Source organism: Schistocerca gregaria, chromosome 5 (genome assembly GCF_023897955.1).
Source record: "Schistocerca gregaria isolate iqSchGreg1 chromosome 5, iqSchGreg1.2, whole genome shotgun sequence".
Classification (NCBI taxonomy): Eukaryota; Metazoa; Arthropoda; class Insecta; order Orthoptera; family Acrididae; genus Schistocerca; species Schistocerca gregaria.
The window spans coordinates 335,491,725-335,635,903 of record NC_064924.1 but is presented as its reverse complement, the minus strand read 5'-3'; positions in this window follow the sequence as shown (position 1 = coordinate 335,635,903).

The following is a 144,179-nucleotide window of genomic DNA, read 5'->3' as shown; positions in this document are numbered from 1 at the left end:
TGTTAATCGCTTAAATATGTCACCGAGACAAATATTACTAAAATTTCATTACTCTGTTAATTATTGTTTGAAGTCGTGATTTTTTTCGTCAGTATATACACTCCTGGAAATTGAAATAGGAACACCGTGAATTCATTGTCGCAGGAAGGGGAAACTTTATTGACACATTCCTGGGGTCAGATACATCACATGATCACACTGACAGAACCACAGGCACATAGACACAGGCAACAGAGCATGCACAATGTCGGCAATAGTACAGTGTATATCCACCTTTCGCAGCAATGCAGGCTGCTATTCTCCCATGGAGACGATCGTAGAGATGCTGGATGTAGTCCTGTGGAACGGCTTGCCATGCCATTTCCACCTGGCGCCTCAGTTGGACCAGCGTTCGTGATGGACGTGCAGACCGCGTAAGACGACGCTTCATTCAGTCCCAAACATGCTCAATGGGGGACAGATCCGGAGATCTTGCTGGCCAGGGTAGTTGACTTACACCTTCTAGAGCACGTTCGGTGGCACGGGATACATGCGGACGTGCATTGTCCTGTTGGAACAGCAAGCTCCCTTGCCGGTCTAGGAATGGTAGAACGATGGGTTCGATGACGGTTTGGATGTACCGTGCACTATTCAGTGTCCCCTCGACGATCACCAGAGGTGTACGGCCAGTGTAGGAGATCGCTCCCCACACCATGATGCCGGGTGTTGGCCCTGTGTGCCTCGGTCGTATGCAGTCCTGATTGTGGCGCTCACCTGCACGGCGCCAAACACGCATATGATCATCATTGGCACCAAGGCAGAAGCGACTCTCATCGCTGAAGACGACACGTCTCCATTCGTCCCTCCATTCACGCCTGTCGCGACACCACTGGAGGTGAGCTGCACGATGTTGTGGCGTGAGCGGAAGACGGCCTAACGGTGTGCGGGACCGTAGCCCAGCTTCATGGAGACGGTTGCAAATGGTCCTCGCCGATACCCCGGTCCCAGGTCGACGGGCACGTGCACCTTCCGCCGACCACTGGCGACAACATCGATGTACTGTGGAGACCTCACGCCCCACGTGTTGAGCAATTCGGCGGTACGTCCACCCGGCCTCCCGCATGCCCACTATACGCCCTCGCTCAAAGTCCGTCAACCGCACATACGGTTCACGTCCACGCTGTCGCGGCATGCTACCAGTGTTAAAGACTGCGATGGAGCTCCGTATGCCACGGCAAACTGGCTGACACTGACGGCGGCGGTGCACAAATGCTGCGCAGCTAGCGCCATTCGACGGCCAACACCGCGGTTCCTGGTGTGTTTGCTGTGCCGTGCGTGTGATCATTGCTTGTACAGCCCTCTCGCAGTGTCCGGAGCAAGTATGGTGGGTATGACACACCGGTGTCAATGTGTTCTTTTTTCCATTTCCAGGAGTGTATAATTACAGTCTAAGGCAAAGGAAACGACGCATTACAAGGGAATTATCCGAATGGGGCGTATTAAGAAGTTATGATGTACTTGTAAACACAAAAACATAATTACCAGTTTAGAAAAATCTGATGATTTATTCAAGAGAAAGAGCTTCGCAAACTGAGCATTGATCTATTTTATTGTTGGACGTCCTCCTGAGGAACAAAGTGCTACATACTGTCCACTTGGCGCGTTTGGTAGTGTCCTGAACTGGTTGGAGGACCCATACCATAATGAAGCTAACATTTTGCACTGGAGAGTGATCGGACTAACTTCCTGGCCAAGGTAGGGTTCGGCAAGCATGAAGAAAAGTAGTAGGAACCCTCGCTGTGTGCGATCTGGTGTTATCTTGCTGAAATGTATGCCAAGAAAACCTTGCAATGAAGGGTAGCATAACGGGGTGTATAATATCGTTCACGTACCGCTGTGCTATAGGAGTACTGTGGATGACATCCAAAGGGGTCTAGCTATGATATGCAATGGCGTCCCTGACTATCAGTCCTGGTTATCAGGGCATCAGGTTGGTAACCCATCGTTGTCCAAAGCGTGTCCACACATCTATTTGCTGGTCATGTGGCCTCAGTTGGAAGCGGGATTCATCACGGAAGAGAGTTCTACAACAGCCAGTGAGATTGTAAGCATAATGCGCTCGGAATCACTGGGAACGGACTTGTTGGTGTGTAGAGATCACTGGTAGATGGTGCAATAGGCACCGTGACCTAAGTCCTCTTTCTGTCAACCTCCTATTAATGGTCAGCGTGCTCATCGAATCACCAGTTACATGTTTTATTAATGATCTTGATGAAAACAGGGGTCTGAGTGCTTTTCTGATGACTCCTTGGTCCTCACGTTTTGTTGTCCCTCTACGTCGACCACTCCTTCTTGAAGCTGTGTTCTTTACCCATTTCTGCCGACATCGTTCCTATTCTTACTCCAACAGTCTTTTTGAACCCAACTTGACCAGAGGATGTTGTTGACGCATCCATCAGTGAGGCATAATTACTGTCCAACTGAGTGCACGAAAGACTTTATGCCCTATCATTGACAAGTTCCCTGTTTATGATCCTTGCCAACTGGGCGGTAAAATTAAGGTGCAGCGTCTCATATGCATCCACTGGCCGCCAGCGTATACAGTTCAGCATCTTCCATCGATACCTATATGAATATCATGTTGTGAAAGACGTACAATACTCCTTTGGGACGCTCCGGTTTTCTTTTCTTGGAGTTTACATTCACTGGGGCCGTACATGATGGAGAAAGCACTGTGGAGCATGCAATAGATTCATTTTCATAGAGGAAAATGAAAGGAAAGAAACCTATGTTCTTGGGGAATCAAGGAAGAAACTGAGCAGAATTAAGGTAGGAAAGGGGAGGAGGATGGCTGGAAACTGGCAGGAGGTACGAAGGTGGATTGAAATAAACGCGACATGATAGTTTCTTCATAAATACAATGAGCAGATATCAGTCTTTTACCAGAGATAAGTGGAGCAGAACTTCAGATAGAACTAGGAACTGGAAATGTACAGAACTTTGATCAGGGAGCTGATCAGGGAGGCTATGAAGATGCAGAATATTAGGAAGAAGAAAGTGCTGCTGCCAGTAAGTAGCTTCAGAGTACCAGGCCACAAGAATATTCAAACTGAAGGCAGCGCGAAGTCACATGACAAAATAACTTTAGACCCAATAGTAGATATTTTACAAAATAAAACCATTTAATTTTAGCAGGTAAGGCGAGAAACAGTTATAACAGAGACGGTGCATATAACGGAAGTGATGACTGGTAAAAAGTAGTCTCCCTGATTCGTGACACCAGTGTACACTATGTCGAGCTGTTTCGGTAGCATGATCAGCCACACCTTGATGGATCTGTCAAGCAGATTAGTGTGGCATAGGAAATGGCATTGATGGTAGCTAACTTTGTGGAAGGGACTGTAGCGCCAGTCAGAATTATCGACAGATGGGGTTTCACTAGGTATAGCTGCACCTAAACAGGACTGTAAAGGAAAGATTAGTACAGCTGAATCATGAAGGTATACATGGTGCGTCTCGAGCCTCACTCGGTCAAATAACTCCTTACATGGGTAGGTCATGCAGGTAATTTTTAGAATGAATCCAGACAACAGATTCACCAACCTAAAGAGTATATCCATCAGTTTAAAAAAAATGCGGTAACTCACATTGTCATGCACAATAAATTAGTTACTCTATAGGTTGGATATTATTTTCTGTTCCAGTCACTAGATACAAAAAGAGAGAATTGCAGCGGAACTGCTACACTGTTCCTCGCAGGCGCCTGAAGTGAATTGTAATGGATCCCACAATTACCTTAAAAACCATGGTAATTTACCGTTTCACTCCCTCACTTGATGTAAAAAGCCTATTGCATACAAAAACTAAATTTTCTCTAGTAGAGAAAATAATTTCCTTATTTCCGAGAGAGGAAGAGCTTTATCGCCAGCTGTATGTTCACATGGTATATGTTCATTACCTGTTTGTAGTACAGTACAGTACAGTACAGCCCGCCCTCCTTTTGGAAGAGTCGCTTTTAATTTTCCAGCTCTTCTATCTGACCACTTACTGGGTGTAATGTGAGTACTGTGCATAGATTTTTCAACCAGATATATGATGAATCCGACATCATCATGGTAATTTCGCATGTAATTCTAAAAGTCAATAGTTTACTTCACATATCTGAACGTTCACTTATCACCTTACCATTATCTGACGGCTTTCCGCACCTGGGAAACATTGTTCACTGTGAATTTTATGAACATTCGAACATATAAACCAGATAGGATCAAGAAGGTAAAATCTGACGAAACTGAAATGTAATTTGTCCGATAAGGATCGTAATGATGAAATTAATATTTTACATGAGGTGTTTCTCTGATTGTTGGAGCTAATGACTTTAATGAAAGGTGACATTAGCGTGTCAAGTGAAAATTATCTACCAATCTCCTCAGAATCTGCTCATCAAATTGAATGAACATAATTATTTTCCCCTTCCTCCTCGTCTTTCGTCGAATAGAGACGCCATGGGAAGTATCTTTAGACATGTATCTTCTCTCTTTTATTATTCTCTATATTGTCTAATGGAAAATAACACTGGTTGCTGCCACCTTCTCGAGGGTATTTTTAGTTATATTTCTGCTTGCTCATTTGGCTGTTCTGGCAAACCTTATGACACTGCACACAGTCCATCGCGCCTGACTATGAAGTACTTTCTCTTCATGTGCAGAGTGTGGAGACAGCGATGACAGGTCATGCAGAAGACGTAGCGAGAACACACAAACTATGCATTCTGGCAGATGACAAACAGCAGACATCTAACTATCAGACAAGGCACTCAGATCACAGATCACACGCCACTGTGGTGACTACCCCTTCAGAACAAAGGCACGACTCGCCCAATGGCAGGACGACATATATTTATTTACAGGGGTCTACAGAAGTTTTATTCGTAACGGAATACCACTACACTTCTAGAAGAGGTTTCGTAAAATGCTGCTAAAACTCTTGTGTAGCCAGATAAACAGTTACAGAATTTAGTGCTTATGGTACAGTCTTGCTCTCACCACCCATACCCTACGCCATCCCCCCCCCCCCCCCCCCCCCTACTTTCAGCATCCTTTCCCCTGTGGATAAATTTCTATGGACGTCCATGGTCGCAGGTTTATTGTAATACACTCCTGGAAATGGAAAAAAAACACATTGACACCGGTGTGTCAGACCCACCGTACTTGCTCCGGACACTGCGTGAGGGCTGTACAAGCAATGATCACACGCACGGCACAGCAAACACACCAGGAACCGCGGTGTTGGCCGTCGAATGGCGCTAGCTGCGCAGCATTTGTGCACCGCCGCCGTCAGTGTCAGACAGTTTGCCGTGGCATACGGAGCTCCATCGCAGTCTTTAACACTGGTAGCATGCCGCGACAGCGTGGACGTGAACCGTATGTGCAGTTGACGGACTTTGAGCGAGGGCGTATAGTGGGCATGCGGGACGCCGGGTGGACGTACCGCCGAATTGATCAACACGTGGGGCGTGAGGTCTCCACAGTACATCGATGTTGTCGCCAGTGGTCGGCGGAAGGTACACGTGCCCGTCGACCTGGGACCGGACCGCAGCGACGCACGGATGCACGCCAAGACCGTAGGATCCTACGCAGTGCCGTAGGGGACCGCACCGCCACTTCCCAGCAAATTAGGGACACTGTTGCTCCTGGGGTATCGGTGAGGACCATTCGCAACCGTCTCCATGAATCTGGGCGACGGTCCCGCACACCGTTAGGCCGTCTTCCGCTCAGGCCCCAACATCGTGCAGCCCACCTCCAGTGGTGTCGCGACAGGCGTGAATGGAGGGACGAATGGAGACGTGTCGTCTTCAGCGATGAGAGTCGCTTCTGCCTTGGTGCCAATGATGGTCGTATGCGTGTTTGGCGCCGTGCAGGTGAGCGCCACAATCAGGACTGCATACGACCGAGGCACACAGGGCCAACACCCGGCGTCATGGTGTGGGGAGCGATCTCCTACACTGGCCGTACACCTCTGGTGATCGTCGAGAGGACACTGAATAGTGCACGGTACATCCAAACCGTCATCGAACCCATCGTTCTACCATTCCTAGACCGGCAAGGGAACTTGCTGTTCCAACAGGACAATGCACGTCCGCATGTATCCTGTGCCACCCAACGTGCTCTAGAAGGTGTAAGTCAACTACCCTGGCCAGCAAGATCTCCGGATCTGTCCCCCATTGAGCATGTTTGGGACTGGATGAAGCGTCGTCTCACGCGGTCTGCACGTCCAGCACGAACGCTGGTCCAACTGAGGCGCCAGGTGGAAATGGCATGGCAAGCCGTTCCACAGGACTACATCCAGCATCTCTACGATCGTCTCCATGGGAGAATAGCAGCCTGCATTGCTGCGAAAGGTGGATATACACTGTACTATTGCCGACATTGTGCATGCTCTGTTGCCTGTGTCTATGTGCCTGTGGTTCTGCCAATGTGATCATGTGATGTATCTGACCCCAGGAATGTGTCAATAAAGTTTCCCCTTCCTGCGACAGTGAATTCACGGTGTTCTTATTTCAGTTTCCAGGAATGTACAATGGAAGAGCCAAAGAAAGTGGTACACCTGCCTAATATCTTGCAGGGCGAGCATGCAAAAGTCGCGCAACACGACGTAGCATGGATTTCACTAATGTCTGAAGTAGTGTTGCAAGGCAGTGACACCATGGGTTGAGCAGGGCTGTCGATAAGTTCGTAAGAGTACCACTAGGTTGAGATTTCATCTGAACAGGACGTTGCAGGGCATCCCTCACATACTCAAGCACGTTTATGTCTGGGTAGTTTAATGGCCATCGGAAGTTTTTGAAGTCCAAGGAATGCTCCAGCAACCATTATGTAGCAGTTTTGTACTTTTGAGGTGACGCATTGTCCTGCTGGAATGGCCAAGTCCATCGGAATGCACAATGAACATGAATGAATGCAGGTGATCAGACAGGATGCTTACATACATGTCACCTGCCAAAGTAGTATCTAGACGTACCAGGGGTCTCATATCACTCCAATTGCACACATCGCACTCCATTACACTCCCCTACTGACATGAAGAGTCCAGGGATTTATGAGATTGTCTCCATACCTGTACACATCCATCTATACAACTTCTGCCATCATATGTATCAGGATGACCAAATGTAAAGGGAAGACATCAAATGTAGTAGGTGGTTGCCAGGATGTGGGCTATTAAAACTCAGTGATAACTTTCCAAATGATTTATTCTTTCGAAGTACAGTGTCTGTGTGTCACTGGGCCCCACAATGATGACGAAGCACCCCAGCAGCCCGTGTAATGCAATGTTGTGTCGAGCCAGCCCTGGCCAGCTGAAGAGTTTTGATTACGTTAGGATGGCTATACCAGCAGCCAACTCAGCAGCCACCGACCTCGATGTCTCCGTGCTGCTCCACCAGGAGCCGCCATGAAACCAGCTGACAACTGTACGATGCCCGCACCATGCGTCCTTGCCAGCGTGGCACGAGTCACGGCGCCAACAAGTCCCTGTGATCAGGCGTCCGATTCTGCGGCCCTCACCTCATGATGTCTCCGGCGTTTGTCGGGAGCCGAGACGACTGCTCACAGTTGCAAGCCGAAGAGTGGCCCGCCGCTGGCTGCCTTTGGACTCCGCATCGGCCTCAGAGGATCGAATCAACAACGTGCCGAAGTGTTATGTGTAGCCGGTGGTGTGACACGCGCAGCAGTCCAGAAGGCTGCCACACTTGAACGAATTTCATTAGAAAACGGCACTTATATATACTCGTCTGTGCGCCTCCGTTTCGCTAATGTGCAGCTCCGAGTCACATACGCACAACACCTGGATTGCGCCAGTGGGCCCCTTCTGCATGTGACTTGTGCCGTGCAAGCTGCTGCGTGTGCCGTCTCTGGAAGTTCTACGCCCCTGTGCCCTCTATTAGGCGGCGCAATTGCTGGTATGCCTAACTCATTGCAATCTGGCCCGCACCTGGCTGTAACGTGTGCTCAGAATATCGCACGTAACTAACTTTCCGTATCCTAAACGATGGTGCCGCTACATTATTCCACTCTTCAGAAAGATCTGGTCCCCGGGTCGGCACCTATGGCATATTTCCTTACTACTACAACACATAAACTTGGTTTAGTGCTCTCTTAAAACCAGTACATAAACCAAAACGTAAAAATTCCTTACTGGACGACCACTGTCGATCAACCCCTTACCTAGTCTCATACCCTCCGTATCCAATCCACTTGGACTACTGTTGGTTCCCTCTTGGAATTAGCTCTTCGCCTGATAAGAAAGGAAACAAGACATAACAAAGTTAAGGCTGCGATGACACTTGGCACAGCTGGCCGCGGTGGTCTCGCGGGTCTAGGCGCGCAGTCCGGAACCGTGCGACTGCGGCGGTCGCAGGTTCGAATCCTGCCTCGGGCATGGATGTGTGTGATGTCCTTAGGTTAGTTAGGTTTAAGTAGTTCTAAGTTCTAGGGGACTAATGACCACAGCAGTTGAGTCCCATGGTGCTCAGAACCATTTGAACCAACACTTGGCACAGAGGTGCTCAAAATTAGCGTTATTTGCCGTTGCCTGTCACTTTACTGAGCGACGTGCTGAACAAGTTGTTTTGCTGATATCCGCTCCTCTTGCTCTAAATGAACTGGTTTACGGTTCTCAACAGACATGGCTCGGGACTTTGATTTAACATGGTCAGATTGTGCCTTGGCAATAACTCTAAAGTGACTTCTGAGCAGTAGAGCTGTGGCTGTGTAACATTCAATTGCTTGACTCCTGAAATTGACGTTGGTGTGGAAGGTTGGTCCTATTATGTTACACTTAGTCCCATTGATTAAAATACCGCTCCTCTGGAGCTCCATACGTTTCGCTTCTTCAAATACTCCCTACTCAAAGCAACTTTCTACTACTGCTAAATTCTCGCAGGTAGAGGAGATCCAATTCATTCCAACACGTCGCAATCCAAACTTTGGCTCCACGATGTTCCTTTGACAGTGTATTCCTTTCCTCGTGGCTAAAAATAACTGCACCGTGCACATGTCCCATATGTGTAGCTTCACAGATTTTCCTCCAACATACACTATATTTGATCCTAAGTCAATACCGACTGTATGACTACTTTCACCCTTAAATTTACATAATATGAACTGGTGCATTAAACACGACTTTCCTGAACAAGCACTGCCAACAACTAAAATTTTAAACAGGAAATTGTGCGACTCAGACATCGTTCAACACATATTTATTACGGCTCTTCAGCAAAATTTACTGCGACGGATTTATTTCTCCAGAACAGCATTTGATTTCTCCTCCAACAACACTCCACATTCGTCAGATGCTACACTTCCCTTTTCAGTAACCTGAGGACAGAGATCACCATCACTCTTCTTCCCTCTTCAAAAAGACTGCTGACCCTAGCAGACTCATAATCCGCGGAACCACATATAAAATACAATGCCTAATTAATCTACGCAAACCCAATGATACATGATACGGCACTTCATGCTGTACTCTATCTTCCTGATTTCGCCTGTGCTTAGCACCTTCCTTCACTCACGCTTTCTTTCTCTTTCATTCCTGTGACACGTCTGGAATCACATCCGGACAACCCTTAAATGGCCGTAACTGCCCAATTTGTACTTTCGTTGTTCCAATCTACTTGACAACATTACAACGTCGTCCAAATAGACCAGACACTGCCGTGGTTTCAAGACACTGTCTAGCAATCTCTGAAACGTTGCCGGAGCGTTTTGCAAACCGAATGGCATTCTAATGTACTGGTAATGGCCTCGATGTGTAGAGAAAGCAGTTTTTGGACGATCCTCAGGAGCCACCTGTAACTGATGATAACCACTTGTCAAATCCATCGTAGAAAAGTACTGTCACTGTCCTAAGTGATCCAAAGACTCCGATATGTTTGGAATGGGGTATACGTCGGTTACTGTGCTATTTTTGAAGTATTGGTAGTCAGAACAGAACCTGTATTTCTTAGTTCCATTCGTAGATTTTTTAGGCACAACGTCAATGCCCGCTCGCCAGCAACTATTACTATGCTCTATATTACAATCTGCTGCTCAATGAAATCCTCCACAATCAGATGCAAATACCTCGGTATTCTGTATGGTTTACAGTAAACAGGTGCTTCACTCCATGTTGGTATCCTATATTGAACTTATGAAGTTGCCGGTAACGGCCCTTGTGGGAGAAACAAATCCTTTAATTCCCACAATAATTCTTCCATATGCTCTCTTTCTCCATGCTTAATTTTGTCAAGCAATGCAGTTCTATTGGCTGTTAATGGTTGATCGCTTCGTCTACCTCTTGAATACCAGTCTTCGTCATCTGGCACATCCCAATTTGGTACTAAAACTCCTTTCCTCAAATTCGCATCTACAGCGATAAAATTATCCACTTACCCTCCTGTATGCATACAATATTACGTTTGACAAAACAACCCAGTGAACCAGTGAACCCAAAACTCCACACCTACCCCCTGCCGGTGCGACTAGATACACACTCATGCGAATTAAGCCTTAGTGTTAATGTACGCAGTTCAATTGGTTTGTTCATTACGTTGAACGCCCCTTGCGGCAGCTCTGCATTGACAACAGTTTCCCCTAGGGGAAATAACATTACATCACGTTCCACAGTTCGTTGTCCAAGATCAATTTTGGCATGATGTTGACGCAAGAAACCTGCACCTAAGATCATGTCGTAGCCTTCATATACCCATGGTACTACCTCCATGCATGCATTAAATCGGACTTTCCCTATTCGAAAATCAACTGTCACCGACCCCAAAGGCGTGACCTCCTTATCCCCCACTCCACGCAACCTATAACGTGGTGGGTCTAACTTCCTCCGTCCCATTACATTCCTAGTAGACAGTGACACTTGCGCCCCGGTGCCCAACAAAATCTTCACCTTTTTAGTTCCTATGGACCCTACACTGAACAGTCCATCTCTGCATAAGTAGTCGTAGCATTGAAATTAGACGGCAGCTCCCGTAAGCGGGTCTTGGGCACCCTCTGCCGTTTAACGATTGTCCACTTCTACTATCTCCACTTTTCCACTCTCCACGATGTTTGTTTCCACCCCTTCCTCTACCCTTTGGTGTCTGGGTACACTGCCTATGCACATGTCTCGTACAACCACATTTATAACATTTTATACCCGCTGTAAACACTGTTTGCCTCTTGTGTATGCCTCCTGCCACGTCTAGTTCCTCACATTGAATTGCCATCTCAATGGCCGAATACAAATCTTTCGGATTGCCTTCACACACTTACCGTGACAAATGCGCCGGTAACCCTCTCAGAAATACATCAAGTGCCCTTTGCTCGGCCTCCTGCAAAAGAAGACTATTCGCTTCATTGCTCTGACCCATCTCGTAAGTATGCTCGTTAATATTTCTTATCCTGTCCGCAAATGCCACTATCGTCCCCCACTGTCTCTTTGTCATTGTACTTAAACTCTCTCTAAAGTTCTCATGCGCTGTTCTGTTTTTTGTACCTTTGTAAAAGCCCTTTAAGTGCTTAAACGCTCCTGCTTTCCTTAAGGCCTCGAAACACCTCACATATGTCTTCGCTTCACCAGTTAATCTAATCTGGGGTATATGTAATAACTGTTCATCAGACCAACCAGTTATCACAGCTGAAATTTGCAAGTCCTCCACAAATGAACTCACATCGTCAGATGCCTTGCCAGAAAATGGAATAATCAAACTCATGGCGGCTGGATAAATTACCTGATGCGGCATCCTAGGCAACAACGACTAATCCGATGTGATTTCCTGCTCACTTCTAGATGTCAATTCACTTCTCAACTGCGTATTGTCCATTGTCAAAAGTGCTAACTTGTCTATCAAAATCCGTAGCGCTTCTGGTTCCGACAAACCTTGCGTCCTTGATTCTGACATTGTATTGCATTCGTTCTCTGAAAGTCCTGATTCAAAATAATTAAGTATAAGGATAACCTGACTTCCTATGGCTCCGTATTGTCATACTTAGCATCATCATAACCCAATACAAAACAAACCAAATATCACAAAAAAATTAATAAATCTTACTGCCTCAGATACACTAACACTTACACTGACAGCAAAATGTATACAATGTGGCTTGCCAGGAGCCATACCTGAAATAAAAAAAGAAAGAAAAGAAAACGTCCAACACTCAAAAAGAAAACTAGTCAAAACTGACCACATCTTTTGACAGTAATGCAGGCAGTGGGCTCGAACGTCGTACTGTAGAGACGATGTCAGCTATTCTGACACCAAATGTAATGGCAACTTCTGCCACCGAATATATCACGACGACAAAATGTAGTGGGAAGAAATCAGATGTAATGGGTGGTTGCCAGGATATGCCACATTAAAACTCGGTAAGAACATCCATATGATTTATTGTTTCGAACCGCAGTGTCCTCGCTCATCTCAGTCTGCAGCACTGGGACGTGCAATGCACGCAATGAGAAGGAAGCTCCCCAGCAGCCCGTGTAATGTAATGCTGTGTCGAGCCTGCCCTGGACAGCTGCCGAGTTTTCATTACATCAGGATGGCTGTGCCAGCAGCCGACACAGGGCCCACCGCTCTCGGTGTCTCCACGCTGCACCGACGGGAGCCACTGCATGGCCAGCTCACAACTGCACAATGCCCGCACTGTTGGACCCCGCACCAGCCTCAGAGAGTAGAACCAACGACCTGCCTGGACTGGGATCCTGGCGCCCCATCTGTTGGTGTGTGTAGCCAGTGGTGTGTCACACGCCACCATCCAGGAGAGCTGTCACACTTGAATGGATCTCATTAGAAAATGGCACCTATTTATACTCGGCTGTGTGCCTCTGTTTTGCTAACACGCCGCTCCGAGTCACGTGTCCAAAACACCTGGGTTGCGCCAGTGGACCCCTTCTGCCTGTAACTTGCGTCATGCAAAGCACTGCGTGTGCCTTCTCTGGTAGTTCTGCGCCCCTGTTGCCTCTATCAGCCTACGCAACTGCTAGTATGAATAACTCACTGCAATCTGGCTCATACCTGACTGTAACTTGTGCACTGAATATCTCACATAACTAACTTTCCCTACCCTAAACGATGGTGCCGCTACAAATCTGAAACGAGACTCGTCCGATCAGGCAACATGTTTACAGTCATCAAGAGCACAACACGGGCGTTGATGGGACCAGTCGAGACGTAAAGCTTTCCTTTATGCAGTCATCAAAGGTACACGAGTGAACCTTCGGTTCAGAAAGCCCATATTGGCGATGTTTCGTTGGGTGATTCACAGGCTGACACCTGTTGATGGCCCAAAATCGAAACCTGCAGCGATTTGCAAAAGGTTTGCACTTCTGTCAGGTTGAAAGATTCCCTTCAGTCGTCATTGGTTTCCGGATCTTTTTCCGGTCCCGGCGATGTCGAAGATTTCATGTTTTACCGGTTCTTAGTATTGACAGTGCACTAGTGAAATGGTCGTACGGGAAAATCGCCACTTCATCGCTATCTCGGAGAAGCTGTGTCTCATTGTTCGTGCGCCGGATATAACACCACGTTCTAACCCACTTAGCTCTTTATAACCTGCCATTGTAGCAGCAGTAACCGATTTAACAACTGCACCTGACACTTGTTGTCTTATGTAGGCGTTGCAACCGCAACGCCGTGTTCTTCCTCTTACATATCATCGTATTTGAAAATGCATGCCTGTATCAGTTTCTTTGGCGTTTCAGCATATTTATTAGCCTCCACATATTGTTACTTGAATCATTGTGAATAAGAGATGTAAGTAATGACTGATTCTGGTCAAACAAGTGAAAAGTTTTCCTACGTGATGATGGCTACACGACGGAAATTAGCGTACCTTGAACGCTTAATGTTAGTTGTAACTAGATGCATGGGAGCTTCTATTTCGTACATAGTTAGGGAATTCAATATTCTGAGTTACACAGAGTAAAAGAGTCAGTACCTATCACCACCGACAATGCATTGGGATGTGGCGTTTAACTGAAGGCTGAGAGCAGCAGTAGATGTATAGGGATGTCAGTGATAACAGGGAAGTAACGCTGTGTAAAATAATAATAAAAATCAACTTGGGACGTACGACAAATGTCCCCCTTAGGACAGTGTGGCGAAATTTGGCGTTAATGGGCTACGGCAGTAGACTATCGAACTGAGTCACCAAGCAGAGCATTTAGTTCACCAATGTCAAATACTTTTTCATTAAGGTCTAGCGGTTCAGGCGCTCAGTCCGGAACCGCGGGACTGCTACGGTCGCAGGTTCGAATCCTGCCTCGGGCATGGATGTGTGTGATGTCCTTACGTTAGTTAGGTTTAAGTAGTTCTAAGTTCTAGGGGACTGATGATCACAGCTGTTAAGTCCCATAGTGCTCAGAGCCATTTTTGAACTTTTTCGTTAATATCTAATGGTTCTTGTGTTTCGTCACCTAAATTAGTAAGCAGATCAACGATGGCGTACATCACCTGCAATACAATTACCACTAATAATACCAGCAGTAGCACAAGTGACAGATGTAGCACATCTTGCAGCATTACTTCTTCTTATTGCAGCGCACAGTATAGAACATGTTGCACCTGTCCATTTATCTTTCCATGTTTTCGATTTAGGCATTATGTTACCATTGTTAGTACAATAAAACTGAATGTCTGTTTCATGGCACCTTTCTTTTACACCCACATTTGTTTGGATAGCCCTGACTGATCACTTACCAACAGAAACCCATGACCCCCCACCTGTGGTCTCTAACGTCAGTAGTGCGCTTTACGCATTCTTTGAGCACTTCTGACGTCAGAGGCTAAGAGGTGTAGTGGGTTGCTGTGGCTACCCCTCCAGCCAGATGTTCGGCAAGATTGCTATCCAGGATATCTACATGACCAGCAACCCAAAGGAAGTCAACGAAACAAGCATCATCATCGAGATCAGCGAGAGAGTCGTGGATGGCAAAGAACAAGAGTTGCGGGAAAGACAAAGAACGATAGCCTGAAGGCCACTCATTGAGTAAATATATGATAAAACTCGGGTGAGAGGCTGATAGATGGCCATAAATTCTCCAGTATACACCCCAGATGTGGCAGAGAAGAGATAATGTTCTGGACCAACAGAAGATGTGAAGGCATATCCCATTTGATCAGTGGATTTAGAGCCATTGGTGTAAAAACGATGGCATCCTGACACTCCTGTAATAGCTCTTGGAACAAAGAACGGAAAACCATTGGAAGGATGAAGACTTTTCTACCCCACAGAGATCCACTCAAATTTTTGTCTGAAGAACTACCCACCAGGGGGTGTGGGGGGAGTGGTGATTGGGAGAGAACGTGGGGAAGAGAACAAGGAGCACAGATGGAAGGCATAAGTCACAGCAGAGAGAGGTAAGACAAAGAGTAATTGGTAAATGCATCTGAGCGTGGGTAAAAGATGGACAATGGCTCATAGCTGTGAAAAGAATAGAGTAGCAGAGGTGAGCAGAGGTAGAGCTAATAGTGATGGCAAAAGAAATTAGGAGCTGGGATCGCAGAATTGAAAGTGCACGGATTCCAGCGTCAACCAAACGACTATTAACGTGGCTACTGCGAAAGGTGACTGAATGGATAACATGATGGTGAGCTGGGTCCAAAGGAGATGTGTAGAAGAGTCAGCTGATCCATAAACTCGTCAATCATAGTCCACAACTAAAGCCCAGTAGAGGTGGAGAAGGATCAAATTATTCGCACTCTGAAAGCCGTGAATAAGAGAGTGAAGAACATAGACTATAAAAACAGCTAATCTTCAGATGACAGAAATGCTTCAACCATGTAAGCTTGTTATCAAAAAAGAAGACCAAAGAAACCGAAATGGGGGACCACAGTCAGGCGTTTGGTATCGCGGTAGAGCTCCAGATAAGGACAGACTGTAGTACAGCGACAGAAATGCAACACCCTCCACCTAAGGGGAGAGAATTGGAAATCATGCAAAAGTGTCCGCTTGGAAGCATGCCAGATGGCACCCTGTAGGTGTCATTCCACATAGGCCATCGTGAGCTAGCCCAAATACAGAATCATTCACATACAGAGCATGTGTGACCAACAGTCCCGCAGAGGCCACAAGTCCATTAAGAGTGATTAGAAAAAGAAGGGCACTTAATACAGAGACCTGTGAAACTGAATTCTTCTGGGTCCTCAGAGAACCGGGCCAACCCAGACACTGAACGACCGTTAGGACAAGAACTGGCGAATAAAAATCGGGAGTGGTCACAAAAGACTCCATTCATGGAGCTTGAGGAGGATGTAATGCTCCCAAGCTGTGTCTTGGGCCTTACGAAGATTGAAGAACACTGCAACAAGTGGGAGGCACTGAGAAAAAGCCTGCCAAACTCCGGTTTCAAATAGAAGCAAATAATTGATTCAAGACTGTCCCTTCTGAAAGACACACAGGTAAGAAGATGAAAGGTGGTTCAACTGAGATGACGAGACACCATCAATTCTAGGGAACATTGGTTGCACTGATCCGCTGGTAACCACCAAAGGACAATGGATTCTTGTCAGGCTTAAGGACAGGAACATCTATACTATCCCCCATTGGTAGGGGAAAATATCTTAGAGCCAAATAGACTGAAACACCTGGAGGGGAGATTGGTGTTGTGGAGAACTGAGGAGTTGAAGCAACTGGTTATGGATGGTATCAGGGTCAGGAGCTGAATCATGGGAACAAAAGAGGGACAGAGGAAGCTCCCATTCAGTAAAAGGATGGTTGTAGGATTCCACCCAACAACGAGTGAAACATAAGTGGGAAGCTTCAGCCCGCTGTGTTCACAGAAGGAAGACAGGTCGATGGGAGGCTGACGCCGATGGGGTGGCAAAATGGGTCGCCAGGTGTTCCGTAAGAGCTGATGGATCTGTGCAAAGGCTATACGGTAGAGCAAGTTCCAGAATGGAAGACTGCTGCTGAAAATCGTAGAGGTTGCAAAGTGTAGCCTGCACCAATGTGAAGGGGCAGAAGAACACAGAGACGTGACGAAGTATTTCCTACACATAAAATTGCTCTGTTTCATTTGGCCTCTGGCACAAGTAGTTTTAAAGGTAATAGAACCAGTGGAGGATGGATGCTACTTAAGATGTTACAAGGCACGGCGGTAACGATGGGTGGCGGTGGCAGTGGCCATGTTCCACCACAGAACTGGACAACAGTGAACAGGTATTGTCGACTTAGGAACAGCAATGACAGCAGAACAGTTTACGTTATGAGGCAGGTCACACATGACATCGTCAACAAAACAGTTGTGGGTGAGTATATGGGAAATGCAGGGTAGAGAGAGAGGAGACGGAAACCTCACTGGGGTAAGGAAGACCAAAGAAGGGGAAAGGACATAACACATTTAGAAAGTGGAAATACGATCTGGGAGATACACTACTGGACATTAAAATTGCCACACCACGAATCCGACGTGCTACAGACGCGAAATGTAACCGACAGGAAGAAGATGCTGTGATATGCAAATGATTAGGTTCTCTGAACATTCACACAATGTTGGTGCCGCTGGCGACACCTACAACGTGCTGACATGAGGAAAGTTTCCAACCGATTTCTCATACACAAACATCAGTTGACCGGCGTTGCGTGGTGAAACGTTGTTGTGATGGAGGAGGAGAAATGCGTACCATTACGTTTCCGACTTTCATAAAGATCGGATTGTTGCCTATCGCGATTGCTGTTTATCGTATCGCGGCATTGCTGCTCGCGGTGGTCGAGATCCAATGACTGTTAACAGAATATGGAATCGATGGGTTCAGGAAGATAATACGGAAAGCCATGCTAGATACCAACGGCCTCATATCACTAGCAGTCGAGATGACAGGAATCTTATCCGCATGGCTGTAACGGATGGTGCAGCCACGTCTCGATCCCAGAGTCAACAGATGGGGACGTTTGCAAGACAACAACCATCTGCACGAACAGTTCGACAACGTTTGCAGCATCATGGACTGTCAGCTCGGAGACCATGGCTGCGGTTACCCTTGACGCTGCATCACAGACAGGAGCGACGGTATACTCAACGACGAACCTGCGTGCACGAATGGCAAAACGTCATTTTTTCGGATGAATCCAGGTTCTGTTTACAGCATCATGATGGTCGCATCCTTGTTTGGCGATATCGCGGTGAACGCACATTGGAAGCGTATATTCTTCATCGCCATACTGGCGTATCTCCCTGCGTGATGGTATGGGTTGCCATTGGTTACACGTCTCGGTCACCTCTTGTTCGCATTGACGGAACTTTGCATAGTGGACGTTACAGATCAGATGTGTTACGACCCGTGGCTCTACCCTTCATTCGATCCCTGCGAAAGCCTACATTTTAGCAGGATGATGCACGACCGCATGTTGCAGGTCCTGTGCGGGCCTTTCTGGATACAGAAAATGTTCGACTGCTGCCCTGATCTAGATCTCTCACCAATTGAAAACATCTCGTCAATGGTGGCCGAGCAACTGGCTCGTCATAATACGCCAGTAACTACTCTTGATGAACTGTGGTGTTGAAACTGCATGGGCAATTGTCCCTTTACAAGCCATCCAAGCTCTGTTTTACTCAATGCCCAAGCGTATCAAGGCCGTTATTACGGTCATAGGTGGTGGTTCTGGGTACTGATCTCTCAGGATCTATGCACCCAAACTGCGTGAATATGTAATCAGATTAAGTTCTAGTATAATATTTTTGTCCAATGAATACCCTTTCTATCACCTGCATTTCTTCTTGGTGTAGCAATTTTAATGGCCAGCAGTGTATATAGAGGCCAATGAGCACCATGGAAAGTTCAGCCGTGTAACATGGTCATCAGGAGCTCGAAGGGAACAAGAGAATCAATGGGAAATGCCATATGTAGCAGAAAAATGAGCATAGGCACCATCATGAACAAGGCACCGGCCTTAATGTGCAAAAAGTTGGTCGAGGAGAACCCCCAACCGGATGAAGAAGCAATGCCCCACAAAGGGTGATAGGTATTAACATCTTCTATGATGTGGGAGAGATAGGAAGTACCCAAAGGAGGGCTGTCAGGGCAGCAGATGTAAGTGGCCTGTCAGGAGGGAGATAGAGACTACAAACCATGATGGGATAGACCAACTGCACCTGAATGGCAGCTGCTTCCAGTGGGGTACAAAGTAGGAAGCAATTAAGGATATCTGTAGAGGCCAACGTGCAGTCAATACTGGAAGCCCTCAAAGGGCCAACCCAGTTCCGATAGAAAGCACGGAATCCACGAAGGATCACTGAATGTGCATCAGTAAAATGAGATTCCTAGAGAACGACACAAGCTGCTGAGCAAAAGGCAGCAAAGGATTAAAACGGTGGAAGCTGATGGTTGTATAATTCCGTTTAATAATTATGGAGTTGGTATCAAAATGGGAGATGAATGAGCAGGACACAATCACGCTGCCACGTCACCACTGTCAGCAGCAATAATGTGGTGACATCCATAATTAAGATGTCAGATTTCGGTTGCAAGGGAGATGGCACCTCCAGCGGCACCGAGGGAACGTCGTCCTAGGACTTGCACGGCTCTTTGGCCAGGGAGTAGGAGTGGCTCCCTTATGTACATCTAAATCTAAATCTACATTTCTACTCCACAAGCCACCCAACGGTGTATGGTGGAGGGCACTTTACGTGCCGCTGTCATTACCTCCCTTTCCCGTTCCAGTCGCGTATGGTTCGCGGGAAGAACGACTGCCGGAAAGCCTCCGTGCGCGCTCGAATGTCTCTCATTTTACATTCGTGATCTCCTCGGGAGGTATAAGTAGGGGGAAGAAATATACTCGATACCTCATCCAGAAACGCAACCTCTCGAAATCTGGACAGCAAGCAAGCAACTTGAGTTTGTTAAAGATCTCCGTAACGCTATCACGCTTATCAAATAACCCTTTGACGAAACCCGCCGCTATTCTTTGTATCTTCTCTATCTCCTCTGTCAACCCGACCTGGTACGGATCGCACACTGATGAGCAATACTCAAGTATAGGTCGAACAAGTGTTTTGTAAGCCACCTCCTTTGTTGATGGACTACATTTTCTAAGGACTCTCCCAATGAATCTCAACCTGGCAGCCGCCTTACCAACAATGAATTTTATATGATCATTCCACTTCGATATTTTACATAAGTAACAGCTACCAGTGTTTGTTCCGCTATCATATAATCATACAATAAAGGATCCTTCTTTCTATGTATTGTATGTGGTTTGACGAGGAGGCCGCGAAAGAAGGCGCAGAAGTAGTTTGGGAAGCTGAGACAACCGGAGCGGTATCAGATGCAGCCGATGGAGATAATTGGGGTGCTAAAAAACTTAACAGGCTGCGTCGACGAGGTGACGTGGGTGACGGGAGAATTTCCAGATGAGTTATCAATAACCAGCTGATCAGGCGGGAAAGCATCCGTGGCTTCCTCGTACACAGACTGGAGGTCTACTCGATGGGCGAGCCAAAGGAGAAGGCTCCTCAACGGCACCATCGCCTTGTGTTCTGCGATGCTTGTTTTGAATGACCGGGGCCGATAAACCGGGAGTCACAGAGTTAATGCCCCTATACGTGGGTAGCGGGGCCAAAATCACCAGCATTATCTCTCAAAGATCCACTTACATCCTCAATAACCAGGATTGGCTCAGATGCAGAATTCTGTGGGAGAATATCCTCTAACGTCAATTTTTGACGCAGCCTGTAAGTGGTCTTAACGCCACCACGAGACGCGGACCATGGCATGAAGCTGGCCGCTCTGATTACAAATAAAGCAGGTTCCTTTCCTGGTAGGAATAAGTATATGTACGCGATAACCACATAGCTGCAAATGAGAAGGAATATTTCTTTTACTCACCACTTCTAGCGGCCGGCAAACCAGCATTTCCGTCGAAAATGTATCCCTTTAAGGAAGCAGGCTCGACCTCAGAAAACTCTTATTTGCCTCGGACGGGGGATTAAAAATCCGAACATTTCTACAGACCTCTTCTGCATTCGGCGTAAGAATCATGCTAGTGGAACCATCGCTACGAATAATGGGGATCTGAGTACCGTGACGTAATCATATCCTGTCAACCTGAAGCGGGTCAACAACTGTTACAAAAAATATATATAATTTCGAATAAAAGTACGCAGTATGGGTTGGGTTGGGGTTGTTTGGGGGAAGAGACCAAACAACGAAGTCATCGGTCTCGTCGGAAAAGAGAAGGACGGGAAAGGAAGTCGGCCGTGCCAGTTCAGAGGAACCATCCCGGAATTCACCTGGAGCGATTTAGGAAAAACACGAAAAACCCAAATGAGGATTGCCGGACGCGGGATTGAACCGTCGTCCTCCTGAATGCAAGTCCAGTGAGCTAACCACTGCGCCGCCTCGTTCGGTACGCAGTATGCACTTGATTCGTAGTAACATTGATCTTGCCCACCAACCCGTCGTGTTTCCTTAAAGAGAATCGCTTCACATGCCACGTGGATTTATCAAAACTGAAGCTGACAGTACCCATACGTGGAACGAACGTGGGTAGCACTCCGGACGTAACGGCGCGAGACTGGATGGGGATATGGGAAATGCAGCGGAGGGAGGGAGGAAAGGGGAACCTCACTGGGGTAAGGAAGAGGGAAGAAGAGGAAAGGACATAACAGAAGAAAAACTAAAAGTCTTTGACACAGGATGAAGTCAGTCAAATTTCTAATAAGCCTTACCGTGAGATAAATAATCGAAGCTCTTATACACTTGTATCTTCTTTTCTTTCTTATAAGCAGAGCAATATGGTGAGTGTGCTGAATGATGTCCTTGCCAATTTACACATAAGGGTGGTGAAACAAAGGGGATCCCCTCAAGGAGTGAGTATCCACAGTAACCACATGGAGAGTACACTATACATTGGGATGACGTGTTCCCAAATACAAGCACCAAAAGCTCCTAATGGGTGGCAGGACATACAGCATCACATCACACTGATAACACATAACGTTTACCTTCTCTTGGAGGACATCACATCTCCCTCAAAAGTCAGAAAAAGGGCGCTGGAATCAAAGCAGTTGTCTTTATTGCCTCTCTGCAAATACTAAACTAAATGAATGCCTTATTATTTCACATTGGTCCCCAGTTCTTCATCAGCTTGCAGGATAAGTCCTGGTGAGTGGCAATAGAGACTGGGGCATCATGAACATCACAAATATGAAGAGCATCAGATGGGTGGCAGAAGACGTTTTGTTCAACAGGGAACCTGATTGCATCTTACTGAGAAACTCCACCTCGCCAAACATGTCGCTGATATTTTCCACAAAAAATTACGGGTTTTTGGCGGTGAATGCATCTCCATCTGTCTTAGTACAGATCAGGTAGCGAGCCTGGCCCTCCTCCCCTGGTGTAGCCAGGGAAGGGAAGGCCACAGGTTCAGAATAAGCAGCATACAATGGTCCATTACCAATCGAAGAGACAGGCCTAGGAAAACTGTCAGATTTTTGGTGCTTGATACACTTCATGTGCAAAGCATCCACCCTGATATTACCCACTCAAATCAAAGGCTTTCACCGTGGCGCCACCGAGCCAAAGTAAGGGCTGGCTGGCACAGCAGGCATTGTTGGCAGATCCCATGCTCTGCAATGACAACCACCCACTCCTAGGCATACATGAGGAGGCAACAGCTCACGTATTGGAACTGTGATCCCTGTTCTGTCAGGGGTCTAAGCCAGGAGTGTACATAAAAGTCTCACCGCACGGATTGGCTACACATGCTGGTAGCCCACTGGAGCAGAGGGGACTAAGGCAGGGAAGGAAGAGGGGTGAAGAATCCTTGCTATAGATTCTAAGGAGGCAGTTCTTTCCCAGATGGCTCAAACTACAGAGAGAAAAACGGCAAAAAGAAGGAAGCACGAAAGAGAAAATGCAAGAAGAGCAAAGTCACAAGGAATACAGGGAACCAGGTGGATAGCCACGTCAACATAAGCACGGACATCGAAAGAGGGGAAGTAGAGAGCCGAGGGAGAGGAGTGACGACAGGAAGGGAGGAGCACAGGGGAGAAATTGTAGCTCAGGAAGGAAGCATGGGCTGCAATAGCTCAAGGTTCAGTCTGTGACACGCATGAACTCGCGAAAGAGCCGTGAACCCTCTAGTGGGGGGCCACAGTCGACTGGAGAACCATGGCCTCGTCAGACAAATGTCATTTTCAGTTGGTAATAGCTGATCGCAGGGTTCAACTGTGTCTTAGACCCAACGACGTCATAACGCAAGTTGTCAACAAGGTATTTTGTACGCCAGTGATGACTTCATAATGGCGTGGGCATTGTACATATAGAATGGAATGGGTCCTCTGGTACAGGTGAACTGATCATTGTCTGAAAATATTTGTGTTCAGCTACTTGGAGACCATTTGGTGACGTTCATGGACTTCATGTTCCCAAAGAACAATGGAATTTGTATGAATGACAATGCGCCATGTAAATGGGCCACAGTTTTTTGGGAGTGGTTTGAAGAAAATTCTGGATCATTCTAGTGAACGATTTGGTCACACACATCGCCTGACATGAGTCCCATCGAACATTTATGGGATTTAACCGAGAGGTAAGTTTCTGAAGAAAATCGTGCACCAGCAACACCTTCGCAATAATGGATGGCTGTAGAGGCAACACGACACAGTATTCCTGCAGGGGGCCTCGAAGGACTTGTTGAGTCCATGCCACTTTGAGTTGGTGAAATACGTCAGGTAAAAAGTTAGTCACAATACTGGGAAGCTCTCATGAGTTTGTCATCTGAGTGTAATACAATCCTCAAATAAGACTAAACTCCTAATGGAACACTTACCAGAACCATAATATATTTGAGAATATAATTAAGTTTTCAGTCCCAAAATTAGGAAATTTTACCAAGCACAAGATATCGAATTCAAATAAATCAAACAATTCATACACTTTTTCATGAATCATTCTAAACCAATTACTTGAGTATCAATGGTAACTATGTGAGAAAGATGAGGGCCTCGCAGTGGGCTACTTTGTCAGTGAGTTTCTAGTTGACATTTTCATTAACAAATTTGAAAATATATCTGTATAGTCCCCACACCACTCTAGCCAATATTATTTCTATCTATAGACAGTGCGCTGATGGTAATATCATTATACTAAATGGATATGTGAAAGACATCATATCATTTAGTGAGTCCCTGGACTGCTTCCACTCCAAAATCGAAATTGAGTATGAAATAGAAAATCGTCGAAGTGGACATAGGTCCCTGGACTTGAAGCTTCCTTAATAGACGGCAAAACTAACTTTGACAGCTACTCAGAACTGAAGGGTAACACCCATTTTGCTTCTTGTCATTTCTTCAAATACAATTCTGTGTTGTTTCATGTTATAACCGACCACATGATTGTGGTCCCCCTAACCCCTTCTGCTATGGCTACTGAACTTAAAAACGTATAGTACATATAAGTTGAAAACGGATATCTAGCCAGCCTTTTGCAAAAGGCTACTGCTCAGAATGACGTAAAAATTTGAAAAGCATCCTAATGACGCAAGCCGTAACGTCATGGAACAAATAAAAGAAAAATGACGAATTGACGGCGCTATAAGCGTTAGAATATGCAAACCAATAGAAATGCCCAACATGACAGCCTTCGTGAAAGATCGCACGGTAAAGCCAGTATAGCTCTTTTACCAGAACGGTGACTGTGCATCAGTTGCCCTGCAGAAGTTCCCCACACCCAAGGGTATCAAAAAAGGCATTGATTTTACGTCTAGGTAGCGTCTGCAGAAAATATTTCAGAATTGGAAAAGACCGTTCTTTTGAAGTGAAGTGTGGTATCGTCGAAGATATACGGACAGCATTGCAGGAGGGATCGAGCAGTGGTGTGGAAACATGACAGCGAATGGGTAACTATCCAATCATTGGATATGTCAGAGAGCATGGTGCATAGAACCCTCCGAAACATTTTGTATAGCTCTAACGTTGTGCTGACAGATGATGGCGATTTCCATCTCCAATTACATGCCAATACGCAGAATTGCAGAACGTCGATAACGGAAAATCCGCATGCGCGTCATCTGGTACCACCTCGTTTATGGGTTGTTGGCATTGTTTGTTGTGAGGCCGAGTTTTTCGAGCAGATGAGTCTTGCGGTTGCTATTACTTTTACCGTCACTGGTAAACATCATGAGATTCTTTTTCCCACCAACGTCATTCCAAGCCTCCAACAACGTGGATGTGTAGGTAGGATCACTTTTATGAAAGATGGCTCTCCTAGGTACGTTATTCAGCTAACGAAGTGACTGCAGCTGAAATGCAAGATTTATTGGCCGTCATTTCCCTACAACCTGGCCGTCCAGATCATCTGATCTTAAACAGTGTAACATCTGGTTGGGATGTTATCTTAAAAATGTGGTCTTCAGTGCTGCAACTACGGATGTAGCTGAACTGAAGGGACGCACTGCGCAACGAACTGTGATCATGACCACCGAGACAATCGGATCTGTTGTGGCCCATGCTGTATCTCAGATTCGACTTCTGGCAGAAAATGGTGGACAACATATTGAACATGTCTTGCACCAGTCTCACGAAAGTAAAAAGTCGATGTCATTTTGTTTTTTATGTGGTTTTTTGCCCCAGAACCACTAAAGACCGATATTATTTGGCTTTTTATGGGGATTTTGGCAAAGGAACAATAAAAACCGAATGTCATGCCGCTTTTTACGCCCTTTTTGGGCTCTAAACAATTAAAAACCGATTTTCCCATCCAATATGGTGTGATCATTTCGTGGTGGATGGGCTTACCTAACTAACAGTGCCACAACCGTTGACTGCCTAACTCGTGCAATCATGTAAATGAACGCTAAGACGATATAATGTTCAACCCAAACCATTGGCGTCGTATTGCGATTCATTTGTCATTTGTTGTCGACCCCAGCTTCGTAAAGACGTCTTCAGCGCCAATTTTCACTAAATTTTCCTTTCTTCCATGACATTTCCCTTGTGTCAATAATATGTTGCTCAGATTTGACTTTCTACAGAGTAGTTGTTCTCTTTTTTTTTAGCGTTTTGAGACTGGTACATTAATCATGGACGCATATAAGCTTTTACATCTAAATTCCAAAGATTGGTTGAACGATCGGCTTTAATTGAAAATAGCCTTTATTTCGAATTCGTAGGACCTCTTATAAAAAAATTAATATCAGTTCATTTCTTTCAGATATTAATCCCAGTAATAGCTCATATGGAAGTATGTGCTACGCTTTCATATGTATTAGATATAAATTCATATATATGCCTTAATTCTATTTACATACTTTTTTAATTCTGTTCCTTCACGCTAGCAGAGTAACTTTACTATGAATATAAATGTTATTTATTTATTGTAAACTGTCGTGCATATGTATAATTATTATACAAAAATGCATATCTTTTGTAAAGCGATGGCACTATGTATCTGTGAAGCACGAGACCTTTATTATTATACTTTAGAAACATGCTGGCCAAGTTATAATTATTTATAATATACCAAATTTTCAGGCTTCTGAAAATGACAGGTTAGTCTGTGGAAACAAAGAAAGAGAAGTAAGTTTCCTACTTATGCAACAGGTGACTGAATTTTATTCTGAAATATCTACTATGGTTCCACAGAAAATTACAGTTAGGCTATGAGTAAAATCACAAAGTACATTAATGTAGTTTCTCATAAGATAGAACTTTAGTACAAATGTTGTTACTGTCACATGTAACCCAGTAGTTTTAGTCATGGAAAAAAATTATCTAAACTGATGACAGCAATATTATGACACTGAGTAAACTAGAAGACTCATTGCACAAAAAGCAAATGAAACCGCCAGGGAAGCTAACATTGCTCAATATGCAATGAAGGTACACTGAACATAAAGAAAACAAATAACATGAATTTTATTTTGCAGAGGGAAAATAACGCTATTAAATTAAATGTAGATACTACCTCTAAAGACTGCAAAGCAGACGCAAACTTCTTGCTACGAGTGTTGGATCTCCAAAAATGGTTCAAATGGCTCTGAGCACTATGTGACTCAACTGCTGTGGTCATCAGTCGCCTAGAACTTAGAACTACTTAAACCTAACTAACCTAAGGACATCACACACATCCATGCCCGAGGCAGGATTCGAACCTGCAACCGTAGCAGTCGCACGGTTCCGGACTGCGCGCCTAGAAGTGCGAGACCACCGCGGCCGGCGTTGAATCTCCGTTGGTGTGAACACACAAGTATCGTTTTAAACACAATGTCATCAGTGTGCTGTCTCCTTACAGTCCTGACATCAATGTGTGTTTATGTAATGGCCAGTTTCTTTCCGTTACATGCTATCTCGCCCTTTTCTCACATGATATCCTGCGCATGGGTGAAGTGACACAGGGTGATTCCATATTCCTCTATTTCCTTAAAGCGTTTGACATGGTGCCCCACTGCAGACAGTTGAGGGTAGGAGCATAACAGGTTCCCAAGATATGTGATTGGCTTCAAGAGTTTTTAAGTAACAGGACCCAATATGTTATTCTCGACGGTGAGTGTTCATAGGAAAGAGGGGTAGCTTGAGGAGTGCCCCAGCCAAGTGAGGTAGAACCTCTCGTATTCTTTACACACATAACTGATCTGACTGACAGGGGAGCAGTAATCTGTGGCTGTTTGCTTATGATGCTGTCACGTATGGGAAAGTGTCGTCTTTAAGTTACTGTACTGGAATACAAGATGATTTAGACTAAATTACTAGCAGGTTTGACGAACGGCAGCCAGCTGTAAATGTAGAAAAAATGGAAGTTAATACATACGAGAAGAAGAAACAATCCTGTAACTTTCGAATGAAGCATTAGTAGTGTGCTTCTCGATAGATTCGGGTCGGTTAAATATATGGGCGTAACACTGCGAAGCGTTAAAATTGGATCATCTTGTGGGGAAGGCAAATGAACGTCCTCTATTTAGTAGGAGAGTTTTAGAAAAGCCTGTTTCATCTGCTAAGCCGACCTCATGTAGCATACTAGTATGACTCAGACCTTGAGTGTCGCTCGAGTGTTTGGCATCCCCACCAGTTGGCATTAAAGGAAAATGTCGAAGCAATTCAGAGATTGGTGTTAGATTTTTTACCAATAGGTTGTAGCAACACGGAAGTATTACAGAGATGTTTCGGGACCTCAAATGGAAGTCCCTGGAAGGATTGCGACGTTCTTTTCGAGGAACGCTACTGAGAAAATTCAAGAAACGATATTTGAACCTGACTGCAGAACGATCGTGTTGCCGTCAATATACATTTCGCATAAGGAACACGCAGGTAAGATACGAGAAATTAGGACTCATACCGAGGCACATAGACAGTCGTTATTCCTTTGCTGCATCTGCGAGTGGTACAGGCAGGAGATGACTATTAGTAGTAGAGTGTACCCTGCGCCAAGCACCGTACGGTGTCTTGCACAGTATGTATGTAGAGGTAGATCGTACACTGATTTGTCAGTTACGGAATCTGTTCTGAGGAACAAGTGCACAACATACAAACACAGTTTTAAAACAGTGGAAAAGTGCCTGACAATAACAAAATAGTAATTGCGTTCATCTGGAGATCTGTTCGAAACATTGGGGATTTTAACTACAAAATGTGGAATATATACCAATCCACTGTACATACTAAACATAACATTGATAGTTACTGCACGAGCAGCTCTGTCCATGACTTTGAAACAAGATACAGATGCAGATTGAACTTGCATTTACCTAGAAAGAATAAACCCTAGAATGAAAGCACCATTTGCATCAAAGATACAAAATAACACAATAATTTGTCCAAGGATAGTAAAGAGACTGAACAAATGGACTTCGTTTAACACGTCAGTTAAAAAGTGAATTGCTAAGTAATATGTTCTCTACTTTGGAGTTTTACTTAGATAATGTGGTGTCACCGCCAGACACCACAATTGCTAGGAGGTAGCCTTTAAATCGGCCGCGGTCCGGTAGTATACGTCGGACCCGCGTGTCGCCACTATCAGTGATTGCAGACCGAGCGCCGCCCCACGGCAGGTCTAGAGAGACTTCCTAGCACTCGCCCCAGTTGTACAGCCGACTTTGCTAGCGGTGGTTCACTGACTTCTACGCTCTCATTTGCCGAGACTATAGTTAGCATAGCCTTCAGTTACGTCATTTGTTACGACCTAGCAAGGCGCCAGTATCCGTTCTATTGATATTGTGAATCATGTACCATAAAGAGCGACGTTGTCCGTTAATGGATTAAAGTTAAGTATTCCACCAGCTACGTCCGTTTTTCTCAATTCTAATTCCCTTGTCCTTTGTTCCAGACCTCACGCCAGCCTGCGTGAGCTAAAACGCGTGCATTTCGGCCTCCTTTACTAACACGGTTGGCTCTCCTGGCAACCACAACACATAACGTAGAACAAGGGGTTTGGTAACAAATATAGCACAAGCAAGTAATAAGTACAATACGCCTCTATTGCTTCGCGTGGCACCTTCATGCTAAAATACTTCTTTTTTTCCTTTTCGGATGTCATTTTACCCAAAGTTCTGGGATGTATAAATTAACACATTTTCCGGGTTTTTAAGTTCAGGATCTCACTCAGTCCTGAAGAGTATTTATTTATTTAGTTATCTTTATTCATCAAAGGATCATCTCACAATGATACAGAAATATTGGAGGTAATATAGTGCAAATCAGTAGTCCAAAATTTACAACACACACCGCAAATAACACGCGTTATGAATATGACAAATAACCAATGGGGATACTAGAGGAAGTCGCCCATGGCCTTGATTAGGAACCATTCCGACATTTGTCCTAGCGATCCAGAAATAATGTCTCAAGTTTTTGGGGACGCAATTGTATACGAAATGGAAACTAAACACTATCGTTATGGCCCTGATGTCGGATGTACCGTTACGATGTGAAATAATGTGCATAGTGTGAGCAGTTATCAGTTTGTGTGCAATGATGGGTTGTATAAAATCAATGATTGGTTTAGCACTAGCTTTCTGATTATTAAATATTTTTGTGCCAAATAGTATTGTATTTTGAGGGTGAAACTAATTGCTTTATGCTGTTTTAAACAGACTGGCCTTGCATTCGGGATGATGGAGGCTTCAGTCCATCCATCTTGATATAAGTGTTCTGTCGTTTCCTTAAATCACTTAAGGAAATCGCCAGGATGGTTCCTACTATAAGGCCACGGCCAACTACCGGTCCTATTTTGGTTAAATAATAGTCGAGTAGGTATAAGAAGATACCTGTCAGTTACAATCGGCCGGGCGCGGCTGCTTCTTGTACCTACCACAATCAGTCACGTAACACATTGTAAACGTCTCTATAGAAACGTCTGTGTTGCCGGGACCTCTGCAGACAGCCGTTTGCGGTTAGCTTTTGAAAACTGTCAACAGCACGACAAGCTGACAGAGATCATCTTACGCCGATTCGACTATACATCTGTAGGTATGTAGATGCTTGTATATTTGAATTATGTTTTCATCCGTTTATAGCTAAACTGTAATACCACGAACGTCCAATATCCTTATAAAACTGTTTCATGGATGAAAGAAATTACTACTACTACTCTGAATGATTTCTATTCTGATCTTAAGAGGTATATTCCAAATCATTGCTTCCCAATGTGGCTTAAGTCTCTGGCCGTAGTGGCCGTGCGGTTCTAGGCGCTACAGTCTGGAAACGAGCGACCGCTACGCTCGCAGGTTCGAATCCTGCCTCGGGAATGGATGTGTGTGGTGTCCTTGGGTGAGTTAGGTTTAATTAGATATAACTTCTAGGCGACTGATGTCCTCAGAAGTTATGTCGCATAGTGCTCAGAGCCATTTGAACAATTTTTTATGGCTTAAGTCGTTTCACCCCTTTTTGTTTCTTTGTACTAAGTTTAAAATCCTCTACATCTATATCTAGATCTACATGGATACTCTGCAAATCACATTTAAGTGCCTGCCAGAGGGTTCATCGAGCCACCTTCATAATTCTCTATTATTCCAATCTCATATAGCGCGCGGAAAGAATGAACACCTGCACCTGTCCGTACGAGTTCTAATTTCTCTTCTTTTATCTTGGTGACCGTTCCTCCCTATGCAGGTCGGTGCCAACAAAATATTTTCGCACTGTGAGGAGAAAGTTGGTGATTGAGAAGATTCCGTCGCAACGAAAAACGCCTTTCTCTTAATGATATCCTGCCCAAATCCTGTATCATTTCTGTGATGCTCTCTCCCACATTTCGCGATAATACAAGACGTGCTGCCTTTCTTTGAACTTTTTAGATGTACATCGTCAGTCCTCTCTGGTAAGGATCCCAAATCGCGCAGCAATATTCTAAAAGAGGACGGACAAGCGTAGTGTAGGCAGTCTCCTTAGTAGGTCAGTTACATTTTCTAAGTGTCCTGCCAATAAAACACAGTCTCTGGTTAGCCTACCCCACAACATTTTCTATGTGTTCCTTCCAGTTTACGTTGTTCGTTATTGTAATACCTAGGTATGTAGTTGAATTTACGGCTTTTAGATTAGAGTGATTTATCGTGTAACTGAAGTTTAAAGAGCTCCTTTTAGCACTCATGTGGCTGACCTCACACTTTCGTTATTCAGGGTCAACTGCCACTTTTCGGACTATTCAGATTTCTTTTCTAGATCATTTAGCAATTTGTTTTGGTCTTCTGATGATTTTATTAGCCTTAGCGTCATCTGCAAACAACCGAAGACAGCTGCTCAGATTGTCTCCAAAATCGTTTATACAGGGTGTTACAAAAAGGTACGACCAAACTTTCAGAAAACATTCCTCACACACAGATAAAGAAAAGATATTATGTGGACATGTGTCCGGAAACTCTTAATTTCCATGATAGAGCTCATTTTAGTTTCGTTTTCCTCGATTCACCGCACGTTATCATGATTTCATACGGGATACTCTGCCTGTGCTGCTAGAACATATGCCTTTACAAGTACGAGACAACATGTGGTTCATGCACGATAGTGCTCCTGCACATTTCAGTCGAAGTGTTCGTACGCTTCTCAACAACAGATTCTCTGACCGATGGATTGGTAGAGGCGGACCAATTCCATGGGCTCCACGCTCTCCTGACCTCAACCCTCTTGACTTTCATTATGGGGGCATTTGAAAGCTCTTGTCTACGCAGTCCCGGTACCAGATGTAGAGACTCTTCGTGCTCGTATTGTGGACGGCTGCGATACAATACGCCATTCTCCAGGGCTGCATCAGCACATCAGGGATTCCATGCGTCGGAGGGTGGATGCATGTATCCTCGCTAACGGAGGACATTTTGAACATTTCGTGTAACAAAGTGTTTGAAGTCACGCTGGTACGTTCTGTTGCTATGTGTTTCCATTTCATGATTAATGTGATTTGAAGAGAAGTAATAAAATGAGCTCAAACATGGAAAGTAAGCGTTTCCGGACACATGTCCACATAACATATTTTCTTTCTTTGTGTGTGAGGAATGTTTCCTGAAAGTTTGGCCGTACCTTTTTGTAACACCCTGTATAGATAAGTAACAGCAAAGGGTCTATAACACTACTCTCGGAAACGCCAGAAATCACTTCTGTTTTACTCGATGACTTTCCGTCAGTTACTACGAACTGTGACCTATCTGACAGGAAATCTCAAATCCAGTCACTTAACTGAGACGATATTCAATAAACACGCAATTTCACTACTATCCGCTTGTGTGGTACAGTGTCAAAAGCCGTCCGGAAATGCATAAATACGGAATCTATCTGAAATCACTTGTCAATGGCAGTCAACACTTCATGTGAATAAAGAGATAGTTGTGTTTCACAGGAACGATGTTTTCTAAACCCATGTTGACTGTGTGTCAATAGACCGTTTTCGTCCAGGTAATTCATAACGTTGGAACACAATATATATTCTAAAATTTCGCTGCATATCGACGTTAACGATATGGTCCTGTAATTTACTGGATTATTCCTACTACCTTTCTTGAATATTGGTGTGACCTGTGCAACTTTCCAGTCTTTCGGTACGGATCTTTCGTCGAGCGAACGGTTGTATATGATTACTAAGTATGGAGCTAATGCATCAGCATACTCCTAAAGGAAACTAATTGGTGTACATTCTGGACCAGAAGACTTGCTTTTATTAATTGAATTAAGTTGCTTCACTACTCCGAGGATATTTACTTCTACGTTACTCATGTTGGCAGCTGTTCTCGATTCTAATTCTGGAATATTTACTTCCTCTTATGATTGTGAAATTTTGACCCTTGCAGCTTGACAATACCTTAGATTAAAACTTTCCTGGTCAAGTAATGAACTCCTTTTAATTCCTTTTCCTAGACAGGTGTTTAGTAGGTATGTAATACGCATATTTGATTCACCCGCATTCTCACTAACAGAATTGTCAAGAGCAAGTTCACTGCTTTCGAAAATAATTCATTTGCAGGATCTAATCCAGATCACAAATACCTTATGCTGTATTTAACAACTATCTTTCCAGTGGTCCCACAGTTTGCATGGTGTCGAGAAACGACATAGTTTATCTTAAGTACAACTTTTTTGCTGTGGCACTTATTTATTTTTCCGTATAAATAATTAGTCGTATAAATAAATAGCGCAGAAAAAATGTACTTAATATAAAATACGTAATTCTTGGACTAATACCTTTAATATAAACATGACAGTTGTGCACCATGATTACCGTTACCATTTAGAGTTTATTTTCTGTTCACAGACAGATTGTAGCATATATTCTATTATGAAATTGTAGTTTGATTTTCTTGTACATATCATGGATTTTTATGTTTTCTGTAGAATGAGTCATTGTTCGTATTTGTCCCAGTATAGCTAGGGAGAACAGACTTTTACTGTTGTATACCGTATTTTTGCTATTACTTCCACACAAAACGCGTTTAAGGAATATGAACCACAAATAGATGTTTAGAATACTGTATTTGTTAGTAACAACATTATATCATTCGTGGGTAGAAGATCTGCTCTTACTAAAGTAATATTTAGTTCTGTTAATGGTGGTTTAAAGTTAAAAAAATTAAATGAACAGACGAGTAAATGAGGTAAACAGAATAGAAGAAACCTCCTGTAATTTGGTTGATTTTTCGAAGAACATTATTACACGTTCTGAGGAAACTACAGTTGCTTAAATTTTGTGATAGTAAAATTTGTGCGTCTGATAGATACTCAGACAGATTCTTCGCTTTTTCTGACGATGATCGTAGCCAATGTGCTATGAAGCCTTCCATCACATCCCATGTCATGTGACTAGGCCAGGAGCCGGATTCGTATCCTCGCGCTTGATATAGTTTGAATCCGTTATCAAGATCCATAGCAGCTAACACCCCACAATAGAACGAAAGATTTACTACCGCTCAACTTCCATTGAAACTGACAGCTACCATTTCGTTTACGATTGTAGTGGACTGACGTGGAACTTCAGGTCTCCTTGACACATTTGTTAACAAAAGAGTGTTATTCCTATTGGCCTATTGGCCTTCAGAAGTTATCGTCAGTGGATACACTAATGTGGCCTGTTTGTTGGCTGTCGGACCTACCTAGCAGGTCAGCGTGGCGGCCATTAAACGAGTAATTAATCAGGAGGCTAATCTAAGCGTCGAATGACTTAGCCGCCCACTGCTAAATGTTTCAGCACCTCTTCTCTGCCCTAATTGTTTCCTGTCGGCTAATAACCGCCCTGAATCATTCAGGCTAAGCCACGGGTATTAATTACCGCAAGCCGGACGGCAGTGGCTCATTGACAGCGGCTTTCGTTGACACAACTTGTTAGCCTTCCGCTAAATTGTTCATGACTTCCAACGCTGTCAGGGGCAGCACCTGGTTTTCGCATTCATCCTCATCACAACGTAATCTTTCACAACGTACCTGTAGTAATACGCGAGCTAAGACGGACTGCCAATAAACGTTTATCGGCCACAAACATCTCTACTGTATTTCCTCTAGCCCGAACGTAAGTGACCGTTTATCGCATGGGAACTCGGAGTTAGTAGCTTGGTCGATGAAAACCTCTGTGTTCGGTAGAAACTATTTTTATTCGAAATAATGAGTCGTTATTTTATCCTCAACGTCGTAGATGTTTTTCTGTATTTGGAATGGTACAGATAAATACAGAATGGGATAACTGTATTCCTTAAGGCTAAAATTATCATAATAACCTTTATGCTGTAGCCTATAAAACATAAATTTGTGCCGGCCACTTGATCACCCTCTTCTTCTGTGCGAAGGCACAAACAGTGCCCGAACTCTTACGGGAATCGGCAAGGCGCCGTGACTAATGAGTATAATAGGCGGAGGCAATGCGAATGCAGTGCGGGACAGTAAATTGAGAATGTGGGGAGGCGTGTCAGAGATCAATCCCTACAGTCGCGCTATCCTCTGTGTCGTCGCTGGCTCAGAGGGATGCCGATACGGTAGCTCAGCGTGTTCGGTCAGAGGGTTGCGTGCTCTCTGCTATAAAAAAAAAAAAAAAAAAAAAAAAAAAAAAAAAAAAAAAAAAAAACCAGAGTCAAAGAATCAACGATCAACTTGAACGAATGTCTTGTGACGTCCGCCCAGACCAAATGCAACGAACAATAAAAAATGTGTGGAGCGTCTGCCATGTAAGCAGGAGATCCCGGGTTCGAGTCTTGGTCGGGGAGTCTTGGTCGGGCCACACATTTTCATCTGTTCCCGTTGACGTATGTCAATGTCTGTAAGCAACTAAGGGTGTTCATTTCATTGTAATATCACAATATTTTTTCAACGAGTTGCTGGTCGCGACAGTATTCAAAAGAATTTAGAGTGCGAAGTTTTAGAAATTGCAAGTTTATGTGTTGTAGGCAACAGCATATAGGTTATTATGATAATTTTAGCATTAAGGAATACAGTTATCCCATTCTGTATTTATCTGTAACATTTAAAACACAGAAAAACATCTACGACATTGAAGATATAATAACGACTCATTATTTCGAATAAAAATTGTTTCTACTGAACACAGAAATATATATATATATATTACTGTTTTTGTGCATTAAGACAGTGTTTCCGGTACTTTAGCATAAAATGTTAACCCAAGCATTAGAAAAAGTACAGGCCAATTAACCTAAAAATACATCAGACCCATTACCACGTCGCAGTATTCACAGAAAAGCACAATCCTTAGTAGTTATTTTAATAAAGAGAATCTCTAACGTTAGAACCATTACATATGTCCCTACTAACTGGTGCTGCAGTTCATTCGGCAAATTCTCTAGTGGCGCAGTTCACATCTGTGCTTCCAGGAATTGGGAACTGTGTAACGGCTATTAGGGAAACGTTGAATCACCATTACATTTGTGTCAAACTGTAAACGCAGCTCCGGAAATGTTGTAGTCGAAAAAAGTTTGTGTTAATTAAGAAGTAAGCCCAAGTCATTCGTTCATGTGAAAACTGCACTGAGCTATGGCAAAACGTATAGTCTTAATTTTTTAACCTTTTTACAACTCTTGTATCACTCAATGTTTTCGTCAAACCTTTCTCACAAGATATTTTCGTGCAGACTGGTGTCGTTCAATAAAGATTAAGAACAATTTTTAAAATATATAAATAAATAACTTCGCCTTTAGCTGATGTGTAAGACTTCGCAACACTGAAATCTGGAGGCCATATAAGAAATGCATCACTTTGTTTACCATTTGTTTTTAATGTTTATTTTCTATTATCGATTTATTTGACGTGAAAGATTAAGGCCATAAGCGCTCCTCTTAAATCTATCCAGGAGTTCAGTATATTTTACAGCACATCCATTACAATAATGATTTCATAAGTAGCATGTCATTTTAAATCAATTATTATAGTACAGTTAAACAGAGTTTACATTCATTGATGATATATAAAACAATAAAGACCAATTATGTGCAGCAAACTTTAAACTACGTGCACTAGAAGCGGTGAATGTGAGAGGAGAGTAGCAGAGAGGGAGAAAGAGGAACGTGGTGAAACGCAGTTAATAGAAATAGGAGATAAGAAACCAGGTAAAATTAAACAGTATGTCAGCAAGATTTCACGATACGGGGACAGATCGTCACCAACAGTTATTACAACCTTTTAAACGGGATCTCTTCGCCTTCCTCTCTTATCTGCATTTATTTAAGATGTATGTTTCGAAGTTGTCTACAACTTTTGTTACCACAGGTCGTGGAAGATATGAACCTTTAATTTCGTAATGGAATGTGTTAGGGTTCTAGCACCTAACGTAGCAAAACGTTGTATAGGTGCAATCTGCGGTGAGAAACGATTTTCTGAGAAGTGTTCGTTAGCTGTCCATAGAAATCATCCGACATTATACCAGTGAAGAGCTTTCCTACTTGTTGGGAAGGGAAAATATGGTACATTCAAAAACTGTGAAGGCAATGGAAGAAGTGGATATCAGTTCAGCAGTTCTCGAAAAAATCAGCCAAATGTAACGAAGCTTTGATCAAATTTGACAATCCCTACTCATAACGAGAGCTATTTGCTTGAAAGATAAATGTGAAAATTCGATTCACTTTTGTTGTAGAAATAGCTGAACAATGTAGGGTAACCAACTTGTAACAATAATTATTATTGTCATTTCGAAATGGTAAAACTGTATTAAAAGTTATGGCGTGAACTTTTAAAATAAACAGTTACTTACATTTTTCAGGTTGCTTCGTATTCATTTGACTGTCCCTTCTATATTGTCCCAGCTTCCACCTAGAGCACTGGGCACGCTGCAGTTCTTGAACCCTTTAATGGGATACACTATTGGTGTTGTGACCTGTTGTGTTGTGTGTTGTCTTCAGTCCTGAGACTGGTTTGATGCAGCTCTCCATGCTACTCTATCCTGTGCAAGCTGCTTCATCTCCCAGTACCTACTGCAACCTACACCCTTCTGAATCTGCTTAGTGTACTCATCTCTCGGTCTCCCTCTACGATTTTTACCCTCCACGCTGCCCTCCAACGCTAAATTTGTGATCCCTTGATGCCTCAAAACATGTCCTACCAACCGATCCCTTCTTCTAGTCAAGTTGTGCCACAAACTTCTCTTCTCCCCAATCCTATTCAATACCTCCTCATTAGTTACGTGATCTATCCACCTTATCTTCAGTATTCTTCTGTAGCACCACATTTCGAAAGCTTCTATTCTCTTCTTGTCCAAACTAGTTATCGTCCATGTTTCACTTCCATACATGGCTACACTCCAAACAAATACTTTCAGAAACGACTTCCTGATACATAAATCTATATTCGATGTTAACAAATTTCTCTTCTTCAGAAACGCTTTCCTTGCCATTGCCAGTCTAAATTTTATATCTCCTCTACTTCGACCATCATCAGTTATTTTACTTCCTAAATAGCAAAACTCCTTTACTACTTTAAGTGTCTCATTTCCTAATCTAATTCACTCAGCATCACCCGATTTAATTTGACTACATTCCATTATCCTCGTTTTGCTTTTGTTAATGTTCATCTTATATCCTCCTTTCAAGACACTGTCCATTCCGTTCAACTGCTCTTCCAAGTCCTTTGCCGTCTCTGACAGAATTACAATGTCATCGGCGAACCTCAAAGTTTTTACTTCGTCTCCATGAATTTTAATACCTACTCCAAATTTTTCTTTTGTTTCCTTTACTGCTTGCTCAATATACAGATTGAATAACATCGGGGAGAGGCTACAACCCTGTCTCACTCCTTTCCCAACCACTGCTTCCCTTTCATGCCCCTCGACTCTTATGACTGCCATCTGGTTTCTGTACAAATTATAAATAGCCTTTCGCTCCCTGTATTTTACCCCTGCCCCCTTTAGAATTTGAAAAAGAGTATTCCAGTCAACATTGTCAAAAGCTTTCTCTAAGTCTACAAATGCTAGAAACGTAGGTTTGCCTTTTCTTAATCTTTCTTCTAAGATAAGTCGTAAGGTCAGTATTGCCTCACGTGTTCCAACATTTCGGCGGAATCCAAACTGATCTTCCCCGAGGTCTGCATCTACCAGTTTTTCCATTCGTCTGTAAAGAATTCGCGTTAGTATTTTGCAGCCGTGGCTTATTAAACTGATAGTTCGGTAATTTTCACATCTGTCAGCACCTGCTTTCTTTGGGATTGGAATTATTATATTCTTCTTGAAGTCTGAGGGTATTTCGCCTGTCTCATACATCTTGCTCACCAGCTGGTAGAGTTTTGTCATGACTGGCTCTCCCAAGGCCGTCAGTAGTTCTAATGGAATGTTGTCTACTCCGGGGGCCTTGTTTCGACTCAGGTCTTTCAGTGCTCTGTCAAACTCTTCACGCAGTATCGTATCTCCCATTTCGTCTTCATCTACATCCTCTTCCATTTCCATAATATTGTCCTCAAGTACATCGCCCTTGTATAAACCTTCTATATACTCCTTCAACCTTTCTGCCTTCCCTTCTTTGCTTAGAACTAGGCTGCCATCTGAGCTCTTGATATTCATACACGTGGTTCTCTTCTCTCCAAAGGTCTCTTTAATTTTCCTGTAGGCAGTATCTATCTTACCCCTAGTGAGATAAGTTTCTACATCCTTACATTTGTCCTCTAGCCATCCCTGTTTAGCCATTTCGCACTTCCTGTCGATCTCATTTTTGAGACGTTTGTATTCCTTTTTGCCTGCTTCATTTACTGCATTTTTATATTTTCTCCTTTCATCAATTAAATTCAATATTTCTTCTGTTACCCAAGGATTTCTAGCAGCCCTCGTCTTTGTACCTACTTTATCCTCTGCTGCCTTCACTACTACATCCCTCAGAGCTACCCATTCTTCTTCTACTGTATTTCTTTCCCCTATTCCTGTCAATTGTTCCCTTATGCTCTCTCTGAAACTCTGTACAACCCCTGGTTCTTTCAGTTTATCCAGGTCCCATCTCCTTAATTTCCCACATTTTTGCAGTTTCTTCAGTTTTAATCTACAGGTCATAACCAATAGATTGTGGTCAGAGTCCACATCTGCCCCTGGAAATGTCTTACAACTTAAAACCTGGTTCCTAAATCTCTGTCTTACCATTATATAATCTATCTGATACCTTTTAGTATCTGCAGGGTTCTTCCACGTATACAACCTTCTTTCATGATTCTTAAACCAAGTGTTAGCTATGATTAAGTTGTGCTCTGTGCAAAATTCTACTAGGCGGCTTCCTCTTTCATTTCTTAGCCCCAATCCATATTCACCTACTATGTTTCCTTCTCTCTCTTTTCCTACACTCGAATTCCAGTCACCCATTACTATTAAATTTTCGTCTCCCTTCACTATCTGAATAATTTCTTTTATTTCATCGTACATTTCTTCAATTTCTTCATCATCTGCAGAGCTAGTTGGCATATAAACTTGTACTACTGTAGTAGGTGTGGGCTTCGTATCTATCTTGGCCACAATAATGCGTTCACTATGCTGTTTGTAGTAGCTTACCCGCATTCCTATTTTCCTATTCATTATTAAACCTACTCCTGCATTACCCCTATTTGATTTTGTGTTTATAACCCTGTAGTCACCTGACCAGAAGTCTTGTTCCTCCTGCCATCGAACTTCACTAATTCCCACTGTATCTAACTTTAACCTATCCATTTCCCTTTTTAAATTTTCTAACCTACCAGCCCGATTAAAGTATCTGACATTCCACGCTACAATCCGTAGAACGCCAGTTTTCTTTCTCCTGATAACGACATCCTCCTGAGTAGCCCCACCCGGAGATCCGAATGGGGGACTATTTTACCTCCGGAATATTTTACCCAAGAGGATGCCATCATCATTTAATCATACAGTAAAGCTGCATGTCCTCGGGAAAAATTACGGCTGTAGTTTCCCCTTGCTTTCAGCCGTTCGCAGTACCAGCACAGCAAGGCCGTTTTGGTTAATGTTGCAAGGCCAGATCAGTCAATCATCCAGACTGTTGCCCCTGCAACTACTGAAAAGGCTGCTGCCCCTCTTCAGGAACCACACGTTTGTCTGGCCTCTCAACAGATACCCCTCCGTTGTGGTTGCACCTACGGTACGGCCATCTGTATCGCTGAGGCACGCAAGCCTCCCCACCAACGGCAAGGTCCATGGTTCATGGGGGGAGGTGTTGTGACCTATGAAGAGAAAATTCACTTACTTCCAACGCTGAATAGTGCCTTTGTAGCCATGTCAGAATGCCCTATTCCAACAGCGTATCGGAGTAGTGACTTCAGAACTTGTTTACAACGACATCAAACACCCGCAGTTATCAACTCGTACAGTCAGGCATTATAATTAGGTCTGCCTTCAACGACGCTACTGATTTTTTTACTGCAAGTGTGCAGAGACTTTTAAAGGCTACCATAGATCCCTTCGGAGCAGCGCGTGGGTCAGCGATTCCAAACAGCAGCTAACCAGCCACTCATTGATAGTGTTTGTCATTCAGCTTCGTTGTTCGCGACAAATCACTAGCTCCTTAGTGAAAATCTCCTTGGATAAGGTATTACGTTGCATGGAAACGTATGGGGTCAACTTTTCTGCCTCTGCAGAAACTGCTAATATTACGGTAATTCTTTTCTTTTTCGTTTCGTTTTAATTAGATATTTTTCGCCTGTCCATTGTCCACTGTTGTATTGCCGATCTGAAGTAGAGGATAAGTGTAACATTGTCTCGTTTGGATTACGTGGCTCTGGAAATTGGCGAGTGTCTCTATAAAATCTTCTGGCACTCTCTGTGCTAGTGAAGTATTTCATCGGATATAGGAGCGACTTCCACGTATAAAACTGTAGTGTCAAACAGTATTCTCACGAAAATCTCTTTGTGATTTGTTCTGAAGGACTTTAACTGGACATTTTGTCGAGAGGTAGGCATTCCAGATTTCCTTTATCTGGACTGCAGTTTCCACTTTATACTAATTCCCAGCTTTTGGCCATCTGAAGTATTTCCTTCCCAAAACGGCAGTTGGCAGCTTATTCTCCAATGGGATTTACGACGCACATTATCTTCATCCGTATCCCCTACTTCTCCATCATATATATTCCTCTCACAATCTCCTCAGTCCTGAACATAGATTTTACGAATTAAAAGTTTATACCGATAGTCAGTGCGTTGTTGCGGAACAAAATAAGAGTAAAATATTAAACTTAAACAATTGAAGTGATTCATGGAAAATCGCTTTCAGGGAGTCATTTGATGGATTTCATTTACAAATTAACTGAATGGCAGGCCGTTGTGGTCGAGTGGTTCTAGGCACTTCAGTCCAGAACCGTGCTGCTGCTACGGTCGCAGGTTCGAATCCTGCCTCGGGCATGGGTGTGTCTGATGTCCTTAGGTTCGTTAGGTTTAAGTACACTCCTGGAAATTCAAAAAAGAACACCGTGAATTCCTTGTCCCAGGAAGGGGAAACTTTATTGACACATTCCTGCGGTCAGATACATCACATGATCACACTGACAGAACCACAGGCACATAGACACAGGCAACAGAGCATGCACAATGTCGGCACTAGTACAGTGTATATCCACCTTTCACAGCAATGCAGGCTGCTATTCTCCCATGGAGACGATCGTAGAGATGCTGGATGTAGTCCTGTGGAACGGCTTGCCATGCCATTTCCACCTGGCGCCTCAGTTGGACCAGCGTTCGTGCTGGACGTGCAGACCGCGTGAGACGACGCTTCATCCAGTCCCAAACATGCTCAATGGGGGACAGATCCGGAGATCTTGCTGGCCAGGGTAGTTGACTTACACCTTCTAGAGCACGTTGGGTGGCACGGGATACATGCGGACGTGCATTGTCCTGTTGGAACAGCAAGTTCCCTTGCCGGTCTAGGAATGGTAGAAAGATGGGTTCGATGACGGTTTGGATGTACCATGCACTATTCAGTGTCCCCTCGACGATCACCAGAGGTGTACGGCCAGTGTAGGAGATCGCTCCCCATATCATGATGCCGGGTGTTGGCCCTGTGTGCCTCGGTCGTATCCAGTCCTGATTGTGGCGCTCACCTGCACGGCGCCAAACACGCATACCACCATCATTGGCACCAAGGCAGAAGCGACTCTCATCGCTGAAGACGACACGTCTCCATTCGTCCCTCCATTCACGCCTGTCGCCACACCACTGGAGGCGGGCTGCACGATGTTGGGGCGTGAGCGGAAGACGGCCTAACGGTGTGCGGGACCGCAGCCCAGCTTCATGGAGACGGTTGCGAATGGTCCTCGCCGATACCCCAGGAGCAACAGTGTCCCTAATTTGCTGGGAAGTGGCGGTGCGGTCCCCTACGGCACTGCGTAGGATCCTACGGTCTTGGCCTGCATCCATGCGTCGCTGCGGTCCGGTCCCAGGTCGACGGGCACGTGCACCTTCCGCCGACCACTGGCGACAACATCGATGTACTGTGGAGACCTCACGCCCCACGTGTTGAGCAATTCGGGGTACGTCCACCCGGCCTACCGCATGCCCACTGTACGCCCTCGCTCAAAGTCCGTCAACTGCACATACGGTTCACGTCCACGCTGTCGCAGCATGCTACCAGTGTTAAAGACTGCGATGGAGCTCCGTATGCCACGGCAAACTGGCTGACACTGACGGCGGCGGTGCACAAATGCTGCGCAGCTAGCGCCATTCGACGGCCAGCATCGCGGTTCCTGGTGTGTCCGCTGTGCCGTGCGTGTGATCATTGCTTGTACAGCCCTCTCGCAGTGTCCGGAGCAAGTATGGTGGGTCTGACACACCGGTGTCAATGTGTTCTTTTTTCCATTTCCAGGAGTGTATTTGTAAGTCTACGGGGCTGATGACCTCATATGTTAAGTCCCATGGTGCTCAGAGCCATTTGAACATTTTTTTTTTCAAATGAATGCATAAATCTGTTTATGTTAAGTACCACGAAATGTAATTTTATTATTATACCTGAGAAAAAGAATATAAATATTTTTCATACAAGGTAGCTTCAAAAAAAGAAAGTTACAGATCATAATTACAGGCCAAGTAAATTTGATTGAATGTTTCATCACACTTCAGAGTGACATATATACCCGTACACGATTTAATTTTTCAACACAGAATTTTTTACTGCAAGTGTTCTGAGACTTTTACAGGTGCAGTGGGAACCCCCTACCAATCGTTCAACTCGTCGACGATATAGACTTGAGATCGCATCGTATCACTTCCTCGACTGCCTAGACATTATCGTCTGCAGTCGATGTTGATGGCGGTTTCTTTCCTGCCCGATAAGCATGACACACGTCTGTGTGGTCTTTGTCAAATTTTAGGTACCACTTCACTGTGACTGGGCGCGGCATTGTGTTGTTCCGTTCATTGAGGTTACAGAAGCCATTGGATACCTCCTAATATGTTCCTAATGTGCTGGACTTACTTTCGTCCGATGAAGTGCAGCACGTCGGCACGACAGGGACTCAAGTCATTGCAAGATTTCTCCAGAAATATTGATCCGTGCTGCCTCCATGGATGTACATAATTGCGAATATGTTGCCAGTGTATGATTTTGCGCACGAAATGTACCGTACAAGGTAGCGCACTGATTAGCACACTAGGAACGCATACGAGAGAACGACGTTTCAAACACGTGTCCAGCATCGTCATTTAGTTTTTCCGTGATTTCCCTAAATCGCTTTAGGTAAATGCCGGGATCATTCCTTCGAAAGGGAAAGACACTGCTGCTATCCTCTTGGATCCTTTCCTAATTCGAGCTTGTACTCCGTCTCTAATTGACCTCGTTGTCGACTGGACACTAATCTCCCCCTCTTCCCAGTGCACCAACTGGTCTCTCGATTATGTCCCATATATGTCCGATGAGAGTCATGTCGCGTGATCTCGATGGACAAATCAATCACTCGAATCGCTCAGCGCGTTCTCCAAACCAATCGCGAACAAATGTGATCAGATTACATGGCGCATTGCCATCCATAAACATTCCATCGCTGTTTGGAGATATGAAGTCCATGAAAGGCTGCAAATAGTCTTCAAGTCGCCGAACATAACAAGGGTCGTAGTAGATGTACTAATAACGGTTTCAACGTCGTCCGGCAATAGACAGCGTAATGGCATAGCTACCAGAGCGCCACCTGTGTCAACCACGAAGTATGGAATGCTCGCAGTTAGAAAGCTCAGTGTGGTGCAAACATGTGAAACAAGCAGGAAACTATACCACGAAGACGCACTCGTGCTTCCTACAGCCAACTGAGTGAATTTGAAAGGGGTAAAATTGTAGCCTTTGTAAATAAATAATATATATATGTAAATAATATATATATTATTTATATATTAATTATTTTCAAAGGCTACAATTTTACAATTATATCAATATGATTGTAAAATTATATATATATATATATATATATATATATATATATATATATATTTACAAAGGCTACAATTTAACTATCACATATATATATATATATATATATATATATATATATAATTATTTATATTATTTTCATTTTTGTTGAACTGAATTGAGATGGATGGAAATATTTAAACCATGATAAGGTGGAATCGGACATATACTTTGGGAATTTCGTCGCCGTAAGGAGGTTCGTGGGCCACGTTATTTCTGAGCTAAAATGAGAAAGATACTGAAAATTTAGTCTACATATAATGTTGTAATTTTAGGATCATGGATTAAATAAATAATGAAATCACAATTAATCATAACTACACTCCTGGAAATTGAAATAAGAACACCGTGAATTCATTGTCCCAGGAAGGGGAAACTTTATTGACACATTCCTGGGGTCAGATACATCACATGATCACACTGACAGAACCACAGGCACATAGACACAGGCAACAGAGCATGCACAATGTCGGCACTAGTACAGTGTATATCAACCTTTCGCAGCAATGCAGGCTGCTATTCTCCCATGGAGACGATCGTAGAGATGCTGGATGTAGTCCTGTGGAACGGCTTGCCATGCCATTTCCACCTGGCGCCTTAGTTGGACCAGCGTTCGTGCTGGACGTGCAGACCGCGTGAGACGACGCTTCATCCAGTCCCAAACATGCTCAATGGGGAATAGATCCGGAGATCTTGCTGGCCAGGGTAGTTGACTTACACCTTCTAGAGCACGTTGGGTGGCACGGGATACATGCGGACGTGCATCGACCTGTTGGAACAGCACGTTCCCTTGCCGGTCTAGGAATGGTAGAACGATGGGTTCAATGACGGTTTGGATGTACCGTGCACTATTCAGTGTCCCCTCGACGATCACCAGAGGTGTACGGCCAGTGTAGGAGATCGCTCCCCACACCATGATGCCGGGTGTTGGCCCTGTGTGCCTCGGTCGCATCCAGTCCTGATTGTGGCGCTCACCTGCACGGCGCCAAACACGCATACGACCTTCATTGGCACCAAGGCAGAAGCGACTCTCATCGCTGAAGACGACACGTCTCCATTCGTCCCTCCATTCACGCCTGTCGCCACACCACTGGAGGCGGGCTGCACGATCTTGGGGCGTGAGCGGAAGACGGCCTAACGGTGTGCGGGACCGTAGCCCAGCTCCATAGAGACGGTTGCGAATCGTCCGGTCCCAGGTCGACGGGCACGTGCACCTTCCGCCGACCACTGGCGACAACATCGATGTACTGTGGAGACCTCACGCCCCACGTGTTGAGCAATTCGGCGGTACGTCCACCCGGCCTACCGCATGCCCACTATACGCCCTCGCTCAAAGTCCGTCAACTGCACATTCGGTTCACGTCCACGCTGTCGCGGCATGCTACCAGTGTTAAATAATGCGATGGAGCTCCGAATGCCGCGGCAAACTGGCTGACATTGACGGCGGCGGTGCACAAATGCTGCGCAGCTAGCGCCATTCGACGGCTAACACCGCGGTTCCTGGTGTGTCCGCTGTGCCGTGCGTGTGATCATTGCTTGTACAGCCCTCTTGCAGTGTCCGGAGCAAGTATGGTGGGTCTGACACACCGGTGTCAATGTGTTCTTTTTTCCATTTCCAGGAGTGTATAATTACTGAAGTGCATTATGCTAATTACACTGGGAATACAATATTTATCATTAGTGATATGTTGACTATCCGCACATCGGTATCTCGTCCGTGCGTTGTGGAAATTTGCTTATATAATTAATAGTATGCGCGAGTATGTGCCCTGCACTACGCAGTGACTTTTTATCAAATTAAACAATTTAAATCAGAGCGGTCAGTCTAACGCGCGAGAATCTCCCTCGACTCCATTCCAGAACAGATAACAGAAGAAGTAATTGACAAAAGACTACCAATCCTTTCTGTGTCTCACCAGGGATCGCATGCGACCGCTCACAAGATAACTTGCATTGGCTTCCATGCTTTATTAAACAGGGTTCTCTCATTTAAAAAAAATAGATTGACATGCTATGGCTAAAAATGTGCCTTTAAACCCTCCAAGGGGGAAGTATGGCCCTTTCGGATAATTGCACACAAGTTGCACGTGCTTTGTTAGTTGTTCAACGATACTGGTATCAGTGTTCACGTGAACATTCTCACACCGGTAGGCGAAGTCCACACAGTACAGACGCCCGCCAGGGTCGCCGTATTGGATGGGTGGCAATGGCAGATGGCACACTTAAGACGGCTTGTGAGATACGACGTGTCAGCAGGAGCTGCAGCGGACCAGTTGTCGGCACTGGGACTACAGTCACGCATCCCTCTATTCCGTCTGTAACTCATGCACACCATCGACGTGCACGGCTCAAATGGTGCTGTCAGAGGATCTTTTGGAACATGGAATGGCGCGCAGTGGTCTTCAGGAAGGAGAGCAGATTCTGCCTGCACCCAAGTGATGATAATTTCAGCGTATCAGGTAGACCTGGTGACCGCTGATTCGCAGAGTGCATTCGTTAAAGACACACTGGCCCCACTCCATCTGAGTGCGACAAACTAGAACACTCTTTCACCTTTGGTCTTTCTGATGGGGACGCTAACCAACGCTTGGTACGTGCAGAATGTTGTTCGACTAGTTTTTGCAGTTCTTACAACAGAAAGTTGATGTGTTGTCCCAACAGCATAATTCTCGCAAACACACTGCCCTTGAACCGAAAGTGCTCTGTAAGATATGCGCCATGTTACCTAGCAAGCGTGATCTCCGGCCTCGTCTCCAGTCAAGCACGTGTGGAATATGACGGAACGTGAGGTGACTCATGTAACTCGTCACCCAACAACTCTAACAGAACTACAGGAACACGCGTGGCATAACGTATCCCTCGACAGTATTCGTCATCAGTACGTTCGAATGGATGCAAGATTCTGTGGTTGCATTGCCCCTACACTACTCACTAATATGGGTGTTTCGGCATGAGTCGATAGCTGGTACCTCAAAACGGCTTATGCTATTGATTTGTAAATGTTCAAATTTGGTTCAAATGGCTCTGAGCACTATGGGACTCAACATCTGAGGTCATCAGTCCCCTAGAACTTAGAACTTCATAAACCTAACTAACCTAAGGACATCACGCACATCCATGCACGAGGCAGGATTCGAACCTGCAACCGTAGCGGTCACGCTGTTCCTGACTGAAGTGCCTAGAGCCGCTCGGCCACACCGGCCAGCCTTTGTAAATGTAATCAGTTTATTTTCTCCATATGCACTATTACAACAATAAACATTAAGAGAACTGTAAACCTATAAAAGAATGTACTAACTATTTAACGGCTATGTAACTATATTATGCAGGAGGCCCATTTTTAGAAAAAAGGCATAGTAGACAAGGGATGACCTATTAGACATTTGAGATTACAATATACTACCTTATTTCAGTGTACCCCTTTGATTACAATCATCCTACATTCGAAGGGTGTGTCGGCAGATATTAGTCTGAGGTATCACCCAAAACCTTCTTACATCTTTGACAAGGATTCGTGTCTTCTGCAAGCCTATAACTACTGTAATTTCTTACCAAGCTTTGCGTGTGTTGGTATATTTCTTTTGTATGAAAAACATCATCTTGCAGATATTTTGTAAAGAGAACTGTATCATAATTCCGCCATTGTTGATTAATGTTTGTTCCTTATTGAGTGGCACGTCTGTAACAACAGTCTCCACGCGCAGGCTTGATGTTTTTAGATACTAACATACCTTACCAGAAATTTATGTTCCATTCTCCTACAGCGTAACGAATCTGGTGCCTTTTCTGTTAATAGCTGTCGAGACACTCATACTGTCGTTTCCATAGTAACGTTGCTCTGGATGTGAATATAACGGTATCATCCTCCTCTGATTTTGTTCTATTTGTGTGAGTCTTTCGCACACAATACCCACTTTGATTTTTACTGTTGTTAGAAGCCAACTTTAGCCGCAGTTCATGATATTACCGATATATCGATGTTCGTTGTTTTTCTGATACGGAAAATGTTTGTACTGAAGTTCGATACTGTAACCTTCAATCTACAGGTAGTGTGTAAAAATGCACCAGAACAACTACCTTCCACGAGGAAATATTTCGTTTAATCGTAGATATATCACAGCCAGCGCTGGAACAGTATTGGTCACTTAGGTCTGAGACACACTCCCTGTGACTGATTTGGCTAGTCCCACAGACTTATTCTTGATAAACATGTACATTGCAGTAATTTAACTTCATACCTTACTGTGAAATGCGCCCGAACGACATCTCATATCATTCTTTTCAATATTTTCCGGTAGCCATAGTAAGAGCTTCATGGGTAAGTATATTCTTATTGTACGTGACAGACTTGCTGCGAAGTGCTGTGCTGTCTGAAAGGAGCAGATAGACATTGATCTTTAATATATATATTTCTTTCCTTCCACAATTCAATAACTTTTTCAGCTGTTGTTTCGCGACACAGATTTTCCGTCGCAGCTAAACTGTACAGAGCATCATCGAAGCGTTAACGGGAAGGCTATCTTCATTAGTTTAAAGACACTATAGTGGAGTCAGAAACGGGCAACAGATTACTGAAGTGGTGAAATGTATCAGATAAAAAGTAAACGTTAGTGTACTATCAGACAAAAATGAAATAATATTCTATGAAAATAATCATCCCATACCAAAGTACGTGGAAATGAACGCAATGACTCACATTGGAGAGGACGAAGTATGGTTAGACCTGCACCGTATATCACGACTGCGTTTTTGTACTGACACGTAAGGTATTACTGGCTCCAGATACGTCACCTCTCACACTATCACACAAAATACTGCCTCTCGTTTTTGGCCTCTGATCTGCGTAACAGTTCGATACTAAGATAACCCACCAATCCAAACTTATGGTCGCCACCAGACATTATCTGAAAAATCAGTCAAGCAACATGAACAAGGCAGTATTTGATGCTACAATAAAAAACTAAATGCCTGCTCGTAATCATTAGTTTTCTAGTAGCGCCAGCTTAACATGTAATAAGACAATAATAAATTAAATGATCTTGTATTCACGAATTTCAGTTTGGGAAGCAATACAACTGAACTGGATACAGGTATGCATAAGGTCATCCATCAGTTATTTAACAACTTCCCTGATCCCCTTCACGCTAAACTATCTATGCTCCTAACGCAAGGTTGCCTGCCAGCTCGGTGCGTTGCTAAGTGGCCGAGTATCGGACGGCGTACACCACTGTCTTCCATCCCTAGAAAAAGGTGAAACTGCTTTGGCCAACGTCTACCCTAGCTCTCTGACGATCGTTGAAACTTTGAAAGTGGTGAATCCTGATTCGGGAAGGATATTACGCGCATTGAACCTGCAGCCACCAGTGAGGATTGAGTCCCGGTGTATACCTTTATGCTGCCACTTTCCTTGTTCCGGGCAACGCATGGAAGGGTTACTTGGTGTCAAACTAGGCTTGGCCATTTCCTTCCAGCCTGTGTCGCCTGAACAACCTGTACCTATACATTCAAGTTGCGGTGTTTTGCTCTTGCCGTGCAATCAATGATGATAAATATTCCGGAACTCCACAACCTTTGGCCTCTAATAAACGGACCATTCACATCAACGTCACAACCGCCTACGTTCAATGTCAGCGTGCAATAACCATCCAGAGACGGCACGTGAGAGCGCACCGTGGTGTATATACACTAAGCGGGTGAGGAGGGGAGGCGAAAAACTGTAGTCGACGACGTAATGCCAAAACGGAGCGATTGATTTGAAGTCCCAAATGGCATGATTATTTGCTTTCGGGACAACGATAGAAGTATCGTGGAGACGGATAAGTTTTTAAACTCTTCGCGTGTCACCACGATTATATTATCCTCCATGGCTGAAAGACACTATCCGACACCTGACTGCTGCAACTTTGGTGGCACACATGACAGGAGTAAACGATGGCTGCAGATATTTGTATGGGTGAACAGACGCTCAACTGCCGAGAGCATCTGGCCGCGCAAATGAACCGAAGAGCTACCAACAGTATCTTCTCAATGCTTCCCCTTGGAAACACCATGCTACTACCATGCAACAATTTCTTTTTTTACGATAACCTTCTTCGGTGAGGAACAGAGTCCACAAGTTTGTTCAATTTAAGTAGTTTGTTAAGGATAAGATATCAGAAAAAAAAATTTGATTGCTGCGTTTCACCTGCTGTTTCAAATACAGTGTCTTCTCAATGTCTTCTCAATGGCTTAAAGAGTGTCTTCTGCAAACACCAGGCCGCATATGGACCTACGCAGCGGGTGCCTGATTGATGCACCCATGGTAATTGCTGTTGATTGGTGACGATGGCTGGAATTTGCAAGCGAGTTCCGTCACTGGAAGTCCACCGAGTAACGACAGATGGACTTTTCAGACGAGTCACGTTTTATGCCCCATCGAACAGATGGCTCTTGGCGTGTACAGCATGAAGCGCCTGAAACCGAACACGTTGGCATCGTTAAGGTCTCCGGAATATTTTCGTGGCATTTCCTACGTGATCTCTCAATTTTGAAGGACTCAGTGGATCAACTCAAGTATGCGCATATCCTACATGTTCTTTGTTTTTCCTCAGCTCGATGACATGTACAGTAGGACGATGCAACGTGTCACAAAGGTTGCAGTGTGCGTGTGTGCTTCGAAGAACACCAGGTTGTGTTTAGAGTACACCCCAGGCTACTTTCCAGATTTAAGGCCAATCGAGAATCTCTGGAACCATCTCGATCGAGCTGTTTGTGACTTAGATCCTCAACCGAGAGACTTAGTGTAGCCACGGCACTGGAGTCGGAATGAATTCAAATTCTGATCCCTACCTCCCAGGGCCTTATTCATTCTCTTCCTGCGCGCCTCTTAGCGGTCCGCACTGCAAAATGTGTTTATTCAGGCTCTTGAGCGGTGGTCACATTAATGTGAATGGACAGTGTCCGTCACTAATGGTTTTCCGTCCCATTCCCGTTAAACCATCTTTCCCCCAGCCCACTCTACACATTACTTAGTGCTAACTGAAATGAGATACTAACTATTCCCTCTCAGAGTGCAATACATCCGCTTTTTATCGATGTTCACACAGATAGATTACTGGCTTAGACCAGACAAGAACAGGGGAAGATATGAGCACCTGCTGTGTTGCAAAAGTAAATTCTTTACTTAAACAAGGATGGCTAAAAGGATTGTGAATCCTATTCTCCATACACACACAGGAGCGCGCGCGCGTGCGAGCGCACACAAACGTCCCATCGGAGAGGGAGGGAGATAGAGCAGTGAAGATAGAGAAGGAAAGAGTGGCCGGGGGGGAGGGGGGGGGGGGGGAGGGGGCAGGTAATGCATCGAGAAAGAGCAAACGAACTCTCTTTTGTTTTACAGTGGTTATTCTCAGTGTATATCTAGATCGTCTCGTCTTTATTTCAACTGTCCGTCTCATCATTGGAATTAGTTTTAAACAACATGAAGGAACAGCCATTTCTCATGTAAGTGTACCGTATTGTACGCACTAGTCACGTATCCTAACACGGCTAAATACTCTTTTATGAATCTTGTACAAAATGTGTGCACACTCACTTACTACAACTCGCATTCATCTTCCTGTCAGCCGTACATATTAATGACTGCTACTTTCAGGTTGCGTCGACAGGCGCATGAGTAGGCAGACAATTTCATCATATTCTCGACGGTATACGAACTATCTCAAGAGCCAACCGTATGGATCAACAAGACATCATTTGTCTTTCCAATTCGAATTATTTTCGTGAAGACTAATCAATTATTTTTGAAATTTAATCTCTTGTAAAAGCGTTATGAAGGAGTAAAAGCCACACACGTCTGAGAAGTTGTATCCTGAAGATGTATTCAGCCGCGTGAGCCCACGCGCACGCGTCCTGCGTGTTTATAATTGAACTTTCGCTATTTGAGCCAGTGTAGATGGGAAACTATTCGTTGTTAGGTATCCAACTTTACAGTAGTGACATTTGGATTATACGCTGCAAGATCTGTGTTGTTACGAGTGTTAGTGTCGTAAAATGTCGTCACGAGACGGTGGTGGCACGGCAACATAGGATTGAAACCCAAGCCCCTGTGTGAATTATAGTGGCAAACTGTCAACACAGATCTGGACAAGATGAGCAGGGCTTTACTCGTAAAACTATTTTATCAAAGCAAGAGCAGTAGTGCTGCTACTCTTCGCAAGTATCGATTCACTAAAGGAATGCTGATAGGTCCTATCTCTGCGCTGTGGTGGAGGAACATGATTCGACAGTTCGAACTAACTGGTGATTTGGAATTTCTCCTCGGAGAGGTGGACAGCAATTGCACCGCAAACTGTTGAAGTTACTGTTGCCATGCTGGACGTAATGTGCGATCTTCAAGTAGTGCACGATGTCTGTCACTAAAGCTCAACATTCACCGAACACCATTCGAAAAGTACTGCGAAAAATTGTGAAATGCTACATCTAGAGCTGTTCCAGGCTGTCGTGGATGTAGATGGTCGTCGCGTTGACTAACGTTTGTAACCTGGAAAGTAAAGAAGCTAAGCACTTTATCAATTCCTATACTCTCAGGAGTAAACTAAAATATATTTCTTTCAATGGTTTAATACTTAAATCTCTTTCGCATGCACTTAAAATGTTTCGACTAATTTATATCGAACTACGATCTATCGATTTTCAAGGGGGCCTACTTAAGTAGAGGAAGTTAATTTATAACGTCCCTACCCTGTACGTCCGTGTGATGTGTGATACGTGTGTATATATATGTGTGTGTGTGTGTGTGTGTGTGTGTGTGTGTGTGTGTGTGAGAGAGAGAGAGAGAGAGAGAGAGAGAGAGAGAGAGTGTATGTGTGTGCACTAATTCCATGCTCTACGTAAGCGCACTGAAGAAAATAAATTACTAACCCCTTGGAAACACCATGCTAATACCATGCAACACTTTCTTTTTTCACGACAGCCTTCCTCGGCGAGGAAGAGAGTCCACAAGTTTCTTCAATATAAGTAGCTTCTTAAGGATTAGATATCAGAAAACAATTTCCAAATGATTTGATTGCTACGTTTCACCTGCTGTTTCAAATACACTGACGGGGACAAAATTTGCAACACCAAAATATAATTAATGTAGAGTTATGATAATTTGAGAATAGATTTGTCTAGGTAAGATATGAAAATGATTAACATGACAGGATCACAGGTTAATATAAGGGCGAATAAGGCATTGCAAATGTGTAACGTTGGTAGAGTTATGACCGATGTAACGGTCAGAACGTGTAAGAGGTCCATAATTAAAGAGTTTGTTGCTAGCGCACTCGAGCTGATGTAATTTCGATGTATTGCTCACGCGCTGCCTGCGATATGTAAGCGAGAAGAGAATCTGAGACCAAAGGGCAGTATTGACTGCAGTAGGAACTGTGTGGCAGTAGGAGTAAGTTGTTACTAGCGAGCAGTCGTGTCTGGTGTATCGTGTTGGCTGGGCCGGTCGTGTGCAGCGATGGCGGAGCCTGAGCGTTGTAGGATAAGGTGAAAGCAGCCTCGCGCATATGTAGTATTGTTACATCAAGTCCCATGTAAATGTTTTTTAAAGAAATCTGTTAATAATAATCTTTCTCATAAAAATTAACTTTTGACATTTATCTCAATTTAAAGAATTCGCTAATTTCTCCAATCCTTGGCAATCCCGATTATTGAAAAGAAAAGTCAGTTCTTTCCTTTTTTATAAGACAAATCTATCGGCCAGCATTGCACTTAGCTGCGCCAGGAAAATTTCTTATACGAGCAGATATATAAGCGTTATCCGGCGATCTAATTAAGGTAAGATTTTTCAGTTTATTCAGAATGATGTTTCAGGGCCATGACGCAGCATTGCTAACGTCCAAAATTTTCCAGGTTAAATTGACTGTCAATTATTGAAAGGTTATAGGTTTGTCACATTGTATTATATTTTCACTGTTGGGTAGTATTATTGATATTATATTTTATTTTGTGGGGAGGTTACACTTGTCGACAACCGGCCAGGATCGGATTTTTGTGAATTTCTGAGAAGTGGTCAGCTATATATCTGCTCTTATTTACTTAATATTAAAAGTAGTTTGCATCTGGCGCAACGCATTTACTAATTTGTCACGTTTTCTTTCACAGATCATCGGCAATTTATTTCTCTTTGTTGTAACTGTATTTGTTCCATTTTTGGTTTGTCTTTGTTTGAATTTGTGCTTAACTTTGAGTTGTGAAAATGCCGCGTAAAACTGCTAACAGTACATCGCGAGTCGTAATGAGTGAAAAAGCCGACTTTAATAATTTGACTGATAATACTAGCGACACTCAGTGTCTTGATGATAATCCTCCAGTTACAGACAATCAGTGCGTACCGACCACCAGTAATGATTCTAATCTAAATGATGAACAAACAAATTCATCTGTGTCCAATATAAATTTAACGACAATTGATGACGCGGCACTTTCTGTTACAATGAACGCTGTCCAGTTTGACACGCCTGATTTGCAAAATTTACGTAGCGAACAGATAATTGTTTGTAACGAAGGTGAACAACATACACAAAACACGTCAGATTTATTTGATTCCGCTCTAGTGACCAACAGTGCACATCCGATTAGCGAACCTTTTCGTGAATCAGGCAATGACCAAATGGTTATTCAAAACGTGTCACATGCAGATACACCATCACACATCGTAGAAAATAGTGTCGCTACTTTTGGCATGGATCAAGTTATGGCAGTATTGCTACAACTTGATGAAAAACTCAGACAGTCGAATGAAAAACAAGACGTCAATTTCAAACGACTTAATGAATCCAACACACAACTTAATGAAACTTTCAAACAGTCGAATGAAAAACACGACAGGTCGATCAAACAAATTAATGAGAACTTTAAACAGATTAATGAACAGATTGCAGCCGTTGCCGTGCAATGTCATGATACTAAAGAACAATTACGTGAGGAAATTAAGGCTTGTGCTACGAATAGTAGTGAAGAAATTAGATCCGTTGCACAAGAATTAAGTAATACACATGCAGCCACAACTAAATTACTTAGAGATGAAATTAGTGCAGTCGCTAAACAATGTTCTGAAAACGCAACAGAGTTACGCGACGAGTTTAAATTAATGTCAGCAGACCTTTCACACACGCTGGACGCGAGGGTCGACAAGAAATGTTAACCACAAAACAGGCTAATTGACGAACGTTTTAATCACCTCCTACAAAACAGTGAAACACGTTACCGTAAATTCATACAGGAACAGAACAAAGTAAAGAAACAAGTCATGGATACAATTACTGCACAGAGACAGGAAGATAAGCGTAAATTATTTACGAAGGCGAAAACATACGTAGACAACAATATTGCAACAGTATCAGACGAAATCAAACAGTTGAACACCGAATTGCATGATGAAATCTCCGATCTTAAAACAAAAACAGACACTCACAGTAGACTTTCAGACAATGACCAACAGACTTGAACAATTACAATTAATACAGGATCCCGATGCCATTAAAGCATTCGTTAAGAAATTGAACAAAACTACCCGTAAAATCCAAAAACAAATTAATGCTTGTGACACTAAAAATGATGATCAGGTTCAAGCATTGACTGAAAAATCTGATGAATTGGCCAGTCGTATTGACGTTATCGAAAATAACAATGACACCAAATCAGACGATACGTCACAAGTTTCGTTTAATCAAACACCCGAATTCCAAAATTTACAGCAGACGATTAGTGAGATAGGTTCGTCCAATAATACATTACGTAGAAAACTGTCATCTTTACAGTACGAATTGACGGAGATGAAAAATATTTCAGCCTTTAACACGTCACAGCATACGACACTTTCCGAACATTTCTCACACTCACACAGCCAGTACAATTTAGGTAATTTACAGAGAGTACGTGACTTAGATTCCGAACAGTCATAGACAAACAGAATATCATACAGTCCTGAACCTGTTCAGACATTCAGACGAAAATTTTGATTTCAAGCACTTTCTGTCCGTTGGGAAATTTAAGGTGTTTAAAAATGACAGAACACAGATTCACCCTTTGGATTGGATACAACAATTTAGCTTTGCTTTTCCACCAACTTGGTCCGTGACACACAAACTTGAATTTATTTGCAGTTTTTTGGAAGTCGAACCGGCAACTCGTATGGGACCGATCGCGAGACAGTGCTGTTCGGTAGAAGAATTTCAGAATGCCTTTCTGTCAGCGTATTGGTCGAAGACGACACAGCGCGGAATCAAGGATCAATTAATTAGCTTACCAAATTATGAGAACTCAAATTTTCCCACTGTCACGCAATTTTTTGAGCACATGGTCCAACAAAACCAATACTTAAGTGAACCATACAGTGAATCAGCACTTAACCAATTATGTATTTCTAAATTACCACGATCGTTAAGAGTATCACTTTTAACAGGTCAGCAGAAAGAAAATATTTCGGCATTCAGAGATCTGTTACAGCTTTTGGAAGTTCAGCAATCAGACTATTCCTTCATTAACAAAAACTTTTCACATCATAACCAAGGCAAACAAGCATACGGAAATTACGATCAGCCACGCTATTTTAATAGCAAAGGTGATAGACGGTCCAGGAATGACAACCACTAGAACTTTAAGAACAGACAAAATTTTAATTATCAGTATCCTCATAGTTATCAGCAACAGCAAAGACATTTTGGCAACACCTCATAGTTATCAGCAACAGCAAAGACATTTTGGCAACAATAGAGGCTTTCCCCAGAACATCAACAAAAGCAGTCGGTTAGCATACCTAACCAACAGTGTAGTCTGCAAGGTCAACCAAGCTTTAATGTTTCGCCGCCTACACGTATAACGTCGGCTCCACCAAATAGTAACGCACAGCAACAAGGAAATCACTACGTACACAGAACACACCATTTCAACTCATGTCGCAATGCGGCGTATAGCAACGATTATTATGACAGACGTAAAAGTAATGAGCACAGTTTTCAGCGTAACAGTCGGTCTTACCAGCAGCATAATCAACCACAACAACAGATGATCATGAATGAACCAGACAGTAGATATCATCCCCAACGTAATACGCCAGGGATAAATAACAGAACAGTACAAATAGTGGAAATGCCACATCATCCTCCCGCAAATAACAGCACATCAGATAGAATTTGACTAGATACAGCACAGATTGAACCTTCCAGCGATGTAAGCAATACGTTTGATACACAGACTCCTGTTCACGAAAATGTTATTACTTTTGACGACATCCGAGACACTCTTTTGCATGAAAATCCAGTTATTCAAAAAACCATTTCCCACCCTGTCATTGAAGTAAAGATTGGATCATCCACATTTTCGGCAGTAATCGACTCTTGATCACCTATGTCAGTTATAAATGAGGAAACTTTCAACGCTTGTAACAAAGAGAATACTTATCCTACATCACCATTAGGCAAAACTAACGTAAAAGGAGCAGTATCAGGTAAAGGAGTAGATGTAAAATTACAGACACACTTATCATTTTGTATTGCAGGTCATACGTTCCACTCAAATTTTTGGATTCTTCCCTTATTAGCAACAGACGTTATTTTAGGTACGAATTTTTTGGTAAAACACGACTCAATCATTGACTTTCAAAATTCCTATTTAATGTTAAAGGATGAAAATGTACAACTGGCATTAGATTTTCAGCACTCTTTATATGCGGAAGAACAAACAATTAATCGGACAGAGGTCATTTCTGCATCACGTAACATAAACTGTCATTCCACATTGTTCACAGATACGTATGTTCACAACTACAATACACCAGACGAAACCGACTATGACGTTATGCAAATGATTTCTTATAAAGTTAAACAGAGCAGCGCAAATACAGACGACGAACGTACGCAACTACGCAAAATTCTTTTACAGCAAGCTCCAGTTTTTGACAACATCCCTGGTACTATGTCCGGTTTCATGTATGAATTTCAAGTTAAACAGCAGAACACGTTTAAAGCCAAACATTATCCCATTCCATATATTCATTCGTTGTTGATTCGCGTCATGTCAACGACATTATTATTAATGAAACAGATCGCCCACAGACACAAGAAGAACTTCTACAGAAATTTCATGGTACTGCTATTTATTCCACATTAGATTTGAAATCGGGATTTTGGCAAATTCAGCTCCATCCGAACTGCAGAAAGTTCACAGCATTTGTCTGTTTTGGTGACTGTTATCAATTTTGCAAATTACCGTTCGGTTTAACAATTTCTTCAGCAGTTTGAATACTATACTTTTGCAGAACTTCCATAAAATTTCTTGGACATGTAATTTCAGCAGAACGCATTGCGCCTGACTCGGAAAAACTTCAAGCTTTTCGTGACATTACTGTTCCAACGACGAAGAAACAACTACGCAGCTTTCTGGGGTTAATTAACTTTTTCTGTAAATTTATTCATTACTCTGCTTTAGACACCCCTAGATTATGCCAACTGACGGGTAAAAACACTATTTGGTCCTGGGATAGCCAAGCGCAGTCTGAATTTGTCAATCTGAAACAAGCTTTGTTGAATGCACCACTTTTATCACACCCAGATATCACTAGAAATTTTTCCATTGCCACCGAAAGTTCTAAAAAAGCTTTAGGCGTACACATTTTTCAGGAAATTGAAGAAGACGGTAATACAGTAATTAAAAACATCGCTTTTGCAAGTCGCGTTCTGTCACCTGCTGAACGCAATTATTCTGTTACAGAAATTGAAACATTATGTGTTGTATGGGCATTTACCCGATTTAGGCATTTTCTTCATGGAAGACGTACTACCGTTTACACAGACCATAGAGCTATCCAGTTTTTACTTTCCGCTTAATTTTCACATGACAGATTAAGCAGAAGGAAACTGTATTTACAGGAATTTAATTTTACAATTGTTCACATTCCCGGTACACAAAATATTGTAGCAGACGCACTATCCCGTTCTCTCTGCAACAATCAGCAAGACATCGCAACCAACTTCTGCCAAGCAAATTCTAGCCTCATGTATATTCAACAAGTCGCATTTGAAAACTTCATTTCATCGTCATTAGGAGACATAGCACAAGAGCAGAGTAAAGACAACGTATGGAAAGAAATTAAACACCTTTGGCAAGATAAGAATAACGTTACCATTAGAAACGTTCTGTTTCGCCGCTCTCACCCTGCCGCAACAACTGGTTATTATGCATTCCTGACGAACTGGTTAACAAATTAATTTGGTATAGTCATTTAAGTTACGCACATTATGGAGCCAGAAAATGTTTTCTTATACTGAGACAGAACTGTTACTTTGCCAACATGGAGAAACGTATTCGACGAGTTTTAGCGTCATGTAAAATCTGCCAGAAAGCTAAATCAGACACGACTTCACATATTCCTCCGTTACATCCCATTGCACCTGTTAAATTGAGACACATGGCCGCTGTAGACCTTTTCGGTCCGATTCCCAGAACTAATAGAGGTTTTTGCTACATCTTTGTCACTGTTTAACTCACTTCGGAATTTCTTACCTTCACTCCATTGCGCAAAGCTACTGCTAAATCTATTTCGAATGCATTTCTAAAATATTTTTTATTTCATGTAGGACATGTATTGAAAGTAATTTCCGACAATGGACCACAATTTCGATCTGCGATATGGACACGTATGTTACGAGCTAGAAACATTTCTCCGATCTATATATCCAAGTATCACGCTTCTTCGAACACTTGTGAACGACTGATGAAAGAAATTGGTAAACTGTGTAGAATGTACTGACATAAAAGACATATTGATTGGGATATACATATACTCTCATTCCAGGATGTAATTAACTCCATACCAAATGAATCTACTATGCTATCTCCGACTGTTATATTGAAAAATGTTGAACCACCTAACAAAATTAAAGAATTAGTATCCTTTCCTACATCTTGTCGACTACGCCACCATGAAATAATTGATATTGCACTCAACAACATCAAACGTGCCGCAGAGCGCCGGAGAAAACTACAAAAACAGGTTTGTACACGCCGTGACTTTTACATTGGACAGAAGATATTACTACGCACACACTATTTATCCAACAGAGGAAAGAGTAGATGCAGTAAATTTGAACTTCTATACGCTGGTCCATACAGAATTCGCAGCATTCCTCATCCCAATGTGGTACATGTTGAAACTTTGAGAACCAGAAAAAGCAAAGGCAATCACCATGTGTCCAATATTAAACCCTTTATTGAATGAACATACTGTATGATTTATCACATTTTAACGCCTTTTCCGGCTATTGAGATGAACATTTACTGATGATTATCATATTTTTTCCTGGCAAGTGCCTGGCAAGGTAAGGTTAGCAGGTCGCTTTTCTTGTCGTTATATATCAGACCGTGCACATTTTCGATTTTTTGTGTATGTATGATTGTTTTCCTATCGAAAGTAGAATTTTTGTCTGTATGCACTATGAAATCTTTAAGATGTAACAAACAACAGTTGACTTTGACATTTTTCTTTATGATATCTCAACATCTTGACTATTTCACAATTTTTGCTACTACATTATGATACTGTGTGTACATTTTTTGCACTTGAAAACTGTCTATGTTTTTAACCTAATACGTTTTCTGTCATGATATTTTGCCTAATCTAGATTTTTTTTGGCACTATATTATGATACTGTGTATACATTTTTTGCACCTGAAAACTGTCTATGTTTTTGACCTAATATGTTTTCTGTCATGCTATGCTGTATGCTTAATTATATTACTAGAAGGAAGTTTTTATTTAATGGGTATATGAATTCAATGCAAGATGTTAATCCATATTCATCATTTTTCAGAAAGCAATACCGTGTAAAAGAAATGAATTAAACAACCACAGTGGTTTACTATGAAATGGAAACTTTACCATCAGAATGAAGGAAAGAAAATGCAATATCTTGTCATGAAGAGTAAATGGATCAGAATTAACAAGCATTAACCAGAATATAGTGTACACATCGCATGATAGCAGTCTTGACTAACTATTTTTCTTTAAGAATACAAGGCGATTGATGCAGACTGTCAGACAGAACTACAGATGTTAATTTTAGTGATGAAATATGCTAGAAGTAAGAAACTCTATACTATATGAAGTAATGAATGATAATGAATAGTTGTATAAAGTAAATGGTAATATGAATATGCTTAATGAACTGTCTATTCTTTGCAGATGATAATAAATGATGATGAATAGTTATATGAAGAATATGCTAATATGAATAATGAAGTTTTTCCTTGCAGATGATGATAATGATGAAGCTTATATATTTAGTGTTAGTTAAGAAATAGCTTTACTGTTAGTTAAGTATTTTTTGCAGTTCCTTTTGACAGTATGTCTTATGTCGCATAGTATAATGACTGAATGTTTTGGAAAAGACACCTAGAGTACATACATATTAAGTATACGTTTCATTACCTGTTAATTCGAAGTTCACTATTTTTCAGCATAATATGCATTTCTTCTTTCAGCTCAATAATCCATTTTGTATTTTTCCAGGAGAAGCTTTTCGTGACATAATATGCTATAAGTAGTTAGTTATTAAACCTGTTCTAGTACTTGCATTTTTTTACCCAGTTGTGTCTATCATTTTTGAATGTGATCACATATACTGAACTTATTTCATAACCTTGCTACAGCTAACTCATGACGAATGACGTTAATAATCCTTATTTCCAGCAATAAGTCAAAAGCAAATATTTTCATGCCCCAGAAATTAATTATCGATCCCAACGCAATGCATTGCTATTAAAAAAAATTACCAGTCCCAGCTATTACCACTATACAACCAAATATTGCTACCAGTTTAAGATATATTTTTAGTCTTAAATAAAATTCAAATTTTTCTGTGTATTGATTCCATTATGTCTATGTATTATTGGAATACCGACCTCGAGTAATAGTTCCAAAGTCTTAAATTTTAAATATGTCTTCCGTCACTTACATGATATCTTATATAAACAACAGTAACTTGATGCTACACTCAATAACTCCTGTGTTAAATGATGACTTGTGGATAAAACTGAATAATGTTTTGTAACACAATATGAATACTTTGTAACTACCCAATGAATGTCAATAATTACTGTCATGAATTGTCTTCTGAATGCCACTGATAACTGTAATATGATGACTTATTCATAAATGCTATGCCATTAATTAAGTCTTGCTTTGAATGATGACTTCTGAATAATGCAGAAAAATGCTTTGTAACTGGCCAATGAGTGCCAATAATTATGGTATTGAAATGACTTATAAATAATGTTCTGTAATACTCCATACATATTACTTAAATGCTGTGTAAATAGCCAATGAATGCCAATAATTATTGAAATCGGTTCTTACACTAGTGTAATTATTTGGTGACTAGCATAAGACTTAATGTGTCCTTCACCTTCTGACCTAATTACTGCAATATCCGTTTATCCTGTCCATCCTTATGATCATGGAGCACTATATTGGTTTTTGGACTAATTCTACGTTGCTCTAAGAGTATGGATTCTGCAAGAATATGGTGTTGACATATCAAGCTGTCCACAACCTTGAACGATGGAGATGTTATTATGGTCCCACTGTTTGGTGTACCAAATAAACTACCAAACTGATAACATTGAATATTAATACAACATTTCAGTGTCTTGGCTACACAGATAAATACTTCAGGGAAGAGAACTTCAGATTGTCTCACTTGGTGTTGTGCTTCTGCAGAAAGATATGGACTTTCAGTGCAGCTACGTGCAACCTACGGTGCTACAACCATGATACAATCCTTCCCATTCCTTTCCTAGTTCCTGTAAAATAGTAAAGGCTTATAGAGTGCATTTAAATTCTTGTAAAATTATAAAGACATATATATATATATATATAGTGCGTGTGCACTTTATTACTTTTCTTAACGGATTCAGCACTTACAAAATGTTTAAAACTTTTATCGTGCTTGTGCACTTTATTTAATTTCTTAATATGTTCTGCACTTATCAATGATGTATATACTCTGTGATTGTAGCCTTAGTAAACTGAATAGATTACAGAAAAATTTGTTGCTCATGGCAAGTCCAATTGACTCACCATCGCTGCCAAATTTTTGCCCCCCTGTGGAGGGTTATGTAAGAGGTCCATGATTAAAGAGTTTGTTGCTAGCGCACTCGAGCTGATGTAATTTCGATGTATTGCTCACGCGCTGCCTGCGATATGTAAGCTAGAAGAGAATCTGAGACTAAAGAGCAGTATTGACTGCATTAGGAACTGTGTGGCAGTAGGACTAAGTTGTTACTAGCGAGCAGTCGTGTCTGGTGTATCGTGTTGGCTGGGCCGGTCGTGTGCAGCGATTGCGGAGCCTGACCGTTGTAGGATAAGGTAAAAGCAGCGTCGCGTATATGTAGTATTGTTACATCAAGTCCCATGTAAATGTTTTTAAAAAAATTGTTAGTAATAATCTTTCTCATAAAAAGTAACTTTTGACATCGGACAGCATTGCACTTAGCTGCGCCGATAGATTTGTCTTATAAAAAAGGAAAGAACTGACTTTTCTTTTCAATAATCGGGATTGCCAAAGATTGGAGAAATTAGTGAATTCTTTAAATTGAGATAAATGTCAAAAGTTAATTTTTATGAGAAAGATTGTTATTAACAGATTTTTTTTAAACATTTACATGGGACTTGATGTAACAATACTACATATGCGCGAGGCTGCTTTCACCTTATCCTGCAACGCTCAGGCTCCGCCATCGCTGCACACGACCGGCCCAGCCAACACGATACACCAGACACGACTGTTCGCTAGTAACAACTTACTCCTACTGCCACACAGTTCATACTGCAGTCATTACTGCTCTTTGGTCTCAGATTCTCTTCTAGCTTACATATCCCAGGCAGCGCGTGAGGAATACATCGAAATTACATCAGCTCCAGTGCGCTAGCAACAAACTCTTTAATCATGGACCTCTTACAAACGTTCAATGGAAGTACGCAAACGTGCTTGCATTCTTTTGTACAGGAGCCTCATGTTAATATGTGGAATGGAGATACATGTCCGTTGCACTTTGTCGCCGGCCGGAGTGGCCGAGTGTTTCCGGCGCTACAGTCTGGAACCGCGTTACCGCTACGCTCGCAGGTTCGAATCCTGCCTCGAGCATGGATATGTGTGATGTCCTTAGGTTAGTTAGGTTTAAGTAGTTCTAAGTTCTAGGGGACTGATGACCACAGCAGCTGTGCTCAAAGCCATTTGAACCATTTTTTGCACTTTTTCGGTCAAAACAGGGACGGTAATGCTGTTCGTATTTGACGCTGGAGCTGTTGTCGGATGATGCCGCATATGCTCTCGATTGGAGACAGATCTAGTGATCGAGCAGCCCAAGACGACTCGTCGACACTTTATAGACCATGCTGGATTACGGTAGTGGTATGTTGACGAGAGTTATCCTTTTGGAAAGCATCCCGTGAAATTCTGTTGATGACTGGCAGCACAACAGGTCGAATCACCATATTGACGTACGTCAGATATCCAAGAGACTGCTCCTGTAATCGCACCCCAGACCATAACTCCAGGTGTAGCTCCAGTGTGTCTAGCACGCAGACAGGTCGGTTCGGGATCCTCAACTGGCCTCCTCCTAATCAACACACTGTCACTACTGGCATGGAGGCTGAGCTGGCTTTCATCACATAACACAAAAGACTTTCACCCTGCGCTCCGGTTACCGCTACCAGCAATCATGTACAGTGGTTACGTTCCTGCCACGTCTTTCTGTAGTGACGTAGAAGCAACATCCAGCTTTTCGTAGTCCTATCAGACGACCTCGTTCAAACTCAGTAAGGTGTTGACAATGGCGTTTTCGCTACCTTAAATACTTTTATGACTAATAATAACGTATCTCGTTACATCAACCTCGCTCACGGCCGTTGCAGCGCGTATTTGAAGCAAAGCTGATTTGCAACGCCACTCTTGTGTGACTAGCGCGAAATCTGAACAGTCATAATCTTTCAGATGTAGAAACACGCCTACATATTTGGTTACGTCACATAGCTCCTTCTTGGTGTTGCAAATTTTTCCCCGTCGGAGCAGTTCCAGCCATTTTCTGTAGCATTTACATCTGGTGATTTCACGAGCTAGTCTGAGAGCAAGATAGGACCTGAGGGTTCGTAAAACCGCTACTTTCACCACTTTCAGCGCACAGCCCTTCGAACACGGCTGTTGTCATCTCGGAAGACGATAAGGTCCAGCACGAATGTGACGAAGACAGGGCAACACCTCGCCACCGAAAACGTTCAAGTGATCATTCTGGTTGATGTTCACGGTAACATGAATCAGCGAGTGCAAGTCGTGGTACGATGAACGCACCCAGTACAGCAGAGAAGCAACTTAGGCCTAAATTTCACCCTTTACAAAGTGCTGATAAAGCGCGTCATTAGACCATCGTTGAACTTGACGCCTTACATCGTTGGCGATCACAACATACGCCTCTAGCTAGATATTGTTCAGCTTCGTAGTTGGATTGTCCATTAAAGACGTACAGTTTCATGTGATAAATGGCTTTTTGCCAAACGCCCGGCTCAATATGTCCATTTTATACTGCTCTCATTGCAGTGTCCGCTCTAAAATTGGTTAACATGGATCTCCATTTACCGACAGTAGCAGTTGCTGTCGTGTTCGAAATCATCTGTGACCGGCGAACAGTGACAATCGTCTCTTATTCCTGTCTATTAGGATCTTTAATAGACCACTGTTCTGTCTGAAGCTACATCTCAGTGAGTCCGTCACACGTTGGACATTCCACGTTAATACACGAACAAAAGGAGCACCTTTATTCACGATGTGGACATGACCGAGTCCAACCACGATAGCTTCGTTCTGCAAGTGTGTTAAGCTCTAACGTCGTCTCACATTACTGAGTTGATCCATACAGCTGACTGGCACATACATATTACTTCACCGCTTTCACTAAAGCCAGTGATTGAGGGTCACGTAATATCCTGATACCAATTCTGCGCCATCCACAGCGCTCCACAGCTATCAATGCGCTCTTGAAAGTGAGGAGTAATCTTTGGTTTCGGGAACTTACCACCACCATACCCACATTCACGAAATAACGTAAATGCTACATCTTATGATTAAAAACAAGTGTGAGAATGTGCACAGCGCATAGTACATCTTCATCGAGAAACACACAGTGATACTGTAGACCGCAATGTCTTGAAAAGTTTATGATTCCGTAACCACACAACCGATATATTTTATTGTATTACAGTATTTCCAAGACGTAAGGCCATTTTATCCTGAGGTGGTAAAAGTAATGGGATAACGATATGTACATGTGCCACATGGCGATAGTACTGCGTACACTAAGTATAAAAGGACGGTGCAATGGAGTAGCTGTGATTTGTACTAGGGTAATTAACGTAGAAAGTAATCCGACCTGATAAATGCTGCACGACGAGGCTTAAGAGACTTTGAACACAGAAAGGTTGTAACCTCCCCACAAAATAAAATATAATATGAATAATACTCTAATTTAGCGTAACTACCCAACAGTGAAAATATAATACAATGTGACAAACCTATAACCTTTCAATAATTGACAGTCAATTTAACCTGGTAAATTTTGGACGTCAGAAATGCTCCGTGATGGCCCTGATACATCATTCTGAATAAACTGAAAAATCTTACCTTAATTAGATCGCCGGATAACGCGTATATATCTGCTCCTATAAGAAATTTTCCTCGCGCTGCTAAGTGCAATGCAGGCCGATAGATTTGTCTTATATAAAAGGAAAGAACTGACTTTTCTTTTCAATAATCGGGATTGCCAAGGATTTGAGAAATTAGTGAATTCTTTAAATTGAGACAAATGTCAAAAGTTAATTTTTATGAGAAAGATTATTATTAACAATTTTTTTTAAAACATTTACATGGGACTTGATGTAACAATACTACATATGCGCGACGCTGCTTTTACCTTATCCTACAACGCTCAGGCTCCGCAATCGCTGCACACGACCGGCCCAGCCAACACGATACACCAGACACGACTGCTCGCTAGTAACAACTTAGTCCTACTGCCACACAGTTCCTAATGCAGTCAATACTGCTCTTTAGTCTCAGATTCTCTTCTAGCTTACATATCGCAGGCAGCGCGTGAGCAATACATCGAAATTACATCAGCTCGAGTGCGCTAGCAACAAACTCTTTAATCATGGACCTCTTACATAACCCTCCACAGGGGGGCAAAAATTTGGCAGCGATGGTGAGTCAATTGGACTTGCCATGAGCAACAAATTTTTCTGTAATCTATTCAGTTTACTAAGGCTACAATCACAGAGTATATACATCATTGATAAGTGCAGAACATATTAAGAAATTAAATAAAGTGCACACGCACTGAGTACAAAACATATTCAGAAATGACAAAGTATATACGCAATGAGTGCAAAATATATTAACAAATGACAAAGTGCACACGCACTGTATACGTGTTTAGCATTTTTACGTGAACTGATCACATTAACAAATGAAATAAAAGTGCGCACGTACCATAAAGTTTTTTAACATTTTGTAAGTGCTGAATTCATTAAGAAAAGAAATAAAGTGCACATGCACGATAAAAGTTTTAAACATTTTGTAAGTGCTGAATCCGTTAAGAAAAGTAATAAAGTTCACACGCACTATATATATATGTCTTTATAATTTTATAAGAATTTAAATGCACTCTATAAGCCTTTACTATTTTACAGGAACTAGGAAAGGAATGGGAAGGATTGTATCATGGTTGTAGCACTGTAGGTTGCACGTAGCTGCACTGAAAGTCCCTATCTTTCTGCAGAAGCACAACACCAAGTGAGACAATCTAAAGTTCTCTTCCCTGAAGTATTAATCAGTGTAGCCAAGACACTGAAATGTTGTATTAATATTCAATGTTATCAGTTTGGTAGTACATTTGGTACACCAAACAGTGGGACCATAATAACATCTCCATCGTTCAAGGTTGTGGACAGCTTGATATGTCAACACCATATTCTTGCAGAATCCATACTCTTAGAGCAACGTAGAATTAGTGCAAAAACCAATATAGTGCTCCATGATCATAAGGATGGACAGGATAAACGGATATTGCAGTAATTAGGTCAGAAGGTGAAGGACACATTAAGTCTCATGCTAGTCACCAAATAATTACACTAGCGTAACAACCGATTTCAATAATTATTGGTATTCTTTGGCTATTTACACAGCATTTAAGTAATATGTATGGAGTATTACAGAACATTATTTATAAGTCATTTCAATACCATAATTATTGGCACTCATTGGCCAGTTACAAAGCATTTTTCTGCATTATTCAGAAGTCATCATTCAAAGCAAGACTTAATTAATGGCATAGCATTTATGAATAAGTCATCATATTACAGTTATCAGTGGCATTCAGAAGACAATTCATGACAGTAATTATTGACATTCATTGGGTAGTTACAAAGTATTCATATTGTGTTACAAAACATTATTCAGTGTTATCCACAAGTCATCATTTAAAACAGGAGTTATTGAGTGTAGCATCAAGTTACTGGTGTTTATATACGATATCATGTAACTGACACAAGACATATTTAAAATGTAAGACATTGGAACTATTACTCGAGGTCGGTATTCCAATAATACATAGACATAATGGAATCAATACACAGAAAAATTTGAATTTTATTTAAGACTAAAAATATATCTTAAACTGGTAGCATTATTTGGTTGTATACTGGTAATAGCTGGGACTGGTAATTTTTTTTTGATAGCAATGCATTGCGTTGGGATCGATAATTAATTTCTGGGGCATGAAAATATTTGCTTTTGACTTATTGCTGGAAATAAGGATTATTAACGTCATTCGTCATGAGTTATCTGTAGCAAGGTTATGAAATAAGTTCAGTATATGTGATCACATTCAAAAATGATAGACACAACTGGGTAAAAAAATGCAAGTACTAGAACAGGTTTAATAACTAACTACTTATAGCATATTATGTCACGAAAAGCTTCTCCTGGAAAAATACAAAATGGATTATTGAGCTGAAAGAAGAAATGCATATTATGCTGAAAAATAGTGAACTTCGAATTAACAGGTAATGAAACGTATACTTAATATGTATGTACTCTAGCTGTCTTTTCCAAAACATTCAGTCATTATACTATGCGACATAAGACATACTGTCAAAAGGAACTGCAAAAAATACTTAACTAACAGTAAAGCTATTTCTTAACTAACAGTAAATATATAAGCTTCATCATTATCATCATCTGCAGCTACGTTCGTTGGGTGTGGGATTGAAGGGACCAGACTGCTAAGGTCATCGGTCCCTTGTTCCACGATAAAATCACACGAAATAAAAACTGTCAGTTGTTAAAAACGGAGAACTGAGACAAGGGACGACACAATACAAGAAAGACAGACAAAGACCAGACAAACGGAACTAAAATCACACCGAGTGTGAAGGTGGTTGGCCGACCATGAAAATAAGGAAAAGCCAACCACCAAATGACATTAAAACCCACAGTTTAAAACCACAGGCCAAAGGCCTAAGTCAATACAGGAAATAAAAGGAAAACACTCAAATCATACGATAAAAACCCCCTTCCCGAATAAAACTCAACACGAGGTCCGCCATAGCTACGTCATCACATAAAAGGGCAGGGAGGGTATCAGTCAGCGCAAACGTCTGCCTGAGTCCTGTTAAAAGCGGGCAGTCCACCAAAATGTGGACCACCGTCAGAGCTGCCCCGCAGCGACATAGCGGTGGGCCCTCCCGGCGCAACAAATGGCCGTGCGTCAGCCACGTGTGGCCAACGCGCAGCCGGCAGAGGACGACAGAGTCCTTCCGAGAGGCCCGCATGGAGGAGCGCCACACACCGGTCGTCTCCTTCACCGCCCGAAGTTTGTTGGGCGTGGGCAGGTTGCGCCACTCGTCACCCCAGGCACCAAGCACTTTCTGGCGCAAAAGCGACAGGAGATCACACTCCATAAGGCCGAGTTCCAGAGCCGGTGAACTCACTGCCTGTTTAGCCAGCGTGTCAACCCGCTCATTGCCCGGGATGCCGACATGACCTGGGGTCCAAACAAAGACCACGGAGCGGCCACAACGGGCAAGAGCATGGAGCGACTCGTGGATGGCCATCACCAGACGGGAACGAGGAAAGCACCGGTCAAGAGCTCGTAAACCACTCAGGGAGTCACTACAGATGACAAAGGACTCACCTGAGCGGGAGCGGATATACTCTAGGGCGCGATAGATGGCAACCAACTCGGCAGTGTATACACTGTTCCCGGGTGCCAGCGACAGTTGCTCACAATGATCCTCTAGAGTAAGAGCGTAACCAGTGCGACCAGAGACCATCGAACCGTCGGTATAGGCCACGGTAGATACGGGAAACTCGGTAAGGAGAGAAACAAAGCGGCGGCGGAGGGCCGGAGGAGGGACCGAGTCTTTCGGACCCTGTGCCAAATCCAGCCGAACGCATGGTCGGCGCACACACCAAGGGGGCAGACGGAGATTGGCCCGGAAAACAGTCGGGAGAGGAAAAAACTCAATCCCACACAGTAGAGCCCGGATGCGAACCGCGATCGTACACCCTGACCGGGGCCGCCTGTCTGGAAGATGGACGATCGAGTGCGGGAACAGGAGACGGTAGTTGGGATGCCCTGGCAAGCTACAAACGTGGGCAGCATAAGCAGCCAGAAGTCGGTCGCGCCGGATCCGCAATGGAGGAACACCAGCCTCCACAAGTAAGCTGTCAACAGGGCTTGTCCGAAATGCTCCTGTGGCGAGTCGGATCCCGCAGTGATGGATGGGATCCAGCAATTGCAATGCTGATGGCGATGCCGAACCATAAGCCACACACCCATAATCAAGGCGGGACTGGATCAGCGCTTGATACAGCCGGAGAAGGGTGGACCGATCGGCACCCCATCTGGTGTGGCTAAGGCAACGGAGAGCGTTTAAATGCCGCCAGCATGTTTGTTTAAGCTGCCTGATATGAGGCAGCCAAGTCAACCGGGCATCAAATACCAGTCCCAAGAAGCGATGCGTCTCTACCACAGCAAGAGGTTAACCGTCAAGGTAAAGGCGTGGCTCAGGGTGAACCGTGCGACGCCGGCAGAAATGCATAACGCAGGTCTTAGCGGCCGAAAACTGGAAGCCGTGCGCTACAGCCCACGACTGCGCCTTGCGGATAGCGCCCTGCAGCTGGCGCTCAGCAACTGCAATGCCAGCGTAGCTGTAGTAGAGGCAGAAGTCGTCTGCATACAACGAAGCTGCGACGGACGATCCCACCGCCTCAGCGAGCCCATTGATCGCAATAAAAAACAGGGAGACACTGAGGACAGACCCCTGTGGGACCCTGTTCTCCTGGACCCGGGAGGAACTATGGGACGCAGCAACTTCCACGCGGAAGGAACGAGACGACAGAAAATTCTCAATAAAAATCGGGAGCGGGTCCCTAAGACCCCACCCATGAAGTGTGGCCAGGATGTGATATCGCCAAGTCGTATCGTACGCCTTCCGCATGTCGAAGAAGACGGCAACCAGATGTTGGCGGCGTGCAAAGGCTGTACGGACGGCAGACTATAGGGAGACCAGATTATCGACGGCAGAGCGGCCTTTACGGAACCCACCCTGAGATGGAGCCAGAAGGCCTCGAGACTCGAGGAGCCAACTCAACCTCCGGCTCACCATACGTTCTAGCAACTTGCAGAGAACGTTGGTGAGGCTTATGGGGCGGTAGCTGTCCACCTCCAGCGGGTTCTTGCCAGGTTTCAACACGGGGAGGACGATGCTTTCTCTCCATTGAGACGGGAACACACCCTCAACCCAGATGCGGTTGAAAACATCTAGGAGGCGTCGCTGGCAATTCACAGAGAGGTGTTTCAGCATCTGGCTGTGGATGCGGTCTGGCCCAGGAGTCGTATCAGGGCAAGCAGATAGTGCACTCTGGAATTCCCAGTCGCTGAAAGGGGCATTGTACGACTCCGCGTGGCGCATGTGAAAGGAAAGCCTCCAACTTTCCAACCGCTCTTTCCGGGAGCGGAAGGCCAGTGGGTAATTCGTAGATGCGGAACACTGAGCAAAATGCGCTGCTAACCGGTCCGCAAACGTGTCGGAGTCAGTACACACCACTCCATTCAGCGAAAGCCCAGGGACAGAGACAGGCGGCCGATAGCCATGGAGTCGCCTAATCTTAGCCCAAACCTGCGATGCAGAGGTACGGACGCCAATGGTGGAAACATACCGTTCCCAGCACTCCTGCTTCCGTTGGCGAATAAGGCGTCGGGCACAGGCACGGAGCTGTTTAAAAACGATGAGGTTCTCCAAGGACAGGTGCCACTTATGGCGTTGAAGAGCCCGCCGGCGATCTCTAATCGCCTCTGCGATCTCGGGCGCCCACCAAGGCACAGTCCTCCGCCGAGGGGACCCGGATGAACAGGGAATAGCAGATGCCGCCGCAGAAACGATGCCGTTGGTGACCGACTGAACCACCGCATCAATGGTGTCATGGGAAGGAGGTGCGATAGTGGCGAGAGAGGAGAACAAGCCCCAATCAGCCTTATTCAGAGCCCATCTGGAGGGGCGTTCAGAAGAGTGACGCTGTGGTAGTGACAGAAAGATGGGGAAATGGTCACTACCACATAAGTCGTCATGGACACTCCAGTGGATGGATGGTGAAAGTCCGGGGCTGCAGATAGAAAGGTCGATGGCCGAAAATGTGCCATGGACTACGCTGAAATGTGTCGGCTCTCCCGTGTTTAAGAGGCAGAGGTCAAGCTGCGAGAGAAGAGTCTCGACATCTCTACCCCGGCCAGTAATCGCGGCGCTACCCCACAGGGGGTTATGGGCGTTAAAGTCGCCAGTAACACAAAAGGAGGAGGCAGTTGTGCTATCAATGCAGCCAACACATGACGCGAGACATCACCATCTGGTGGAAGATAGAAACTGCAGACAGTAATAGGCTGAGGCGTCCACATCCTTACAGCGACAGCCTCTAAAGGTGTGTGAAGAGGTACACGTTCGCTGTAGACAGAGTTAAGGATGTAGACGCAGACTCCACCAGATACCCTCTCATAAGCTGCCCGGTTCTTGTAATCACCCCAATATCCACGTAGGGCAGGGGTCCGCATTGCTGGAAACCAAGTTTCCTGTAGGGCAATGCAGAGGAAAGGGTGGAAAAAGGCGTGAAGGGGCCGAGGAGGCAGATCACGCCACTGGGTCACCTGCTGCCACCGATGGAGGACCAGTACAATCTGCTTCCATGGTGTCTGAGGGTCCAGCGAGATCCAGGTCCTCAGCGGACGCCCGGATCTCCACCTTATCCTCGGACGCAGAGCCTGTAGGGAGCAGTGGGGTGTATGCCACCGCGTGTTCCTTGGCCTTAGAGGTCTTCTTCTTCGTCTTGTCTCTCTGGTCCTTGGGTTTCATTGGCTGGGAGGGCTCCAGCGAGTCAGTCTCCAGGACGGAGGAAGAGCGGGAAGCCCTGCGACCAGCCGCTGGCCTGCTTTTCTTCCATTGGCCGACTTCACCCTTCCCAGAGGCGGAAACCTGGGAAGGAAGGGACCCAAGGGACGCTTTCCGTGCTATTCGAGCCGGGGAAGATTGAGGCTTCCCCAGCTTACAAGTGGGGACTGATGTCCCCGATGGTTGGGGGGTTGCTGCTCCTGAGGCAGGTAGTGCAGGAGCAGCAGGGAGTGAAGTGCCCCCCACCATCAAGGGGGCAGGTGTAGCATTCCGGCTCTGAGAAGTGGCAGTCTGAGGGAGAGCTAATGGGGCCATAACAGTAGTAGCCACGGCGTAAGAGGCAGTCATTCGAACAGGATGGAGGCGTTCGAACTTCTGCCTGGCCTCAGTGTATGTCAGGCGGTCCAGGGTCTTATACTCCATGATTTTGCGCTCTTTCTGGAAGATCCTGCAGTCCGGTGAGCAAGGCGAGTGATGCTCTCCGCAGTTTACACAGATGGGAGGTGGAGCACATGGAGTATTGGGGTGTGATGGGCGTCCACAATCTCGACATGTGAGGCTGGAAGTACAGCGGGAAGACATATGCCCGAACTTCCAGCACTTAAAGCACCGCATCGGGGGAGGGATATATGGCTTGACGTCACAACGATAGACCATCACCTTGACCTTCTCAGGTAAAGTATCACCCTCGAAGGCCAAGATGAAGGCACCAGCGGCAACCTGCTTATCCCTTGGACCACGATGTACGCGCCAGACGAGGTGAACACCTCGCCGCTCTAAATTGGCGCGAAGCTCGTCATCGGACTGCAATAGAAGGTCCCGATGGAATATTATGCCCTGGACCATATTAAGACTCTTATGGGGCGTGATTGTAAGCAGAACATCCCCCAGCTTGTTACAATCGAGTAACCGGCGGGACTGGGCGGAGGACGCCGATTTGATCAAAACCGAGCCCGAGCGCATTTTGGACAAGCCCTCCACCTCCCCGAACTTGTCCTCTAAGTGCTCGACGAAGAACTGAGGCTTTATGGATGTAAAGGATTCACCATCAGCTCTCGTACACACCAGGTAGCGGGGCGAGTATGGTTCGCTGGCATCCTTAGTCTTTCGTTCCTCCCATGGTGTATCCAGGGAGGGGAACGATTTGGGGTCATAGGTAGTGGCGTTGTATTGAGCCCTGGAACGCTTAGAGACTGCTGGCGGCTGGCCGCCAGCAAGAGATGATGTACCACGCTTCATTGCGGGTCATCCGCCCTGATGCCACCTACTCCGACCAAGGGCCCTCCCCACGGGCGCCACCCGGCCTCAGCAACGACCACCAGGCTGGATGGCCATTGCCGGGAGTCCCAGTGCCCCAAGGAGATAGGCATCTACTCCTTGGCATACGTGGGGAGTTAACGGCGCTGGCATCAGCAGAGCGATCCCTGTGTAGCCAGGGGGCTACAACCAACAGGGTACATGGCGGCCCCACCACAACCGAATGGCTACCGTGCTGGATTTCAGGTGATGTAGTCCAATATCGTCATTGGCGCATAAAGCGACACAGCATAGCAGACTGCAATAAACTGCACCCAAGAACAAATCCACGCCCTAGAGATGGTAGGTGAGCGGGACTGCTAAGCGATGACGACAAACCTGGCTAGAGATGGTAATGCATGATGGACACATCGCTCCTTGTAAGGCGCCCTTCCCCAATTGGCTCGCTCTTCGGAAAATTTAGAAGGATGGAGGTCATACCCGTTAGGGGACCATCTCACAAGGCCAAAACGTTTGAGACTCCTTTTAGTCGCCACTTACGACAGGCAGGAATACCGTGGGCCTATTCTTACCACCGAACCCACAGGGGGGTCAACATCTGCAAAGAAAAACTTCATTATTCGTATTAGCATATTCTTCATATAACTATTCATCATCATTTATTATCATCTGCAAAAAATAGACAGTTCATTAAGCATATTCATATTACCATTTGCTTCATACAACTATTCATTATCATTCATTACTTCATATAGTATAGAGTTTCTTACTTCTAGCATATTTCATCACTAAAATTAACATCTGTAGTTCTGTCTGACAGTCTGCATCAATCGCCTTGTATTCTTAAAGAAAAATAGTTAGTCAAGACTGCTATCATACGATGTGTACACTATATTCTGGTTAATGCTTGTTAATTCTGATCCATTTACTCTTCATGACAAGATATTGCATTTTCTTTCCTTCATTCTGATGGTAAAGTTTCCATTTCATAGTAAACCACTGTGGTTGTTTAATTCATTTCTTTTACACGGTATTGCTTTCTGAAAAATGATGAATATGGATTAACATCTTGCATTGAATTCATATACCCATTAAATAAAAACTTCCTTCTAGTAATAGAATTAAGCATACAGCATAGCATGACAGAAAACATATTAGGTCAAAAACATAGACAGTTTTCAAGTGCAAAAAAATGTATACACAGTATCATAATGTAGTGCCAAAAAAAATCTAGATTAGGCAAAATATCATGACAGAAAACGTATTAGGTTAAAAACATAGACAGTTTTCAAGTGCAAAAAATGTACACACAGTATCATAATGTAGTAGCAAAAACTGTGAAATAGTCAAGATGTTGAGATATCATAAAGAAAAATGTCAAAGTCAACTGTTGTTTGTTACATCTTAAAGATTTCATAGTGCATACAGACAAAAATTCTACTTTCGATAGGAAAACAATCATACATACACAAAAAATCGAAAATGTGCACGGTCTGATATATAACGACAAGAAAAGCGACCTGCTAACCTTACCTTGCCAGGCACTTGCCAGGAAAAAATATGATAATCATCAGTAAATGTTCATCTCAATAGCCGGAAAAGGCGTTAAAATGTGATAAATCATACAGTATGTTCATTCAATAAAGGGTTTAATATTGGACACATGGTGATTGCCTTTGCTTTTTCTGGTTCTCAAAGTTTCAACATGTACCACATTGGGATGAGGAATGCTGCGAATTCTGTATGGACCAGCGTATAGAAGTTCAAATTTACTGCATCTACTCTTTCCTCTGTTGGATAAATAGTGTGTGCGTACTAATATCTTCTGTCCAATGTAAAAGTCACGGCGTGTACAAACCTGTTTTTGTTGTTTTCTCCGGCGCTCTGCGGCACGTTTGATGTTGTTGAGTGCAATATCAATTATTTCATGGTGGCGTAGTCGACAAGATGTAGGAAAGGATACTAATTCTTTAATTTTGTTAGGTGGTTCAACATTTTTCAATATAACAGTCGGAGATAGCATAGTAGACTCATTTGGTATGGAGTTAATTACATCCTGGAATAAGAGTATATATGTATCCCAATCAATATGTCTTTTATGTCAGTACATTCTACACAGTTTACCAATTTCTTTCATCAGTCGTTCACAAGTGTTCGAAGAAGCGTGATACTTGGATATATAGATCGGAGAAATGTTTCTAGCTCGTAACATACGTGTCCATATCGCAGATCGAAATTGTGGTCCATTGTCGGAAATTACTTTCAATACATGTCCTACATGAAATAAAAAATATTTTAGAAATGCATTCGAAATAGATTTAGCAGTAGCTTTGCGCAATGGAGTGAAGGTAAGAAATTCCGAAGTGAGTTCAACAGTGACAAAGATGTAGCAAAAACCTCTATTAGTTCTGGGAATCGGACCGAAAAGGTCTACAGCGGCCATGTGTCTCAATTTAACAGGTGCAATGGGATGTAACGGAGGAATATGTGAAGTCGTGTCTGATTTAGCTTTCTGGCAGATTTTACATGACGCTAAAACTCGTCGAATACGTTTCTCCATGTTGGCAAAGTAACAGTTCTGTCTCAGTATAAGAAAACATTTTCTGGCTCCATAATGTGCGTAACTTAAATGACTATACCAAATTAATTTGTTAAACAGTTCGTCAGGAATGCATAATAACCAGTTGTTGCGGCAGGGTGAGAGCGGCGAAACAGAATGTTATTGCGTACCGTGTAATGGTTTCTAATGGTAACGTTATTCTTATCTTGCCAAAGGTGTTTAATTTCTTTCCATACGTTGTCTTTACTCTGCTCTTGTGCTATGTCTCCTAATGACGATGAAATGAAGTTTTCAAATGCGACTTGTTGAATATACATGAGGCTAGAATTTGCTTGGCAGAAGTTGGTTGCGATGTCTTGCTGATTGTTGCAGAGAGAACGGGATAGTGCGTCTGCTACAATATTTTGTGTACCGGGAATGTGAACAATTGTAAAATTAAATTCCTGTAAATACAGTTTCCTTCTGCTTAATCTGTCATGTGAAAATTAAGCGGAAAGTAAAAACTGGATAGCTCTATGGTCTGTGTAAACGGTAGTACGTCTTCCATAAAGAAAATGCCTAAGTCGGGTAAATGCCCATACAACACATACTGTTTCAATTTCTGTAACAGAATAATTGCGTTCAGCAGGTGACAGAACGCGACTTGCAAAAGCGATGTTTTTAATTACTGTATTACCGTCTTCTTCAATTTCCTGAAAAATGTGTACGCCTAAAGCTTTTTTAGAACTGTCGGTGGCAATGGAAAAATTTCTAGTGATATCTGGGTGTGATAAAAGTGGTGCATTCAACAAAGCTTGTTTCAGATTGATAAATTCAGACTGCGCTTGGCTATCCCAGGACCAAATAGTGTTTTTACCCGTCAGTTGGCATAATCTAGGGGTGTCTAAAGCAGAGTAATGAATAAATTTACAGAAAACGTTAATTAACCCCAGGAAGCTGCGTAGTTGTTTCTTCGTCGTTGGAACAGTAATGTCACGAAAAGCTTGAAGTTTTTCCGAGTCAGGCGCAATGCGTTCTGCTGAAACTACATGTCCAAGAAGTTTTATGGAAGTTCTGCCAAAGTGCGATTTGTTAAGATTAACTGTCAGTAATCGTGTACGAAAAGTTTGCAACAGTTGTTCCAGAATCAAATTATGTTCAGACCAGTTAGCTTCTGTAATAAGAATGTCGCCTACATACGTCGTAATTCTGTCTTTAAGTTCTGTCGGAAGTATAGTATTCAAACTGCTGAAGAAATTGTTAAACAGAACGGTAATTTGCAAAATTGATAACAGTCACCAAAACAGAGAAATGCTGTGCACTTTCTGCAGTTCGGATGGAGCTGAATTTGCCAAAATCCTGATTTCAAATCTAATGTGGAATAAATAGCAGTCCCATGAAATTTCTGTAGAAGTTCTTCTTGTGTCTGTGGGCGATCTGTTTCATTAATAATAATGTTGTTGACATGACGCGAATCAAGAACGAATGAATATATGGAATGGGATAATGTTTGGCTTTAAACGTGTTCTGCTGTTTAACTTGAAATTCATACATGAAACCGGACATAGTACCAGGGATGTTGTCAAAAACTGGAGCTTGCTGTAAAAGAATTTTGCGTAGTTGCGTACGTTCGTCGTCTGTATTTGCGCTGCTCTGTTTAACTTTATCAGAAATCATTTGCATAACGTCATAGTCGGTTTCGTCTGGTGTATTGTAGTTGTGAACATACGTATCTGTGAACAATGTGGAATGACAGTTTATGTTACGTGATGCAGAAATGACCTCTGTCCGATTAATTGTTTGTTCTTCTGCAGATAAAGACTGCTGAAAATCTAATGCCAGTTGTACATTTTCATCCTTTAACATTAAATAGGAATTTTGAAAGTCAATGATTGAGTCGTGTTGTACCAAAAAATTCGTACCTAAAATAACGTCTGTTGCTAATAAGGGAACAATCCAAAAATTTGAGTGGAAAGTATGACCTGCAATACAAAATGATAAGTGTGTCTGTGATTTTACATCTACTCCTTTACCTGATACTGCTACTTTTACGTTAGTTTTGCCTAATGGTGATGTAGGATAAGTATTCTCTTTGTTACAAGCGTTGAAAGTTTCCTCATTTATAACTGACATAGGTGATCAAGAGTCGATTACTGCCGAAAATGTGGATGATCCAATCTTTACTTCAATGACAGGGTGGGAAATGGTTTTTTGAATAACTGGATTTTCATGCAAAAGAGTGTCTCGGATGTCGTCAAAAGTAATAACATTTTCGTGAACAGGAGTCTGTGTATCAAACGTATTGCTTACATCGCTGGAAGGTTCAATCTGTGCTGTATCTAGTCAAATTCTATCTGATGTGCTGTTATTTGCGGGAGGATGATGTGGCATTTCCACTATTTGTACTGTTCTGTTATTTATCCCTGGCGTATTACGTTGGGGATGATATCTACTGTCTGGTTCATTCATGATCATCTGTTGTTGTGGTTGATTATGCTGCTGGTAAGACCGACTGTTACGCTGAAAACTGTGCTCATTACTTTTACGTCTGTCATAATAATCGTTGCTATACGCCGCATTGCGACATGAGTTGACATGGTGTGTTCTGTGTACATAGTGATTTCCTTGTTGCTGTGCGTTACTATTTGGTGGAGCCGACGCTATACGTGTAGGCGGCGAAACATTAAAGCTTGGTTGACCTTGCAGACTACATTGTTGGTTAGGTATGCTAACCGACTGCTTTTGTTGATGTTCTGGGGAAAGCCTCTATTGTTGCCAAAATGTCTTTGCTGTTGCTGATAACTATGAGGTGTTGCCAAAATGTCTTTGCTGTTGCTGATAACTATGAGGATACTGATAATTAAAATTTTGTCTGTTCTTAAAGTTCTAGTGGTTGTCATTCCTGGACCGTCTATCACCTTTGCTATTAAAATAGCGTGGCTGATCGTAATTTCCGTATGCTTGTTTGCCTTGGTTATGATGTGAAAAATTTTTGTTAATGAAGTAATAGTCTGATTGCTGAACTTCCAAAAGCTGTAACAGATCTCTGAATGCCGAAATATTTTCTTTCTGCTGACCTGTTAAAAGTGATACTCTTAACGATCGTGGTAATTTAGAAATACATAATTGGTTAAGTGCTGATTCACTGTATGGTTCACTTAAGTATTGGTTTTGTTGGACCATGTGCTCAAAAAATTGCGTGACAGTGGGAAAATTTGAGTTCTCATAATTTGGTAAGCTAATTAATTGATCCTTGATTCCGCGCTGTGTCGTCTTCGACCAATACGCTGACAGAAAGGCATTCTGAAATTCTTCTACCGAACAGCACTGTCTCGCGATCGGTCCCATACGAGTTGCCGGTTCGACTTCCAAAAAACTGCAAATAAATTCAAGTTTGTGTGTCACGGACCAAGTTGGTGGAAAAGCAAAGCTAAATTGTTGTATCCAATCCAGAGGGTGAATCTGTGTTCTGTCATTTTTAAACACCTTAAATTTCCCAACGGACAGAAAGTGCTTGAAATCAAAATTTTCGTCTGAATGTCTGAACAGGTTCAGGACTGTATGATATTCTGTTTGTCTATGACTGTTCGGAATCTAAGTCACGTACTCTCTGTAAATTACCTAAATTGTACTGGCTGTGTGAGTGTGAGAAATGTTCGGAAAGTGTCGTATGCTGTGACGTGTTAAAGGCTGAAATATTTTTCATCTCCGTCAATTCGTACTGTAAAGATGACAGTTTTCTACGTAATGTATTATTGGACGAACCTATCTCACTAATCGTCTGCTGTAAATTTTGGAATTCGAGTGTTTGATTAAACGAAACTTGTGACGTATCGTCTGATTTGGTGTCATTGTTATTTTCGATAACGTCAATACGACTGGCCAATTCATCAGATTTTTCAGTCAATGCTTGAACCTGATCATCATTTTTAGTGTCACAAGCATTAATTTGTTTTTGGATTTTACGGGTAGTTTTGTTCAATTTCTTAACGAATGCTTTAATGTCATCGGGATCCTGTATTAATTGTAATTATTCAAGTCTGTTGGTCATTGTCTGAAAGTCTACTGTGTGTGTGTCTGTTTTTGTTTTAAGATCGGAGATTTCATCATGCAAATCGGTGTTCAACTGTTTGATTTCGTCTGATACTGTTGCAATATTGTTGTCTACGTATGTTTTCGCCTTCGTAAATAATTTACGCTTATCTTCCTGTCTCTGTGCAGTAATTGTATCCATGACTTGTTTCTTTACTTTGTTCTGTTCCTGTATGAATTTAGGGTAACGTGTTTCACTGTTTTGTAGGAGGTGATTAAAACGTTCGTCAATTAGGCTGTTTTGTGGTTCAAATTTCTTGTCGAGCGTGTGTGAAAGATCTGCTGACATTAATTTAAACTCGTCGCGTAACTCTGTTGCGTTTTCAGAACATTGTTTAGTGACTGCACTAATTTCATCTCTAAGTAATTTAGTTGTGGCTGCATGTGTATTACTTAATTCTCGTGCAACGGATCTAATTTCTTCACTACTATTCGTAGCACAAGCCTTAATTTCCTCACGTAATTGTTCTTTAGTATCATGACATTGCACGGCAACGGCTGCAATCTGTTCATTAATCTGTTTAAAGTTCTCATTAATTTGTTTGATCGACCTGTCGTGTTTTTCATTCGACTGTTTGAAAGTTTCATTAAGTTGTGTGTTGGATTCATTAAGTCGTTTGAAATTGACGTCTTGTTTTTCATTCGACTGTCTGAGTTTTTCATCAAGTTGTAGCAATACTGCCATAACTTGATCCATGCCAAAAGTAGCGACACTATTTTCTACGATGTGTGATGGTGTATCTGCATGTGACACGTTTTGAATAACCATTTGGTCATTGCCTGATTCACAAAAAGGTTCGCTAATCGGATGTGCACTGTTGGCCACTAGAGCGGAATCAAATAAATCTGACGTGTTTTGTGTATGTTGTTCACCTTCGCTACAAACAATTATCTGTTCGCTACGTAAATTTTGCAAATCAGGCGTGTCAAACTGGACAGCGTTCATTGTAATAGAAAGTGCCGCGTCATCAATTGTCGTTAAATTTATATTGGACACAGTTGAATTTGTTTGTTCATCATTTAGATTAGAATCATTACTGGTGGTCGGTACGCACTGATTGTCTGTAACTGGAGGATTATCATCAAGACACTGAGTGTCGCTAGTATTATCAGTCAAATTATTAAAGTCGGCTTTTTCACTCATTACGACTCGCGATGTACTGTTAGCAGTTTTACGCGGCATTTTCACAACTCAAAGTTAAGCACAAATTCAAACAAAGACAAACCAAAAATGGAACAAATACAGTTACAACAAAGAGAAATAAATTGCCGATGATCTGTGAAAGAAAACGTGACAAATTAGTAAATGCGTTGCGCCAGATGCAAACTACTTTTAATATTAAGTAAATAAGAGCAGATATATAGCTGACCACTTCTCAGAAATTCACAAAAATCCGATCCTGGCCGGTTGTCGACAAGTGTAACCTCCCCACAAAATAAAATATAATATGAATAATACTCGAATTTAGCGTAACTACCCAACAGTGAAAATATAATACAATGTGACAAACCTATAACCTTTCAATAATTAACAGTCAATCTAACCTGGAAAATTTTGGACGTCAGCAATGCTGCGTCTTGGCCCTGATACATCATTCTGAATAAACTGAAAAATCTTACCTTAATTAGATCGCCGGATAACGCGTATATATCTGCTCGTATAAGAAATTTTCCTGGCGCAGCTAAGTGCAATGCTGGCCGATAGATTTGTCTTATAAAAAAGGAAAGAACTGACTTTTCTTTTCAATAATCGGGATTGCCAAGGATTGGAGAAATTTGTGAATTCTTTAAATTGAGATAAATGTCAAAAGTTATTTTTATGAGAAAGATTATTATTAACAGATTTCTTTAAAAAACATTTACATGGGACTTGATGTAACAATACTACATATGCGCGAGGCTGCTTTTACCTTATCCTACAACGCTCAGGCTCCGCCATCGCTGCACACGACCGGCCCAGCCAACACGATACACCAGACACGACTGCTCGCTAGTAACAACTTACTCCTACTGCCACACAGTTCCTACTGCAGTCAATACTGCTCTTTGGTCTGAGATTCTCTTCTATGACAGTCAATTTAACCTGGTAAATTTTGGACGTCAGCAATGCTGCGTCATGGCCCTGATACATCATTCTGAATAAACTGAAAAATCTTACCTTAATTAGATCGCCGGATAACGTGTATATATCTGCGCCTATAAGAAATTTTCGTGGCGCAGCTATGTGCAATGCTTTTCCGATATCTTCACTTGGTATCTCGTTTTCTAACTCCCACAGCTCCACTCACTACCCCCAAACGACAAAATAACAAGTCAAGTATCAACAGTGAAATACAAATAAAAATGACAATCGATAAAGAAACCTACAACAACCGGAATACCAACTTGAAAAACAAAAACGCTACGAACTTAGCACCAACCTCATATTTGCATTTTGGAAAAACGATATGTCGGTATAGACCTATAAACAATTATTTACTATATTTTAGAACGTAATATTTTTTCCTAGTGTTCCATACTTATCAATAGCGATAAAGTTCCTAGAAAGGTAATGTGAATATTTTATAGAAATTAGTGATACTGTCGTACTTAAATTTTTACCCATAATAATTCTGTTATCTTTGAATGTTCTGATGGAGGAGCAGTGGAGTTAGTAATAGGAAACTGGGGTTCCATCTTGCTTAGACCACAGCACAAAGTGACCTGCTGAACCTGATACCATTCATACGAAAAGAACAAGCGTGTTGAGGTGCCTTATGACTCAAGTCCCACCAACAAGCACGCATATCACTCACGAGAACCGTTGGATATGACAGTGGAAGTTCCCACTATGGTAGTGAGCCGTTATGATGGACTTCAGGTGCCATGTAGAAATTTTCCACTGCGTAAACCACGAACTTATGGGCCCAACAGGTTGCAGATCCTTTGCGCTCTTCTTGCCCTTCTTTTGCACGCTTCGTGTGCACTCGCCTTAAGTTCAGGAATGTGGATGGCTGTATTGAAATTGACAATATGCAATTAGCTAGTAGTACATGCATTGAGTCTTCTGGAAGGAGGTAGATGCACTCATTTTCTTCGATACCTTGTTCCAGTAAATGATTACCGAAGTTCCATAGCAGATCATAACCGCTATGATTGATCAGTTGTTTTTAACTTGTTGGTACCTATTTCACTCTCATCCGGAAGCTGCATTTACGCAGCTGTCGTGAATATATAGTACATTGCTGATTTTCTCCATGTAGACGAACATAAACATATCTAGTCAATGATCAGTTGACATGGACCAGACGACCCAGTCCATTACATGCAAACACAGCCCTCACCATTATGGAGTGACCTTCTGCTTGTTCAGTGCCATGTTGATAACTTGAGTCCTTGGCTTTGTGAGGTCTACGCCACACTCGAACCTACAGTCAGCTCTTACCAACTGAAATCGGGGCTCATGTGACGAGGCTACGATTTTCCAGTTGCCCAACAGACATGTTCACGAGCCCATGGGAGATACAGAAGGCGATGTCGGTCGGTCAGCAAAACGCACCGGCGTCAGTCGTCTGGTGCCATAGGCCACTAACGCCAAATTCCGACACACATTCCCAAGGGATAACTTCCGTCGTACGTCCCATTTAGATTTCTGCGCTTATTTCATGCAGTGTGGACCGTCTGTTAGCGCTGACAACTCTAGGCAAACGGTGCTGCTTTCGGTCGTTAAGTAAAGGTCTTCGGCCACTGCGTTGCCGTTGTTAGTGGTAATGCCTGGAATTTGGTATTCTCGGCACGTTCTCGACAGTTTGGATCTCGGATTCTTAAATTCCCTAACAATTTCCGAAACGGAGTGCCCCATGGGTCTAGCCCCAACCACCATTCCCCGTTCAAAGTCTTTTAATTCCCGTCATGCACCCATAACCACGTTGGAAACCTTCTCACGCGAATTATGCTAGTGAAACTGACAGCGGTACCAATGCATTTTCCTCATATACCTTGCATAAGATATACTACCGTTATCTATAAATGTGCATGTTGCTATCCTATGACTTTTGTCAGCACAGTGAATGTGACTCCAGTCGGATTCAGACGGCTTCTCCACCACGAGACCGCAAGCCAGCCACGGTGGTGGCAAGACATTGAGGCAGTGGCTTGCTGGGATAGCAAGCAGATGAACCGGGCGATAGCCGACAGACCTGTGGAGTGCAGCGGCAGTGGCGTCTGATGTCAAGAGCCATCAGGCCAGCTTGCCAGGGAGGCGAAGGCGGGGCGTCGTCTTAGCCACAGACGGCGGCCGCCGCCGTGTGCCGATGAGGTCGTGTTCCGCCGCCTTTGAGCCGAACCGAATTGGGTGTCGGACCGGGCTGCACAAAGGAGCGGCCGGTGCCGCCTTCATTACGGCGTGTACGCACCTGCAGGCGGGGCCTGCCAAGGAGGTGGAGCCAAGTCTGCCAAGAACAACACAAGCCTACCGCAGCTGCATGAGTTGCTGGGGTCCAACACTGAGAATTCATTAAAGGAAATACATTTCCTGTAGGAGTCCGTGAGCGTTGTATGTACTTTAGGAATAAAAATCGTCTACATCATTTAATAAGTTTCTCCAGTTGTCAGGCCGTTTATGCTACTGTTATCATCAGATACGAGAAAGTTACAACTTGCAAAACAAGGTTCCGAGTCATAATTTAAATAAGAAGCATAGATTTTTAATACCAGCATAGAACGTTGAATTGTTTTGAGAAGCAGTGATGGCAGTAGCCGTAATGCTGCAATAAATAAACAAAATGTGTTAAACGAGCTAGACGGTTTTATTCACAAATGATCGTGAATTTCGGAATATATTTCACTGTGTAAGCAGTGCGAAGTAAACAGCTTAATGGTGCTGGAGTAGGTCAGATGTCATAGACGGTGCAATTTACTCTTCTGTTTCGATTCCCCAGCCGGCATTCAGACCATTTGACTAATTTACCTACCAGACCAAATGGTGCAGAACACTGTAGCACTCCCACAGAAATTCCAATTTGTTACTTTCGGCGGACTCGGAGTAAAGGCAACGTTTCGTTAGTCTTCTTCCCTGCACAGTTCGTGCCGCCTCGAGAGATTCGCAGTCGTCCAATTTGTTATTCTCAGCGGGGCAAGTCGTTAGTTATCCGGAGTATCGAATACATTTTGTCAGTCGCTGTGCTCTCTTTGTCACGTGCGATTTGTATCTGATCTGGGCTGAGTTGGCGCCGTTCGTGGTCATTCCTTACTTCTAGATAGATTTTACACAGGCATAAGGAGGCGTCAATGACTGTGTGAGAACCGTAAGTCTTCAAAGCAAGTTAACTTCGAACTGCCAAAGTTTTTTTTCTTTTTTTTATAGATAGAGTTCAGTTCGATTACAAAATTAAATTCTGACCTGTGGTGAATGGGGAGATTCGCTCTGATTTACAACGACTCGTTATACTGTTTGCATGAATTCACATTAACAGTAATTTAGTACATTGTCTCGTTGTGGAGCACAATGATCAGGAAGCTTTCTCATTGAAGGCCCGGGAAACAAAGCAGAGTATTACTTATGTAAACAGTCATATTGCTTCAGAGTGCCGTAAAGAACAAATTTAAGGAAAAAAAGTGCTAAAGAAACATCGATCTACTTACGACAAAGGTGCAACACCAACCACGTGTATAGGAGAGTGGTACCAGGTCGCGTTTCATGCAGTCTGAAAATCCTACTATGAAAGAGTGAAATAGACAAACTTCTCAGATGGTGTAAAAGTACCTATGAATATGGTACCGAACAAAATGAGTTCGTCCTAAAACTGCTTGTGGAAAACTTGCAGCCTTTTTCTGTAGTAGAAGACTAGGGTTTTACTGAACTATTGCATTTCCTGTAACCCAAATACACAATTTCATAACGATATTTGTTGAGTACTAGTTCACTCTGTGGTCAGTTTATGGTGAAATTCTGTTTTCCGCTGTTTTATTTTTACAAGTCGTACCAAAATGAAACCTATTTTGTGCTCTTCAAATCATAAGTGACCAGAAACAGCATTTATTTTAGCTGCAGCCGGGCCATGAGTCAACAAAAATAAATAAATAAATAAATCATGCAGCACTTCAGCTACAGAATAATGAAAGGAAATCTGACATCGAAAAATAACCTTAACTCTTAAATCTGATATCACGAAATCGTTAGGACCATGTCTTCATTTCTCAACAAACACCACTGCGCTCATTCCTCATTAGTAGCTAAATGTATTAGGCGTTTTATACGTAATGAGATCCAGTACCAAAAGTAACGAATATACTTGCTAACCAGTACGTGCCGACAGCGTTCCAAGTCTGGCAAATCTGAACCGACCGACAGCCTTGTCATCCTCACCAAATACCGTCATTTGGATATGGTATGGAGGCCGTGGGATCAACACACCGTTCTCCCAGCCGCAGTCGACTTACCGTATACATACGACACTAAATTTATTCCTTCCTTTCACTGCGTTGCTTCTCCTAGTCCACCGTACCTTGTCATTTCTCAAAATATCATTCAAAATTTGTTTTTTCTTTAATATTATATGAAATGACTATAATTGTAATTGAACATTGATACGAACAATAAAAGCTGTCAATTACAGTTAACATATTTCGCGTTTGTTTTTTCTTGTTTGCTGCACTAACAGACAATGAAACTACATTATGAGTGCATATCGCCACAACTTCCAATAAAACTTTGACTCAGCAAAAATTTCTGATGCTATAAAGTAATGTCATATTGGTCATCAGATACGAAACGACACTTACAGATAGAAGGTGCCAAGACGCACGTCTCAGCGACTGCAACTGCAAATTGCCGAGACGCTGCTGCTACTACCGACTAAAACGCAGTGCGCAAACAACGAGGAAACTCCGTTTGCGGGAAAAATAACTTCATAACATTGGGCACAGCTGGGCCAGATGGAGTGCAAAACTATATGTAAGATACATGCACCCAGAGGAAAGGATTAAATCAATAGAACTGCCCAAAAATGTCGAATATATATATTATGTTTGGAGTATTGCATCCGTGCCAAGGCCAAGCGATAAGAGTGTTTACATTAACAAAGCTGTTGCATCCTTGAGCCTCCGGTTCTAGATGTACCCATGCCCGGTTAGTGGCTGACGCTACTGTATTAAAATATACAGTACAATTACCAACAAATTTTACATATTCACATACACCTTTACCTTTTATCCAAATAAATACAGATTCATTGGGACTCAGTTTCCTTTGGCTACGTGTATACAATACAATTGGAGACGTAGAGTCATAAGCAGATTTACCAAAGTCTGTATTAGCAATTTCAAACATATGATAAGTGCGAAACGAAATTACATCTCTATCATTACAACTTTCTAGTCCAGGTACACTTGGAACTCCGCTACCACCTCTTACTATGGTAACTGTCAACCATCTATTCCCATGAGAGAAGGTATCGTTTATGTCCAAACTAAAATTAAGAGTACATCCAAGAAACACACATGATCCTTCAACGAGCGCGTTTGCTGCAACACTCTTCACTGGAATGCGATTTTTCTTGTCGCCTGTTGTTGTTGTTAGTTCGATGTTTTCCACACTTTTGTAAACTGTTGTGAACGACGAAGTCGGTATCTCCTGTAAGACATGTTGGCGGCGTTCAATGCAGTTGCCTGTGCAGCAGCAGGACACAGAGTGAGCTTGTTTAAAACACATCCGCCTGATTTCACAAGTCCTCATTTTCCTCATAAATTGAAACAGAACGTCGAGGTGAATTTTAACTTGCGCAGAGCACTAAAAAGTTTTATTTTCAAAAGAACTGTCAAAAGATAAAAAGAAAAACTTACATACCCTCAGATCAAGGAACCTAGGAGGGCAGTGTTGCAATGTGAAACCGGAACCTCTCTAACGACTGGCTGACCAATCATTTAGGCAGTTCATCGTTAAGAAACGCTCATACATGCTGGTGACCGTGAGTTGGTACTCCATCCCGCTGAAAAATGGAATGTTTGACATTTTCTCGCAGTTACGGTAATAGCTAGTTCCCTAATATATACAAGTACGTGGTCCTTGTGTTGGTATTTTCCGCTGAAAGCTGCAATCCTCGAAAAATGGCTCAAAATACCCTCAATCTGAAGTTGTTTGAGATGTTTAGGAGCATCGTCAGCGTAGTAACTACAGCACCTGCCTGAACTAACAAATTTAAACAAGAGATGAGTATTCTATGTGTCAGTTGCGAGCAGGCAGTAATAAGGAGTGGACGTGCGACTATTTTGTGTCAACGTTGCTGTATCAAATATGGCAGTGGAGCAACACCTCTAACAACTTTTCGAGACTTTCTCCAGCATATTCTGAAGACGAGAAAAGTGTGTACAACTTTTATCGTGCACACATTGATTTCTGAACAAAACCAACGATACATTGACGCCTACCACGTTTTGATTCAAATTTGGACAGTTGTTTTCAGTAAAAGAGCATCACGAGTGACCAACCTACCACAAAGTGCAGTAATTGACATGAAGGTTCGACGCTCTGACGACATAATGACATTCAGTCCAAATTCATGCACGAGTTGAACATCATTTCATAGAAGCAGTTTTCTCACAGTTGCGCGCGGATGTATGAACCTCCTGTGCATTGTATGCTTGTTGGGTGGGGGAGTGAGGGTGGGGGGTGGACCATCTTAAAGGTTCTCTATTCCCTCATTTCGCGTCAAGCTAGTTTTAATGAAATTGATAGTGGATTTGAATTACTTGAGGTGCTTGAAAGGTGCATCAAGACACAGAGACGAAATACTTTTGAAGGCTTATGTAGGGAAATATCCATCTGCTTTACATTTTATAGATAAATTGGGCTTGTATTATACAGGGTGTTTCATAATTCATATTACACAATTCTGGAGGTTAGAGAGGGGACTTAGTAGATCAAGTTTTACATGGGAACTCATATTCGGAAATGCCGTCTAACGACGTTTCAGAGCATCCTCTTTAGAAGAGCCGACCCCTATAAATGTATGTATGTGCACGATGATTCCGTGCTGATGTTACAAACTGTCAAGGATGATGGAGACGGATCAATGTATCAATCTGAGATAACGGAGCCTGATTCGGAGACAAACGAGTCGAAAGTTACAAGAGAAAATCGTTCTCGTACGTCCGACGGTGGAATAGATGTACCAGTACTGTTTGTTGTTGCCAAGATTGTAGTGTAGGCAACGCTCATAGGTGCTAGTACAGACCATAACAAGAACAAATACCCAGTAACAATGGTCTCTAAAATGCATACCTTAAGAGCTATGACCAATTGTTCAATGAAGGAGAAGCTTTCCACACTAACGAAGGTGAACATGTCCTCATAGTTCCTCAGATTTGCATTTTAGAGCCTAATGTTTTTTCTTTTTTTTTATCAGCATCATCATCCCTGAAGGTTGCGTGCCCTGCATTCTTAGCAAGAACAGTGCCTGTACGTATATTGTACTGTCAGAAGTATCAGCGTAGTTTTCGCTTGTAACTTTCAACTCATTCGTTTCAGAAACTTGGACGAGTGGCGGATACAGGAAAACATCAAGCAGGTGGCGGTAAAGGTATCTTGAGCTACCTTTACTTTTACCGTAATAAAAAATTATCGAGTGACAGGCAAAGTTTAAGAAAGTTTTATTTTATCTGATTATACACACATACAAGACAATTCCTTTTTATGATATAAGAAGGTATAATTATGGTTCTCTTCCTTAACTGATGATTTCTGTACACCTATTCTTCCTGGTAAATTGGTTTCTTTCGTTTTTCGACGAAAGAATTAAACGAATAACGTACGGGCTGACTGGCGGGGGCACTACTGGTGGCCCAGCATGGGATGGAGTGTTTACCTCAGACTGATGCATTTATCCGTCTCCATCATCCCTGAAATTTTATAACATCATGACGGATTCACCCTGTGTGACCGTACGTTTCTAGGCGCCAGCGCCTATAACTTCGAAGCTCTACAATGGCGTTACATGACGTTTCCGGACACGGGTTTCTATGTGAAACTTGATCTACTAAGTCCCCTCTACAAACTCTAGAAGTGAGTAACATGAATTGTGAAACACACAGCAGAAGAAATTTAGAGAAACACACTGTTTGCCACTTATATCCCGAAGAAATATTATTTGTGGAAAATAAGTTGTCGGCTGTATTTGTGTCGTATCGACTCTCTGTAATGTATATAATTATTGAGACATTATTTTCCATGGTTTGTCAGTTATATGTGTAATAGATCGATTGCCAAGACGTTAACTTTCGTAGATACATGGTGTAAAGCGACACGTCAAAGGATATACTGTCTTCTTGTATTACGAAAAGCAATGTTGAGGAAAACAGTGCGCGGTATGCAGAACAGCTGTGGCTAGTACATCGAATCGTACTCGAGTCTTAGGCGATATGTGACGGTGGTCGGTTGCCTTAGCTGAGGAGCTATGGGTCACAGCCAGCGGTTACTTTTTGAAGGTGAGAAATTTGGGGAAGTGGAGAACAGCTAAGAACTGAATATCGTTGGACGAAAGATAAGATTATGACACAGAAATGACACAGAAACTAAAAGGTATTTGTCTCATTGGTTATCGTACTTTTAACTATTGTTATAGTTCCTTAATTTTCGTTGTTCAGTGATTTGGAGTGTCAGGAAAAGTAATCAATTTATCATTCGTATGTACTTTCGTATCTCCTTTCATTAGAAATGTGCAGATTCAATAATTTACGTTTTATTAGACACTTTTCTCAATTTCCTATCATCAAATATTTTTTCATTAGATTGTTTCAACTTGTATTTTTTATGGACAATATATCGCACTTCAGCTCAGCCGTTTATTGGTTTCTCTGTCAGAGGTCCATGATTAAGGAATTTGTTGCTAGCGCACTCGAGCAGATGTAATTTCGATGGATTGCTCACGCGCTGCCCGCGATATGTAAGCTATAAGAGAATCTGAGACCAAAGAGCAGTGTTGACTGAAGCAGGAACTGTGTAGCAGTTGTAGTAGTTGTTGCTAGCGGGCAGTCTGGTGTATCGCGTTGCCTGGGCCGGTCGTGGTGGAGCGATGGCGGAGCCTAAGCGTTGTAGTATAAGGTAAAAGTAGCCTCGCGCACATGTAGTATTGTTACATCAAGTCCCATGTAAATGTGTCTAAAAAAATCTCATAATAATAATCTTTCCCATAAAAAGTAACTTTTGACAATCACTCATCTCAATTTAAATAATTTACTAATTTCCCCAATCCATGGTCATCCCGATTATTGCTAAGAAAATCAACTGTTCTTTTTATACATGACAAATCTATCGGCCAGCATTGCACTTAGCTGCGCCAGAAAAATTTCTTACAGGAGCAGATATATAGCGTTATCCGGCGACCTAATTAAGGTAAGATTTTTTCAATTTATTCAGAATGAATTTTCAGGGCCATGACGCAGCACTGCTGACGTCCAAAATTCACCAGTTTAAATTTACAGTCATTATTGAAAGGTTATAAGTGAGCGACAATTTTTTATTGACAGATTAGTCACATTTTTATTATTCCTAGGTTACGGAATAATAAACTATTGGAAGGTTATGCTGAATGTGAATGAAATGAATAATTATATTGTTTTTACTGTTGGTAGGTTACGGAAATCATTTTGTGGGGAGGTGACACTTGTCGACAACCGGCCAGGGTCGTATTTTCTTTGTGAAATTCTGAGAAGTAGTCAGTTATGTATCTGCTCTTATTTACTTAATTTTAAATGTAGTTTGCATATGGCGCAACGCATTTACTAACTTGTCACTCTTTCTTTCACAGAATGTTTGATTTTTTGCTTAACTCTGAGTTTTGAAAATGCCACGAAAAACTGCTAACAGTACATCGCGATGTGCAATGAGTGAAAAAGCCGACTTAAATAATTTGACCGATAATACGAGCAACACTCAGTGTAATAACGATAATCCTCTAATTCTAGATCATCAGTGCGTGCCGATCACTAGTAATGATTTTGATCCTAATGATGAGCAAACAAATTCAATTATGTCCACCGTAAATGTAACAATTGATGACGCGGCACGTTCCGTTACAATTAACGCTTTCCAGTTTGACACGCCTGATTTGCAACATTTACATAGCGAACAGATAATTGTTTCTAACGAATGTGAACAATGTACTCAAAATATGTCAGATTTATTTGATTCCGATGTAGTGGACCAACAGTGCACATCTGATTGGCAAACCTTTTTGTGAATCAGACAATGACCAAATGGTTACACAAAACATGGCACATGCAGATACACCATCACACAGCACAGAGAATACAGTAGCCAATTTTGGCATGGATCAAGTTATGGCATTATTGCTACAACTTAATGAAAATCCCAAACAACAACTTAATGAAAATCTCAAACAGCAGAGTGAAATACTTGACAACCATTTCAAACGACGTAATGAAAATCTCAAACAGTGGAATGTAAAACTAAACAACAACTTCAAACAAATTAATGAAAAACAAGACAACAATTATAAAGAACTTAATGAAAATCTCAAACAGTTGAATGACAAACACGACAACCTTAATGAATCGAACAAACAACTTAATGAAAATTTCAAATAGTCGAATGAAAAACACAACTGGTCGTTTAAACAAATTAATAAAAAACTTGACACCCCTACTGAACAGCTTAATGAACTGATTACAGCCATTTCGTGCAATGTAATGCTACTAAAGAACAATTATATGAGGAAATTAAGGCTTGTGCTAGGAATAGTAGTGAAGAGTTACGTAGTACACATGAAGCCACAACAAAATCACTTAGACATAAAGTTAGTGCGATTGGTAAACAATGTTCAGAAAACGCAACACAGTTACGCGACGAGTTTAATTTAATGTTAGCAGAATTTTCACACACTCTGGATGCGAAAGTCGATAAGAGATTTGAACAACATAACAGCCCAATGGACGAATGTTTTAAAGTGACAGAAATGAAAAATGTTTCAGTCTCTAACACGTCACAGCATATGCCACGTCTTGAACATTTGTCACACTCACACAGCCAGTGTAACTTACGTAATTTAGACAGCGTACGTGTCTTAGGTTCAGAACAATCACAGACAAACAGATTGTTACACAATCCTGAACCTGCTCAGACATGTAGAGACGATAACTCTGATTATGAGCAATTTTTATACGTGAAAAAATGTAAGGTATTTAAAAACGGCAGAACACTAATACACCCTTTGGACTGGATACGACAATTTGGTTTTGTACTTTCACCAGCTTGGCCTGTAATGCAGAAACTAGAATTGGACAGGATAAACAACTTGCTTTTGAATTTTCACCGGCATTGCCTGTAATGCAGAAACTAAAATTTATTTGCAGCGCGTAAGAGACCTCAGGGGATTCATTACACTTCGATGAATATGTGCGGTAGCGTGAACAGGGCCCCCAGCCGTAGTAGTGCTATTTCTTGTTTAGTTTTCTGCACTGCTGCCTACTCTTTTACTGTCCTTTATATCTATCAAAACAACTCTTCAACTATCGATGTATGTAGGATTAAGAATAAGTAAAGAATACCTGATATGACAAGTTTTACCGAAAGTGGCAGTTTTCATTAGATATTCCCGAAATGACAAGAACTACCAGCATAATTTTAAAACAAGACAATATTTTAATCATCAGTATGTATAAAATTTTCCTCAACAGCAAACGCATTTTGGTAACAATAGAGGCTTTCCCCCACAATAGCAACAAATCCAGTCGGTTACCATACCTAATCAACAATGTGGTTTACGAGGTCAACCAAGCTTTAATGTTTCGCTCCTACACATATAGCGTCGGCCACACCAAATAGTAACGCACAGCAACAAGGAAATAACTACGTACAGAAGACACATCATTTCAACTCGTATCGCAACGCGCCGTATAGCAATGATTATTAGGACAAACGTAAAAGTACTGAGCACAGTTTTCAGCGTAACAGTCGGTCTTACCAGCAGCAGAATCATCCACAACAACAGATTATTATGAATGAACCAGACAGTCGGTATCATCCCGAAACTAATACGTCAGGAAGAAATAACAGAACAGTACAAATAGCCGAGATGCCACAGCATCCTCCCTCAAATAACAGCACATCAGAAAGAATTTGACTATATACAATACAGACTGAATCTTCCAGCAACGTAAGCACTACTTTTGACACACAGACTCTTGTTCACGAAAATGTTATTAATTTTGACGACATCCGAGACCCTCTATTGAATGAAAAACCAGTTATTCAAAAAAACCATTTCCCACCCTGTCACTGAAGTAAAGATTGGATCATCCACATTTTCAGCAGTAATCGATTCTGGATAACCTATGTCAGTTATAAATGAAGAAACCTTCAACGAATGTAACAAAGAGAATATTTGTCCTATGTTACCATTAGGCAAAACTAAAGTAGTAAAAGGATCAGTATATGGTAAAGAAGTAGATTTAAAATTACAGACACACTTATCGTTTTGTATTGCAGGTCATACGCTCCTCTCAAATTTTTGGATTGTTCCATTATTGACAACAGACGTTATTTTAGGTACGAATTTTCTGGTACAATATGACGCAATTATTGACTTTCAAAATTCCTATTTAATGATAAAGGATGAGAATGTACAACTGGCATTAGAATTTCAGCACGCTTTATCTGCAGATGAACAGGCAATTAATCGAACAGAGGTCTCTTCTACATCGCGTAACACGGACTGTCATTCCACATTGTTCACAGGTACGTACGTACACAACTACAATACACCAGACGAAGCCGACTATGACGTTATGCAAATGGTTTCTGATAAAGTAAAAAACGCAGCTCAAATAGAGACGACGAACGTACGCAACTACAGCATGCTCCAATTTTTGACAACTTCCCTGGTACTATGTCCGTTTTCATGTATGAATTTCAAGTTAAACAGCACGACACGTCTAAAGCCAAACCTTATCCCATTCCGTATATTCACTGAGAACAAGTTAAGAAGGAATTACAAGCTAAGCTAGACCAAGGAATTATTGAACCGGCAGTTAGTCTCTACATAAACCCGCTCCATATTGTTAAGAAAAAGGATGGATCACTTCGACTCGTACTTGATTCACGTCATGTCAACGACATTATTATTAATGAAACAGATCGCCCACAGACACTAGAAGAACATTTACAGAAATTTCATGGTACTGCTATTTATTCCACATTAGATTTGAAATCGGGATTTTGGCAAATCCAGCTCCATACGAACTGCAGAAAGTACGCAGCTTTTCTCTGTTTTGGTGACTGTTATCAATTCTGCAAATTACCGTTCGGTCTAACAACTTCTTCAGCTGCATTTATTCGCGGTTTGAATACTATACTTCCGACAGAACTTAAAGACCGAATCACAACGTATGTAGACGACATTCTTATTGCAGAAGCTAACTGGTCTGAACATAATCTGGTTCTGGAACAACTGTTGCAAACTTTTCGTGCACAAGGACTCACAGTTAATCTTAACAAATCGCACTTTGGCAAAACTTCCGTAAAATTTCTTGGACATCTAATTTCAGCAGAAGGCATTGCTTGTGATCTGGAAAAACTTCAAGCTGTATTTGACATTACCGTTCCAACGACAAAGAAACAATTACGCAGCTTTCTGGGATTAATTAAGTTTTTCCGTAAATTTATTCATTACTCTGCTTTAGACACTCCTAGATTATGCCAAAAAAAGCTATTTGGTCCTGGGATAGCCAAGCACATTCTGAATTCGTTAATTTGATACATGCCTTGTTGAATGCATTCTTTTATGACACCCAGATCTTACTAGAAATTTTTCCATTGCCACCGACAGTTCTAACACCGCTTTAGGCGTACACATTTTTCAGGAAATTGAAGAAAACGGGTACTACAGTAATTAAAAACATCGCCTTTTCAATTTGCAATTGCTGAACGCAATTATTCTGTCACAGAACTTGAAACGTGTTGTATGGGCATTTACGAGATTTAGGCATTTTCTTTATGGAAGACATACGACCGTTTACACAGATCATAGAGCTATACAGTTCTTACTTTCCGCAAAATTTACACACGACAGCAGATGAAAACTTTATTTACAGGAATTTAATTTTACAATTGTTCACATTCACGGTACACAAAATACTGTAGCAGACGCACTATCCCGTTCTCCAAGCAGCAATCAGCAAGACATCGCAACCAACTTCTGCCAAGAAAATTAATTCCAGCGTCATGTATATTCAACAAGTCGCATTTTAAAATTTCATTTCATCGTCATTACGAGACATAGCACAAGAGCAGAGCAAAGACAACGTGTGGAAAGAAATTAAACGCCTTTGGCAAGATAAAAATAATGTTACCATAGAAACCATTATACTGTACGCAATAATATTCTGTTTCGCCGCTCTCACCCTCACAGCAACAACTGGTTATTATGTATTCCTCACGAACTTGTTAACAAATTAATCTGGTATACTCATTCAAGTTGCACATTATGGAGCCAGGAAAAGTCTTCTTATACTGAGGCAGAACTGTTATTTTGCCAACATGGAGAAACGTATTCGACGAGTTTTAGCGTCATGTAAAATCTGCCAGAAAGCTAAATCAGAGACGACTTCACATATACCTCAATTACATCCCATTGTACCCGTTAAATTGAGACACATGGCCGCTGTAGACATTTTTGGTCCGATTCCCAGATCTAAAAGAGGTTTTTGCTACATCTTTGTCGCTGTTGAACTCTCTTCGAAATTTCTTACCTTCACTCCGTTACGCAAAGCCACTGCGAAATCTGTTTCGAATGCATTTGTAAAACATTTTCTATTTCATGTAGGGCATGTATTGAAATTGATTTCCGACAATGGACCACAATTTCGATCTGCGGGACACATATGTTACGAGTTAGAAACATTTCTCCGATCTATATATCCAAGTATCCCGCTTCTTCGAACCCTTGTGAACGACTGATGAAAGAAATTGGTAAACTGTGTAGAATGTACTGACATAAAAGACATATTGATTGGGATACACACATACTGTCATTCCAGAATGTAATTAACTCCATACCAAATGAATCTACTATGCTATCTCCGACTGTTATACTGAAAAATGTTGAACCACCTAACAAAATTAAAGAATTAGTATCCTTCCCTACATCTCGTCGACTACGTCACCATGAAATAATTGACATTGTGCTCAACAACGTCAAACGTGCCGCAGAGCGCCGGAGACGACAGCAGAAACAGGTTAGTGCACGTCGTGACTTTCACATTGGACAGAAGATATTAGTACGCATGCATTATTTATCCAACAGAGGAAAGAGTAGACGCAGTAAATTTGAGCTTCTATACGCAGGTCCATATAGAATACGAAGCATTCCTCACCCTAATGTAGTGCACGTAGAAACTTTAAGAACCAGAAAAAGCAAAGGCAATCACCATGTCTCCAATATTAAACCCTTTATTGAATGAACATACTTTCTGATTTATCACACTGTATTGCCATTTGCTGATATTTATATGACCACTTATGCAGTTATATTTATGTGACTACTTACTGATAATTATCGTATTTCTTTTCTTGGCAAGTGCTCGGCAAAGTAAGGTTATCAGGTCGCTTTTCTTGAGGTTATATATCAGACCGTGCACATTTTCCATTTTTTGTGTATGTATGATTGTATTGCTATCGAAAGTAGAATTTTTCTCTGTATGTACTATGAAATCTTTAAGATGTAACAAACACCAGTTGACATTGACATTTTGCCTGATGATATCTCAACATCGTGACTATTTTACATTTTTTGCTATTACATTATGATACTGTGTGTACATTTTTTGCACTTGAAAACTGTCTATGTTTTTGACCTAACATGTTTTCTGTCATGCTATGCTGTGTGCTTAGTTATATCAATAGAAACAAGTTTTCATGTAATGAGCATGTGATTTAAATGCCAGATGTTAATCCTTATTCATCATTTTCAGAAAGCAATACCATGTAAAAGAAATAAATTAAACAACCACAATGGTTTACTATGAAATGGAAATTTTAGCATCAGAATGAAGGAAAGAAAATGCAATATCTTGTCATGAAGAGTAAATGGATCAGAATTAACAAGCATTAACCAGAATATACTATACACATCGTATGATAGCAGTCTTCACTAATTATTTTTCTTTCAGAATACGAGGCGATTGATGCAGGCTGTCAGACAGAACTACAGATATTAATTTTAGTGATGAAATATGCTAGAAGTAAGGAACTCTATACTATAGGAAGTAATGATTGATAATGAATAGTGGTATGAAGTAAATGGTTATATGAATATGAATAATGAAGTGTCTATTTTTTTGAAGATGATAATAAATAATGATGAATAGCTATATGAAGAATATGGTAATATAAATAATGTTTTTTTGCAGCTGATGGTAATCATGAAGTTATGGTAATATGAATAATAAAGTTTTTCTTTGCACATGACGATAAAGATGGAATTCATATAATTTCTATTAGTTAAGAAATGCTATGTAGTTATTTAAGTATTTGTTGCAGTTCCTTTTGACAGTATGTCTTATGTCGCATAGTATAATGACTGAATGTTTTGGGATAGACTGCTGGAGTACATACATATTAAGTACACTTTTCTTTACCTGTTAATTCGATGTTCACTACTTTTCAGCATAATATACGTTTTTCTTTCGGGTCAATAATCCATTTTCTATTTTTTCCAGGAGAATCTTTCCATGATATGAATATGCTATAAGCACTTAGTTATGAAACCTGTTTTAATATTTGCATTTTTTTACCCAGTTGTGTGTATCATTCATGAATGTAATCTATATCCTCTGCTTGTTTCGTAACCTTGCTAAAGCTGACTCATGACGATTGACGTTATTAATCCTTATTTCCAGCAATACGTCGAAAGCAAATTAGTTTCATGCCCCAGCAATTAATTATCGATCCCAACGCAATACATTGCTGACACAAAAATATTTTATTACCAGTCCCAACTATTACCAGTATACTACTAAATAATGCCACCAGTGTACGATATATTTTTAGTCTTAAATATAATACAAATTTCTCTGTTGTATTGAATCCATTATATCTACATATTATTGGACTAAAGACCTTGAATAATAATTACAATGTCTTACATTTTAAATATGTCTTATGTCACTTATATGATATCATATATAAACACTACAACTTGATGCTACACTCAATAACTCCTGTTTTAAATGATGACTTGTGAATAACAGTGAATAATGTTTTGTAAAACTATATGAATACATTGTAACTGGCCAATGAATGCCAATAATTACTGTAATGAGTTGCCTTATGAATGCTAATGATTTCTGTAATATGGTGACTTATGCATAAATGCTATGCCAATATTTTCTGTAAATAATATTTTGTTATACTCTATAAATGAATGCCAATAATTACTGTAATGAGTTGTCTTATGAATGCTAATGATTACTGTAATGTGATGACTTATGCATAAATGCTATGCCAATAATTTCTGTAAATAATATTTTGTTATACTCTATAAATGAATGCCAATAATTACTGGAATGACATGAGCTATGAATAGTGTTTTGTAATACTCAATACTTACTACATGTTTAGTAAGTGGCCAACGAATGCCACTGATTACTGTAAAGAGATGACTTATGCATAAATGTTATACCAATGATTACTGTAATAAGGTGACATATGAATAATGTTTTGTAATACCCCATACATAGCACATAAATGTTTAGTAACTAGCAAATGAATACTAATAATTATTCAGTTTAGTTGATACGCTAGTGTAGTTCAAAATGACGACTAGCATAAGACTTAATGTATCCTTCACCTTCTGACCTAATTACCAGCAATTACTGCAATATCCGTATGTCCTGTCCATCCTCATGATCATGGAGCACTATATTTGGTTTTTGCACTAATTCTACGTTGATGTAAGAGTATGGATTCTACGAGAACGTGGTGTTGACATATCAAGCTGTCCACTACCTTGAACGATGGAGGTGTTATTATGGTCCTACTGTTTGGTGTACCTAATGTACTACCAAAATGATAACATTGAATATTAATACAACATTTCAGTGTCTTGGCTACACTGATAAATACTTCAGGGAAGAGAACTTCAGATTGTCTCACTTGGTGTTGTGCTTGTGTAGAAAGATATGGACTTTCAGTACATCAACGTGCAACCTACTGTGATACAACCATGATGCAATTCTTCCCATTCTTTCGCTAGCTCTTATAAAATGGTAAAGACTTATAGAGTACGTTTAAATTCTTGCAAAATGATCAGTGGATTTTACTTCAAAATTATTGTCAGCAGTGTAAAACTATTTGCTTTGGAATTCATAATTATTCTGAGATAATTAAAAATTTTACTTTACATGTTTATGTACGGTCCTTAATTCCACGCAGTTACATGAATATTTTAGTCAGTGCCATCATTTTAGTAATCATTGGGTATTAACTCGAGTTTCATTTTAGACTCCTAGTGGGGGGGAGGGCGTGAGCTCATTTAATTCATTTGGATCAGATCTCAGATTCTTTGTGCGTTCAGGCTTGAGAGTGTCTGTACATAAATAATACAAGAACATTCGATATTTGCCACCCTATAGCCAGACTGCCATAGGATGCTCAGAATCCACTCCGATCGATACAGTAGAAACAGTAATCTCTATAGTGGATCTTGCGCAAAATAACTTGGCACCATCGCAAAAAGCATTTTCGTCTTAAGCTCGTGACGATTCCTTCCCGTTGTTGAGAATGGGTGCTCGCTTCAGTTGACAGTCAACTGCCGCCATCGAGCACTCTCGTTCTTATCTCTCTACTACGTAGCATGGCATGCAATGCGATTAAATTTTTCTCAGAATAGCAAAAGTGGAAGTAAATAGTTCGTTAAAAACTGTGTTTGAGGGGTTACAGGAACCGCTCGCAGTTCTAATTCCTCAAAGCGGAAAAAGAAGAAGAGGAAAAAATTATCTTCGAGTGCTTCCAAGAATTTGCTGCTTCAGAAAGATGTAAGAGAATGAGAAGCTAGTTTTATTTTTGGTAATACTGCCAAACAGTTTATGAGGGGTTGACAAATAACTTTCGTGTGACATGTTCCGTTTACTTACCGTTGTCAGCATTGCAGCAAACGATGTCTGAAGCAACGCTACGTCTTTTTATTCCTTATTTGATGAGGTTTACTTCTGTAAGCATATGATGGACCCTGTTTTGATTTTGTTGGTCCTTTGCTTATGCGACAATTTCTTTTCTACTTTTTCCAGTAAGATACTATTAGTTTTGGTGATCTACTGCTTGAACTGTCATAACAAGTTCATATGATTGTTTGCCGACTCCCTATCAATAACTTACAAGTTATGCATTATGTACGTTTGTGTGTAGGCTTCAAGCTTAGTTGCGGCCTCTAAAATTGTCCCCTCTCCGACCGCAACGTATGCTTAGGCATGGGCCAAATTATTTTGTACGTACACTAATTGGATGTAGGTTTCTGAGCGCAGAAGTGCAGCGTGCCTGCAGATTCTTTTGCAAAAATCCTCATCTTCCGACGTACTTGGGTCATGAGGTGCAAAACCAAGAAGTACGAGGGTCATTTCAAAAACTCCCTGCGTGCGCGATCTTACAGTGGCGTGAGCAAGTTGAAATTAATCTCAGTTGTGAGCGAGACTTTAGGAGTGAGGGTCGTATGCATTTATATGTTGCTGGTTCGCATGGCTTTGCCGTGAGTAACTGAACTTTGAAATGGAGGCTGAAACGGAGCTATGTCGGATTAGACGTAGTTACCAGGGTCCCTACCTCAAAATCAAATCCGTACGTGGAAAGAATCCAAATGAAATCTACCACACTTTGAGTGAGATGTATGGGAATAGCGTAGTGGATCATAGCATAGTATCACGGTGGTCTGCTTGTTGCGTGATGGTCCTGAAGACAAACCAAGAAGTGGAAGGCCGTCAACTACTACAGACTGCAGCTCTCAAACTATTTTCGATGACATTTTGAGAGAAGATTGATGAAAAACTTGTGAGAGAATTGAGTATGAAGACAGAATGTCTGTCATTTCAGATTTCAGAATCAACTAAAAAGTTAAAGATGAGAAAAAGTTGCTGCCAGGTGTTCCTCATCATATGAGTAAAAAGCAGCAAGCAGGTCACAAAAGAATTGCAGATTAATTGCTTTAGCACTATCGCGCAGAAGGAGAACCGTTTCTGAAAGGAATTGTTGCACTGGATTTTGAGCTTGAACTGAAGCCTCGCTCGTCACAATGGAAAAATTCCGAGTCTCCACTCCGGAAAAAAATTCTGCCGCCGCCAGTTGAAGATAAAACTGATGATCTTTGCGTATAACACGAATCGAGTCATAGCTACAGATACAGTGATATAGGGCCCCAGGGGACATATATAAGAGGCGCGCACTACTAGCTATTCCTGCAAAATGTTTTGGGCCCGAAAATTCGTCAAAGAAGGCATAATTGCAGATGGTGTCCTCATTTTGCACGACAATGCAATACCGCGTAGTGCCCTATCAGGGAGAGAAACGTTTTACAAATGTGGATAGGAAATACTTCTCCAGCCACCATACAGTCCTGGTATGAGACAATCAGTTCATTCGGTTCCCTAATTCCAGGACAGCTCTGCGAATAACGTTTTGATACAACTGATGAAGCTTCCAGTGAAGTACGGATGTTAGCAAAACGTTGGGAAGCGGTGTAAGCACGAACTGAGATTACAATGATGGCCTGTAAAGGTATTTTGTAAAATAAATTGTTTTCTTCAGCCTTATCTTACAATGTGCTTTACTTTTGAAATGACCCGCGTATTTCATTTTACGTTGTAGTGACACTTTGTGGCCACCATGTGATAGTTATCAAGACGCAAAGTACGAGAATCTTATCCCGCCACGCTCAAACAACCGCACTTGACATCCGATTTAAGTAGCATTCACTGAGCAGAAATCTCTCAAAGCTTACCACAAAGACAAGAGATAAATTTACTTGGTGCCTGACCAGCTTGCTACAAAATTAATATATCACCATGTGCTATTCTAATATGAGTTATTATTTTTATGTTGAGAAGTGGGATGACTGGTTGAAGGTGTATATTAATGACCTATACCACAATAACCCAAGAGTTCTCTCGTTTGACACGTACTCGGCGTCAGATTGGTGGAAGGAATTTGTTTTGTTACGGTTAAGAATCCGATGGTGCCCTTTGGCACACTGATGACACCGCATTTGTCAGGAAAAGCACAGCAACGAATGCAACCTGTTCTCTACTGTTGTCAGCGCACAAAACTTTTTATAGCTTTCTGTATTGGAAAAGCAAGACAACAGTTTGCGTGGTAATGAGGGACATTTTAATTTAGGTAGGAGCGGCAGGTGGCTAAAAGTTTTTATTGCTCGTTACGCTGCGAGTTTTCCCGAACAAACTATTGCGAAGAATACCACGCAGCCAAAGTATTCATTTTCTCAGTTCAAAGGTGCTAACTGTTTCGCAAAATCTGACATTGTCTATGAATGGACACGATCATTTATTGCTGTAGAATATTCATTAACGGTCTTCCACGTAAGCTCTCTGCTGACGATTCATTTCGGTTAGTATAAGCATCTTCCCACACGTAATGTATCAGGGTTTCAACAACACCTGAGCTGTGTTGGAATAAATTATTAATTTTGAAATAAAATTTTTGTAATGATAACTTCGATTCATTACTTTTGCAATTAGCGCTCTTAGATCTTAAGATGTTGATACCGAGCGAAACCAGCCATTAACTAATGTGTGATGTGGAATGTTATTAAACATTTTACAGTTGATAATATTTTTAAATTTTCTTTTCCATTTTGTTTTCAGTTGGTTAGTGGTTGAGCAGCTACGGCTTTCCAAGTAATTGCTTTAAGTTTCTTACTTTATTCATTTTCCATTTTATGTGGTTTATAGATAACGTAACTTCTTTGGTGAGCAGCACATTTGTATCTGACATTTTTAACAGTGGGGTAGTAAGGACATCAATTACTCAATTTGTGAGGTACCCCCTTTTACTTATGACCGCTTAACAAGCAAAGCGTGTAATTGTGCGCCTGAATGAGTCGGAAACAAGGCACTGGTTCCGAAACAAGCGTAATTTAAGTAGGGAACGTGCACAAGTCACTGTCGTAATTGACAGTTACCCATTCGGTCAACCTTCTAACGGAAAAATGGTAATTAACTAATAATTGAAATTGGTTCTGCAGTTTTCTTGGCTGACTGCGATACGGAAGATTTTGGTCCGATTAAACGTAATGGCAAGCATATTTCATTGGTATCAAGAATGGAATTTACGTACTTAGCCGCGTGAGACCAACCGAGAATCTTCTCGGAGTGGAAGATTAATGGTCGCAAACTTGTCACTTGGAAGACCTGTTCGCAGATCATATGCCCCTTGCTTCTGGCATGATTGTCGAAAGAACTGATTCAGCATATAGGAAAGTCAAAACAATATTCGGTGAGATGAAAATCGAGGGTGGTAACATTAGGAGTGGAACGGGAACTCCACTGTTAAATGCAGAGCAGAGAGCGGATTGGTGGAAAGAGTACATTGAAGGCCTCTGTGAGTGGCAAGATTTGTCTGACGTGATAGAAGAAGAAACAGGAGTCTATTTAGAAGAGTTAGGAGATGCAGTATTAGAGGCAGAATTTAAAAGAGCATTGGAGACTTAAAATTAAATAAGGCAGAAGGGACAGACAGCATTCTATCAGAGTTTCTAAAATCATTGGGGGAAGTGGCAAGAAAATGACTGTTCACGTTGGTGAGTAGAATGTATGACTGTGGCGACAGACCGTCTGACCTTCGAAAAAATTTCATCCCCATAGTTCCAAAGACAGCAACAGCTGACAAGTGCGAGAATCATTGCACAATCATCATGCGTCCAAGTTGCTGAAAAGAATGATATATACATGAGTGGAAAAAAATTTGGGTGTGTCAGATAGCCATGTGTTCGGCTTTAGCAAAGGTAAAGGCACCAGAGCGGAAATGCTGACGTTGCAGTTGATAATGGTTGTCAAACTGAAGGAAAATCAAGACACGTTTGTATGATTTGTCGACCACGAAAAAGCGTTCGACAATCTAAAATGAGGCAAGATGTTTGAAATTCTGAGAAAAATATCGGTAAGCAATAGGAAGAGACGTGTAATACACAATATGTGCAAGATCCAAGAGAGAATAACAAGAATGGATGACCAAGAACGAAGTGATGGGATTCAAAAGTGTGTAAGACAGGCATGTAGTCTTTCGCCCCTACTTTTCAATCTGTATATCGAAGAAGCTATGATGGAAATAAACGAAAGGTTCAGGTGTGGAATTAAAATTCAAGGTGAAAGGATATCAGTGATACGATTCACTGATGACATTGCTATCCTGAGTGAAAGTGAAGAAGAATTTCATGATCTACTGAACGGAATGAACAGTCTAATGAGTACAGAATATGGATTTGGAGTAAACCAAAAAAAGAAGAATGTAATGAGAAGTAGCAGGAACGAGAATAGAGAGAAGATTAACATCAGGTTTGATGGTCACGAAGTAGATAAAGTTTAGGAATTCTGCTTCCTAGGCAACAAAATTACCCATGATTGACGGAGGAAGGAGGACATCAAAAACAGACTAGCACTGGGAACAAAGGCATCCCTGGCCAAGAGAAGTCTACTACCATCAAACATGGGCCTTAATTTGAGGGAGAAAGTTCTGAGAATGTACGTCTGAAGCACAGCATTGTACGGTTGTGAAACGTGGACTTTGGGAAAACTGGAACAGAAGAGAATCGAAGCCTTCGAGATGTTGCGCTACAGACGAATGTTGAAAATTATGAGGACTGATAAGGTATGGAACGAGGAGGTTCTGTGCAGAATTGGAGAGGTAAGGAATAAGTGGAAAACACTGGCAGGGAGAAGGGACAGGACGATGGCACATCCGTTAAGATATGAGGGAATAGCTTCCATGGTACTAGAGCAAGGGCAAAAACTGTAGAGGAAAACAGAGATTGGAACACATCCAGCAAATAATCAAGGACGTAGGTTGCAAGTGCTACTCTGAGATGAAGAGGTTGGCACAGGAGAGGAATTCGTGGCAGGACGCACCAGATCAGTGAGAAGATTGATGACCCAAAAAAAGAAATGCAGTATGATGCAATATGTCTGCAGGGGACGTCCAAAGACTCGTGAACTGCTTGCTACGCCGTGGTGCTGCATTACGCCGGGCAAAAGAAGTTATGACACGATATTAAGAGGAATCCCATGACTTTCGTCACCCCACTGTGAGTCGAGATTAAACGTATTTAATTCTACAAAGAAATCGGCCCAGGATATGCCACTAATGGATAAAAAATCTGAACATCAATAAATTAATAATAATGGATGTAGCGCAATGAAATTTCGAGAGTACATTTGTCTGGTAACATAGTTAAGTGTTTAACACTGTCATATCACGGGTTGATGTTAGTGCGAGGTAAGCCATTGCAAATGTTGACGCTAGTACGATAATAACAATTGTAACCCCCAGAATATTGAATCTAATCATGCAGACGTGAATTTGTTGTGTTGCACAGGGGATTGATGTCAGTTTGTAGGATAGAGTTCCTTGCCTGTTGCATTTGGGCACTTAAGACAGGGAAGGTTAATAATTTTTTTAGGTGACGCTGGAGTAGTCATCCCATGATGTGCTCAATTGGAGACAGAGCTGGTGATCAATCAGGCCAAGGCCGCATGTCGACGCTCTGCATATCACACTGAGTTTCAACAGCGGTATGTGGACAAGCGTTATCCTGTTGGAAGGTAACCCATGTAATGATGTTCGTGAGTGGCAGCACAACAGGTTGAATCACCAGACTGACGTGCTGATTTGTAGTCGTTGTGCGCAGAATAACCAAGAGAATGTTCCTGCTCTCACACGAAATCGCATCCCAGACTTAACTTCAGGTGGAGGTAAAGTCTAACACGCAGACAGGTTGGTAGCGGGCTCACAACTAGCATTCTTGTAAGCAACACACGCCATCACTGGCACCGTCTAAGAATCAGCTTTCATCGGAAAATACAACAGACCTCCACCCTGCCCTCCACTGAGCTCTCGCTTGACACCAATGAAGTCACAAATGGTGGTGGTTTTGGGTCCTCGGAATGCATGCTACAGGACGTCTTTATTTGTAAGAGTTCGTTGTATTACTGTGGTTCCAATTGCTGCCCAAACTGCTGCGCCGGAACCATATGCCGAACAAAATGGTCTTCCCTCTCGATAGCGCCATGTAGCCCTCCAGAGTCCGTTCCTATTGCCACCGTACATTCTCGTGACCACCGCTGCCTGTAATCATGTATAGTGGCTATATTCATGTCAAGTCTTTCTGCAGTATCACAGAAGAAACATGCAGCTTCTCGTAGCCCTATTAAACGTCCTCGTTCAGATTGAATGACCTGCTGATAATAGCGTCTATGGGGCCTTAAAGGCATTCTTGACTAGCATCAGTTCACCACGTCCATTCTCAAAGGTAACTAATGCTCACAACCGTTAAAGCGTGTATTTGAAGCATACCTAATTTCTGTCCACGTAGTGGCCCTACTAACACCACTCTTCTGTGACAGGGGCGAAATTTGAGCATACATCATCTTTCAGATGTAGAAACACGTCTACCAACCATAGTTTAAATCGCACAACTCCTCCTTGATGTAGCGATTTCCTTTTCGTCAGAGTTATGAGACCTGTTATCTTGGCACGTAAGTCTTTTCATTAGCGTCATTAGTTATCATGGTAAAACTCCACTGCAGAAAAGCTTCTTTCTACAGCACCTTCCTATTTAGGTGGCATGATTTCTGAAATAAGAAAAAAAAAACAGTCCCAATTACGAGTACTTAAAAGTAAGAAGTACGCCATAACACGCTTTTGAGAGAAAGTGTAGTGGAAATGTAATCTTCTTAGTTAAGACTATAATGACACTACTCTTGATATAGAAAATTTTAATGACTTTGGAGTTACGTCTGTTGGCATGTCAATAGTTCACTTTGTATAGGGTGTTCGGAAATTCCGGATACAAACCTACGGGACTCGTAGAGGGGAGTGAGTGTTTAATATTTCGAATAGGAAACCATATCCGGAAACGTACTGTTTCTGTGCTACAGCCATTTGATAACATGCCGGTAACGTGACTACTTTTAGAAGAAATTGATCAGTAGTGACCCAGTAAATCACTTATTTTACTTGGTTTACAATTCCACTCACTAATAATAAAAGAAACAAAAAGGAAACTTAATCAGTTTTCACAAATACTTCTCCGATTCCGACGTGCAGCGTCTCCTTGGAGTACCACAGTCACTCCTACTGACATTGAAGGCATTCCTCTCTCTAAGTCCTTCCGTAATTGTAGTGAAGAAGGTAAGGCATGAAGTCGGACATTATGGACAACGGTTTTGGTAAAGGCGACGAGCAACTCTTCCATTACCACCAGCTTCGCCATACAGGGCGATCGTGTTGTATTCTGCAAACGTGTACTCAACCATTTGGGTGTAACACTCACAGACGTGAATGAGACTCGAACTAGGTTGGAGAGGTAGGACAAACGTCAAATGACATCAGCCGACCCGACGTAAGAATATATTATGAATTCACTCCTCTCTAAAGGTCCTAGACGTTTGTAACCGGAATTTCCCAACATCCTGCATTTTCCCTTACACTTTTCGCCTCAATTTCTTATGAAGCATCTTCAATAGCCTGAAGTCTATACAAATGTTTGTTCTGCTCAATCCACTTTCTTAGTCGCACAGTGACGTAATCTCAGAATCATAAATAAGGTATTGTTACACTTCGTTCATTTTAAGTTAAACATGGATGTCAACAGTGCCCTATGTATTACCCGGAAGGAGAGAGTAGACCTGTCCAGGATAGCAGCACCATGTTTACGTCCCATAAAAGGAAAAATGGAGATGATAAAATTGTATGCTGCAGCAGCCTTCAGTGTAGTACGCACTTGGGCACGAAGATGCGACTTATTGTCACAGAGCTGCATCTGGACTGAAACTCTAAGAAGCCCGTGATACAGTATCTTGTGTCGGTCTCAGTGCGCCTTCAACCTGCTGCGTGAGGGATACCACACCTTAGGTATTTTGAATCCTACCCAAAGTGGGATTCTCACGTCCAGTGTTGCGGAGCACTGCTAGTGTGGAGGTAACAGGTGAAATCGCACTCGCCGCCATGCAAAATGGAGCGTGACAAGTAACAACATCCCGTACATGTCATAACCGACGACTTTCTAGTAATAGGCGTGGTGACCGACTGTATTCGCATTACGGCGGTGTGTTCTCATTTAGTATGAAGTAGAACCGCAAAGATACTGAGCGACTTATAGAGTGGACATTGTGGGGTGCTAACTACAATCAGAGTGACATGAAACTAAAACAATAATGATAATTGGTAATGAATGGTTCCGGATTGGTTCGGCTGCGAACTCGATGAAGAAAAGAACAATATCCAACATTCGACTACAGTAGCTAACCCCATTCGTAAAGAACTCTCCGGTTTCCATACTGCACAACGTTATTGGGAGACTCTCTTTGCGATTGCAATCGTCAAAATGGAAATTTCCGTACCTACAAGTACCATGAACGTTGACCGACTGGCGAAAAACTGTGCCCACATCGTAAGATACTTTCAAGAGACAGACATTTATCTCTAATGTCTAAAATTTGGAGGCTCTGTTCTGTAGAAACCTCAATACTTGATTGACACCAAAGGTGAACAACAGCTACTGCTAGTAGAAGTATGCAGTAGAAGTACGCAATCATTTAGTCATTTCATAACTGGTTATTTGTGTAGTGTTAATCACTTGCCAAATTATTTATTTGAATCCAATCATGAACTGTATAAGACTTACTAAAGTGAAAAGCGGTTGCCTCTTGTTAGTATCCTCAATGCAAGAATAACAGACTTCATATGTTTATGTTATGTGTAGCGATTATAAACACATAAAAAAAGTTTTACATTAACTCGGTTCTCAGAACTACTGAAGATAGACGTTGGCTGTGAATATTGAATCACAGACACAGTCCGTTTATCTTCTGAGATGTCACTAAACCCGCCAAAATATGTTAACAACCATGCATGAGCAGCCCTTATTAGACAGAGGGGGTCCGACAGCCGATCAGTTCCAGTCATTCCACCAGGAAGGAGGTACACGGCTCTTCTTGTCTGCAGCTCAACCACGCCTAGACGGTCAACACTGCGGTTCGAAAGCCTTCGCATTGTTACTTTGTGCCAGGAAGGACTTTCAACAAGGGACGTGGCCTGGCGTCTCGGAGTGAACCAGAGAGATGTTGTTCGAACATGGAGGAGATACAGAGAGACAGGAACTGTCGATGACATGCCTCGCTGAGGCCGCCCAAGGGCTACTAGTGCATTGGATAATCGCTACCTACGGATTATGGCCCGGAGGAACCGTGACAGCAACGCCACCATATTGAATAATGCCTTTTTTGTGCAGCCGCAGGACGTCGTGTTACGACTCAAATTGTGCGCAATAGGATGCATGATGCGCAACTTCACTCCCGACGTACAGATGGGCCTAACAACATGCCGAATGGAACGCTTAGGTTGGACATGAGCATCGCATATACCTTTAGCCAGACAACTGTCGGAGACGTGTTTCGAGGCAATCCTCTCATGCTGAACACCTTGGACACACAGTCCAGCAAGTGCAGCAAGGTGGAGGTTCCCTGCTGTTTTGGGGTGGTGTTATGCGGGGCCGACGTACGCCGCTGGTGGCATTTCGGAAACACTGTATCAAGTGCAGCAAGGTGGAGGTTTCCTGCTGTTTTGGGGTGGCATTATGTGGGGCCGACGTACGCCGCTGGTGGCCATGGTAGGTCCGTAACGACTGTGAATGCCATCCTCCGACCGATAGTACAACCATATCGGCAGCGCATTGGCGAGGCATTCGTCTTCATGTACCACAATTCGCGCCCCCATCATGCACATCTTGTGAATGACTTCCTTCAGTACAACGACATCTTTCGACTAGATGGTAGCATGTTCTCCAAACATGAACAGTATCGAACACGCCTGAGATAGATTGAAAACGGCTGTTTATGGACGACGTGAGCCACCAACCATTCTCAGGAATTAACGTCGAATCGCCGTTGCGGAGTGGTACATTCTGGACCAACATTGCCTCGATGATAGTATGTCACGACGAATACAGGCATGCATCAGTGCAAGAGGACGTGCTGCTGGATATTAGATGTGCCGGTGTGTATAGCAATTTGGAGCACCAACTCTAAAGGTCTCGCTGGATGGTGGTACCATATGCAATGTGCGGTTTTTATTAGCAATAGAAAGGGCGGAAGCTGATGTTTATGTTGATCTCTATTCCAATTTTCTGTACAGGTTTCGGAACCGAGGTGATGCAAAACATTTTTTGATGTGTGCATGTAGCTAAAAGATAGTTAGATGCATTGAAAAGTTGCATAGTTGATACAGTGTTTCCCTAGTGTCACACTGACTGCAGATAAAACCATGTTTCCATGTCTTTTTAGAAGCAAACAAATTCCAAGTATAAATTTAGTGCTTCCGTAGCCATATAAGACGCAAGAACGGAAATAAATAATACTGCATCATGTACGCACACAGTGTTTGAGAGAAATCAATCAAAAATATAATTTTGTGCTTTTCATCTTAAGAAGTAGCAAAAGTAATATCATTTAATATAGAAACGAACTAGCATGCCTCGTATATGCGGAATTTTTTCGTGCGTTAAAGGTGCTTCCGCAGGGTCTCAGAGTGCAGATTTCTGCGGCAGTTCGAAACGAAGCCATTTACAGCAAAAACGACTGCAAATTGCTAGAATTATGAACAGTAGCGACCTCTCATATTCATTTTTGACGAGTGAATTCGTTAGACAAAAGTATCAGAATTGGAGTATGAAATAATAAAAGAGAACCAAATCATTCAGCCACGTCTCGGTGGCTTTTGTTAGAAAAATGCAATTATGCCACGGCTGATGAAGTACATACGGGATTACCGTGTTCAATTATGGAAACGTTCCCGCTGGCTTCTGCAGCAATTTTTTGTGTCGCTTCTGGTTTTGGAATTGAATTTCACTGCATGCTACTACAATGATGCTCATTAATTTAGAATGATGCGACCTCATTATAACAGTCGCTTCACTGATAAGGGGCATAGGTGGAACATTTCACTAGGAAACCAGATGAGATACCACTGGTACAAACAGTCTCGTTGTGCCCCTGACAGCGTTTAGTTACCTATAAGACGGAAAAGAAATAAGACCTGTCTCTGGTCATTCTCACATAAAAACTCCTGAATGTCCAGGAACACTCAGTTTGAAATGTGGAGTCCAATTTCCACGAACCTCGTTTATATTGCAGGCGCTTATCTACACTAAAAGCAACAAGAAACGGGTAAGAAACTGTTGAAGAGTCTCTGCCAGTGACACATCTATAATGTATAGATGAATGTTGTTGTTGTTGTGGTGGTCTTCAGTCCTGAGACTGGTTTGATGCAGCTCTCCATGCCACTCTATCCTGTGTAAGCTTCTTCATCTCCCAGTACCTACTGCAACCTACATCCTTCTGAATCTGCTTGGTGTATTCATCTCTTGGTCTCCCTCTACGGCTTTTAACCTCCACGCTGCCCTCCAGTACTAAATTGGAGATCCCTTGATGCCTCAGAACATGTCCTACCAACCGATCCCTTCTTCTCGTCAAGTTTTGCCACAAACTTCTCTTCTCCCCAATCCTATTCAATACCAACTCGTTAGTTATGTGATCTACCCATCTAATCTTCAGCATTCTTCTGTAGCACCACATTTCGAAAGCTTCTATTCTCTTCTTGTCCAAACTATTTATTGTCCATGTTTCACTTCCATACATGGCTACACTCCATACAAATACTTTCAGAAATGGCTTCCTGACACTTAAATCTATACTCGATATTAACAAATTTCCTTCTTCAGAAACGCTTTCCTTGCCATTGCCAGTCTACATTTTATATCCTCTCTACTTCGACTATCATCAGTTATTTTGCTCCTCAAATAGCAAAACTCCTTTACTACTTTAAGTGTCTCATTCCTAATCTAATTCCCTCAGCACCACCCGACTTAATTTGACTACATTCCATTATCCTCGTTTTGCTTTTGTTGATGTTCATCTTATACCCTCCTTCCAAGACACTGTCCATTCCGTACAACTGCTCTTCCAAGTCCTTTGCTGTCTCTGACAGAATTACAATGTCATCGGCGAACCTCAAAGTTTTTATTTCTTCTCCATGGATTTTAATACCTACTCCGAATTTTTCTTTTGTTTCTTTTACTGCTTGCTCAATATACAGATTGAATAACATCGGGGAGAGACTACAGCCCTGTCTTACTCCCTTCCCAACAACTGCTTCCCTTTCATGTCCCACGACCCTTATAACTGCCATAGGGTTTCTGTACAAATTGTAAATAGCCTTTCACTCCCTGTATTTTACCCCTGCCACCTTTAGAATTTGAAAGAGAGTATTCTAGTCAATATTGTCAAAAGCTTTCTCTAAGTCTACAAATGCTAGAAATGTAGGTTTGCCTTTCCTTAATCTTTCTTCTAAGATAAGTCGTAAGGTCAGTATTGCCTCACGTGTTCCAGTATTTCTACGGAATCCAAACTGTTCTTCCCCGAGGTCGGCTTCTACTAGTTTTTCCATTCGTCTGTAAAGAATTCGTGTTAGTATTTTGCAGCTGTGGCTTATTAGACTGATTGTTCGGTAATATTCACATTTGTCAACACCTGCTTTCTGTAGATGAATAAGCTACTAAAAAGAAGCGTTAAAGGCTAGATACAACTTTCAAATACACAGAAGCTTTTCGGGCGAACTTATTTACGTTACAGAGAAATCTCGAGTTCTGTTACCATATGCGGGAGAGACTGCCAAAAGCGCGACATTCATGGAAGAAAGCTAAAAGTGCTCGAGAACTACTCAGTGACAGTTTTCATTAGATCATAACTTCTGAAGTTAAAACTGTCACGAAAATTTTATCAAGGCATTATTCAAAGAAGAATCAAACAATTCCAGTAATGTCACGTAAGATGTCTCGGAAACTGTCCAATAAACGTGACGACAGTAGCAGTAAGAAGCAGATTCTAGAAGTAGTTCGGCTGGCCACCAGAAGCTTTCTCATATTCGACAAGGAGCAATGATGTCCTATGGAATTTGAGTGAAAGGTGGGTATGGCCGGTTTTAAAGTCTTACACCAAGATTGGAGCACACCTCTCGGCCCCTAAATAAGTGCATAATTACTTTAGACTTGGTAAGTTATACAAAATTCAACAATTTGAAGGGAGAGGAATACCGAGTCAATGCTTCATAAAAGCCATTTCACGCTGTTGAGTAACGTCTGATGTTTATTTCAGTTCCTTACATGGTAATTAGATTATTCAGTAAATCCATACTCCGTATGGAGGTTTTTTCCACTGCATTTTTCATACATTGAACCAATTATTCATTAACATAGTGCGTAAATCCTTTAATGTATGTAAACTAGAGTTTTATGTTCTTCCTCAAAACTAACACACAGACTAAGTCTCTTCAAGTTTTAGTCTCAAATGAACAACCGTGGATAGCCCTTGATTCATTATCTACTCTATGATCCGTTACCTATAAGGAATTAAAAATATAACGCACGTTACCTAACAGTTCATTTCATCATACGCACAACTAGTAAAATTTAAGGAGATTGCCGTTTGCACTAGCCTTTGGTTAATGAATGTAGCCTAAATACCAATTATCCGTTTAGAAAAGTCTCTATTGACTCATAACAATGACATTAAGTATTTGCCTTTAATAATCATATAAATCTAAACGCGTAAGGCATATTGGAGTAATAGAATTGTGGTCAAGACGTATGAACATGTTTAAGTGCATCCAATGGTCTCTTTGTATCTCAGTGCGTTTATGCAAACTGCAGCAGGTGGTGTAGAACGGCTAAGCAAAATGACGACTGTATAGCCAAGCATCATATTTTCAACACAGAAGTGTCACATTCTGGGCCTTACCAGTGGAATGGCGAGTAACGACCCGACCAAGGGACTGACATACATCATGCGCAAAAAACTTACCGAAAAAAGGAAGAATGCTGGTTAAAGAATCGACGGAGGCGTTTTATGTGCTATCCTTCCCTCGTGTTCCTATCTTCAGTCTACGAGAAGACGCCTTTTATATGTCCCACTAAAGTAAGCGTACGCTGTTCTCAATGTTGCAGCATAACCATTATTTTATGCACACTGCTACGAAAGTACCAGCTCCGCCACAGCAGTTGAGAGAAACCTTACAAACTATCGAGAAACAGAAATCTATCATGGCAGTTGTGGTACCTGGCGTGTTGAAACATTGTGAGTCAAGGTGGGTCGAGAACTGCAATACCGACCGCACAGTGAAAGGACAGGGGTACTGCGGGAATGGCAGAGCGCTTTGCACATCTTCAAGCGACGGACTTGTTATATCGAACGTGGCTACAGGCAACAGATGATCTCAGCAAATGAGCACCGAGTCAAATGTACACCAACGACGCTGAGAGAGCTGCACCAGGTGCTGGGGCGGTATGGTTCCGCGAGCAGCCACCATGAGTTTTGTTGCTTCACCACCTCCGGTCCAACTGCAGGTCAACAAGAGCTGGATCTATCACGCGAGTCACCAATTTTGATAAAGCTTGGAAGGTCGTTCTACACTGAAAATAAAAAGAGAAGTGTTTCTTCTTTTCGCTAGTCATTCCCTAGTTTTTGAAACACGAGGATGTAACAGTTAATTATGCAAAATCGTATATTCAATGCTCTACATTGAAAGATCGTCTAAAAGCAAATATTTTTATTAGTGTAAATTGGATCCAAAATTAATAATGTTCGAGTTACTTAACATTTTTGTGTTTACATGCCGGAGGTTAGGTACACGAAATTTAGTGCGTCTAGCAGAGTGAGATTGGTGGTGAAGCAGTCAAGGCATTAAACAAGCAATCCGATGACCCCTTAATCTACAATTTTTATTGAAGTAAAACTTCGGGAGGTGTAATTAATATTAAAATAATTACATATTGTAACGTACTGACAGTTAATTTCGTCATGAGACATGCACTGAAGCGCCAATGAAACATGTATGGGCATGCGTATTCAAATACAGAGATACGTAAACAGACAGAATACGGCGCTGCGGTCGGCAACGCCTACATAAGACAAGTGTTATCGAGATTTAAGTGAGTTTGAACATTGTTATAGTGTTGGTGCACGAGCGATGGAACACAGGATCTCTGACGTACCGATGAAGTGCGGATTTTCCCCTACGACCATTTTGCAAGTGTACCGTGAATATCAGGAATCAGGTAAAACATCAAATCTCAGACATCGCTGCGTCCGGAAAAGGATCCTGCAAGAACGGGACCAATGACGACTAAAGGAAATCGTTCAAAGTGACAGAAGTGCAGCCCTTCCCCAAATTGCTGCAGATTTCAATGCTGGGCCATCAGGAAGTGTCAGCGTGCGAACCATCCAACGAAACATCATCGATGTGGGCTTTCGAAACCGAATTCCCATTCGTGTTCCCGTGATGACTGCACGACACAAAGCTTTACGCCTACCCTGGGCCCGCCAGCACCGACATTGGATTGTTGATGACTGGAAACATGTTGCCTGGTCGGAAGAGTCTCCTTTCAAATTGTATCGAGCGGATGGACGTGTACGGGTTTGGAGACAACCTTGCCAATCGATGGACACTGCATGTCAGCAGGGGACTGTTCAAGTTGGAGGTGGCTCTGTAATGCTGCGGAGTGTGTGCAGTTGGAGTGACGTGGGACTCCTGATACGTCTAGATACGACTCTGGCAGGTGACACGTACGTAAGCATCCTGTCTGATCACCTACATCCATTCATGTCCATTGTGCATTCCAATGGATTTGGGCAATGCCAGCTCGACGATAAGACAATCCACACGTCCAGATTTGCTGCAGAGTGGCTCCAGGAACACTATTCTGAGTTTAACCACTTCCGATGGCCACCTCACAATGAACATTGTTGAACGTATCTGAGATGCCTTGCAACGCGCTCTTCAGGAGACATATCCATCCCCTCGCACTCTTACGGGTTTATGGACAGCTTTGCAGGATTCATGGTGTCAGCTCCCTCCAGCACTGCTTCAGACACTAGTCGAGTCCGTGCCACGTCGTGTTAAGCCAGTTCTGCGTGCCCGCTGGGACCGTACACGATGTTAGGCAGGTGTACCAGATTCTTTGGCACTTCAGTGTAGTACGTAAATACACCTAAAGTATATTATCGCGTAATATTAAGTAATAGACTGTTCTTGAGTGTTTTCATGAAACTTATCACAGAAAGAGGAAAGAAATATTTTCTGTCCACACTACGCTCAACGCAAGAATGAAACCTCACCGCACTGATGTGTTTTCTGGTACATTGTTAACGGAAAACATATCTGACCCACGTTGCTAAAACAGATCTGTTATATAGCCACCTGAATGCTGGATGCATATGAATCACATACAAGCATATCTTGAAAGACAATCGTAGACAGTTGATTATGTATCAATCCAGGAATTTATTAGCAGCCGCGCTATCTTATAGTTCTCCACTATGCTGCGATGTTGCATGTTTTCAAAGTTGCCCGATAAAGTTCTTTACCTGTCGGAAAAGTGAATGTCACACGGTTGACAAAGAGTTACATTTCGGGGATATCACTTTCACAGTGAGGGTCTGTTGAGCATCATCATCTACGAGTATTACAGTCCTATCTCGTATTTGTGTATCAGAATGAAAATAATTGTCAGTATGTTACATATACTTATTTGATTATTAATCATATTTACCGCTGTTTTACTTAAAAAAGGAAGAAAGGTATTCCCATTCAGAATATTATCAGATACACCAAAAAATTATTGGAAGGACAAAAGGCTGCAACGAAGAATCGAACACAGGTCAACATTTTAGAAGAAGAATACTTTGACCGCTCGAGTGCCGGCCTCGTTCAGCTAGCCACATTGAATGACTGTTACCCAAGTACACCATGAAAACACAAAAACGTTAATAACACATACATTATTATTAACGTTTGATCCTATGTTATATTAATAACAAATGTTTGTTTTTTACAATCTTTCGATGCATAGCGATGAAAAACTATTTTCACTCATGAGGTTTGACCCGACTTTTTTTTAAAAAAACTGGGGAGTGTCTCAGAAAAAACCGAAACCCTTGTCTCTTTATTTTCGGTATGGAACGTCCTTGCTAAATATGATCAAATTCAGTGATTCACATGCCAGACCCTCCCTTGTAAATCCATCGCCTTGGAACTGGTCTCCCGGCCGCTGTAGCCGAGAGGTTGTTGGCGGTACAGTCTGCAATTGCGGGACCGCTACGGTCGCAGGTTCGAACCCTTCTTCGGGCATGGATGTTTGTGATGTCCTTAGGTTAGTTAGGTTTAAGTAGTTCTAAGTTCTAGGGGACTGATGACCTCAGAAGTTAAGTCCTATAGCACTCAGAGCCATTTGAACCATTCTTTTGTTAAGTCCCATAGTGCTCAGAGCCATTTTTTTGGAGTTGGTCCATTCCCACTTTTGAGCCACATACCATATCACTTCATCCACAGCAGACTTATGTGCTTCAGGATAGTCATCTGAAACCAGGGCAGTTCAGGCGCAAGACCTCTTACCCTGATGATCATGTCCAGGTGCCATGTGTACATGTGTCCTCAATCGTAGTGGTAAGTTCCAGTTTGTAAGGTGGCATCGTCTGCAAGAATAACAATGGGCTTCCATGCCACTAGTAAGCCTTGCCACCAACAGCCATGGCTCGCAATGATGTTGGACGCGCCGCCATGTGGAGCCCAGGTGTCAACATCCTCACAGCAACTCACTTCACAGGTAGCTTCTGGGTGATGGCCAGTGTCAGTCATCCCTTGAATACTACCCAAAACCGCATAAGAAGGGTTATGGTTATTGTGGGTCTGTGCTGCGAGTAGTGTAAATTGAATATGAATAAAATATTTTACTATGGATATGGCATACATTCATCCCTGACAGCCAACAGCCTGACGACCACCCAGGTACGTGTCAGTAGTCCACATGGTGGCTAGGGGTTGCTCCATAAGGAATATATTTTCATGGAACATTATGTAGAACAAGAGCTGCAAAGTGCCATTACAAAGCCGAATTTATGGTTCCATTATATGAGCGATGGTGGCGTGTCGGCTACAAATATTTTTGTAGTTTAATTAAGGATTTGTCCCTCGTTAGTCAGATGTGCGAAGTTTCCTGTAGCCTCATCATCTATAAATGAGTAAATGTGTCATTCAATAGGCTTAAAATTTTTGTGTTGTGTCATTGTTTGTTTCATGCCCCTTAGGTGGTATACGGCTGTTGGAGTTCGCCAGCAAATGCCTTTACGTCATAACAATTATGGCATGGAGATTCCAACACTGTATGGACCACTGAAGGGGGGCTTCGGCATAGACAATGTTAAGATTGTGATAACGTTTGTAAACCACCGGCCGATCGTTTTTATAGAGTGTTAAAGATACGTTCTGCTAAGACGAGGTTTGTAATGCAATAAAAAGTTCATGTTCGTATAAACAAGTTGATTATTATTTTGAAGTTTAGAAAAACAGTCGACAAATAAAACACTGAACTAAAAATAATACAATATAAATTTTTTGTGATTTTACCACCAAGAATCCACTCATATGGCAACCCTGGAGTAAGATACTAAATTCAAATGATAGAAACTAGAACTAAGAATTGAAATAGAAGACTAAACTATGTACAGAGGATTTACTACAGGTATTTTGAATAAAGAATATACGTTTTCATTGTTCTCTCCTGTGGCAACAGTACCAGATAAACGTTTAAGTTACTGTCGGTAACTAGTACGAGATCCAGAAATATGTAAACTGAACGAAATACAAATTTACTTGAGGATAAGTTACTGTTTCCAGTTACAATTGTACAAGCTGACATTAAGTATTAGTAGTAATAAAATGTGTACTACACAAGATTCACCACTTAATATCTATCTACACTTCGAATGTGCAAGAGGTGAGGTACTCACAGCATTAAAAGATATGTTAGTGAAATGTAAGTTACCTTACAGTGGTTCGGAGGATATCTGTGCAAGGGTCTAAACCATAAATTTTCAACTTTATTCAGTCAGGACACGTACACCCAGTATTGTTTCTTTAGTTATTCAAGAGTATATTACGAGGGCTCTGGAGTGACCCAAAAAAATACATTTCTGTGTACACCACATTAACGGGGAAATAGTACAGTGTGATACGCCACAATTAGAGACTTTACGTTTTACAATTAATTTGATGCTTCCTCATAGATTTAGTAAGAGGCATAAAACCAACCTGTCTCGCATTTCTACAATCTGAATTTGCATACATGCAAATTAATGTCATTTCACTGTCGTACTGCACTTTCATGCAAAATAGGTAATCTGATGCTATGTACTGGCATGTACATGATCAGGAATAGGATGCATGCGTATCATAATTCTGTTCATTTCAGATGGGAATTTTTGGGCTGTGAGGAGCCCAACCGCTCGCAGTAACAGGAGGAGGGAGACATCCGGTTACTGGAGATTACAGGCGGAGTACAAAGCCCAGGGTGGCGGCTTTCTCGTTCCATACTGGATCTCAGGGGCCGAAACGACGGACATTCGGTTCTTTGACAATGGGAGCAGTATTCTCGCGAAAGTCCGATATTTTGCGCAGGGACACGCCATCCCGGTGTAGGACAGCCGTCAGGAGGGCGCCACACGAAGCACCCAAAATGTCATATTCTTCTGGTGCCTATCGGCAAAAAGCTTCCTGTGCAATGCCACGGCGAAGGCTATGGTAGGCTGCTCGATTGCTACGCCAAGCACACGCTTACAGACACCAGGAAGGAACAGTCCTGGCATCTTGGTTGACCGAGTATGGTAGTGGGAATCAAGATGAATTTTGTTGTGATGTCATAACTGGCGAAAGCTTAGCTTACTGACGACAATTGGTCGAGTTTTGACACAACGGAGCGGTCATGTCTGTGCGTGGGAGACAGAGAATTTAGAGACTTGGTTTCTGCCCGCCACAGGAATCGGTCGCATACTTTGCCGCCCTTGCTGTAAGTAGTTTCATTGGCAGTTTGACTTGTCCGGCCACCCGGATAAACAATATTTTTCGCGTTCGCTCTTCCATCGGTCTTCAAAGCGGAGCCCCATCTCCATGAAGTGCAGCTGACGTTATCAGCAAGCCGCCATGCGCCGTTCCGTTGGTAATATACGCAGCTCCGGCCTGTAAGATTTCAGCTGATTTTTCAGCCTGTAAAAACTCGAACCGAGGTTTCTCATAGGCTGCATCCATAAAACCTCTTTGCCTCCTTGCCTCATTATGTGGTACCGTGATACTCCACCCATTTACTAATTGGTTTTTCGATATTATGCATTTCACCTGTTCTCTTTGCTCTCCCATCTCTTAGTAGAGAAGCTCACTAGATTTGAGTCGGTGTCGTTTGTTCTAGGTTCTTGCCAACACCTCTGTCAAATGAGGATTATTTACGTGTTTGGCTTACGTTAACTTACATGACTGTTCCTTGTACAAATTCTTGGTAAATTTTCGTTTCCATTTAAGGAAAATAAATGGAATTGTAAATTTTTAGGACAGCATTTATCTGTTAAACAGTCACAGCCACCAGAGTCCTGTCCCATTATCAATTTTGGAGAGGAACTTTGATCAGTTAACTTAATGAATGAATTATATGATAGGCTAGAGCCCCACATAGAATTTATATCAGGACCATTATAACATTGCATTACACACCTTGTGCAGATTAAATATAAACCAACCTGCGTGTGATTTGCATAATATCTAGATTCCACCGCCATTTGCATATCAGTTAAGGGTCCCACGATAGCAAACACGTGGCCAGATTCCAAATTCAAGTACTGTGTTGAAGATATGGACAACAAATTACCTTTAGAATTGTTCATTTCAAATCTCTACAACAACAGTTACAAAGGATGTGCAGATTTTGTAGAATGGTATTAAAATAAAAGCGACAATTTAGACGATCCTGTTTCTGGAGATGAAATACAAGAGGTGCTTATTCGTATGTTGCCAAAAAGGGTAAAAGATAAGGATTGAGGAAAGGTACCAAAATTATCTGAATATTTGAAGCAAATCGATTCATTGGATAAACTGTCTAATAGATGGAAGTAGTTCAAGAAATAAAAGTTTGAACCAGTCAAACCAGGATTGCAATGACAATGCAGAAATAGCGAAGCATGATCAAGGGTATGAGAGGACAGGACGCAAATGGAAAAATAACACTCACATAAAGAACATTCGAGGGAGGAGTTTCAAAGTAGCATTTACAACAAAAAAGGAAACTAAAAGGCATTCACGCGGCAGCAAGGGAACGCATAACTAATATATGTGATAAAACCGTAGCAGACATTAACGAGTGTTTAGCACTAAGGTTCACATGTCCATTGCAGTAGGCAGCTGTTACACTCAAAAGAAGCGACATTAACAGCTGTCCACTGCAGTGGACATGTGCACCAGTGGACCACACGGTTAAATGTAATGGACGGCCCAGTAGAGAGCAATATCAAACATTATGTTTCTACTAGATCTGTTCAAAATACTCCTGTAAGTGACAATCAATTGTTTACAATAAAACTATTGGAATTATCGGGTAATTTAGAAAAAGATGCAGTTAAGACCGAGGAGAATGTTACACTATCAATAGTGAAGTAAAGCCGTAACTGGAGAAAGTAGATGCTAGCAAAATGTCATCTTATGGTGAAGTGACTTCAAAAAAGTGAGATTTAATAGATAATAAGCCATATTCTTCTCTTTATCTCGATAAGTTAATACATCGACTTACAACTGACAAATTGTTACCTTCTGTTCCTTGTGAGAACTTAATGACACCAGTTCCTGCTACGATGTTTCCACCATGTGAAAGTGCTGAGAAATTATGAGCATTTGGTACTAGCAAGAAGTTATTGTCTTCAGTTATTATTTATAATCTGTAACAGTCTGTTGTTATAGATAATTTCCGGTTTACGGTAACTACTGGCGTATTGATACATCCTTATATTATTGAGAGATCACTGTTGGAAAATTATTACCTGATACTGCTGATAGTATCTTATGTCACTGGTACTATTTTACTAGATCAGATTCTTACCTCATTAAATAATGATGGAAAATAAAGGTCTATTACCTGGTGTAAAGATATTAACACTTACTTTAGCTTGGACTATGCTGTATGTGAAATAAGCCAACAGTTAGATGAACTACTTTTTGCATGTAAAAACCGTGCACTCCAAATGAGGAAACATAATTACTTTGAGTTTATATTTATTTGAAGAAAACAGGGGCAATTTATAGTATATGGGATGATGATGTTTGGTTTCTGGTGTGCTCAACTGTGCGGTCATCAGCACCCCTACAAAGTCGTAATCTCTCCACACTCCCGTGTTTTACGCAGTGCAATCTACCCACTATCACGAATGATGATGATGATGATGATGATGGTATGATAACGACAACACAAACACATAGGCCACGGGCAGAAAAAATCCCCAGCCGGCAGCTATGCCTGTTACAGCTTGTTAGCGTCTACTACAAAGAGTATCCTCGGGCAGCTATGCCTGTTACAGCTTGTTAGCGACGAATCAATAGAGATGTCCTCAGGCAGCTATGCCTGTTACAGTTTGTTAGCGACCACTCTGTAGAGATAACCCCAGGCAGCTATGCCTGTTACAGCTTGTTAGCGACCACTCCATAGAGCTGTCCTCCTGCAGATATGCCTGTTACAGCTTGTTAGCGACTACTCCATAGAGTATCCTCGGGCAGCTAAGCCTGTTACAGCTTGTTAGCGACCAATCAATAGAGGTGTCCTCAGGCAGCTATGCCTGTTACAGTTTGTTAGCGACCACTCTGTAGAGATAACCCCAGGCAGCTATGCCTGTTACAGCTTGTTAGCGACCACTTCGTAGAGCTATCCTTGGGCAGCTACGCCAAGTGCAGAGAGCAGAGGCCCTATTCTGCATGGTTCACACCGATTGGTGTAGCAGGTTGGTCTCGGTAGTGACGTCATTTTCGGTTCTTTATCCAAATATCCTATTCAGTAAGCCTGTTACAGTTTGTTAGCGACCACTCTGTAGAGATAACCCCAGGCAGCTATGCCTGTTACAGCTTGTTAGCGACCACTTCGTAGAGCTATCCTTGGGCAGCTACGCCAAGTGCAGAGAGCAGAGGCCCTATTCTGCATCGTTCATACCGATTGGTGTAGCAGGTTGGTCTCGGTAGTGACGTCATTTTCTGTTCTTTATCCAAATATCCTATTCAGTAAGCTTCTGAGAACTTTACCGAACGGTCTTCCCACCGATTTTAGGGCAATTGTATTCAGAGGTTCTGGATTTCGGTGTGGCCCTGTCGCTCGGTGAGTTGTGGTATATATACACCTATAATGTGTTATTTTAAACATTTTTTGTGGTTTTAGCTTTTAATTTAGTGATTGTGGTACTAAAGAATCACGAGAGGACGCATCCGGTTAGCAAGTGAGTTCATAATAGACTATTTTCCTTTGTTAGAAATATGGTTAGGTTCGGTTTTTACTGAGAAAGGTTACATAAAAAAAAGTTTTCGGTCAATATCCTCTCAAAATAAATGTTATTTTTATGTAAATAAGAGTTTAAAGATCATTAAAAATCAATACATCGGCTCTGCTACCATATATTACATGAGTGTTAATTGACGTTACTAGTGACTTGTGTACTTTTTCCCACAATCGGTTTAGTTAGTAATTATCTAAACGTGCTTACAACTTTCAAGTAACAATGGAAAGCAATTATGTGAAGCCTGATATTGGAAACCTTCCAAACTATCACGCATTTATGACTTATGCAGCACCGATTGGCAACGAAGTCAGCCTACTTTCCTCTACGCAATAGTACGAGAATTAAGCGCGTGGCCAAGTGGTTCGCGCGGGGGAATGCGATATGAATTGACACGGGTTCGGGCACTAACATATACAATTTTTTTTTTCCTCTTCATATATGCAACACGTTCTGAGACATTGTTATTCGTGTAAGTTAAGATTTTTCTGCAATGTTCGTTATTACTTACATGTAAGAGCGCACTTCCTCAGTAATGATTTCGTGATTTCTGTGTGTTTAAAAAACGAAGTATGAAATTGCTTGAGATGAAATTGCTGTGAGTGAAACAACCGACACTACCTTTATATTTTTTCTTGTCAGAAATATTTCGCCATTTTTCCCGAATACGTAGCGTTTTCCGAGTAAGTGGTTAGGCGGGAATCTAAAAGTACGACTTAAATTACTGGGAATATAACCAGCAGCAGTCATCTTCATAATCTTGCATGTGACAAGTATCTATCAGAGATCAAACCCTCAACAAGAGTAGACAGAGATGGAAGATCTCTGCCATAATATTTTTAGACTGTAGCACCATATACGAAACATTTTCATTCATGACATGCATGTTATAAACTTCGACGAACTGTAGAAGCTCTCGAAAAGGCGTTTTTTCAATTTTGTTTTTAAGACCCAAATCGTTGGCATATCATATAGGGAAGTGGGCTGCTTTGTCACATGGATCTCTAGGAGCGAGTTATAACCACATTCTGTTTACCTTCTTATTCTTTGAAACTCTCAGAATCAAATTTTCGGGTGTTTTTATAGATGTATAACTACAATCTGGTACTACTCACTATTCCTAACTCATTTTCCGAAACGTAAAATCCAAAACACGATGTCAGTGTGAATGAGAATAAGATGACATAATGCGGCATTTAGGACAATCTACAGAATACATTTTTTTCCCTTTATTGTAATTTTCATACCTAGACAGATACATGGGTGGGCTGGCAGCAGCATCGTACGCTGCTCTTCAGCCTTCGATTTTCCAATGATAAAAAACAGTAAGGAGATACATTAATAGTTAGAGTGATGGGTAAAAAAACAGTAGACATACAAAAATACAAAACACGGAGCCATTCACACTCGATGAAAATTACACTGAAATACGTTGGCACGGCGCACAAACACTGATGATTCGACGGCACATGTGAACGATGGAGTGTGACGGTGAACACTAACACAAGCACGACGGCACACACACCAGAAACTGATGGCGATGATCTCTGGCGCGCGAATGTCCACATAACGTGTGCGAGTCCGGGGACTTGCCAAGAGGGGAAGAGGGGTGAGGGGAAAGAAAAGAGGAGAGCAGAGATGCCAGTGGCAGAGGAGATGGGAGGAGGAGTAGGTCGATGGGGGTAGGGGAAACCTGTAGTAAGAGTCAGGAGAAAGGGAGGAGGGAGAGAAGGGGGAGAGAAGGTGCCCAAAGGAAACAAACACAGGAAGAGGGAGGGAGGATCAAAGATGGTACAAGGGGTAGATAGAGGGGAGGAGGGCATCATCAGGGAGGGGGAGCTGGCGAAAGCCACCTTGGGAGAGGGTGAGGAGAGTGGAGAGATAGAGAGCAGGTGGGACATGGAAATACAGGCGCAGCAGTGGATGGGGGCGGGAGAGAATGGGAGAGACCAGTGGGTGAGGAGGATTGAATTTGCGGGAGGTTTGCGCATCCGTTCGAGGTAGAGACGGCGAGATTCACGGCGGAGGAGGACAGCCTGTGGGAGTAAGGTAGCACGGTGGGGGTGGATGGCGACAGAAGAGATGTGAGCTGCCACGGCCTCAGACAAGGTCTGCTGGAGAATGGAGGTGGCATGGGTAATATCGTCAGGATGGTGGTAGGTAAAGGGGTGGCCATCGACCTGGGTGGAGAGGATATCCCGGTAGGCATTCCAGTCGGCACGGGAATAATCATAGACATACTTTGGGGGACGATCAAGATGGGGATCGAGGTGGGGGCGACGACCGTCTGAAACGATGAGGAGGACAGGGAGTTGGTCACTACCAATGGGGTCCTGGACATCCACCGTTATGTGGCCAAGGAGTTTGGGGGAGGAGAGGATGACATCGGGAGTGGAGTTGGATTTGGGGAGGGTGTGCTGGGATATGGGAACGAGGTCGCCCTGGAGGGTGGAGAGGAACCAATGCCACCACCGTAACTGGGTGGCAGAATGAATACGGATGTTGAGGTCGGTGGCAATCACGTAGGTATGATCTTTGTGGGAGAGGAAGTCGAAAGGAACAGGGGTGTTAGGGTGGACAGAGATGGTGGCGCAGGTGACGGTAAGGCTGAGGAAGAAGAGACTAGGGATCAGGTGTTCGGTGGGGTCTGGAAGGAGAGGTTGGAGCCGAACTGGGATCTGGCAGTGGTGACCAATGGCAACTCCACCATGCGCTATCAGGAAGGGATTTTCGGAGTGGTGGAGAAGGTAGGGCGAAGTGTGGACTATGTGGTGGGCTTGAAGGAAGGTCTCATTGAGGAGGAAGGCATCCACACAGTGGGTTGCACAGGTGTGCATGAAGAGGTTTTTGTTGGCGGGAAGGGAACGGATGTTGTTGAACAGGATACGGTGCTGTCGCGCCATGACAGGGATTTAGATGAGGGTGTCAAGACGGGAGAAGGTGAAATGGGCTTGGTTGTGGTAGTAGGTGGCATACATTTTTAGGTGAAAGACGGAACAGGCGGTGAGGGATATCTGTTGGAGGGTGTGAGGGCGCTGGAATAGGTGGACATTTTGCAGTACAATGGTGGGGAATCTGATGTCCTCAGTGGTGGGAGGGAGACGAAGAGAATTGCCAGGAGGGGTGGGGGCATCCAGAGGGCGGACAGGGATGGTGAGCTCAGGGGTGGTCGGAGGGGGTCAGGCCTTACATTTTAGGGAGTTGGTGGGATGCAGGAGATTGTAGGTATTACAGGAGGGAGGGGACTGAAGGTTAGGGGCGGTGGAGGCCTCGCGGCACTCAGCTGTTGTGTGTGCATTGTAGCACAGACACCTCTGGCAGTGGAGGGATTGAGGAGAGGACTAGGAGGGGTCCACCTTGTATCTTTGGTGGAAGAGGAGGGCACCCTCCTTCCAAAGGTGCTCAATGGAGGGTGCGTCATCTGAAAAAACCTGCATAAAGTGGGTGGGGCTGGTGGCGTTAAAAATGTGGCCCACCTCCAGTGGAGGATGTACTTTCAGCTCCGCCAACACCTCCTCCTCCGTAATCGTCGAGCTAAGTCGAGTGATCACGATTGTGAGGGTTGGCGGGCGACGTGGGGTTAGGGCTGGCGGGTAGGAGACAGGGAAGCAGCAGGGCTGAGGGAGGCGTTAGGGCCAAAACGGGTGATGGGGATGCGGGGGAGGATGTCAGTATGGAGGGTGGGGCTGGGGGAGCAGATGAGAACTGAGTCTCTTCTGGGATTGAGGAGGGACATGGGGGCTCCAGGAAAGTGTTGGCGAAGACGGAAAAAGGGGTTCTGGGCCTCGAGGAGGGAAGTATCGGGATGAGAGAGGACGTACTTGTAGGGAGAGGGATGGGATGAGGAGGAGGAGGAGGAGGAGGAGGAGGAGGCGGTGGAGGGGGCAGGGCCAGGCGGGGAGACATCCATAGCATCCTGGGGGGGGGGGGGGAGGAACGTGAATGGGGCGGGGCCTTTTTGGAAGAGGAGGTGGTGGTGGTGCCACTAGGGCGTTTATGGGTGGCGCAAGGGTGGGCGGTGAGATGAGGGACAGGAGCTATAGGGAGGCAAGCAGGAAGTGGCAGGTCCCTGCGTGGACGCAGCAGTAAGCGCCGGAGATGGAGTGAAGGCGACAGATATGGCGATGGTGGAGACGGTGATGGACAATATGATGGGGAGAGTTTGGCATGGGCAGTGGCCCGACGGGCCACCACCTTAGCTGTACCTGCAGTGACAGGCTGGGGGAGTGGGGGGAAATGATCAGAGGTACAGGAGTGGGAGGTAGAAGCTGGGGAGGGGGCGACAAAGAGCGAGGGTGAAGGGAGAGTTAGAAGAGGAGGGATGGAAAGAGGGGGGGGGGCGACTGGCACAGCATGTAATGGTGGTGGTGGCGGCAGCGGAGGGCGAAGTATACACTATGGCAGTGGTGGTAGTAGTGGCAGTGGTGGTGGGGGCTGACATGACGACAGGGATGAACTAAAACAGCACAGGACGAAAAGGAGAGAAAAAATCCGGGGACGGACGAAGACGAGGACCAGAGGCGCACGCTGCTGACGCTGGCATGGCTGGCAGGAACGCCGCTGCAGCTGCTGCTGCTGCACCGGACGGGGCGGGGGCCGCTGCTGCTGCTGCTGGTGGCTGGACAGCTGCTGCCGGCTCGCTGGACTGCTACTGCTGCTGCTGCGGCTGCTGGGTGGACCGCTGCTGCTGGCCGGGACCACTGCTGGCTGACTGGCTGGGCCACTGCGACCGCTGCTGCTGCTGCTACTGCTGCTCGGCTGGACCGCTGCTGCTTGGCTGACTGGCTGGCTGGCTGGCTGGCTGGCACCTGCAACCCTAACGCTTCGATTAGTGCTGGAATGGCATAATCGAAAGGAGGTACCGCCGGAGATCCGCAGAATACAAGCCTCTATCTTTATTATGCATGCATGGAAACATGCAGTCAGAGAACTAAAAATTTTTATACATTTCAGCTGAGAATTATGGAAACAGCTTGATGGAATGCGGCGTCATGCGTTATGGCAACGTAAACGCAATTTTCGGTACTTGGAAGAACAGCGCGCCTGTGTCGCCTGTTAGCCGCTTTGTGTTCGCGGCGATGCGCAGAGTATAGTGCGCATGCGCGGATCTGCGGCCGCTTCCTTTTGATTGGCTTGCGCGGCGTGAGCCGACAACGGTGCTTAGGTTCTCTAGACTCAAACGGTATAGCTTCCGAAATGCATACTTAATAATGCAGGGGCTCTAATTCGAGTAATAGACTGTTGGGCGATCCTGAGTACCGGAATGATCGGCACAACGGCGGAAAGTTACAGAATAGGCTCCCAGCGGTCCGCTCGGCTCGTCTGCTCGACTTCGAATAACAACTGCGCCAGACGCCTGCGATTGGCAGCGCCTATATAAAACAACTGCGCTAAACGCTTATCGTCTTACATAGGCGTTGCCGACGGCAGCGCCTTATTCTGCCTGTTTACATATCTCTGTATATGAATATGTATGCCTATACCAGTTTCTTTGACGCTTCAGTTAGCGGCAAAGAGTAAGCACCCACCATTTGACATTACACAGAAGCACCCATCCCAAAGCTCATTGACTTTAAACCACTTGAGGCGGCTGGAAGTTCGAGAGAATTTTATCTGACACGTGTTTAATGCATGGCATGATATTCCTCAAAATGACATGAGCAGGAAGTTTGCTCCCTCGCCACACCGAATACAAGAGTTTACTGTACCTTTATCCCTCATAGCTCATTCTTATTCTGATGATGGACATCTGTTCCAAATGGGGGAAACGTTAAATAATTAATAAGCTGTTATTTGATGAACATCTCCATAAAGTCTTATAAATGTAGGATTGGTGCTTCTAGATGAACTATTTTCCATTTCCATCAGTGTATATACATGTATATACAGACTTTACTGCCTACGTATTGCTTTCAGCGGCGCAACACGAAAATTGCAGCAGTTACTTTTAGTGGCAGCGCTGGAATGTAACGCCATTCGAGTCCCAGTGCCACGAGAAGTACTCGCATGTAGCGGTGACGAGCGGAAGAAGTGGGACCGTATTGCGCGCTCACAACAGATTCTGGTGTAAACGCACGACGCATCGGTTTCATCGGCCCGCCACTATTCTTTCGCCCCGTGACCGGAAGGCGATAAATGAAGGCCAGCGTTTGGAGGTCGGCGAGCTCGGCGGCCGACGAGTGAGCCATCACTGCGGCCGTCAGCGGAAGCGCGGCGCACATCAGGCGCAGAGTTGGCCGCGAGGGTTGGAATTCCGTGTGACGCCGTCCCCGCGGGACCGGGATTAGCGCACCGCCCGCTATTAGAGACGAATTTCAATAATTGATTCGCTAATCGAATGATTAGTTGGGCGGCGCGAGCGTGCCTGGTGTGCCCGCAGCCCACATCCATTAAGGCGGGAGTGCCGCTGCCTGCCATTAGGGAGGCGGCCGTTAAGAGACCGGCTGCGCTGGTGTAGGCTGGCGCGCAACTCTGGCCGAGAAACTCTCGCGGCGTCAGACGTCGTCGCCACGCACCAAAGGAAGGGAGGCGGAAGGGGAGGGTTTGCAGTAGTGACTAGGCGCCCATTCAGGAGGTCGCTGTCTCCTTCACCTCTTATCTCTGTTTCTTTCTGCTCATTGCTCTCTCTATCCAACCTCCCTTCACCCGCTCTTGTCCTCGTATATAACTCAGGTTTAGAGAAAGGATTTCCAAAATTTTAGTAACAATATCAAGAAAATTTATAAAAGGTTTAAACTATTTTGAAATATTTTACCTTTACCTTGGAAAGTTAGTGGTTATAACAAATGTTAAAATTTCCTTTTATTATATTAAAAATAGTCCCACCGCATAAAAATGTTTACTTACTCACTGGTGACGAGTTTCTACCATTGTGCTGGTCATCATCAGACCGCTCGGTATGTGAAGAGAGTAACATGAACGCACTTAACTACATGCATCAGAGGTTAACAGAGTACATCAACAAATACGTAAAAGTAAGCTGTACCCATTGGCGTGTGCTGAAACCGGCGAGGAGGGGGTGCCACTCTAGGAGAACCTCTGCTTCAAGACATGCAATTCACATCGATTAAATAGCGGAAGCACCACGCAGCAATATCAACCAATGGCCGTAAAACATGTTACGTGAAACCTAAATACAATAATTTGAATACAATAATTATGTCTAGACCATAGACATATCGAAAATACAAATATTGTATTGTATTGTATGTTAACTGGGGACCTAGAAACGGCGGAGAGACTCCGTCCCCGCCGCAACCGCAGTGGTCCGCAACCCCACGACGACTACCGCAGTCCACTTCACCCCACCGCCGCCCAACTCCGAACGTAGGGTTACTGTGCGGTTCGGCCCCCGTTGGACACGCCCCCCCCCCCCCCTTCCCAGGCACGTCTCACACCAGACGAATGTAACCCTTACGTTTGAGTGGTAGCGTAACGGTGGTGTACGCGTACGCGGAGAACTTGTTTGCGCAGCAATCGCCGACATAGTGTAACTGAGGCGGAATAAGGGGAACCAGCCCGAGGCTGATGAAAAACCGCCTAAAACCATCCACAGACTGGCCGGTACACCGGACCTCGACACAAATTCGCCGTTGGCATTCGTGCCGGGGACCAGGCGCTCCTTCCCCGCCCGGAAAGCCGTGCGTTAGACCGCGCAGCCAACCGGGCGGGCAGATACAAATAAGAAGAAGATTCAAGTGCCTTCATGACAAAACGCTGAAACAGAGAGGCATGGTATGGTTACATGAAAGAACAACCTAGCGAAAGAGTGAAAACCTACTGGAACGAAAGAAAGGCGAGAAGAAAGAACACGTAAGTTATTGCACTGAGCCGTCATGGCCTTACGCTATCCTCTGACTGGCGTCCAGGTAGGAGGCGCGAGTGCCGCACTGATTCGCCCGGTTTATCACTGTTCGCGAGAGCAGAAAAGGCGGGACCCGTCCAGCGATTGCCGATTTGGTGTTGATACGAGACGTCAGCAAGTACGGACTGGGAGGCCAGTCTGTTCACATGGCCGCTGTTGGAGCCTCTTGCTGTGTTCGGTGCCGTGTGCACCATAACACCCATTCTGGCTGATTTCTGGGTTTTGGGGTAAGGGTGCACCAGAAAATTGCCTTCTGGAATGTTCTCCCCGTGTGCAGTTTGGATTTTGGCTGTCGGATTACAGCTTTGAATGATGCCACAAGGAGTACTAAAGCAGCTATGGTGCGTATTGTGTTTATTCCCTCAGTGAACCTCACCTAGTGAGTCTGAATGATGAGGTTATCTTTCAATTACTGCAACCCATTTGAAACCGCAATCGTAACTTTGCTGATTTGCTTAGTGATTTCTATTTATGTGTGTATAAGAAGTGTTGTACTGTCAGCTGATAGGTTAGAACTTCGGAGTTAGTCTCAGGTTACATGAATGTTGACTTAGATGGGCCGCTGAATGAAGAGGTAAATTTGTTTTGAAGTGTTCTGCTACAATTCTGCCGGCGGTACTTAATGTACATTGGTATTTCAATTTTTTTCTCCTATGCGTTAACTCTTTCCTTATATAAAAATGGCTCTGAGCACTATGGGACTCAACTGTTGTGGTTATCAGTCCCCTAGAACTTAGAACTACTTAAACCTAACTAATCTAAGGACATCACACACATCCATGCCCGATGCAGGATTTGAAGCTGCGACCGTAGCAGTCGCACGGTTCCGGACTGTGCGCCTAGAACCGCGAGACCACCGCGGCCGGCTCATTCCTTATCTGTTGTAATTCGTGAGCTATGGTGAAACAGTTTTTGATGTTTTAAATTAATGTTTTTTAAATCTGTCTTAGATTGGTTTCAATCTTGAGGGCCTGTAACTTCCACCTTATCTGTAAATGTTAAGCCTAAAGGCCGGCCAGAGTGGCTGAGCGGTTCTAGGCGCTTCAGTCCGGAACCGCGCGACTGCTACGGTCGCAGGTTCGAATCCTGTCTCGGGCATGGATGTATGTGACGTCTTTAGGTTAGTTAGGTTTAAGTAGTTCTAAGTTCTAGGGGACTGATGACCTCAAAAAAATGGTTCAAATGGCTTTGAGCACTATGGGACTTAACATCTGAGGTCAACAGTCCCCTAGAACTTAGAACTAGTCAAACCTAACTAACCTAAGGACATCACTCACATCCATGCCCGAGGAAGGATTGGAACCTGCGACCGTAGCGGTTGCGTGGTTACAGACTGTAGCGCTTAGAACCGCTAGGCCACTCCGACCGGTCACTGATGACCTCAGAAGCAAAGTCCCATAGTAGTCAGAGCCATTTGAACCAAGACTAGGGAGATATCAATCGAAACGACACGATTCACTTACTAATGCAAATTTAAACGGAAAAACAATAATAGAAATAATTGCTGTTTATAGAAATAAGTAGGCTGGAGCCACTCCTCACCCACCAAGACCACCCTTGAAATGAAAGTCAATACAGAACAACTTAAAGTCAGCCAAAATTTCCAATTGGTGTAAGGCCGATTAATAAAACTCACCCAAGTATAGCAGTAGAATTAAGACAAGGTCCTTAAATTAAAATACACAACAACCAAGAGGGTAAACTTACAACTTTAAGTCGTTGCAATCATACGGATCACTTATGTCCTTTCTTACCACAAGCGTAACACTGTGCTTGTCGGGAGGGCAGCCTTGGCGTTTCTGCAGTGACTAACACGTAGTGCAAGACTTAATTCTGTTCGCCTATGTCACCGCCTGTTTATCGAACTGCTTTAGCGGCATGCAGCTTTGTTTTCTTGACGTGGCTAGCGCACGTCGCCAGTGCGGAATGGAGCGATCAGAAGCAAGCGACTCAACCCGGCCAGTCGGGCGGGGCAGCCACGCGGTCTCAGGTGCCTTGTCACGGTCCGTGCGGCTGCCGCTGTCGAAGGTTCAAGTCCTCCCTCGGGCATGGGTGCGTGTGCTGTCCGTAGCTTAAGTTCGTTTAACTTAGTAGTGTTAGTGTGTAGTAATGTGTAGACTTCGGGACCGTTGACCTCAGCAGTTTGGTTCCATAAGACCTTACCCCAGATTTACAAATTTTCCAACTCGGCAGATAGCTGGCTGCTGAAATGTATGAGCCGATAAGGCACCGGAATCTTACTGATCTAGGAGTAGCCGTACCTGCTGAAACAATTCATCGTACTGTTTCAAAATTTGTTCTCTGATTTTGACATCAGGTACATTGTACACAAACACATCACGCAACATAATGTCTGAATATAAAACACCTCAAGCACATGTGTATTGGCATTTCCTTGTCACACCCTGAAAATCTGTTACCCACTCACGATAAGTTTGTTCTGACCGTCTTTTCCAATTACAGAACTGATAACTAGATGCTACCATATTCACTTGCTTATTATAATAATTAATGAGGCGATAACACTATCATACGCATGTTCACTCGGAGTGGCGTTAGGAAAGAGTTTTTGACTTAATCTGAACACTGCGCTTCATACCTTGGATAATAAATATGGAAGTTTCACAGTTCTTGCAACATTGTGAACGATGATTTGCGCTTCAAATTGAGACAACCACTCGTGCCATTCCTCGTCTTGTTGACTAAATTGTCGAAGAGGTGGTATAGCAGCTGTAGTAGGCTGTGTTGTTTCGGAGGTGCGTAGCAATGGCGAGTAGCTGCTGCACCGTGTTGAGCAGGGTAGGTATCTGCTGCCTCTGAAACTGAAACGTCTGCATTATGTGTGTGGCATCTAACGCTTGCGGCTATGACGCTTGAGCAAGGGACGGGACAGGTGGGATGGCCACGTTGCAAGACACAAACTTAAAAAGTATACAAAACCAGCAATGTAAATAACGATAAAATCAAAGAAATTTTCTGCAACGCCCTCCCGGAAACACTGGTTAGCAAAAACGACGAGAAACTGTTACAACAAAGCGAGCGCCCCTGCAAAATAAAGACAACAGAGATTTAAGGCGCCTGCAAAAATATGTCCACGGTCATCAGGCATGGGTTTGTTAGTAACTCCTCGTCCCCAGTTGTTGGGCCTTGTCCACTTGTCTCGTATAGGGTGCCTAAGGGATGCTGCGTTCTCAGAATGCTATACAAAAGTTCAAGCAAATAACATTAGTAGTGTTATTTTAATAAAGCAAATTGACAATACTTGACTTCGGAGTTACATCGGTGTCCCAAGTAACATGCAAACAGTAATATTCTTCAGTATGGACAAAGTTCCTGCAACTTGACATACGTCTCTGATACAGCTCTGCGAATCCTGTCCACTAATTCATGTATACCGAGCCAATGTGAGCGGCCGAGGCTGGCAGGAGCGCTGCTTATATTCACTTGTTGCAGAGGTCGCTCCGGACGCGGGGCGGTCCTAATCAGCGCGCAATTGGCCGACGTCGTTTCACCGCATTCTCTGGTCTTGTGTTTCTCATCTTCGTTCTTCTGCTCTTTGTTACACTTCTTTCTCTATTTGTGAATAACTAAACTGAGCTTTGGACAACACGTTTGATGCAAAAGCAACAGCCCTGTCTGTATCACAAAATTTGAGTGAAAACACTGCACCAGTTCCATAAGAGGAAGCGTCAACTTGCAACACAGCTGGTTTGCCAGGATCAACGTCAAGCAAGTATCGATTGCCGAGCAATGCATGTTTTTGAAAAACTCCTTCGCTGTCATCTGTCAAATCAAAGGTAACGTTCTTGAGACGCAGGTTATGCAATGGAGCTGCGATTTGTGCAGATTTGGTATGGACCGAATATAATACTTAATTTTCCCTAAGATGGACTGCAATTCTGTGACATTGCGATGAACGGGTTGGTCATGTATGGCTAACAAATATGACTGGGGAGGATGTACACCTGAACGGCTTATGACATGTTTTAGATACTGCAACTCAGCTTGAAAAATATCACACTTGTCGAGTTTATACTTTAGACCTGCATCAGAGAACACATGAAACAAAGCACGCAGATTTGTAATGTGTTCTTCAGGTGTACGACCTACTATGACAATATCGTTCAAATAGTTTCAAGAGTTTGATACTTCAGCAGTCAGCTCTTACAAATACCGTTGGAAAATAGCGGATGCGAAAGCAATGAGAAAAGGCAAATATTTGAACAAACCGAAATAAGTGTTCACAACAGACAGTGTTAGAAGTTCTTCATGTACTGTTATTTCAAGATATGCCTCGCGAAAATCAATTTTTGAAAAGCAGCGACCAGCGCCTAACCCGTCCATGAGATCCTCTAGGCGTGGCAATGAATAAGTATCAAGTACTAGCTTGTATGGGCACAGTAGCTGCACTATCTAGCAATTCTCTAAGTCCAGCAGCCACATTGTCGTGTAATCCAATGGGAACAGTTCAGGTCGGGCAAAATTATTGATGATTGTTGTCTTTCGTAGTTATATGTGCAACAAAATTGTTAGTCCTACCTAAAAGTTCAGGAAACAGTCCGGGGAATTATTTTAGCAACCTAGAAACAATGTGTTGGGCATTGTCAACACTTTGTCATTGAGATATTCATACCTCATAAATTGGTAAGAGATGGAACGGATCCCCCGTGGTACACAAAAAAGGTCCGAACACTGCTGCAGAGGCAACGGAAAAAGCATGCGAAGTGCAGAAGAACGCGAAATCCCGAAGATGGGCTAAAATTTACAGACGCGCGAAATTTGGCACGTACTTCGATGCGAGATGCCTTTAATAGGTTCCACAACGAAACATTGTCTCGAAATTTGGTAGAAAATCCGAAGAAATTCTGGTCGTATGTAAAGTACACAAGCGGCAAGACGCAGTCAATACCTTCGCTGCGCAGTGCCAATGGTACTGTTATCGACGACTGTGCCGCTAAAGCGGAGTTATTGAACGCAGTTTTCCGAAATTCCTTCACCAGGGAAGACGAATGGAATATTCCAGAATTTGAAACACGAACATCTGCTAGCATGACTTTCTTAGAAGTAGACACCTTAGGGGTTGCGAAGCAACTCAAATTGCTTGATACGGGCAAGTCTTCAGGTCCAGATTGTATACCGATTAGGTTCCTTTCAGATTACGCTGATACTATAGCTCCCTACTTAGCACTCATATACAACCGCTCGCTCACCGATATATCTGTACCTACAGATTGGAAAATTGCGCAGGTCGCACCAGTGTTCAGGAAGGGTAGTAGGAGTAATCCACTTAACTAAAGACCTATATCATTGACGTCGGTTTGCAGTAGGGTTTTGGAGCATATACTGTATTCAAACATTATGAATCACCTCGAAGGGAACGATCTATTGACACGTAATCAGCATGGCTTCAGAAAACATCGCTCTTGTGCAACGCAGCTAGCTCTTTATTCGCACGAAGTAATGGCCGCTATCGACAGGGGATCTCAAGTTGATTCCGTATTTCTACATTTCCGGAAAGCTGTTGACACCGTTCCTCACAAGCGACTTCTAATCAAGCTGCGGAGCTATGGGGTATCATCTCAGTTGTGCGACTGGATTCGTGATTTCCTGTCAGGAAGGTCGCAGTTCGTAGTAATAGACGGCAAATCATCGAGTAAAACTGAAGTGATATCAGGTGTTCCCCAGGGAAGCGTTCTGGGACCTCTACTGTTCCTGATCTATATAAATGACCTGGGTGACAATCTGAGCAGTTCTCTTAGACTGTTCGCAGATGATGGTGTAATTTACCGTCTAGTAAGGTCATCCGAAGACCAGTGTCAGCTGCAAAGCGATTTAGAAAAGATTGCTGTATGGTGTGTCAGGTGGCAGTTGACGCGAAATAACGAAAAGTGTGAGATGATCCACATGAGTTCCAAAAGAAATCCGTTGGAATTCGATTACTCAATAAATAGTACAATTCTCAAGGCTGTCAATTCAACTAAATACCTGGGTGTTAAAATTACGAACAACTTCAGTTGGAAGGACCACATAGATAATATTGTCGGGAAGGCGAGCCAAAGGTTGCGTTTCATTGGCAGGACACTTAGAAGATGCAACAAGTCCACTAAAGAGACAGCTTACACTACACTCGTTCGTCCTCTGTTAGAATATTGCTGCGCGGTGTGGGATCCTTAGCAGGTGGGATTGACGGAGGACATCGAAAGGGTGCAAAAAAGGGCAGCTCGTTTTGTATTATCACGTTATAGGGGAGAGAGTGTGGCAGATATGATACACGAGTTGGGATGGAAGTCATTACAGCATAGACGTTTTTCGTCGCGACGAGACCTTTTACGAAATTTCAGTCACCAACTTTCTCTTCCGAATGCGAAAATATTTTGTTGAGCCCAACCTACATAGGTAGGAATGATCATCAAAATAAAATAAGAGAAATCAGAGCTCGAACAGAAAGGTTTAGGTCTTCGTTTTTCCCGCTCGCTGTTCGGGAGTGGAATAGTAGAGAGAGAGTATGATTGTGGTTCGATGAACCCTCTGCCAAACACTTAAATGTGAATTGCACAGTAGTCATGTAGATGTATATGTAGATGTATTAAAACCAAACAAATCAAAGGAATCAAGACGAAATATGTTCTCACCCCCCTTGTGACTGTAGCACAGTGGAAGTCACAGTTCACGTATGTAAGCGATACGTGGTAGGCAAATAACATTTTATGATAAGCCATCAGTTACACACTAGTTTCAGACAGGGTTGGGGAGCCTAAAACTTCATATGTGGTATGATTAAGCAATGTAATAGAGACACCTGTGTCCAACTGAAATTTCACATGTTTTCCACTGAGATGCAAATCAACAAAATGTTTGGCGTTGCACTAACGAAACTGTTTGCTTGCTAGTTTTGCTAGTGGCTGCAGCAGGCTTCGAATACACTGCATTGGTTTCATGGGCCTTGTAACTAGAGTTTTGTGAGTGGGCAGAATTCTTATGTTTGTTCCGTTGCAGACATATGGATTGTATGTGACCTTTCTTGCCACAGACGTAACATGGTGCTTGTCTGGACAGGCAGTCTTGGCGTTTATACCGTCAATAGCATCAAGGGTATGAATTAATTCTATTCACTGATGTAGCCACATGTCTAGAGAACTGTTTATGCAGCTTGGGGCACACGTGCTGTTGCTGCCTACCCGGCCAGTCGTCAGCAAGGGACGACTCAACCTAACAAACTGGTGGCTGTTCAAATTTATCTGCCGCTACGGCACTTCAATCATACTGATATAGAATTTGCGATTAGTGATGAAATGATGGATCTGCTTGTTTCTAAATCTGTTCTCGAAGGTTGACATCAGTTGCATTGTACATGATCACATCACGCAACATAACATCTGAATATAAAGCACCACAAGCACATCTGAATTTTGATTTCCTCGTCATAACCTGCAGATCTGTTACCCACTCACGGTAAGCTGTTCTGATCTTCTCTTGCAACAAAAGAACTGGTACCTAGTTGCCTCCACATTCACTTGTTGGTGATAATAGTTAGTTAGCGAATCTACAGTCTGATCGTGGGAAAGTTCACTCAGAGCGGCGTTAGGAAACAATTTTTGAATCAGGCGAAGGACTGCACTTCCTACCCTTGACAAAAATTAATGTAGTTTTACAGTACCTGTTACTTTGTGAGCAATGACGTGGGCTTGTTACTGTAGCAACCACTCGAGCCATTCCTCGTTTTCGTTAAAGTGGCGAACAAGCAGTATGCCACTTGGAGCTACACTTGTTGCCATTAGTCGAGTGGTCGCACTGCATTTGTTGCTTAGTTGGCCAGTAATTGCCTTGCCGTGTTTAGAGTGGCTGCAGTCTGCTGCATCTGAAACTGAAACACCTTAGTTAGGTGCACCGCATCTGTAGTGACGACTTCTAGCACTGAATGAATCAGGATGATGAAATGTAGCAGGGAGAGGAAGAAGGCATCATATTAAGACTCGTCCGAGCTTCCAAATGATTTATTTGTTTCCACTACAGTGCCCAGTTCACCTCGGTTCATGTAGCAGGGTCCCACAATGCTGAGGCCACCGCCCCTACGACCCAGTGCAACGCATTGCTGAGGGTCAGCCTTGTAGGGCCACATTTTCAGGGCTGTGCCGGCAGTTGACTCAACAATCTTATTCCCCATTGACTCAGCGCCGCTCTAATGGGAGCCGCCGAGCGGCCCACTGCACGCATCCTTGATAGCGTTGCTGAGATCACGGCGACAACAAGCTCCTGCGATCCGGAATCCGAATCTGTGGACCTCGCCCCAGGATGCCTCTGGCGTGCCTTGGGAGCGGTAGCAAGCTGAGTGGCCTGCCACTGGCTGGCTGGCTATGGACCCCATGTCATCCTCAGATGGTCGAACCAGTGACCCGCCATCAACTGGAACGCTGGAGCCTCATCCGCTGCTGCGTGTAGTTGGTGGGGTGACACGCCCCACCATCCAGGAGAGCTGCTACACTTGAATGCCCGCATCTCGTGATCGTGCGGTAGCGTCCTCGCTTCCCACGCCCGGATTCCCGGGTTCGATTCCCGGCGGGGTCAGGGATTTTCTCTGCCTCGTGATGGCTGGGTGTTGTGTGCTGTCCTTAGGTTAGTTAGGTTTAAGTAGTTCTAAGTTATGGGGGACTGATGACCGTAGATGTTAAGTCCCATAGTGCTCAGAGCCATTTGAACCATTTTTGAACACTTGAATGAATCTCGTTAGAAACCCGCATCTATTTATAAGCGGCTGTGCGTCTCAGATTAGCTAATGCCCCACTCTGAGTCACGTACTCACAACACCTAGGTTGCGCCAGGGGGCCCCTTCTGCCTCTAACCTGCGCCATGCAAACCGCTGCATTTACGCTTTTCAGTTGTTTGACGGCCCTGTGGCCTCCATTCTGCTTTGCAACCGCTGGTCAGCATAACTTACTGTCAACAGGCCTGCGTGCCTGGCTGTAACTTACGGGCCCA